The sequence below is a fragment of the Polypterus senegalus genome, chromosome 2 (assembly GCF_016835505.1).
Source record: "Polypterus senegalus isolate Bchr_013 chromosome 2, ASM1683550v1, whole genome shotgun sequence".
Taxonomy (NCBI): domain Eukaryota; kingdom Metazoa; phylum Chordata; class Cladistia; order Polypteriformes; family Polypteridae; genus Polypterus; species Polypterus senegalus.
The window spans coordinates 1,643,143-1,787,321 of record NC_053155.1 but is presented as its reverse complement, the minus strand read 5'-3'; the positions used below and the strand labels follow the sequence as shown (position 1 = coordinate 1,787,321).

The following is a 144,179-nucleotide window of genomic DNA, read 5'->3' as shown; positions in this document are numbered from 1 at the left end:
CGACACGCCCAACCTTTTTCTAACCCATTTGACCATTTCTGAGGCCTTTGGGGATCGGCGTGTTTAATTAATGGATTATGTAATATTATTTATATGATATAGCTATTAAGATTGTAGTTAATTTAATTTTTTTTTCAGATATTGGGCAATCAGTTGGTAGCATTTCCAAAGGAAAGAAAACAGAGAAAGCAACAGTGAAGTCTGGGAAGCAAACCATTCATTCACATGATAAAGTTGATAACCCTGTGTATCATTTAATCGAGAAATGGTTGATGTGTGCTATAAGAATTATTAATTCATTTAGCAACAGACATAAAGGTGTACAGTTTTTATCAAACTTTATCGAGGATATATTATGTCCTCATAGTGATATTTTAAAAAAATATCTTCTGACGTCTATTTGGGCCATTTATGACTCTGACCACATTCCAGCACAGGAACTTGAAACAGCTTTCCAAAGATTGTATAGGCTGGAAAGCTTGATCTTAAAAGATTGTACAAGTCTGGGTGTCGGTTCAGGTACAAAATCTATATGACTAAGGCATTATAAAATGAAACCTCATAACACGCTTTTAAATACGATCAGAAAGATTAAAAAGAAATACAAACTTTTGGCCAATAAGCGGAAAAGGCGACTGCAGTGTTGCCGTAGACCCAGAATTCATCGGGCAAAAGATCAAAGTGATTGTTCCGGTCTTAATGCACATGTAGAAATTGTAAGGGAATCTGAAAGACGGATGAAAAGATTTAGGGCTACAGAGCATAACTATGAATTCCGTTTTATCAATTTGGATAGAATTAAGTCATATACGCATGCCATAAACATTGTACATCAAGGTATTCAGGATATTTTAGACACATTATCCCCAAATATTGCGCCATGTGATTTTGTTCAATTGCGACTCATTTCTCCGAGTTTGCAAAACAATCTTTATTCTCAAAAAGAATCTAGACAGCTTTGACGCCAGAAGCTTTTAAATTATGTGTCTCAGATGCTGCAAAGTAATACTGAGATAATTACAGATTCCTCTCTGCGGTTTGTAGTAACCATTGTGAAAAACATGCAGGGTGGAGCAAGACTTAGAATCAACACATTGCTCTTCAGTAAAATTATTAATACTAAACGACGTCTATTAGTGGATTTCTCACATCATGTAATTTATGTTTTGCAGGCGCTGTCATCCGCTTACTCAGCCAGAAAGACAGACCGGATAGTGACATTCTGCAAAAAGCTAGACAAATGCATATGCAATTGGGGTTTTCGGAAGATAAGAAAATATCATTATCAGATGTAGAAAAATTTGAGCGTCTATTAAATGTTTCTATAAAGGTGCTATACATGCATGAGAGTGCATGGAAATACTTCACAACGGGTCCTACGCCGACCGATAATAAAGTGATTTTTCTTCTGTTACACAGCGATCACTTTTTTGGGATTTTAGATGTGAAGAAATTTATCGGGGCTAATTATTTTTGTGAAATTTGTCATGCCGCATATTCTCACAAAGATCGCCATGTTTGTGCCAATACTTGCAGGGCCTGCCTAGATGCTTCTTGCATTGAAGTAACAGGCTGCTTAATTAGATGTCCGATATGCAAAATCATCTGTCAATCAAACGATTGCCTCGGTAAACACCAAAATAAACAAACCTGCGAGCGGAAAGAATACTGTGTTAGTTGTCAGTGCTACACGGCCCTTACCACGTTTGCAAACCGAGGTTATGTCCAAATTGTAAAGAAGCTATCACCAGCTGCGACAGTCACTTATGTTATATGCAACCGTTATTAAAGACTCCGGTATCAAAAAAATATATATTTTATGATTTGAATGCAAGCAAGAAAAAGGAATCCATGAACCGAATTACATATATGCATTACACATGGATGGTAACAGAAGCTGGGAGTTTGCCGGAAACGATTGTGTTGAAAGATTTATCTCTACGTTTATAGATAAAAGTTTAAGAATTACACTTTTATTGCACACAATGCAAAATCCTATGACAGTTATTTTGTAATTAGTCAATTAATAAAAGAAAAAATGAAAATGGATTTGTTAACGATCGGTGGAAAAATCATGTCGATATCAGTGAAAGTTTTAAACATCAGATTCATAGACTCTTTGAACTTTCTAGCATCAAAATTGTGTAAATTACCACAGGCTTTGGGTTTTAAAGGGTCGAAAGGTTATTTTCCTCATTTTTTTAACACTGCAGAAAACCAAAATTATGTTGGGCCTAGACCGGCTGTAGAATTTTATGGTGTAGAAAGTATGATGCCAGACGAGAAGAAAGATTTTCTTTTATGGTATTCTAAACACAAGAATGACGTATTTGATTTTCAAAAGGAATTAAAATGTACTGCCGTTTAGATGTTGAAATTCTAAGGTCGGCGTGTATCTTGTTCAGGCAAGAGGTTATGGAGATCACCAAAACGACACGTATTGATTTAAACGAGCAGTTTCAGGCCAAATACAACATATTATCTATTGATCCTTTTCAATATGTTACTCTAGCGAGCGTCTGTATGGCAATGTTTAGACTTAAATTTTTGCGTGAGCAAACCATAGCTTTGCCTTTACAAGACAGTTATCACCGAAAACAAAAGAGGTACTCTACTCCATCCATTCAATGGCTCATGTATATAGAGGCCGAAGATAAAATAGATATTCGGCATGCGTTAAAACCTGGAGGTGAAATGCGTATTGGAAAATATTATCTAGACGGGTATGCAGAAAATAATGGTATAAAGATGGCTTTTGAATTTAACGGATGCTTTTACCATGGTTGTAATATCTGTTACAGTGAAAAATCATGGAATAGTGTTACAAACACGACATTCGGTTGGCTTTATTCTAAAACTATGGAAAAAGTTTACTTAAAATGCAGGGGTTTCAGGTGCATCAAATCTGGGAACATAATTGGCGGCGTCTGGTTCGTGAAAACATCCGTGTGCAGAATTTTCTGAAAACAGCACGTCTGCCTCAGATTTTGAATCCCAGGGAATATCTCTTTTTGGCGGTAGAACAAATGCATCACGCTTATACTACAAGGTGGGCGTTGGTGAAAAAATCCATTACTATGATTTTACGAGTTTATATCCTTATGTGAATAAAACCAAAAGATATCCAATCGGTCATCCAAAAATTATTTATAAGGATTTTGAACCATTAGAAACGTATTTCGGATTAGCCTGGGTTAGGGTGTACCCACCCAGAAATCTTCTATTCCCTGTTTTGCCATGCAAAATAAACAAAAAGCTGTACTTTACACTTTGTCAAACTTGTGCTGTAACACAACAGCAGACACCCTGCACACACACTCACGAGGAGAGAGCTTACCGGTTGCTGGACAACACCGGAATTGCTTGCAGCCATTCAGCAGGGATACAAAATTGAAAGCATATATGAGATATGGCATTTTGAGCAAAGTTCTACTGAACTTTTCTCAGAGTATATTAATGCCCATTTAAAAGCTAAGCAAGAATCTTCAGGTTATCCTGAGAGCTGTCTAAACACAGAACAGTGTAAACAGTATGTATCCATGTTTTATGAAAAGGAAGGTGTACAATTAAGCGAGCACCTTATTAAAAAATACGCCAGAAGACAAATTGCAAAACTTTTTTAAATTCCTTATGGGGTAAGTTTGCACAAAGACCTAATTTGCCACATACATCTTTAGTTACGGATCCAGAACAACTGTTTGAATTATTGTTTGCCCCAAATTATGAGGTATCTACTTGTGATTTTATTGATGATGAATGTGGACATATGATAAAGATCGTTACAGCACACCGCCAATGTAAACATTTTATTGCTAGTTTTACTACAGCTTATGCAAGATTAGAATTGTATAATCTTTTAAACAAACTGAACGAAAGAATACTATACTATGACACGGATTCAATTCTTTATATTTCCAGAGCAAACGAATGGGACCCAGAAATTGGATGCTATTTAGGAGAATTGACGAGCGAGGTACCAGCGAATGAATACATCACTGAATTTATAAGCACGGGTCCAAAAGTTATGGTTATAAGCTATCCAACGGTGAAACCTGTCTAAAAGTTAAAGGTATAACATTAAATGTTAAGAACTGTGAAAAGGTTAATTTTCAAAGCTTAAAAGAACTGCTATTTGACTATGCAGAAAATAAAAAACTGTCTTCAGAACATAAAAATATCAAAGTTGAAGATTTTGGTATTGTCGGGTAAAACGCAGCTGGCATATAGAAACCAGAAAAATAAAAAACACAAAAGTTGTATATGACAAGCGCGTATTAACAAAAAATTTCACCTCATTACCTTTTGGCTATTGATTCTGAGATAAATACATAATTAGTAATGGACGTTCGTTTACAACACCCATTTTCCTGTATCTTAAGTGGGCGAGTAACTGCGGAAAATCTTATTTTGTGAAAACATTACTAGAATCGGGGACTAAAATGATGTCTCACCAACCACAAAATATCCTGTATTGTTATTCCGTTTGGCAACCTCTCTATACAGAATTGATGAAAAAATTCAGACACATAAATTTTATAGAAGGTCTCCCTGACTCCCTAAATGATGATGTGTTGTTGCCCGTGATAAAATAAACTTAGTTGTCGTGGATGATCTCATGCAATCGGCCTGTAAAAGTAATGAGTTGGAATTGGCATTCACAAAGTATGTTCATCATAGAAATCTGAGCGTAATCTATATTGTTCAGAATCTTTTTTGCCAGGGAAAACAGAACCGAACAATTACTTTAAATGCTAAATACATTGTTTTGTTTAAGAATCCGAGAGACAGACAACAAATATCAATATTGGCCGTCAAATGTACCCCACAAGGTGGCGCTACTTTCTCGAAGCTTATGAGGATGCCACTAAGTCAGCCTTTGGGTTCCTACTGGTCGATTTAAATACTAATACTCCAGATGACTTTCGTCTCAGAGCATCCACATACCCACGCAGCCCAGTGGCTTACGTGTTTAAAAAGCCCAAGGGTAAAAAAATGTGATTTTAGTGGCCCCGACGTCATTTGGTAAAAGACGTCATCCTGATCAACATGTCGTCCAGGATTAAACGAAATTTACAGCTCATGCGATTGCTTATAAAGGCAAAACCAAAACAGAGAAAGTCCATTTTGTGTGCAGCTTCTGACGATTTAATTCTGGCTATTTGTGAAATTGCACTCAATGCAATTAAGGGTAGCTTACCTTTAAATTCCAGACAGATTGGCATTCTTAAAAGAAACGCATTGTTATAAAAATCTGAGCAATAAAAAAGTTACTATTAAACGAAAGAAACGTATTATAAATCAGTCTGGTGGATTTATCGGTCAACTACTCGGCATAGCAATCCCTTTACTCACCGGTCTAATTTCGAATCGGTAAATGGAGTACACTGAGAAAATGTATCTTGTACCAGAACAGCAACTGGGGCAAGTCCAAACACCTGTCGGTGGAGAAACAGATATGACAAAAAATACTATGCAAACTCTTGACCATGAAATGAGGAGTATTTTACAAACATGAAAAAGTGGAACTGTATTTTCATACTTTGCAGCGTTATCTGAGTCTATTGAGACAACGGGAATCACAGAAGTCTACATTGACTCTATTTCTACCAGAAACTGAAGCGCCATCCCAGACCACAGCGTTGCACCCGACCAATGACACGGGTGATATTGTCATAAGAGACGTTTTGGAATCCGTCTCTCAGAGACACCGGAAAAATACGGAAATGCTAATTCGAAAATGACCCAAAACCCGTCCACAACGGCCTGGAATGAAAGAGGGGAATTTTTATATAAAGGCACACCTGTTATTGGCACAAATATGGTTGATCTGATCAAGTTCGCTACGCAAACACGTACATTAAACAAGAGTGGAAAACCAAAAGGTTGGGATTTATTCTTTAACGCTATGCCGAAATTAACGTGCCCGGGTCCATTTTTCCGAACATGGGCGTTCGGGCTTTATTTCAAGAGATTAAAAGTGATACAAAGCCGATTCAAACAACCAGTAAACAGCTTGGCCTGCCTGCATCACGTGATTTTCCATCAACGCTCGACCAGGCCTCCAGCTATACCCCTGAAACACCCAGATTATCTAGACAGATAAGAAAACGGACAGTCTTAAGAGAAGGTCAACTATTTAAAAAACACAGCTGGCTAACCGTATGAATAAAAAATAAATGTAGAAAATAGTGTTTTAATATGGCTGTTTATTATTGTGTATTATGACCATTATTAGTATTTTAATTTTAGATCATTTTGTTTAATTGTGTCAAAACTCTGAAAATACTTTTATATCACTGTATTAATGATTAGAAAATTAAGGAAGCAACTTCTTTAATGTACAGTGTTTTATTATTGTGTATTATGACTATTATTAGTATTTTCATTTAGATCATTTCTTTTGTTTGATTGTATCATTTCTTTTGTTTGATTGTATCATGACTCTGTTAATTCTGTGAAAATACTTTACATCATGTGTTATTACTGTGTGAACATTTAAAAAAAAAAAATAATAAAATAAAATATAAACATACAAACCCTTTTAATTTTTATCTGTCTGATTATTGGATTATTCACTATAATAACCACAGACACTTTTATGTTGGTTAATAGTTCATTTATTTTATTTTATTTTTAAACAAAGGGAATACACATAATTGTAACATTTTTTTTTCTGCATACAATATTCTGCATATATAATTCAGCAAAAGCAAACACATGACTGACTTATTTCTGATTTCTGGGTAAACATGTCCAGTTTCATATTTTCAGTTTGTCCCTTTTTATTTGATGAAAATATCTAACAACCATCTGGTCATTTAGATGAACATCTCCTGGATACAAGGCCGATATCTGGTTTATGGTAAGTCCTTTGCTTTTTTGATTCAAATAGAAAATACAATGGTGACCACAGGTGGTGGAGAAAAACTCCTGTAACTGAATACGGTTATAAGTAATGCAGTTAGCATTAATCTTCAAAAATTTCATAATAACTTGGGAAATATTTCAGAATCTGGGGGAAATCCATACGAGTCAAAAAATTCAGCTTTTCCATGATCCGCAAGGTAAATGGCAATCCAATGCTTTCCGGGTTTATCATGGGGATCTGTGTTTACGACCATAAACAGAGGTCTAGCAGCCAACTTCTCCTTGGGCAGTTGATCTGAAGGGAATACATCCAGAAAATGGCTGCGTGTCAGTGCCCCAGATACAAGGGTGGTCCTGAGCTGCTCGGTGTCCAGAGGCTGCATGTCTGAACATGTCTATGGCTTAACTGTAGTCATAAATGACTTGCCGACGCATGTTAATTTCAATGATGTTATCAAAAACCGCATACACAATCATATTCACTGTATCTTGCAGCGGTTCGCAAATCTTATTTCAGTCCTGAGGTTGCCTGTTTTGATGAGTGAATAGTGTCCTGTTGATTCCATATCAGGGCTTAGGTTGAATGCAAAAAGTGAATAGCCTTTAGCAAACTCTTCACGATCGACTAACAGGGCCTTATCTTTCATCCTCTTGTCTGCAGTTTCCACCAGTTGAAAATATTCTCTGACACAGTGACCATTAGCAAAATCAGGCTGCAGAGGCTTGCTAGGTATCTGCTCTCCATCCAGGTAAAGAGCCATGAAGTTAATGTTGTTATGTTTAAAATTAAAGGGGTTGTGTGTAAAGTTGCCACTGAAAGCTGCATTGTCCACAAATCCCAAAACAACCAATTTTGGCAGCTGTCCCAGAAACAGATTTTCCTGGTTGCAGACACGACTACCAGTAGGTATGCTGAACACCTTCATTTGAACCCGGTCGATTGGGTATTTTGCGTTGCTGGTCATCAAGGCCTCTGCATGACCCAGTCTGACTCCAGGGTTGACTTGAACTCTTTTCACAAACAATGATGCTGATAATATGGTGACCTTAAATTGATCACCATTGCTCATCAGACAAAAGTCATCCTTATTCCGTACCAACTTTATTTTCACATCAACCCCATTAATTAATAATTTCTCTTGAAAGAACAGATCTGCATGGATGTGCCCTAATAAATCAATCCTGCGGCTTCTGGTCGAGTAAGCAGCCCTTTATTGAACCCCAAATTTGGGCCATCCAGAGCAGTGACTTCATGGTGACCGGGTGTGTCTTTATAGAACAGTCCAGCTGAAAATTGTGTTTTCAGGGTCTCGTCTCCGTAATTTAGTACGGTTTCGATAAAAGCTCGATATGGGTAACAGTTATTGCTCTGGCTAATCAGTCTGTCCCCACGGTGATGTCCACCTGACTGAACAAAGAAGCAATCGGTAGTTTACAAGGGCAACACGTGAATCGGCAGCCAGAGTTGTTCCATCATTTTTATGTATTTTACAGCTTAAGAAGAGGAGTGTGTTGTTGAGGTCCAGGTATTGATCATTTCCGGCAATCGAAAACTCAAGTGGAGCACTTTCTGACAATGCTGTGAGAGGCGCACTTCGGCATAGTAGCTTTTTCAATGCTGGTTTGTGTTGGCGACAGTTGAAATACGTCCAGTTCGATTTTGCACATTCATCTGACGACAGTGTACAAAAGCCATGTTTAGAATATATCACCAGAATTTTGCTTAGTTCTGGATCTTCTCTTGGTTGACTTTCTTTTCTTTTGGCAGAGTGTCGAGCTTTTTCCTATTTGCTCTCTTCCTGGGCGTGCAGGTGGCCCGAGCAGTGCTAGATGGGGTGTGTGTCTTTTTCTCTTGACACCTCTCTTTATAACAATCATACCAGAACCTTCTTGTTGGGGTGTTGCAACTTTATTCATTACAGCACCTGCCACGTGACTCATGACATCATTAGCAATGCTTTTCGCTGCAGACTTGACATGAGGTTTAGCAATTTCTAGCCCACGCCTAAACAGAGGCACTGCTTTTCTGAAGAGAGCTTTAAAATACCACCAATACCACCACCGTACTGGACCGGAAGACCATGAAACCCTGGTAGACCATTGCCAGCTTGTGTCTTGTAATAAGATGCGTAGGGTCGTGGATCTCCATAGTTTTTGTTACAAGCATGTTTAAAAATTGATAGATCTTGCTGGACGAAAATGCAACTTGATTATTACTTTACCATACTGGAACGGAACTGGTTTATTCTGGTCCGTCTTAATTTCAATCCTTATAGTATTGAAGCTTTGCACGGCGAGAGGTATGTAGTGTGGCTTTTCAAAAAATATGGTGACATTTGCACCGTCTTCACCTTTTATGTTTACACATCTCAGTAATGGCGCATGCGTATCTCCAACAAGTTGTGGTTCGATAATATCTGTATAACAAACATGGTGGAAAAACCACCTGTGATATCAGCCGAGTTAGGTGACTTGTAAGACGGCTTATCATGATCAAACCCGAGAATGTAAGACAGCTCCCCAGACACTTGAAGCAAAATGCCTTTATCACCCATCAGGCGAACGGTTCTACTGGCTGGATTGTATTTAAGTATTGTCTTAGGTGATGACGGGTTGGTATTAATAACATGATTCATTTCCGACAACAATGCTTCTATATTCCTGAAATAACCTTTGTTTAAAGTGTATGTCCATTTTGTTGATCTTGTTTCCTCATTCATTAGTGTAAATTGTGTTGGCTGAGTGATGGAATTGAACGTTTTTGGGTAAGTCAGTTCCACCAATGCCACTTCCCAGTCTCTGGACAGTTCTATTGTCTTGGCTAGCTGCACGGTGAATGATGCTATCGTGTTCTTGGGAAAAGTCCTGGCCGATGAATTACTAGGCAGTGTCACATAAAATCCATTTCTGACTTTAGACATTTTTTTTTTTTTCTTGCTTTCTCAACTCCTTATGTCTTTCACTTCTGAAGCCTTGACCCAACTGTTAAATTTCTTGTCCCAGCCAAGCCATTTTACCAATACATGCTTATTTCTACCACGCCCACGAGTGGCTAAAATTTTCTGGATGCGGTACACCTGATTAGCATCGGGTTTATTTTTGTAACTCTTCTGCATAAAACGTCCTTGAATTTCATCACCTGCGTAATCTTTTAGTTTATAGACAGGTTTGATCCGTTTAAAACAGTCCAAGATAATAAATATCTCATCTGTAAACGACTGCTCATAGCCTTTTTCGAATACACCTTTTAATTTTGAAACTGGACATGATCACCTATTTTGAAAGTGCACGGAGTAGTTTTTCTTTGCCCGTCCTACCATAGACTGTTTTCCAAACACTCAGAGCATTTTCCGGAGTCACATCTACAGGTCTTGTTTTAATCGTGGTGTGAAAACTGTGGTTATAACTCTGGAGAAAGTCTGACAGGACATCTATATACCGAAAAGTATTGGCATATGTAAAATATTTCCACATTTTGGACTTTAAGGTTCTATTGAACCGTTCTACTATGCTGGCCTTTACATCGCTGTTTGTGACAAAATGTACAATATTGTTCTGTCTTAGAAGTTTTTGCACCAATGTGTTATGAAATTCTTTGCCTTGGTCTGTCTGTAGCTTCTTAGGAACTCGGCCCTCTCTAAAGATCAAATAAAACCCCGAGAAACTTCTTTCCCTGTCTTGGCCTTTAATGGTACAGCCCAAGCATATTTTGAGAGCACATCGATACAGGTAAGGATAAATTTATGATTATCATTGAATTTTGAGTAATAACACATCTCTACCAAATCTGCTTGCCATTGGTCATCAATCGTTGAAACAATTGTTCTGTTTCTCTTGAACCTGAGCCGTGCTGGTTTGTGCACACTGTAGGTATATTGGCTATTCATCCACTCCAATACGTTTTTTCGCTTAACATTTTTCCGACGACTTGATGCATTTCTCAACAAGCTGTTAACACCACCAAAACTGCCAGGTTCCTTGGGTGTGTAATAGATTCTCTCTAAAGTTTTCTTGTACATCCTCTCGCCGGGTCTGTCAATCACGCTCTCTGTACACTCTGTACACACCCCGGGCGCTGCATAGAGATAGGAGCAGGATGTCTGCTCGCCCCATTGATGACTTACCTTTTATGACACCTTACAGGCTCCCAAAGGTCCGTCTCGGATCACAAAGATGATCAGCCCCCAGTTTTAGCATCAAGGCTAAGATCGGCCGACCATTTTCCTTGCGCACGACTGACAAAAGGTCCGATGCCGGTCAAACAGCGCACCGACAACAGGCAGAGATCAGACCGCGGGGGGAAATGCCCATTAACCAGGTGGCAGCAGGTGGGTACCGGAAATGCCAGGGGGGCGGGACATACACCTGTCAAAATCTGATGATGTATAATAGTGACGCTCCTATACTACTGCCATATTTCTTATTGCCAGAGTTGAACCACTGCCCCATGCTGGTGGGAGATCCCCAGTATTTACTGTTAACCCAGAACTGGAAATAGTAAATACAGGCAGGGCAAACAACGGCATTACAATCGAGGAGCTCCAACAATACAACACTCGGCAACATGGCGTCTGTTAGCTTGTCGACTGTTGGCTGTGTGCTGAAGGGGCATGTGGTGACAACTAAGTGACTATACAAAGTTCCATTTGAACAAAATAGCGACAGCATGAAAGAGCCAAGGTATCGATATGTTCAGCTAAGGCCATACGCTAGTGCCACGTATGATGGCACCGAGGCACGTGAACGATATTTGAGCATATGGCACTGCCAGTTGACAGGAAGTGCTACAATCTACTGAATGAGTCTGGTGATTTACATGGAGTTGGTATTTTATTTGGAAGGTCTCGGAGCTGGAGGGCAGTGAGACCCCCACACATTTGTGTACGTTGATGAGACAGGTTTTCACCTCAACGAGGTTCGACAACGCGGCAGGAATCTCATTGGGCACAAGGCCACAGTGGATGTGCCTGGACAACATCGCCGTGTGTGTGTGTGAAGAGAGTGTGCTCCACCATGTGCCCACTATTTTTGGATGGGTTATTCAAAGCTCTCTTTGCTGAAATTGAGTGAGGAGTGGAAGGCCTGCCAAATGACGCCGTGGTCTGAGACAATGTGCGATTACACCACTCTGCTCAAATAAAAGCTTGGTTTGATGTCCGTCCAAGGATATTGAACTTGTTTCTGCCAACATATTCACCTTTCCTTAACCCAACGGAGGAGCTTTTTTCTGGATGGAGATGGAATTTGAACGCGAACCCTGCCCCTTAACCAGACGTCCTTAATAGAGACATGTTGTGGGTGGGTGCGACATGCTGAAAGATTTGTCCCCCCGCGCCTTGAAAGACCAAGTCTACAGGGGTGTTGTGGGTCCAGTTCTGTGGCCTGAAGCCAAGGAACGAATGACTGGCCAGGTGGGCACCTGCTGAGTTGGTTTCTTTTGCAGGATACGTTTGAATGAAGTGTTTCCTCGGTTCAAACAGATTTGTTTTTACAGAAAGTTTCCATTTCCTGTACAGATTTACTACAATTGTTTTTACTTAATGGATAAATGTACTGTAAATACAGCGAATGTATTCTACAGTTCTGTCATTAAATTTTATTACTTCCACCTTTGTATTCCAAACGCCAAGTTTTGACGGACAGAACAAGAATATGTTGGTAGAAGTCTGTGTTAAATTAGAATTAGAATTAGAATTAGAACAATCTAGACGAGAACAGGCAATTCAGCCCAACAAAGCTCGCCAGTCCTATCCACTTGCTTCCTCCAAGAAAACATCAAGTCGAGTTTTGAAAGTCCCTAACGTCTTACTGTCTACCACACTACTTGGTAACTTATTCCAAATGTCTATCGTTCTTTGTGTAAAGAAAAACTTCCTAATGTTTGTGCGAAATTTACCCTTAACAAGTTTCCAACTGTGTCCCCGTTTTCTTGATGAGCTCATTTTAATATACAAGTCTCGATCCACTGTACTAATTCCCTTCATAATTTTAAACACTTCAATCATGTCACCTCTTAATCTTCTTTTGCTTAAACTGTAAAGGCTCAGCTCTTTTAATCTTTCCTCATAATTCAACCCCTGTAGACCTGGAATCAGCCTAGTCGCTCTTCTCTGGACCTTTTCTAGTGCTGCTATGTCCTTTTGTAGCCTGGAGACCAAAACTGCACACAGTACTCAAGATGAGGCCTCACCAGTGCATTATAAAGGTTGAGCATAACCTCCTTGGACTTGTACTCCACAGATCGTGCTATATAACCTAACATTCTGTTAGCCTTCTTAATGGCTTCTGAACACTGTTTGGAAGTTGATAGCTTGGAGTCCACTATGACTCCTAAATCCTTCTCATAAGGTGTACTCTCGATTTTTCGACCGCCCATTGTGTATTCAAACCTAATATTTTTACTTCCTATGTGTAATACTTTACATTTACTGACATTAAATTTCATCTGCCACAAATCTGCCCAAGCCTGTATGCTATCCAAGTCCTTCTGTAATGATATAACGGATTCCAAATTATCTGCTAATCCACCTATCTTGGTATCATCTGCAAACTTAACCAGCTTGTTACTTATATTCCTATCTAAATCATTTATATATATTAAAAATAGCAGCGCCCTAGCACTGACCCCTGTGGAACACCACTCTTAACATCGCCAGTTCTGATGAGGTTCCTCGCACCATCACCCTCTGCTTCCTGTGTCTGAGCCAATTCTGCACCCATCTAAAAACATCACCCTGAATTCCCACTTCTTTTAACTTGATGCCCAACCTCTCATGTGGCACCTTATCAAATGCTTTCTGAAAGTCCAGATAAATAATATCATAAGCTCCACTTTGATCGTATCCTTTTGTTGCCTCCTCATAGAATTCCAACATGTTAGTAAAACACGACCTCCCCTTCTGAACCCATGCTGACTGTTCAGAATAACTCCTGTCCTTGTCATGTGTTGCTCAATCTTATCCTTAATAATTCCTTCCATTAATTTTCCTGTGATGCTTGTTAAGCTTACTGGCCTATAGTTGCTTGGATCTGCCCTGTCACCCTTTTTATATAATGGGATGATATTTGCCATTTTCCAGTCCTTTGGAATCTCTCCAGTGCACAGTGACTTCCTAAAAATATGTGTCAAGGGTTTATATATGTACTCACTAGCCTCCTTAAGAACACGAGGATAAATATTATCTGGGCCTGGTGATTTGTTTGATTTCATCTTATTTAATCTGAGCAGCACTTCTCCCTCTACAATTTCCAAATCCCTCAGTACCTCCTTAGTAGTTGTGTTTACCTCTGGCAGGTTATCCACTTGCTCACTTGTAAACACCTCAGAAAAATGTAAGTTTAGGGCATCTGCTATTTCATTGTCTGTATCTTTTAATTCCCTTTACTATTCCTGATGAACTTGACCTCCTCCTTAACTGTTCTTTTACTACTAAAATACTGAAAGAATCTCTTGGGGTCTTCTTTCACCTTATCTGCTATATTCCTCTCCAACTGTCTTTTAGCCTCTCTGATATCCTTCTTAATGGTTGCCCTCATTTTCTCATACGCGACGGTTCTCTTTGCAGTCATTAGTCTTATATGCCTTATACAGCAGTTTTTCCTTTGCAACTTCTTTTTAAATCTTTATTAATCCATCGTGGAGATTTTTTAGTTTCCTATTACTTCCAAATTTAGGTATGTATCTGTCCTGCATTACATGTAAAACATTTTAAACCTGTTCCACTGCTCCTCGACTGTCTCCACATTTAAAAGCTTATCCCAGTCTATCCTACTTAGACTTTGTCGCATCTGCTCAAAATTAGCCCTACTAAAGTTCAACTTAACAATTTTAGTCTTTGCATCTGTACTCTTACAAAATACTGAGAATTGTATTACATTATGGTCACTTGACCCTAGTGGTTCAATCACCTCTACACCCTCAATTCTATCCTGATTATTACAGAATACTAAATCCAGATAGGCTTCACCCCTTGTTGGTGCTTTAACATGCTGTGTTAAAAACAGTCGCTGATTACTTCTAAAAACTCCTGCTCTTGTGCTCCTCCATCTGTAAGGTTATCCCAGTTAATATTTGGATAATTAAAGTCCCCCATGACTATAATATCCCCCGTAAACTTGCCTTTTGATATTACTAAAAGATGTGTGTTGAAATTACTGTCTGAATTGGGTGGTCTATAACACACTCCTAAAATGAGACCTTTTTCCCTAATATTTTCCAGGCGAAGCCACATGTCCTCACTAAGATGGGGCTCATCATCCAACTGAAGATGACTTACATTTAATTCCTGTTTGGCATAAACAGCAACCCCACCTCCTTTTCTGTTCTGTCTATCCTTCCTAAAAATGTGTATCCCTCTATGTTACACTCATCCCCATCTTTGTTATTTAGCCAGGTTTCCGTTATTGCTATAATATCATAATTGTGCTCTGCTACATACAACTCCAACTCACTTACCTTATTTTTGATACTTCTAGCATTAAGGCAAGCTATTTTTAATGTGTTAATCCTTCTATCTTTACGTGTTTGCTTAAAATTTACATTACTATGCATTTTTATTTCTACACCATTGTTTGTTCTTCCATGTATAGATCTAAATCTGGCCTGTCCTAAACTCCCTGCCCCCATTCCCTAGTTTAAACAATCCCCGACTAGCCTACAAATACGCCTCCCCAATATATTGGTGCCCCCCCGGTTCAGATGTAACCCGTCATGGCGGAACAGGTCCCATCTGTTCCAAAAGGAGTCCCAATGCCCCATAAACCTATACCCTTCTACCCTGCACCAAGATTTGAGCCACGCGTTAAGCCTTCTAATCTCCTCAATCTTACCTGGACTGGCGTGGCACAGGCAGAACTTGGAGAAGACTACCTTGTCAGTTCTGCTCCTCAGCTTGGTACCTAACTCTTTGAATTTGGATCGCAGAACTGACAGACTACCCTTATGTATGTCATTTGTTCCAACGTGGACAATGACAACTGGATCCCCCGCTCTGGCCAAGAGCCTATCCACCCTTCCAGGGAGGTCTCCCACCTGAGCTCCCGGAAGGCAACACACCGTGCGAGACTCTCTCTCTCTGGAGCACACCTGCGCTTCAATCCCCCTAATGATTGAGTCCCCAACTATCACTACCTCTCTCTTTTTGGGAACTGGTTTTGAGGTGGCCCGTTGGGGCTCCTCAACCCTGCCTACCACCTCAGAATTATCAGAGTCACCGTCCAGCTCCGCCAGGACATGATAACGGTTAGACACTTCTAATTCTGGGGTTGATGCCCCCGGACAGTGTGCACCCTTTACCTTACGCCTTGTGACCGTGACCCACCTATTCCTACCTGTCTGGTCTGGAATCTCCTCCCGCCACCTTAGGGGTGCACACTCTCTCTAAAGGACACCTGGGCCAAGTCCGCCAATTCTCTATTACAACGCAGGTCAGCCAACTCCTCCTCCAGTTCAGCAACCCTGAGCTCGAGGTGCTGGATCAGCTGGCATCTCTTGCAGATGTAGCCCTCATAGACAACTGGCTCTTCCAAACCATCATCTAAAAAGTCCAACATCCAACAGGACTTGCATTGCACTGGCCTCATTATTAAAATTTGATTTGGGATTACTAAGCTGCCTTAACTATATATTTTTTTCTTTCTTAAAATTAAATTTCTTCTTCTTTCAGCTGCTCCTTAACTTAAATGGTAACACTAAGATCTGCTACAGATATTTTACACCTTTTCCCCTTAAGCTCCTGTACTGTTCTCCCTCTCAGCTGCCTGCTATTTGCCTTTCTATGAGGTTAACTTTACTTTTCTCTGTCTCTTCTAACTTTGCGCTCTTCTTACTTATAAACTCTTCACTCACTGTTTGTATTAATGAACCAATACGCTGTCGCCCACTTAACTGTTCTGCCTCTGGACGCTAAGGACTGTTTAATCTAAAATAAACAAATAAATAAAACTTTACTACCTTATTTGCTCCTACTGCTCCTTGTGCCTGATCGGTGTCTTAACGCAGGCCGCTTACCTTCGCACTACTGAGTTTCCACCTTTTACTGCTTTGAAGTCAGCCGCGGCCTTTTTTTCTTTTCCTTTAAACTAAGGAATCGCTGTTACGACGACGCGGTTATTTATTTACAAATGCCGATATCAGTTACTGCTGCTTTCTACCCTGCCGCCTCGATGCTAATTCAAATACAGATAACAAGAAAAAAGTACAAGTACAAATAACTTTTCCAAGCGCACTTCCAAACACCCAGCTACTTTTGCTCTTGTGCGGGCGAAAAAAAAAGCAAAAACCCTTCTAAAGGGAAAAAAGCTTTAAAAATTCCCACACGGTTCCTTAGAGGCAACCAAAACCCAAGTTTTTAAGAGCAAAATGTATTTTTTTAATGTAAATCTCACACCACAGAACAAACCAACACTCTCAACAGACTCTAGCGTTTGCAAAGCACACGTCAGCACAAAGCACACGTGACTCTCAGCTCTGAGCACCCTCCTCTCACTCTCAGCTCAATGACAAACATGGTGTAACAATTTGGTCTCAGAGTTGTGGTGACCAACATTTTGTGTATTCTCGTACTTGTCGTGAGCGTTTGGAGTTTTGTTCAGCTGCGGAGCTGCTTTGGGAAACGCTTCCTCAGTTCTGCTGAACACTTTCTGTTGTAAATCGATTACAAAAAACTGTAATTCGACCACAAGTGCTGTTGTTTGAGGGGACCGTTTGCTTTTGTTCAGGTGTTTAATGTTTTGAGAGCATTAGCATCAGCTTCTGTGAGTTTATTGTTCTGAAAATGTGATGTCTGAGCGGACAAAAGAGTTTAGGCAATCGAGAAAAACCATAAAGACTCTGCTTCCCCTCATCCACTCGTCATCTGTTTGATCAAGCCAAAGCCAGTAAGATGTCCCTGAAGCGTGACTTTGTGACACTTAATCAAACTGGGCAGTTCGGGCCGGCAGCTCCTTTTATGCACATTTGGCTTTTTGTCCCTCATCAAATTCAGTTGGAATTTCTGCTAGGAGGGATGTTTTTTCCCCTTTTTGGTTTAGTATTTTGTCTTTTTTAATAAGTTTCTCACTTCCAGACTGAAAAGCCAGTTTTATTGTTCATTTTGAGAAACGGTCTGCACAACGAAGCTCGGCTGTTTCGCTCTTCGCTAATGTTTGATGTGTGGCCTCAGCTGTGTCTGCTGAAGTCCACCTTTGTTTTACTGACGTTTTCGGTGTGGTTGTCATCGTGTCTCCACTTCATCAGCCGTCCCACTTCACTCCTGTATTTCGGTTCCCCATCGTTGCTGCGAGACCAGTCCCTGTCGTGTCATCAGAACATTTATTAATGACATTTTTGCTGAATTTTGTCACATGGTCCCCGTAAAGCGAGCAACAATCCTTGGGCTTGCACAGCAGCAGAGAGTGCCACCTGCTGGTAGAAGACAGTTATTTAGCAAGCTGTGAATATTCGCTGATGGCTATTTTTGTTTTTGACTTTGCTTTGTCCTTTAATTACGATGCTGTCCCTGGTGGGACTAGCAGAACAACAAGCAGAACTGAGATGGCGGGCGCCCAGCATTAACATTACATTGCATTACACCATATTATTATTTTAAAGAACATTTTTATTCCTCGGTGAGTGATCCCCTGTTTTGTAGTCCAAAAGATGGTTAGAAAGTATGGGAGAAGGAGAAGCTCTGGTGATGACTACGAAAGTAAAGCCCCTTAAAATGAGCAGAGTCTATTCCAATGTGACACCGAGGGGGCTCCAGGACTCCTGTAGTGATGCAAATGCAGGCGGTGAACTAAGAAAGCAGCGCAGATGACTTCATTAGACTGAACACCGAGGTGAGCACTTCAGCCATAAATAGGGCAAGAGGAGGGTGAGGGTCTACAAAGAGATGAAAGAAGGAAGCTGGATCGGAGTGGAGGGCAAACCTGTGTGCTGCCTGGTGGGATCCTTGGGAGCCTCCGTGTAATATTATTGTCAGGGTTCACCCCCTGACTGGGGCTCGGACCCTTTTGTTGTTCACTTTTGAGTCATTGTTTTATGTTAATCTTGCTTTTGTTTATCTATAGGCTCTATTATTGAGGCCTATGCTATGTTGCATGGGTTTTGTGGGTGGTCCCCCTGAGAGACAGGGCCACCAGCCTTTCACTGATAGGAATTGCCCTCCAAATTTACAGGGTCTCCCACAGTGCCTGGAAGCTCATTTCCTTAGGGAGTTTCTGGATTTTTCTCTGCTCACTATACTTTGGATGATTGCCTCTGCAGGAAACTTCTTTATGCCTTTTGGTGCTGTTCTGAGCTTCATTATGGTGGGAGGACCCTTTAATGTTTGTAAAGACTCTGTGTTTTGCCCTTTTCACTTGCTGGGGTTTGACGGTTATATCCCCCTCTAGTGTTAAACTTTGGAAGTGATGATGAAACTTGATGCTGTGCAGTTAGGTGAGACAAGTACTGTGTAAGGTTTTAGGTGGTTCTCAAGCATGTCCAGCACAGATGGGGCAAAGCTGGTTGTCTTGAGTGGAGTGTCTGCCATCGTGTTTACTTCTAATGTAAGTGAGAGGTTTTGACGGAATCAAAGTATGAGTGGTCTTCTAGAGATCAATAGGATTTGTAGCCTATTCCGTCATCTGTAGAGCTGTGTTTGTAAATGTGACACAGGGGGCCAAACTTGAGATCGAGTGAATGAAAAGTCAGATTAGCAATTCATATGTTTTCAGAATTCCCATACTCCAGCCGCAGCATACTGATCAAGAACAATATTAAATTAAAGAGTGATAACAATGAATGTATAACAGACAGACAATAACTTTGTATAATGTTAACGTTTACCCCCCTCCGGGTGGAATTGAAGAGTCGCATAGTGTGGGGTCTCCTCAGTCTGTCAGTGGAGCAGGATGGTGACAGCAGTCTGTCTGTCGCTGAAGCTGCTCCTCTGTCTGGAGATGATCCTGTTCAGTGGATTCTCCATGATTGCCAGGAGTCTGCTCAGCACCCGTCGCTCTGCCACGGATGTCAAACTGCCCAGCTCCATGCCTACAATACCTGTTTGTCCAGGCGTGAGGCATTCCTCTTCTTTATGCTGCCTCCCCAGCACACCACAGCATAGAAGAGGGCGCTCGCCACAACTGTCTGGTAGAACCTCTGCATCATCTTATTGCAGATGTTGAAGGACACCAGCCTTCTAAGAAAGTATAGTCAGCTCTGTCCTTTCTTACATAGAGCATCAGTATTGGCAGTACAGTCCAATTTATCATCCAGCTGCACTCCCAGGTATTTATAGGTCTGTACCCTCTGCACACAGTCTTGGTCAGAGTTTTTTATAAAGCGCAGTGGGTAGCGCTGCTGCTTCACAGTTAGGAGAACCAGGTTTTCTTGCTGGGTCCTCACTACATGGAATTTTCATGTTCTCCCCGTGTCTGCATGGGTTTCCCGCCACAGTCCAAAGCCATGCAGGTTAGGTGGATTGGCGATCCTAAATTGTCGCCTGGTGTGTGTGTGTGCCCTGCGGTGGACTGGCACCCTGCATGGGTTTTGTTTCCTGCCTTGCGCCCTGTGTTGACTGGGATTGGCTCCAGTAGACCCCCGTGACCCTGTAGTTAAGATATAACGGGTTGGATAATGGAAGGATGGATGTAAAAATGTTAAGTTTGAATACACAATGGACAGTCTGAAAATCGAGAGTCCACCTTATGAGAAGGATTTAGGAGTCATAGTGGACTCTAAGCTATCGACTTCACGACAGTGTTCAGAAGCCATTAAGAAGGCTCACAGAATGTCAGGTTATATAGCGCCTTGATGTGTGGAGTACAAGTCACAGGAGGTTCTGCTCAACATTTATAACGCACTGGTGAGGCCTCATCTGGAGTACTGTGTGCAGTTTGGGTCTCCAGGCTACAAAAAGGACAAAGCAGCACTAGAAAAGGTCCAGAGAAGAGCGACTAGGCTGATTACGGGGGGCTACAGGGGATGAGTGATGAGGAAAGATTAAAAGAACTGAGCCTTTACAGATTAACTAAAAAAAGATTAAGAGGTGACATGACTAAATGTTTAAATCTATAAAGAAAATTAGTCCAGTGGATCGAGACTGTAACTTTAAAATGAGTTTATCAGGAACACAAGGACACAGTTGGAAACTTGTTAAGGTAAATTTCACACAAACATTAGGAAGTTTGTCTTTACACAAAGAACGATAGACACTTGGAATAAGCGACCAGGTAGTGTGGTAGACAGTAAGACATTAGGGACTTTCAAATTTCGACTTCATGTTGATGTTAGAGAAATGAAGTAGACGGGACTGGTGAGCTTTGATGAGCTGAATGGCCTGTTCTCATCCGATTGTTGCAGTGTTCTTACATCATGGTACTGGATACATATTCCAGCAAAGATGCTGATACTATAATTATCTGGACTCGCTGTGATACATTGGGACATAATTCAAAGTGAAAGGAGGCACACGTATTGCACAGTATTGAGCAGTCATTGCAGTAGCTCCTATTTACAGTGCATCCAGAAAGTATTCACAGCACTTCATCACTTTCTCCACATTTTATTATGTTACAGCCTTATTCCAAAATGGATTAAATTCATTTTTTTCCTCAGAATTCTACACACAACACCCCATAATGACAACGTGAAAAAAGTTTACTTGAGGTTTTTGCAAATTTATTAAAAATAAACAAACGGAGAAATCCCATGTCCATAAGTATTCACAGCCTTTGCTCAATACTTTCTCGATGCACCTTTGGCAGCAATTCCCGCCTCAAGTCTTGGCACACCTATCCTTGGCCAGTTTCGCCCATTCCTCTTTGCAGCTCCTTTCAGGCTCCATCAGGTTGGATGGGAAGCGTTGGTGCACAGCCATTTTAAGATCTCTCCAGAGATGTTTAATCGGATTCAAGTCTGAGCTCTGGCTGGGCCACTCGAGGACATTCACAGAGTTGTCCTGAAGCCACTCCTTTGGTATCTTGGCTGTGTGTTTAGGGTCATTGTCCTGCTGAAAGATGAACCATCGTCCCAGTCTGAGGTCAAGAGCGCTCTGGAGCAGATTTTCATCCAGGATGTCTCTGTACATTGCTGCAGTCATCTTTCCCTTTATCCTGACTAGTCTCCCAGTTCCTGATGCTGCCACCACCATGCTTCACTGTAGGGATGGTATTGGCCTGGTGATGAGCGGTGCCTGGTTTCCTCCAAATGTGATGCCTGGCATTCACACCAAAGAGTTCAATCTTTGTCTCATCAGACCAGAGAATTTTGTTTCTCTTGGTTTGAGAGTCCATCAGGTGCCTTTTGGTAAACTCCAGGTGGGCTGCCATGTGCCTTTTACTAAGGAGTGGATTCTGTCTGGCCGCTCTACCATGCAGCCCTGATTGGTGGATTGCTGCAGAGATGGTTGTCCTTCTGGAAGGTTCTCCGCTCCCCACAGAGGACCTCTGGAGCTCTGACAGAGTGACCATCGGGTTCTTGGTCACCTCCCTGACCAAGGCCCTTCTCCCCCGATCGCTCAGTTTAGATGGCTGGCCAGCTCTAGGAAGAGTCCTGGTGGTTTCAAACTTCTTCCACTTACAGATGATGGAGGCCACTGTGCTCATTGGGACCTTCAAAGCAGCAGAAATGTTTCTGTAACCTTCCCCAGATTTGTGCCTTGAGACAATCCTGTGTCGGAGGTCTACAGACAATTCCTTTGACTTCATGCTTGGTTTGTGCTCTGACATGAACTGTCAATTGTGGGACCTTCTATAGACAGGTGTGTGCCTTTCCAAATCAGGTCCAATCCACTGAATTGACCACAGGTGGACTCCAATTAAACATCTCAAGGATGATCACGGGAAACAGGAGGCACCTGAGCTCAATTTGGAGCTTCATGGCAAAGGCTGTGAATACTTATGTACATGTGATTTCTCAGTTTATTTATTTTTAATAAATTTGCAAAAACCTCAAGTAAACTTTTTTCACGTTGTCATTATGGGGTGTTGTGTGTAGAATTCTGAGGAAAAAAATTAATTTAATTCATTTTGGAATAAGGCTGTGACATAACAAAATGTGGAGAAAGTGATGCGCTGTGAATACTTTCCGGATGCACTGTATGACACCCATTTATCTGACGTGTCCCTTTTCAGTTTGCCTTCTCTTTCATTTCTTATCAACAACTCTGAAAATGACATGTCAGCATTAATGAACATTCACATCATCCCACTTAACCTTAGAGCTTTCTTAGCGGCCCCCTTTTTTTTCTGCCTTCCTCTCCAAGTTGTCCTAAGCTCGATGTCTGACGATGTTTTTAATTCAATCCATGAAATTGTGCAGATCCCTTTACGGATTCCTTTTTTTGGGGTGTCTCATTGAAAGCCAGTGAAGCAGTAGGTGTTATTGGTGACTGTAGGCTCACTTTACATGTAGCAGTACATCAAGAACCTGAGGTTGTGTTTCTCCGGCTGACATAGGGACATCAGTTGTGTCTGAGTGTTGCCCCCCTTGTGTGTCTCAGTGACGTAACATCTTGGGGTATTGCTTTCTCCAGTGACAAGAATGGATGTTTTCCAAGTTATGTGGTAATTCAGCTTTGTGAGGACAGTATCCTTTGGTCTTTGGGGTCTTGGTCTGTGAAGATTATTAAAATATTGTAAAAACCCTTGTTTTCTTTCACATCCCTGTTTAAGATTTCTTTAAAGTTTGGGCATCTGGGCTGAAGGTTTGTCTGAAGCATTGGAAGTGTGGTGTTTATCTTCTGGCCCATGAGAAGCTCTGCAGGACTCAAACCTGTTGTGATACGGGGTGTTGATCAATCACTTCTGACGGCGAGTAAAACTTCTGGCACTCAGAAGTTGAGGCCCAATGTCTGAAACAACCTCATCTGGGCAATCAAATCTTCTAAAGATAGACTTTAACTTTAGGACAACCTGCGAGGCCTACGTAAAGATCCACGTGAAGGATTTTAAAACAAGATCCACTTCAGTTTTAAATTCAGAAGTAACTTTAATGTAAAAATCATCAAGCAATTCAATGGTACAGCTCCCTTCACCTCTCGATATCTAAAGGCACATCCCCAATGCAAAGTGTTTCACAGCAAAGATCAGTTAGTCAAGGTCAAGATCTGATCTTCATTTTAACAATATCGAGAGATTAAGGTGATATCACACAATAAACATGACGCCACATTTATATTTTGTAGTCCATTGTATCATTTACATCCATATAGAAAAGTACAAGTAAGTCCACCTCTTAATTTAACACCACCTCAGATACCTCAATTAGAGTCGTGTGCAAGTGATTAGAACATCTTAGGAGATAATCATCTCATGAACCCATCTAAGTTAAACCTGAGACATTTAGTTTGGTTTGCTCTTTGCTGTTAAAGTGTGTATTACCAGATCAAATGAACTCTCAGAAGCCAAGGAAAGGATTTGAAAAGACCTCCAAACAATTGGAAACCAACCATTGCACTCACCGGAACAACTGACAACATGTGCAGGCCAGGCTGCCCCAACAAGTTCAGTCAGAGAGCAAAACACAAGATGCCAAATAAAGCCCAGAATTTCATCACAGGACCTACAGGTAGATGTTACCTCTGCCGATATGAAAGTCCACGAGTCTATCATGCCTCACAAATGAGATCCACATGAAAGGTGTTGCACGAAGACACAAGTAAGAGCAACAAGGTAATAACAAAGTATGTCCACAAACTCCTAGGTAAAGACTAGGACCACTGGAGCCATGCAATCTGGGCAGTCAAGGCAAAGATGGAGGTATTTGGTGACAGTCCTAGAAGATGTTTGGCAAAAACTGCAAATCATGATGATGGAAATGCTATGCTTTGGGCCTGCTTTGCCTCATCAGATCCTGGACAACTTAGCATCATATAACCAAATTATCAGGCCTTCAAGACCATCTCTGTCTGTTTAGGTAGTTAAAGCAGAGGGTCTTCATTACATCAGATGTCTCCTGAAGACAAAGTCAGACCCACCCTCAAAAGACAGAAGTTCAACTGAAACATGACAATGACTCTTAAACATACTAGCAAATCTACTAAGGAACGGCTGAAAAGAAGGAAGTACAAGGTTCTAGAATGGCAGAGTCAAAGCCCAGAATCCCATAAAGATGCTGCTGGAGGACTTGAAATGGACTGTGCATACAAGACGCACCTCAAACATCTCAGAGCTGCATGGAGGAATAGGAAAAACCTTCTGCCAGCCGATGTCGGAAAACTGACTTGAGGCGGCAAGGCCAGCTATTAGAGGTTAGGATGGGCTTCGTTTTTCCACAGATGATAACAGCATATCTATTCAAGTTTTCGTTACATCACCTTTATCTATAGATACTGTTTAAATGAAGACTAGATCATAAAATGTCCACATAGATTAGAAAACATTTCATCGGGTGCAGTTACTTTTTCATATGACTCGTGCCCAGTCAGATGGTAACTGGCAAGTTAATTGTTCAAGTTTGTTATGCATAAACTTTATGGGATTGACTTTTGTTACCACATTAATTTCATTCTGATGCATCATTTAATATCAGTATTTTTGACATTTCCTTGCTTATATACAGTTAACGTATTAATCACTAGCCACTGAACCCAGAATACATGTGCAAATATTTGCTATCTTTAGCCTTATATGAACCTTTCCTCGGTATCTACTGTACATATGTCTAAACCTCACCTGACCAGCGTTCCCTCCTCAAGCTCGTTCCTGTTAAGTCTGCTTCTTAGACTCTTTTATTTCGAGGCGTCCTGCCCACCTCCTGTCTGCTGTTATACTTCTCGTCTTTTAAGGGGGACTCACTGCGAACCTCCTACACCTTTACTCCCCCTCATGTGCCACACGCTCGCACTTCATCTTTTAATCGTGTAGCTCTAAAGCCAAACTGACCAATCAGATTGCTCAGAGGTACCAGCCACACACACAGACCATTAGATATGATCCTAAGCTGCAGACGGAGGTGTGTATGGGAGATTCTTTAACCTTTTCAGCAGTCAAGCTAAACAGAAATGGAAAGCCGGATTCAGAGTATTTTGCATAGTTAGAAAGTGCAACTTTGGATGTCCATGGGAATATAACCTTGAGCTTTGGATAATGATTTAGTAACATTTTTTGTGTTTTGAGAAACTAAAAAGTGTCACGATGTACACTGTGAATGAGATGGAATCAGATAAGCCAGGTGTATTGTGTGTGTGGAAAGGAAAGGGAGAGCTGCTGCCTTTTATTAGACGTTTTCCAAAAGGAGCTCACTCTCAGGGGCTGTTTGAAAACGGATCCTTGCAGTTCTTTCTCTGCCTTTCTGACTCTTGTAAAGAGCTCTGGGCAGTTTCAAAAATAGAGCCTTCCTCTCACTGAATCGGACACTTTCGTCAAGATGTCCCTTATCTGCTGGGCACTTGGAAAAAGAGAGCACTCTCTCTCTGTCTGACAATTTTCATTTTCCATTAAGGATATTTAATCTGTAACTAAGGAACTACACCACCTGAAGCATTGCTGATATGAAGACTTCACCCAGATTGTATAATCCTTTGCTATGCTTATGCTTGCTGCTATCGGTTTTAAGTTAAGTAAATATCATTTTGAAGTGAATGCTGAAATCAGTTGCTATTAGCGTAGTCGAGAAGCTAAGCTGTCTGCTCTTGTAAAATCTTATACTGATAATAAGCAGGGTTGGTGCAAGTAAAGACAGTCCCATTCAGTGAGCAGTTTGCCATTAGAGGTCCAAAGGGTGGCATACGTGGGGTGCAGAGAGGACAGTGAGACAGGTGTGAGGTTACAGATTACTGTTGAATTCTGCTCTGTACTTGTAATATTTCTATTGTTCTTTTATATTGTATGGAGGATTCCTTGTGTTCTGTTCTGTGTATTGTATTGTATTGTATTGACCACCTTAATTTTGACACCCAGCCTACCTGTTAAGGGGTCGCTCTCTGAACTGCCTTTCCTGAGGTTTCTTCCATTTTTTCCCTACAAGGGTCATTTTTATTGTCTTCTCAGAGAGTCAAGGCTGGGGGGCTGTCAAGAGGCAGGGCCTGTTAAAGCCCATTGTGGCACTACTTGTGTGATTTTGGGCTATACAAAAATAAATTGTATATGTAAATAGTATTGTACTTTTACAGGTATCGGGTGTCTGTCTGGTTTTTGACATTCCCTCCCGTCTATCTCCTAGGAGGTTTGTGTTAGGTGGGTGCGCATCACATGTGATCTGACAACACAATAAAGCAAGGAGGTATGGGCACGTGCTGGCACACACATGGCTACACCCTAGACCCGTAAAGTCCTATGAATGGCTTCCGTTTATTGACTTGAGCTCCACCTGCAGTCTCCAATTTTGGTTTATAAGCCTAATAATGAACGTATGAGCTCTTTCATACCAAACTTCTATTACTGTTCCCTCACAAACCGTAGGCAGCAAGTTAGTGTTAGCACATTATATACATGAGAGCAAGTGCGCCTTCATCATCACTACTCTTGGTTTGTTGAGTAAACACAGGAAAATCTGCATTTACAGCTATGGCAGATGCATTAGGACAATCACACGATAAGCAATGCTGCGTTCTTAATACACAAAGGAAAGAGGAAATCCCAATTCTAATTGTAACTAATTACACTTGATATAAGCTTAGCCTCGGTTACTTCTTATGAGCACCAAGTGTACACGTCGGCTTTACATTAAGATGGAATATTCCTGCCGAGTGTTGGTTTTCTAGTTGTCAGCAGTTTGTCTACACATTTAACGGTCGCGGTTCACTGTATGGTGGACGTGGCCAAGTAAATCGTTGTGGTCCACCACTGTACAGACCTTATGTGCTGCGGATGTAGCCTGTTATTCAGTTTAGCTCTGATTTCCCTCACATTTTTCACAGTGAATATACTGTAAGATCTCACCATTATAAAAAAGGTTCACAGTGAAGACTGAACAGACATTAATTGTCAGCAAAAGAGGTAAAAGAAACTGAAACACATATTAAATGACATTACTATGCAAAAGTCAAAATGAAGCGTTGGCAGTTTCGTCTTCCAGTCAGACTTCACGGTTTGTTCAAATCAGTTTGTACTGCAGTGCTTCTAAGGATTGGTGAAGAACTGTCACATCCAGATGTATCTGCAAAAGTAAAAATCAAGCAATCAACCAATCAATCAGTCAATAAATAAATTGCCAACATAATAATGATCTCTCTGTTTGTATTCTTTGACAGGACTTCAATGACACCTTAACCAGTGAAACTGAAAATGCTCAGCTTGTTCTCAGGCTGCTTTCTCCCAACAAAACGTTCATTCTCTTCCTGCGTATTCCTTAATGGCTGCTTTCTCACTCTCATTAGAACATTAGGACAATGTGGACGAGAACAGGCCACTGAGCCCCACAAAGATCACCAGTCCTATCCACTTAATTCTTCTAAAATAACATGAAAGTCCCTACTACATTGCCAAAATGATTGGGATGCCTACCTTCACACACATGAACTTTAGTGACACCCCATTCTTAATACGTAGGCTTTACTATGGAGTTGGCCCACCATTTGCAGCTCTGTCAGCTTCAACTCCTCAGGGAAGGCTTTCCACAAGGTGTAGGAGTGGAGTGTGTTAATGGGGAATTTTGGACCAGGAGAGCATTTGTGAGGTCAGGCACTGATGTTGGACATTTGTGAAGGCCAGGCTCGCTCGCAGTCTCCACTCAAATTCATCCCAAAGGTGTTCTGTCAGGTTGAGGTCAGGGCTCTGTGCAGGCCAGTCAAGTTCCTCCACACCAAACTCACTCCTCCATTTCTTTAGAGATCTTGCTTTGTGCACTGGTGGCCAGTCATGTTGCCTTCCCCAAACTGTTCCCACAAAGATGGGAGGGAGCATGAAATTGTTCAAAATGGCCTAATACGCTGAAGATCTAAGAGTTCCTTTCACTGGAACTAAGAAGCCAAGCCCATCCCCTGAACAACAACCCCACACCATAATCCCCCCTCCACCAAATTTTACATTTGGCACAATGCAGTCAGGCGAGTCCCATTCTCCTGGCCAGACTTGTCCACCAGATTGTGTGATTCGTCACTCCAGAGGACAATTCTGCAATACTCTAGAGTCCAGTGGTGGTGGGCTTTACACCACTGCATCTGACACTTTGCATTGCTCTTGGTGATGTCAGGCATGGATGAAGGTGCTCGGCCATGTAGATGCATTCATTCCATGAAGCTCTGTCTCTACGCTCCACTGTTCTTGAGCTTTAGAACGTCTGTAGTTATGGACTCTGCAGAAAGTTGTCGACTTTTGCCCACCTCAGCATGCGCTGTACCTGCTCTGTGATTTGACGTGGCTCACCACATTGTGTCTGAGTTGCTGTTCTTCCCAATTGCTTCCACTTTGTTATAATATCACTAACAGTTGACTGTGGAATATTTAGTAGCGAGGACATGTCACAAATGGACTACAGGTGGCATCCTATCACGGTACCATGCCTGAATTCACTGAGCTCCTGAGAGTGAAGTGTTCTTTCACAAAAGCCAGCAGTCTGAATGCTGAGGTGCTCGATGTTATACACCTGTGGCCATGGAAGTCATTGGAACACCAGAATTCAACAATTCGGTGGGTGGTCCCAATACTTTTGGCAATATAGTGTAACATCAAGTTGAGTTTTGAAAGTCCCTAACGTCTTACTGAACACCACACTACTTGGTCGCTTATTCCAAGTGTCTAGCATTCTTTGTGAAAGAAAAATTCCTAATGTTTGTGCAAAATTTCCCCTTCACAAGTTTCCAACTGTGTCCCCGTGTTCTTGATGAACTCATTTAAAAATACAAGTCTCGATCCACTGCACTAATTCCCTTCATCATTTTAAACTCTTCACTCTGGTCTCCTCTTAATCTTCTTTTATTTAAACTGTAAAGGCTCAGCTCTTTTAATCTTTCCTCATAATTCAACCCCTATAGTCCTGTAATCAGCCTAGTCGCTCGTCTCTGGACCTTTTCTAGTGCTGCTATGTATTTATTGAGACCAAACCTGCACACAGGACTCCAGATGAGGTCTCACCAGTGTGTTATAAAGCCTGAGCAGAACCTCCTGTGACTTGTACTCCACACATCAAGGCGCTATATAACCTGAATTCTGTTAACCTTCTCAATGTCTTCTAAACACTGTTGGGAAGTTGATAGCGTAGAGTCCACTATGACTCCTAAATCCTTCTCATGAGGTGGACTCTCGATTTTCTGACCGCCCATTGTGTACTCAAACCTCACATTTTTACTTCCCATGTGTAATTCTTTACATTTACTGACATTAAATTTTATGTGCTGTCACAAATCTGCCCAAGCCTGCATGCTATCCAAGTCCTTCTGTGATGATTTAACGAATTCTAGATAAGTGATACACAAGGAAATCTGACAGATGTTCCAAATGGACGTTATTCAGCCAAGCAAAAGTGAATGACGGAGTCCGTTTGTACTCGTCTCAAAGCTAGATGGTTTGGTTCAGTTCTGCATTGATTTTAGGCGTTTGAGTAAGATTTCCAAGTCTGATGCATAGCTGATGCCGCGTGTGAACAAGAAAAACTCGGGCAGGCTTCATATATCTCCACCCTAGAGCTCATGAAGAGTTATTGGCAGATCCCTTTGGAGGAGTCTAGCTGTGAGAAAACCACGTTCTCCACTCTTGACGGGTTGTTTGAATTTACAGCACTCCCTTTTGGTCTCCATGGAGCACCATTGACCTTTCAGCGAATGATGACATTCCAGATTCTCAGGTGCCTATCTTGACGATGTGGTCATTTTCAGTAACGACTGGGAATCTCATCTTGTCAGCCTTCGGCTGGTGCTTGACAATTTGCAGCTGACAGGGCTGACCACCAACTGTAGGAAGTGCTGGCTGGGTATTTCGGAAACCCACTATCTGGGATATTCCATGAGTTTACTCAAGCCTCAGTAATAACCTCATTTAATTGGAATTTGAAATATCCACACATTCAAAGGACAACCCTACAATGACCTATATCAGAAGGTGGCATGGCTCTACCTAATTTTCAATTTTATTTTATTCTAAACATACAAGCTATAAAAACCCGGACATGGACACAAATAGATGAACATACACAGGCTTGGTCTGTAATAGAAATAAAATCCTGCACTACTTCTTTATATTCCCTGCTTTGTGCCCCAATAAATACAAGTTATCACCAATATACTAACAACCCAGTTGGGTGTCACTCACTCTACAAAATAACCACCGTTTTCCACCCTCTCAAACTTTCACACTTTTAATGTTTGGAAAGTGTATGGGATTAAATCATTTAGAAATTTGTATATAAATAACGCCTTTGCATCCTATGAAAAATTACACTTTAAATTTAGTTTCCCATCAACACAACTTTCCACTGTCTCCAAATTAGAAACTTTGATAAACAGAATCTGCCCACTTTTCCTCACCTCTCACCTATTTGTATTCCAGAAGAGATACCGATCAGTCTTGAGGACCACTTTATAGTTCCTCCCATTCAATGATAGATAGAGACCCCAGAGTACATTGGGAAAAGCATCTCTCACTTAACATCTCAGAAGAGGAGTGGAAAGCACAGAATCCACTCGAGCTCCATATGCGCAAAGCATACAATTATTCAGCTTAAAATTATACATCAAGCATATCTGTCTCGTCTAAAACAGTCCAAAATGTTTCCAGGACAAGATCCAACCTACGAACGCTGCAATCAAGTTCCAGCCTCACTGGGTCACATGTTATGGGCCTGCACCAAATGAACATCATCAGTCTGGACCAGAATCTTTAAATGCCTCTCAGACAGCCTTGGTGTCCCAATCCTTCCTAACCAACAAACAGCTGTGTGTGGTGGGCTCTCGGAGGGGCTTAAAATGGAGGAGGACAAACAAACTGTGATGGCCTTTACTTCACTATTAGCACGTAGTCTTGTCTCACTCAACTAAAAGAATCTTAGCTCACCTGTTAAGTCAGTGGGTAGCTGATGTATTATCTAGAATTGGAAAAAATCAAATTCTCACTTAGAAGATCTGTGCAGAACTTTAAAATATGACAGGATCTAATTATTACATTTTTAAAATAAGCATTTACTTTGGGGAAAAGGACATTCTTCCCACTTGGTTGTTTCTCAAGTGTTGCGCTTGACTTTTGGCTCTCCTCTCTTTCTTTAGGCTGAGGGTTGATTTCCATTTTGTTAAGTTTGGCCTGATTGGATGGAATGTTATCACCTTTGTTCTATTTGTTAGACTTGATGAGATGGGATGTTTTCTGTTTTCTTTAACTTAATTCAATAAAAAAAGAAAAAAGAAATCACCCTACAGGGAGAGCTACTGAAAAGAATGGATAAATGTAAAGGTCCGGGATCAGTGGTAGGCGAAGATGGAGAATGATATGCAGAGATAATGGATGGAACATTTGGGAGACGGCATCAGGATTATTCTGTAATTGAAGAATTATGGTGAAGATTAAAGATGAGACATTTAAGGCCAGCCATGATGAATGGAGCTGAGACTTGGCCAGTAAAGGGAGCATATGAGAAGAAGTTGGATGTGGCAGAAATGAGAATGTGGAGATGGATGTGTGGAGTTACAAAAAAAGGACAGCATAAGAAATGAGACCATGAGAGGTACAACAAAGTGGGAGAGAAATCTAAGAAATTACAGGAAAGGAGAATGAAGAGGTATGGACATGCGAAGGGGAGAGACAAGGGATATGTGAGCAATAAAGTGATGGAGTACAGTGGAAGAGAAAACGAGGGAGGCCAAAGCAGAGGTGGATGGATAAAGTCAAAGAAGATCTGAAGGAAAAGGTCTGGCTGGTGAGGAGCTGTTTGGAGGAGGCTGATGAGGCACACCAAGAGAGGCTCGTCTGTCTGATATCTCATGTTTGTCGTATCGCAACAATCAATGGGCACTCAAAGCTTAAGAAAATGTCGACATGGCGTAACGTAAGAGTTTCTTATCACAATTTTGTTTATTAGATAATTGTGATTTAAACTTGTTTAACTTGGATCGAACAGTTCAGTTTGATCTTCTTAAGACATATTTACTACAGTTTTAGGGTATCATTGATGTCACAAAATTGAACGTGTAGCTGTAAGAACTGTTCAGGTCATTTTGATGACACGGTGTCTACATGCCATTATCTTCCACCAGCCTTTCAACCTTCATTAGCTTTTTCCTTAACTTGCCCAATTTAGATTTTTATGCTCCTATTAGCGGGTTGTGCCTCTCCTCTTGTGCAGTAACGGTTGGCTTAATTGTCCTCCGTTTTAATCACGGCGCTATGTTTGCTGACGTATGATGGCAATACAAATCCATAGTCGTGGTGACGTTCTCCATCATCTCGCACACAGCGGTAGGTAACCTCTTGTACTCTCACAGCAGTGATATCCATGCGTCATTTCCCAGCTTATCAATAAAGCAGCAAAAAAGCCCCAGCACTTTCCTCTTGAGTTAAGCAGTTCTTGATATTTATAATCCTATGTACTGTATAATGCCAAAGAAGTGGTTTGGTCTCATCAAAAGACCAAAACGAATCAGTCTTGTGACTAAACTGCGAAGCGATGAACTCCCTGTTATGGGTCACTTCACGCAGGAGTAAAGGTTCGGACAGGTTCAATCACTCTTACGTTGTTTCTTGAAGTTTAAAGAAGCTTATTATATGATTTAAATAAACTAACCACTGTATTTAAGATATCAAACCTAACCAAGCTGATGTTTCCAGAGCATATCACAAATTCCTCTCCTCTGTCCACCTATCTTAACGTAACATAATCTAACTGTTGCTCCCCGGATTGCTGCGCCAGCACACTTACAGAGGTGAAGCCCTCGGCAGGACAGTCTCATGGAGCACCCATCACTGCATCCAAAGGAATGACATATCAACCAGAAAGTACTTCTTAGTCTTCCCAACATTCATAATGAAACTATTAACTATGATGTTAATTGATTGTATTTCTTTGTAAATCTACACTACACAGAATTCATTTCAGAATAGAAACAATTCCATATACTGTGACGGACAGCCGGGTCCCATGCCCGGCCGGGACGCCTCTGATGCATACGTCCCGGGGGAGCCATCATGGACTTTGCAATACCTCCCCCGGGGCGCTTGGGGGCAGTCTCCCTGGCAGTGGATTCCTCCTCAATCTCCCCCGTGGCTCCATGGGACATGGAGTCCACCACAACAGCCCGGTTGGGAGATGGGGTGGCCGCTAGGGGGTGTTGCAGAGATCCAGCCACCACACTGGACGGTTTATCAGCCCCACCCAGAGGTGCAATTAAGACCAGCTGGTCAGGCACCTGGATCACTCCCGGGTGGGGCATAAAAGGGCCTGCCTCCCAGCAATCGAGGCCAGAATCTGGAGGAAGAGGACGAGGTTGCCTGGGAGGAGTGGTGGAACAGGAAAGTTTGGTGTTGTTCTTTGTGTTTGTGCTTTGGACTGTGTTTGGGCTGTGTGGCACGGGGAAGACGTGTCACACAGCTGAAGAAAAAATAAATATTTGTGAGTGTGAACACGTGCCTCTGCCTATTCTATGCCGGGTCGGGCGCTATAAAGCGCCTTGTTTACAATACGTACAATCCATATCTATACAGGAATGGCTCTTACGTGGTGCCTTACTTTGTCAATAAGAACTCGGTGGCTAAGGATCGGCTCTGGTATCTGGAAGGTTCAAATTCCATTACTGCCTGAAGGGATCCTACTCTGTTGGGCTCTTGAGCAAGGCCCTTAACATGAAAACCACTCCATTGGCTGCTGTACAATGGCTGACCCTGTACGCTGACCCCGAAATATCATACATGAAAGACAACAAAGTATGTCAAGAAAAGAACATAAAAGGCTTGGAGTCCATTCAGTCATCAGCCTTAGAGCTAAGATGTCCCAATTTCTATCCCGCATGGTGACTTTCACAATCGTATTTACCAGCATTTATGTTTATGCTTAGCTTGTGCCATTAAGGTTATATTAGCAAGCTAGAAAAACCCACCAGTAGAGACAGCGTTGCACCAGAAATGCCACACCATGAAGATTAATTAAAGCACAACTCAGAGATTTCATGATGAAAACCCCAAAGCTGTGCAGCCAACGACTGACAGGCAGTTTGTAAAAAATGATTTGTTTAAATCGATTTGCTTAAAATTACCTTCGGCTTTGAACTTTGAGCTTCATCTTGTTCGTTGTTTATTCTTCCTTGATTGGCATTATTGTTTCCTGTTGGCACAGAAAAATAATAACATAAAAGCATTCAGATGCCTAAAAAATGAGAAGTGCATACTGAAGAATTAAAGTTGTTTACAGAAGGAAGTCCAAAGCTGAAAAGTTCAACTCAGGCTTTAAAATTGGAGTGTAAGATTTACAGGAATTCTCCCAAATGTGCACTTAGTTGGAAACACGCAGGGCGGCACGGTGGCGCAGTGGGTTGCACTGCTGCCTCATAGTTAGGAGACCTGGGTTTGCTTCTAGGGTCCTCCATGCATGGAGTTTGCATGTTCTCCCCGCATCTGTGTGGGTTTCCTCCCACAGTCCAAAGAAATGCCGGTTAGGCGCACTGGCAATTCTAAATTGTGCTTGGTGTGTGTGTGTGTGTGTGCCCTGCGGTGGGCTAGCGCCCTGCCCGGGGTTTGTTTCCTGCCTTGCACCCTGTGTTGGCTGGGATTGGCTCCAGAAGACCCCCATGACCCTGTAGTTAGGATATAGCGGGTTGCATAATGGATGGACGGAAACACACAATCTTTATGAGGCCCCCTAGTGGCTGCTGGTGAATCTTTCACCTCCTAGTATTGCACAATAACACTGAGCAGTGCTGAGACTTCTCGCAGAAAGACATGTGCTGACTTGTTCTGAATGAGGACAAGCACATGTGTCATGAATGATCAATATCTCATGATGACAGTGAAGAAGCTGAAAGTTGAACATACCAGGTCTTGCATGGCTTTGACACGTCTTCTTAATCCATAAAATCAGAGCCACAAACCCCACAATCAGCAGTCCCATCACCACCACTTTGATCACCACATTTGTTGCATTAGCGTGGTCTTGCACTGACTCGTGGTCGTTAATCCGATCTGTAAATGAAACACAGGAAACACACAGTCAGTTCAAAGGTGAAACCCTCTGAAGTGTTAGAATGGTGGCATAGTGGGGCCCTCATGGCTTGCTAGGGCCTCCTGTACAACTAGTGGTGGCCACAATTAACAAAATTAAAGTTTACTACAGTAAATAGTAAAGTAATCAAATCTGTCAGCACAACAAAAAATTACAATTGACACTCAAGTAGGCGAAGGAACCAACTGAGTGAAGTCGATCGTCCAGCTGGCGGTAAAAGATGAACTCTGAACGCACAGAAACAACTGGAAACACCAAGACAATCATGAACTCGGTGCTAAGAATAAGTTCAATTTGTTCTCTGCCTAGGGGGTCAGCGTTTCTACTGTATGTTGCATATCCTGCACCAAGTACAGCTTACAGTAAGTATTCTAAGTGATAGTACAGAAACTTAGGGTGGGTCAGGAAAATATGAACTTTGGAGAACTGCGTTAGGGACCTGATCAGGATTAGACAAACCAAAAACGATTTGTCTTCAGTCCCTCCAGGCTCCACAGCAGTCAGTGTCTGTCGAAAAGCAGCATGAGTAGGTAACAGTGAGATGGGGGATTAAGACGTCAGTACCCGGGTCACCAGTTAAGACCCAGAACAGCACATCTGTCAAAGCTGAGAAAAATAAAGAGTCCATAATTGTTGATTCCATACTACAGAATGTTAGGATCCCAAACCATGATAACCCATCAGGTAAAGTAAAAGACCTCCAAGGGGTGAAGGTATCCAAAACACCGGCTATATTGGACTTTATAGGCCCTTATTGTTGCATGTTGACACTAATGATATTGTTTTGTAGCAATCTGAGGTGTTAAAGAGGACTTCATATTCTTATATAGCAAAGTTAAAAGGAAAGGTCAGAATGTAATTGTGTCTGCCTGTGCGGAGTGGTGCCTCTGAGGCTAGGGATCTGTAATAGCAATGAGAAGGTTGCTGGTTCAGATCCCATAAACGCCAGAAGTGACTCCACTCCATCGGGCCCATAACCTTGCTTTGTCCTGGGTATGATGTTAAGCTGCAAGCAGGTCCTCCAACTTACAGGGGTTGGTGGGTACTGAGGTGTCACCCGCTGCATTCGGTCTCATTCAAGATAGTTTGGTGTGTGGTGGGTGTTATCAGCGTGTGCTCCCACCCTTATATAGAGGGGATGTGATTTATAGCAGACTGCATTCCCTTCACTGCTGGTTAGTGACCTGGCGTGCAAATATTAACGCTGCTGTTCTGTGGTGCCGTGTTGGCGTAGTAATCGGGCCGGAAGCTGCAGCGTCTGACGATATGGAAGCTCAACTCCTTGCAATCCTTGAACATCTGAGATTTGGATAAAAATACTTCACATGTCTTGTGTTTTGCTTTCTGATGCTTACAGACTTCTCAGATTATTTTCTTACGTTTGGTTTCTGATTTAGGCTTCGGCAAAGGATTGGACTGACTTTTTGGTTACTAGCTTCACGTGGTTTTTGATTCACATTTTTCTCCCAATCTTAATCTTCTTCTAAAGCTCTTCACACTTTCATGTAGGGTGGTTATACTTAACCGGACTTCTCCATTCTCACCTGTTGTACCCTTTCTCGCCCTTCATACAGTCCATCCACCTTCTCTTTAGTTGTCCTCTTCTCCGTCCTCACACCTCCATATCCATGATTCTTCTTCCCACACGTCTTTTCTCATGACTTGCCCATAGCCACTTTAACCTTCTTTCCGGTATTTTCTTTGTGTGTTTTTTCCACCTTAAACTCTACCTTTAATTCCCTCGTGTCTGTTCTTATCAAGCTTTGTTATTCCACACATTCATGTCAACATCTTCATTTCTGTAGTATCTAGTTTCCCTTCAGGCACTTTTTGAACTGCCTGAGCTTCTGATCCATACACTAAAGCCGGTTTGACCGCTCATTGTTTATACACTTTACTCTCCACTCTTGCACTAATTCTTCAGACACATCACACACCTGATCACTTTTTCCAGTTTTTGGTTTAATTCGAGGTCTCTCTTTCCATCCACTGTTCTTGTTGATCCCAGATAGCTGAACTTTTTCACTCATTTAAGGCTTTCTCCCTGGAGGTTAACATCTCCATCTTGTTCCTGCCCATTAACTCTTTGAGTGCTGAATATTTTTTCGGTGGTCAGCAGGAATTCCCAGCAGAGCAGCTGCCGGCCACTGGAGGTAAAGGCGGATCAGGCGAGAGAGTGAAGCGAATACACAAAGCAAAATACTCCGTAGGCAATGTTTTGCATATCGGTGATCAAAAATTGAAGTGATGTACCACCATCAGCTTATCTTAGTGCTGACTGCATTCATGTATCGGCATGAAGACACTGCTGTATGTTGTTATAAGTCAAATTCAATCAGCGATATTCTGTCTCTTTCCCATTAATCTTAAGTGGGAGGTCTCTGTCCTCCATAGCTCTTCTCCACTATTCCAGTGTCCTTTACTCAGTATTCTTCGAGGTGCCACACTGCATAGTGTCAGCTCTTGCCTTGTTTCTACTTTTTTCAGGATATTTACATTTGGAAAACAAATGTCTTGTTCTAGGCTGGCGCCTTGCCCGGGGTTTGTTTCCTGCCTTGCACCCTGTGTTGGCTGGGATTGGCTCCAGCAGACCCCCGTGACACTGTAGTTAGGATATAGCGGGTTGGATAATGGATGGATGGATGTCTTGTTCTGTGCCTCATATTACTTGTAATATTCATTGTAACAGCTAACTCTGTGTAGACATATTCTTTAAAAATCAACTAAAGGTCTGCATGAAGGGTTAATAACAGTCTTTTTCTTCTTTTTCTGTTCTCACTTCTGTGTGGGGACATTGTGATTGATCAACCTTCTCCAGACATCTTGGTCCAAGCACATCCTCTCCACTCAAGCCCTTTTCCTTCAGATCTTCTTTGACTTTCTCCATCCACCTCCACTTTGGCCTCCCCTCTCACTTTCTAATCCCCTGGACTTCCACTCCCATCATTCTTTTCCCCACATATTCTCATCCCTTGTCCATACCCCTTCATCCTACTTTTCTGTGTCTCTCCCACTTTAGTTGTACCTCTCATTGCCTCATTTCTTATCCTGACCTTTTCGTATCTCCACACATTATCTCCACATTCTCATTTCTACCAATGCCAACGTCTTTTTCTCCTGCACTCCTTTTTACTGCCGTGTCTCAGCTCCATACATCGTGGCTGGTCTTAAATGCCTCACCTTTAACCTTCACCTTAACTCTTTGATCACACAATACTCCTGATACCTTCTTCCAGTTGTTCCATTCACACTCTCCCTGAAGGCTAAACTCTGAATCCGGTTCATCATTAAACGTCAGACATTCTGTTTTATTCTTCTATCTTCCAAAACTCTTCTCCATGCTTCCAACTTCCTCTGCACTTCCTCCTTTCTGGGGCTACCCAACACAATGTCATCAGCACAAAGCCTGCACCGGGGGGTTTGCTCTTTGATCCCCTGGGTCAGCACATCCATAACCCGATCAAACAGGTCAGGACTATTCTAACTGGGATTCTGTATGACAGTGACATACAAATCATTCATTATACTCGCTACACACTCCATGAGCCATGCAGCATACTGTACATATTCCATTGGATAATGATATTTATTTTAACTACTAAATATCGCCAGTCCTGGAGTATCACCACTATTAAAGTGAATTACCTGTTCTACAGTATCAGCCATGACTGATGCAGAAGCCTTTACGTACTACTCACGTACTGTAGTATGTGCTCACGTCATAATGTCAGATGTTCACTACAATTGAGGAGCATTGCAAAGCAAACATCACACCCCAGATTTGGGGGGATTATTTTTTGCTCTGTGACTTTCATACAAGGTGAACTCACACTGAATTTCAGCTGACGTCCTCTGCTCTCTCAGTCTCTCATTCTCGACAGTGCAGGTCACAGACACGTCTCTTGTCACATTCACAGTTAGGACGCTGGTCACATTGTAACGCCCCCTGCTGTCTCTGCTCGGTGTTGTCGTCACTCGTCTTGAGTCCTCCAGTGGCTTATTATTCACTGACCACCGCACCTTTGGCTCAGGGTGTCCCCCCATAGACTTGCAGGTGAAGTTGACTTCACTCTTATTTAACCCAGCAGGTGGCCCATAAACAATCGGGACAGAGTAATGATCTGAAAGGACAGAAACACATTTAAAAGAACCAAACCTGCAGTATGAGACAGACACGTTAATTTGTCAGGGAACACTCAACTCATCTGTTTTACTAACTCCTTTACATTTAAAAAAGAAAAAAGTAAATATAAGAAAAGTTTTAACAAAAAGCAAGGCCATTTTAAGATTTTATTTAAAGATCTTTTCAAATGGGTGGCATGATAGCGCAGTGGTGGCGCTGCTGCCTCGCAGTTAGGAGGCCCAGGTTCACTTCCCGGGTTCTCCCTGCGTGGTGATGAAGATAAAACATTATTATTTAACTCCCAGATATCAAGGACTGGGTTTTGAGTTGATCATGCTGCAGAGAGTTATATGATTTGTTCCTGATTTATGCAGAAAAGGAGTTGGGCTGTGAGCACAGCATTAAGGGACTAACTTTTATCATTTATGAGGAAAGGCTGACCTCTGATACTAACAGAAGACCCTGTGAAGAATGTAAGATCTTTATGGACTGTAAGAATTTTTTAATTAATTCTAAGTGTGTATAATTAGAAGGGTGTATTCCTTAGGAATGCAAACGGCTGTTTGTTTCAGGTTTTAAGAACATTCCAGTATATCATAAATTAAGATTTAACCTGAGCTATGTATAACCTCAGAATGAACTGCTAGAGGGTTTTTTTTCTTTTCTAGGATATAAAAGAGAGAACAGGTTTACTTTAGAGATTCTGCCAAAATCCAAATCAGTTGACTGAGTTGGAAAGAGGCAGTCTCACATTCTCTCTACTCACCAAGAATTAAGAATAAAGAAATTATTATTACATTAATTGGGTTTAAGTTCTTCCGTTGTTTGCCTCTTAAGTGCTCACAGTGGGGTTTGCATGTTCTCCCCGTGACTGCATGGGTTCCCTCCCACAGTCCAAAGACATCCAGGTTAGGTGGATTGGCAAATCTAAATTGTGTTTGTGTGTGTCCTGCGGTGGGTTGGCACCCTGCCCGGGATTGATTCCTGCTTTTTGTGCTGGGATTGGCTCTAGCAGACCCCCGTGACCCTGTGTTTGGATTCAGCGGGTTGGAAAGTGGATGGATGAATGGATCTTTTCAAACTGAGAGGCAAAAATCAGTCCATGTTATTAATAGCAGATCCAGCTTTGTGCCACTTGGTCTCACAACAACTTTTTCGAGGTTCCGTGCCTTTCTGTATCACCATGCTTTTCATTGGCCATACATTTTGGAGAGTCGGACTTTATTATCATTTTTAACAGAGATGATACTCACATCTATTTGAGTGTTAAAAGCAGGTGTTCATCAGAGATCTCCTCACTCATAACTTGCCATAAAACATTCAATGGAGCTTAACTTTATAAAATTAAGTTGTAATCAAACAGAAGTCATATGAATTGGCGCTAAAATTGATTTTATCGGTCTTGGCATCTTACCTTCCTCTCCTTTGAGGAGTTCATATTACTTCCTACCATGTAATACTTTACATTTCTTCACATTAAATGGCATCTGTCACTTACTGTATCTGCTCAGGTCAGTATGTTGAGCAGATCCCCCTGTAATTATTCCATATTATTCATTAATTGCATTTCCATCTCGTTTTGTCTTATCTTCAGCCTTAGCTAGCTTATTGATAATATTCCTGTCCGGATCATTTACATGTGTATTAAAAAGATCCGTGACCCCAGCATTGATCCCTGATGGACACCATTTAATAATAATAATTCTTTACATTTATATAGCACTTCTAACACCACATTATTCTGATAAGGTTCTTTACACCATAACCCTTTCTTTCTGGTGTTCAAGCCAATGGTCACCCATCTACCAGCTACACCTTGAATGTCCACTTCCTTCAGCTTCATCACTTGCCCATCATGTGTGACATAATCAAGTGCCTTCTGAGAGCTGAGATCATTCATATTGTATGCACCCAGCAGATCTGTTGCCTCTTTATTCAGTTCCAGCATATTAGTGAAACACAATCTCCCTACTTAAAGCCATCTAGCTGGTAAAGGCTGGCACACAACCAGGCCCAAGTCACCACAAGAGACTTCTATGACATAACGAGAGCCACGCTGTCTGTAGAGCGAGAGGAACAATCAAAGGGGCTGCACACCTGTAATGTGGCCTCAGAATGGCATCGCACAGGAGAACTGGCATTAGTTAACACAGTCAGGTGGTATAGACACAAGCATAATTTTGTTCTCCCTGAAGTCTAAGTGAACATTTGGGACTGTGCCATCTCTGCAAAACAGCAGGTGGCATATGAGCTGCCTCTGATACCACTTAAAGGTTATCTAGCATGGCAGTTCTAGAGCAAATGTAGCGCTTCCCCTGACTCAGGAAGTGACTCGAAGTTGAGTTTGGATTTGGAAAATTTGGAGACACAGACAGACCCGAGTTGAGAGTGACCAGAGGTGCGGCCTCTGTGGTGGGCAAACCACCACATCAAACACACAGGGAGTTCACCTTCCATTCATGTAGGGACAAAGGGGCCATTTTTTGTTTTTTTACTTCTATTTGTTTACCCTTTGCAAACTTTGGGTAATAAAGGTAACCATTGTATTTATTATTTATTACTGCGAGTGCTACCATGCGAGTTCACCTGTACTGTATCACAATCTATACTTAAAATGTGCTGCTCGATTGTGTCTATAATAATTGATTCATTATTTAACCCCCAAAAAAAAACCCCAAAAAACAATTAATCTTCACAGCACTCAGTTCAGAGATAGTTTTCACCCTTAGTTCATAAATCCTCTCCATGGCCGTTCACACTGATTACTGAAAGTGCAGATCTAACGAGTATGTCCAGTATCACCAGTTATGATGTTGTCAGCTCTTGGTATTGTACTTCGGACTGCAGTCTGTGTAAGACAAGCACATCGGTTGGCATATAATTATATATACAGTACAGTACCTTGTTGCACCTGCCTGAATTTGGAGTATCCAAGTGACCCACAAAGTGTCCCTAACTGCTACTCCTTTTCCTTTTCATCCACAGCCTGAACGACAAACACAGCTGACATCAACTCCGGCTCAGCCCAGAAGGTCCCATCACTTCAGCCCCATGGGCTATTTAAAGAGCAAAAGCATGAGACGTTGGTATTCATTTGTGATTTGGATAAGTCTGAGAGTCAGTGTGCAAAATAATAAAGTCTGTCCTGTTACTCTTGTAGCACCAAGACTTAGATGAACTGCAACTCCCAGCATCCCCAGGGGTACTACAGATTTGTGCAGGGTGTGCAGAAAAGAATCGTGATTAGGTGATCACAACTGTGTCAATTTATTTCATCGTTCCACACACAGATGGATTACAAATACAACCACCTCGGACTACAATTTTTCTGGAGTTTTGCGTTTGTTTGTTTGTGTGATTTGGTCATAGATGAATCTGGAGATGAGGATCATTTGAGGATCTTTGCATTGCAACTGAAATTCAACACTTTTCATAACATTTGGGAGGCTCTTCACTTGGCATCTCAGTTCACTTTTTCAGCATCATCTCCATCCGTTGTACTGGTCTGTGTGTGGATTTTGTCGTAAGTGTTAATCGTTTATCGTATATCGTGTAGTGCTTAGTGTTTCATTTGTTCAGTACTTGTTGCCACCAAGACTACTGGGGAGGCACTTTACATTTGTGGAATTTGTTTAATTGTTTGCCATCACTGATTATTTTATATAATCATTTTCATTGGTTGACCAAATTGCTGTTTTATGTGTCTGTGTGTGTGGCATGTGAGTCGAGTCAAGGCTGGGTGGGTTTCTGGTGTCCATTCATAAAATAAATAAATCATTGCTTTAGAGCAGTGGAAAACTTTCCATCCCACAGCCGATACACTTTAATGCAACCAAATCTCTAAATATAAAGCTACATGTCCCTGGTGGACTCGCTGACTGGCTGAGGGACAAGAAATTCTTAAAGACAACCTAAGAACAACATTGTACAATAGTGGGTCAATCTCATGGCCCTGTGTCACAGAAAAATCAAACCTCACCAATTAACTGTTAATAAATCAGAGAAAATCTTAATGATCTTTCACATATGATAGAAGCCAACATCCATCTTGGTTCTGGTTACAGAAGAGCAGGGTGTCCACTCCAAGCCAGCAGCATCATACTTGCAGTTCCTACTTCCTCCATCAACATCCTTAAGTCCTCAGTTTTGTACATTTATTAGAAAGAAAAAGATATTCAGATATTTTTTTTTCTGCTGCAGCGGCAACTGTGAAGAGGGCATCTTGGGTGAGTGATAATAGAAAGAACCCACAACATTTGGGTTGAAGGAAATGAACATGAATAAGTTATAAAACAGCCTGAATGAAATGGCACGGGCACTTCAACAGAGCTAATCTGGAATTGCTGAATCACCCAACACGCACTTGTCTGGGATGTGGAAGAAACTGGAGTGCCCAGAGAAACTGATGGAGTCGCAAAGAGACTCACACACTCCATCCACACAGTTACCCAGTCCAGGGACCTCATGTGTAACTGGTGTGTCTACCCGTTTCCACAATCACTTTGAGATGTAAATAAACTAAACTTCGCATAAAGCCACGCAGATTCTCACGGTAGCCACTCACCTTGCATACGCAATTTCATGCGTGGTCTTGCAAACTGGCGGGACCCAGCGTCAAATATACCAAAATTAAATGCATATTACAAATTACAAATTGAAGGCTCTTGATTGTATTCAATCTGTAATAATATAATGGTGCACGGAATGGCCAAACTATTCCAACTACCATAGCTGCTTTAGAAGAGAGCACGTATTTAGAAATGATGATGACTGGCTTCTAAGTCAACTTCATTTTCCCAGGGCTCTCCTGTTGGCACTGTGTGCTGAACTGGCAGACCTTAAAGAATTATGCTGTACCTGCTCCTTTGCAAGTTCTCTTCACTCTCGGATTTTTAACCACAGGAGCTTATCAACGTGAACTTGCTGATCGATTGGGTATTTCACAAACATCACAGCTGTATGAGATTGTATTATCCGCTTGTCATCTAGATAGATAAGATTTCCTTACACTAGGGTTGAACTGGGGAACATGAAAGCACAATTCTCAGTAACATCCAGTTTTCCAAATGTAATTGGAAGCGGTCAGCTGCACGCACATTGCAATTGCAAGAGCGCTGGACAAGTGACATCAGCCAGGGATGAATCGCCAGAAAAATGAGCTGCCATTACATCATTTATAGCAGGAGAGCCTATTCAAAGGCAACTCCGCACAGGCTTTTTTTTCCAACTATTGTGACAAAAGGCAAGCAGTCCTTTTAAAGAAAGAGAGTCACCTCAAAGAGCCAAGTAAAGAGCAGAGAATCGATCCATTGTGGCGCAGACTCTACACTATGAAGGCTCCTTCAGAGAATGAATTTGCTGATGTGAACAGAAGGCACTTCCACTCTATTAATGTGCTGCTCTTCAGTCCACAGAAAGTGTGTCGCATTGTGCAGGCATAGAGCACCCTGCTTAACATGCCACACATTCACGGCTTGCCCGTACCTCAAGAGATGCGCTATGATGAACGTGATCCACGAAAATCGGACAGCGATACAGCTTTGTTTGAAAGTAATTAGCAGAATGTAAAAACAGGTCATCAGATGCAACATTTATTTTTTTTACCAGTTCATTTAATTTGTTATCAGTATCACATAGTACAGCTCTTATATTCTTTAGTTGATTGGCCACATCTCTTACAGCGTCCACTATTGCATTTTGTGACTCCAGAACAGTCCATCAGCACACAGCCAGACGGTCGCCCGGCAGTTTCCGAGGCAGACGTGTGTGTGCAGCTACTGCCACAAGATGTGCTGGGCACAGCAGCTCCTTTACTGTGGGGATTCACGTCCTCGGTATGGGGGTCAGTTTTTCTTAACATTGGCTGAAAAAGAATAAGCAGACTTGCCTTTTCACGCAGATTGTAATACTTGACCACTTCTTTTTTATTTCAGGCACGGTGTGACTTTCTGAACTTGAACGTTCGAGTGTCTCCGCCACACTTTTGTTGCTTATACCACTGCATAAGCCAACCAATGCTATGTTTTTCCTTGCCTACGCTTCTCATCCAATGAAATTCTTCTTTTCTTCGTGTGCCTTTTATTATTGTCTTTTAACCAAACACTGAAGGTTTGTTGATTTGCATTTTAAAATATGCAAAATTCTGGGAGGAGTCAGGTTGGGCTGTAGGCGTGTGCACGTGCGTTAAATTTCACGTTTCTTGGGGTATACAAAGGGGAAGTGCGTGGAACTTGGCGTACGTACTGATTTATGTATCTGGATTTTTTTTGCGTGTACACACATTTCCACTTTTGTCTGTATGCCATATTTTCAAGTGAATTCTATGCACAGCATTATACATGAAGCTCCAGGACTTGAACTGTGATGTCTATAGCAATAAAAGGCAAAACTAATCACTATCCAGCAGGCTCGATTACAGGGAAGTAGGCCTAAAAAACCTATCTTTAAAAAGTTCACCCCTTTAACAATTCATTATGTAGAGTTTTATTAAATATGATTATCAGGGTTTTAATTTCAATGAGGGTTTTAAGAAATTGTGCTTGCCATTTAAACATCCCATAACTAAATAAAGTGAGGAAACTCTTGCTTCTCTTTCAAGGTAAAAATGCCATTAGTTATTGCTATTCTAATCCCCTGCCCAATTAGGGCAGCAATCAAAATCCATGATTTATGAGTGCAGTGATGTGAGCGGTCACTTGTGTGTTGTGATCATTTCGATTGTGGTCTCACACATTTGAATGAGGGAGTTGAAATGATGGCGAAATAATAATATACCCACTTAGATTAGATCAACTTCATAGCTAGGGTTTTCTGTATAGTCATCCATCAAGTTTCTGACAGGCTTATTCAGATCAGGGTCACTGGGAGTGAGGCAGGAGCTGATCTAGGACAGAGCTCCACGCTCATGCACACTTACTCACATTTACACGCTTAAAGTGACTTGGTAATCTAACTTGAGGGTGACAAAGCAGAGCATTAGGCAGTGACAGCAAACTGTAGCAAGTGAAACATCGAGCCAAGTTTCGAATAAAGCAGCTGTCACTTTGTCACTGTGTCGCTATGTTGAGCTGCTCTGTAAGTGAGTTTCAGAATGTCGACAGAGAGCTTCTTGGACTTCATGGCTGTGTTTTTATCCTGCTATGTGGTATGAGCTGTGGGACCTTCAATACACAGAAACACGTGGAACTTTCTAAACAATGCCCAGTCAATTCAGAGTGTGCCACAGCTGGACTGGAATCAAGTCCTGGACACACTTTAAGGAGAAGTAAAGCTAATGTTAGGCACCTAAAGACAACCTGCAGGGCCACAGCAAAGGGTCCGAATGCCTCTAGGAAGGAGAGATTGTAGGTTAAGAGTTTGAAAAAAATGTGCAAAGGTTTCTGAAAAAAAAGTCTTCATTTTGTCATTGTGGGTTATTGAGTGTAGACTGATGGGCAAAAATGGCTCAAAACCATTTAAAACGAAATCTCCGACACAGTAAAGTGTGCAGAATGTGAGATGATCTGAATACGTTTTCAATCCATCGTAAGAATTGTATTGCATTGTGGACATTATGGGGTGGCACGATGGCGCAGTGGTAGCGCTGACGCCTCGCAGTTAGGAGACCTGGGTTTGCTTCCCGGGTCCTCTCTGCATTGAGTTTGCATGTTCTCTGCGTGTCTGTGTGGGTTTCCTCCCACAGTCCAAAGACATGCAGGTTAGGTGCATTGGCAGTCCTAAATTGTCCCTAGTGTGCGTGTGTGTGTGCCCTGTGCTGGCCTGGATTGGCTCCAGCAGACCCCCGTGACCCTGTACTTATAGCAGGTTGGACACTGACTGACTGACTGACTGGACATTATGAAGTATATACACATGCCAATGAACTCAAACTTGAAACCACAGACTAGTGACCACAGTGCAAAATGGCACGGAATGCAGGACCACTCAGCCCGTTACTTACAAGGTGTGCTGCTCCACTTGCCGCTGGTTACGTTAGAGGGCACCAGCTCTTTTGTGCCAGATTTGTGCCTTGTTTAAGGATGAAAGACATGTCGTATAGGTGATGGATTTAGGGTCATTACATTCTTGTGTTTTAATCTCTACTACAATTTATTGATTTCAAATGTGCAATGGTGCATTTATGTGGTTCTCATAAGTTGCTCTGGTTCTTGACATTTTGCTACTGTTTCTTGGATTATTTTATAGGATTTCAATTTTTAGGCAAGTCCTTTTTGTTTAAATATTTGCTCCTGTGTTCTTTTTCTTGTATATTGCTATTTCTGTCAACAAATCCTCCTTTTTTAAAGATTTCCTGTAGCCTCAGTCTTTTCAAGCCAGAGGTTGAAGGTGATCCCCTCCCTTGTGGGCCATTTTGAGACTTTACAGAATAGATTCTTTGAACTTTGAGAGTGAAGCGCATTTTAAGCCACCAGAGTGGAAGCCTGACTGCCTTTAGTGTGCAGGCTGGTGGGATTCAGGGCTGCCTTTCTGGCTGTTTTTGAAGGCCACGCACCACTTTGGCCATTTTGAGCGAGTAAGCCTCTAGAATAACAGCAAGCATGGCCGATAAGAATAAAACTAAGATCACATGACACTAGACATTCACTGAGGCCTATTGGCCAGAATGTCAGAAGATTGATCCAGAAATTCAAAAGAAGCTGCGCTGCTCTGACATTTTATTTCTGTGAAGGCACAAACTGCTTGCTGTTACGGGTTTATCTATCTATTGAAGAGCATCTCAGACTCAATCATGGATATTGAGGCAGATGTTCCTCTACTATTCACATAATAACACTATTTGGTCAAAGATCCTAATATACTCAAACTATTAGTTTTCTTGGCTAATTCCTATTAAATAATGTCTAACACGCACACCATTCCAACAACTCACACAATCACTTATCACATCAATGGATTTTATTTCTGATTCTTTAAGTACGTAATATCACCCGTTACTCTAACATTGAATTGTATACATTTTTACTCTAATTGCTCTAAAGTCGTCTCTAAGATGCACCTCCATTGTCATGTCTCTATCCTTTACATTTGCTATTTCTCTTTAATAGTAGCAGCTAACATAACAAGAGAGACTGAAATGGAAAGATTCCATTGAAATTGTAAGGTTAGGTTAGGAGCACACACTGACACAGTGCATTGCTGCACCCACCACACGACAAACCAACTCAGGATCCCAGATTAGGACCCAAGTGCAGCCATGCAACGGGTGACACCTCAGCACCACACTGAAAATTGTAAAGTTTACTAAAAACTCTTTGTGTTTATGATTTATCGTTTCAGATTCTGGGTAGACAAGAGGGAGAGTCCACGAAAGATCGCAAAGCTTACAGCACACAGGATGGGTTTAAATGCTGGCGCTCCTCACCTGCGACTTGAAGGCAGTGCTTAGACAGATCTCTGCTGTTGTCATCCCCGATACTGCTGTCGTAGTAACTGCACTTAAATGTCCCTTCATCATCGACTGACACGTTTAACAGGCTCAACGAGAGGTCACCACGTGACACTCCAGAACTGAAGAGCTGCGTTCGGCCTTTGAACCGGGAGTCTTGATTTGTCAGATCATCCTTTCCTGTGACAAAGGAATGAATGATGAGACCTTCACTTGTTGTCCACTCCACTGAAATGTTTTCTGCCTTTAAGGACTCGTTAGTTTTCACAAAGCAGGGAATTTGCACCGTCTTCCCAATGCTGGCAGTAAGGCATTCGTCAGCTGAAATGAAAGAAACAAACTCAAGTCAGAGAGAAGAAGATCAGGATTTCAACAGATTGACTTAAAACCACCAATAAATGGCCAAAAGCCAAGCCATGAAGACCTCCGAAAGGCTGTTTCTGGATTATATGTATCCCCTTGTGAATGACCAGTTGGACCCACTGCAGTTTGGACAAAGACCGGAGTGGAGGATGCAGTTATCTGTCTGCTCCTCAAGGCTTATTGTCACCTGTGAGGATTCTGGGTTTCTGATTTCCATCCAGCCATCCCAGTTCTGGGGTCACCTCAGAGATATGCAGGTGGATGAGCCCCTGGGGTCCTGGATGATGGACTGTCTGACGGGCGGACCACCATGTGTGTGAACAGCACTGGAGCACCACAAAGACCAGGCCTACCTGCCTGCTTTTCTCCTCACCCTGTGGTGGAGGCAATTCACCTTTCATAAGGAGCCAAAGTCAATTTAAGGTTGACGATTATAACAGCCTCCATCTCCCAGGACATTGATAGTCAGAACGGAGATGGACTTGGGTGAATTAGGAAACAATCGTCAAGTTAGGGTGCAAAGTGCGTAGAGCTTTTCATTATAAGAAACAAACAGCATCCAAAAAGCTGAGAACCTATGGGGCGGGCCCCCCTAGGGGGGCGCGAAGTAACAAAAAAGGGGGGTGCGAATATGTGAAAAAAAGAAAACAAGAATCAAAAATATGACAAAAACATCTGTTGGAACCAAAACAAATGAGCTTAAACTCCATTCTGATGCAAGAACAATAAATATAGAGTTAGATAAATGTCGATAAAAGTCAAGTATGTATAATAAAATATGCATCTACATTTCAAAAAAATGTTGGGGGGGCGCGATTGAAACTGTTATCGCAAATACTTAAAGGTTGATAAACGCTGAGTTCATAAATAATCTGTAAAGGTAATAGTGACGTAAGGCGGATCAAATACACTTAAATACACTTATAACGATAGTTAGAGCAGATCAGCAACGCTCCAACATGTCTCCAGCGCTCTGTTCGCTGACCCACACGGCTCCTGTTATCAGCGCTGAACTAACAATGGCTGCAGTGCCCCATCTCTCCTGTTTTGTAAAAGTTTCTGCCAAGTAAATAAATGTAAATGACTCACGTCCCAGCTACACTGATTTGCAAGAGACAGTAAAAAGGAGAATCGTTAAGTCAAAGGACACACTAAAGGTCAAAGCCAGCAGTCAAGACGAAACACCAGATTCAGAAACAAAAGCAGGGAATAGAAACACCAGAAGGACTAAATGATGAACTTTTAATACAGTGAATCGGGGTCTTATCCATGAAAGGAGCACCCTAGAGGAATTCTGGGCAAGATCTCCATGGAGACGTCAGAAACAGAAACTCAACATAACGACACTGAAATGAAAAATGGCGTTGCACCCAGATGAGATTAAATAATGACCTTTCTCAAATCAGATTCTAGACTAAATAAAACCATATAATCCCGATGCAGATTGGATAGAAATTTACTTAAAAAATAATAAAAGTGGGAGATCATAACAGTAGCTGTGAAGCATCTCAGCAGAACCTGAGGAGCCCGTGATGGCCACGCTCCTCTCTGCTCTGCCCTGTGGCGCCATTCTTTCACCCTGTCCATTTGAGATCAGCCCGATTAATGCCAGGTTTGCTGCCGACATAGCGATGGTGTTAATTGAGTGAGTCGGGACAGTCCAAAGTGTAGAGAAAGTACAGGAAGGGGGCTCAACACACAGGATTAACTAGCAGAGTGAGGACCTAATATGACTGTAGTACTCGCTCATCCTCAGGTGTCAACGTTTGTGGTATAGCGGGTCCGCGGCTTCAAAAAAAAAAGATCAGGTTTTAAATCCGTAAAGCCGATTGCATGACTGCGGGGAGTTAATGAGGTAGTTGGAGCGAGTCGCACCTGCACGTGTGGGGTGCGATCGTTCTCAATTGCTTCATTGGCTTCCTGCGGCGTGTGATTTAAGGCACTGTGCCCACACAGACAGGAATATATACGGATTGGCAGCAGGAAAGGAAGTAGATGGATCGAGAAAAAGGGATGGATGGATTGAGGAAAAGAGGAAGAAAAAGGAGGTTAAAGGACATGAAAGAGCAGTCTTAGCAGGTACGATCTGGCCACCTGGAAGGAGGAGACCGCACGAGGTGGGGCCCCATGATGGAGCGTTTGGCTGTGGCGCTCTAAGGGCTAGTCCATCCCATTGAATGTTCTGGTGGAGTGGGGTGAGCAAGGCAGGTGTCCTCCTAATGGATCTGAGGAGCGACTACGTGAGCGCGAAGGATGAAGGGAGGAGAGCTGACCTCAGACGGTCTGGCCACGATGCCTGGAGGCAGCCAAGATGGAGGTCGGCTGAAAGGAGCTCATGGCTGTTGGGTCTCCACCGGCTACGGGAGCAATGGTTGAGCCGGGGAGAATGAGAGACGGAGGTGGGCTGAGATCGGGATGAGTGAGACTGCATTGTTAACTTCTGATTTTAACACTCGGGTTGTATTGGATGTATTTATTGTTTTGATCACATCTTTTCACTGTTTTTACGGATTTATTTACTTATTTATTGGAATTGTGATGCACTGCACTTTTTGTTTGGACCCGACTGTTTATTATAATAAAAGCACCTTGGCACTTTTTACACTATCCCCTGGCTTCATTAGAGAATTGTCCTCATTTGTCAGCTCATCTCGGTGACATTACCGATGGTGTCGGGTTCAAGAGCTCCCAGAAGTCCGATGGCAGCATGGAGCGAACCCGCGTCATCACAAAGTTTAGTAACAAATCTCCTAGGATAACAGTGTTAAAAGACAAGCGAACGATAATCGATAAATCGCATTCGCAGGTACGTTCACCAGTGTTCAGGATGAGCTACTGCAACGTGAAGAACCTTAGAAATGGCGTCCTCTGTAGATCTGCTGGCTCTGTAGACATACTGGGGGGGGCGGCTGAAATGAGTTAATTAATTTGAGCAGCGCACCTCGAGAATCATTCTGTGCTTCAGACTGAGGGACGTTACTGAAATGGAGTGCAAATTCATTGAAATGCATTTATGTATATTAATATGTTATAAACTGGTAAAACAGAATATGTTTTATTTTGCTCTTTCAATGAAGGCATAAAATAAGGTAGAATAACCACGATGACAGGCTAAACAAGAAAGTCTCCTCGTTTGCTGATTTGCAGTCCATGCCAAGCCTGAAACAAAGAGTGCAGGAAATTCATCAAAGGCCATTGAATGCTGAAACAACTTTCCGTGACAGCATAGCTGGTGTCTTCAGTTGCGAGACATGCCAGAATATTTATTTTACCAAGACAGATGTTTTGGGATTTTCCCAGCCTGTTGTTGTGTGATCTGAACTTTGTGATTTTGTGGCACTGAGGGGGTCTTACGCAGTTTGCCTCACGGCAGCCGGCAAAACAGTTTTCTATTATTGGGAGAGCAGTTTCACTTCCTTGATTCAGCTTCAGTCTTGACTTGGGGGATCTCTTCGTATTTTGCTTTTTGTCAAAATCTAAAACGGCCTCAGCTGACAGGATGTCAACGCTTTTTTTAGCAGTTTCAAAATGAGCATCTGACACTTCATTTGTTACCAGCTGCTTCTCTTCATCCAAATTGTCAAAGTAACCATTTCAGCCTCTGCATTTCCCACAGTCTGGTATGCTTGGCCCTTATCGTGTTACACCTGCTTTCTGAAATTGTTTATCTGTCTGTAATCAGCTTGTGTTGGCACATTGATATTCAGCCTTTGTGAGCTGTCAGGAAAAATGTAACGCAGGAACTGATTTATCTTCATCACTGCTGGGCTGTGTTGCTCCTCGGACAAGTTCTTTCACTTCATTTTCATTGATATTTAAAGTAATTCCAGTGCCATGACGCTGTCCCTTGGTATCACCCACAAAACCTAAAACAGCTGCCCCACAGAATTACAATTCTCAACATGCCCTGTGGGCATCCACAGAGGCACCACAATGTAGTGACACTGCCATCTAGTGTTTCAGGGTTGTAAATAACTCAAGTAAGTTGCCCCCTGTCCCTACATTGTACCAGTATACCAGCTGGTTAAGGGTCCTTTATCAAGTCCCCCATTGTACTGGTGTCTATCTCTGTCCATATCTCGATAGTGGCAGAGACCACACTGCCTATTTGGTGGGCCAGCCCCCCATACAGGTATGGAATCTTGAACCACTATTGGTTATATAGTGCCTTTCACTATCTATCTATCTATCTATCTATCTATCTATCTATCTATCTATCTATCTATCTATCTATCTATCTATCTATCTATCTATCTATCTATCTATCTATCTATCTATCTATTATATAGTGCCTTTCACATCTATCTATCTATCTATCTATCTATCTATCTATCTATCTATCTATCTATCTATCTATCTATCTATCTATCTATCTATCTTGTCTTGCTGTTTCTCTGTGTGTCGATTGCTTTGGTCTGGAGTGGAAGTGGCCTTTGTGCTAGCAGGAGAGTGAGTTGAGTTTAGCTTTTTCTTTTTTCCATTTTTTTCTTTTATTTCTTTTTTCTAGTCATTTCTCTTAATTCTTAGCTGTGTTATTTATATATAGTCATTATTTCAAGTTTATTTAGTGTTTTTTTTAAAAGAAGTGTCTAGGATGGCTGTGTCCCGAGGGATACAGCCAGGCCTTTGCCACATGGCTTTGAAAAACTTAGCAGAAGAAATGGCATCAAATTGATTGTTGATCCAGTAGTTTCAGTAGAGAAGTGTGTTACTGAAATTGGAAAAATAATTGGATGTAAAAACATTATTTCTGCTTCAAGAATGAATAAGGCTGTCGTGATATTTCTAAATGAAGAGGCCTTAGTTCACCAACTGGTTCAGGAAGGCCTAGTCATTAATGGAACCCTCATTTCTGTTTTGCGCTTTCAACTCCTGCAAAGAGGATTATAATCTCTAATATTCCTCCTTTCTTGAAGAATGAACTGCTACGTACTGAATTGAGAAGGTATGGCGAGATTATTTCTGACATTACTATGATTCCTTTGGGGTGTAAACAGCCAGAATTAAAACATGTGGTCTCATTTAGGAGACAGGTTTTTATGCTCCTCAACAGAGGTTACAATGAGTTAGATGTTGCTCTGAAATTCAAAGTAGATGGATGTGACTATATTGTGTTTATATCTTCTGATTCAATGAAATGTTTTAAATGTGGCCGTGCAGGGCACAAAGCAGTTGACTGTAAAAGAGCTGATTGTAGTCATGCTATGGGTGGAAACATAAATGCAGTGAGCGAGTCAGATGTAGAGGATGAGTCTGAAGACTCCGACTCCGATGCTGAAGATCAGCAGATTGTTGTCTGTGAGGTATCCACTGGTACTCTTAGCTCAACTGTAGGAAGTTCTGATAATCAGATACCCAGTTGTAGCTCCACAGTTGAAAGGAGTGAAATAAAGAAAGCTGAGATAAAAATGCCTGAAGTGGATGGATCGGCCGAGGCCGAGTTGAAGTCCTCTACTGTGAATATAAATCAGGATGAAGAAAAGGGCCAAGCTAAGACCGAGGTTATGCAGCCTGTCATTGAAACGACACCAACTGAGGTGGATGACATTGAAGGTCTGAATGCTGCCGCTGCTACCTGTGAGCCATCTAAGGTGGATGAGCAGACCGAGGCCAGTCCTGAGTCCACAGTCCACAGTGAAACTGCTTGCCCTCTCTTAAATGTCAAAGCTGTGGCAGAAACTGAACCAGGCACTAATTCAGGCAGTGCAGTTAGGGAAGAAAAAGCTGGAATTGTTGAGGAAATGAATGTTGAAGAAGAATGGACGACACTCCCCAGAAAGAGGAAAGAAACCTCAGACGGTGGAGTAGGAGCCAAGAGAAGTAACAAAATGAACCTGACAGAGGGGCTGACGTGTCTTTAAAGAATCGTTTCTAAGTACCAGAGAGGTGACAATTAGCCCAGAGTGTGAGGGGAGTCAGCAGGGTGGTGAGGACAGTGACTCTTGTATGTCAAGTGACAATTTAACTGGCACTCTTGGAAAACGGAGTACAGCACTGAAAGCATTCTGAGCTTTCTGGATTTTCTTGAAGGCAAAAGGAAGGTGAATGTGTAGAACATTTTCCTGACCTGGAACTTTTGGTTTCAGCCAAGCGAGTTATGCAATGCTGTTCCTTTGGGAATGGAAAGAAAAGAGTTTAATCGTTAAAGAATGTTATCAGTAAAGTTAGAAAGTCTCTCACCTCCAGCACATAATGGCTCCACACCAGCTCCTCTCTTTTCATTAGTTAAAGTTCTTCTTGTCATTACTGCTCCGTTTCTTTTCTTTCTAATGCCTGTTTTCTCTTTGGGCTCTTTGAACGTTAACGGCTGGCGAGACTCCCTTAAAGAGAGCCGTACTCTTCAATATTTGGAACAGAAAAAACTAGATGTTACTTTTCTTCAAGAAACTCATACTGACCCAATGAATGAGTCGGAGTGGCAGAGGGACTGGAGTGGGACATCGATTCTGAGCCACGGCTCCAGTGCCAGCGCAGGGGTGGCAGTGCTCTTCAGTAAGGCGTTTCTCCCGGAGTCCATTGACTGTTTTGAGCAAATTAAAGGTCGTCTCATGAAGGTCGTTATGCGTATTCATGGGAAAAACATTATTTTCTTAAATGTCTACGCTCCAAATGAAGGCAAAGAGAGAGTTTTTTTTTTCTTTTGTTAAAAGACGTGCTAGCTGAGTGCAGTTCAGAGGACGTTGTGTTCTTAGCTGGCGATTTTAATTGCACTGAAAATGCAGAGATGGACAGGAATGGCGCTGAGCCTCACCCAGGGTCAGTCAAGGTGTTGCAGTCGGTCCTTCATCAGCAAGAACTTGTGGATGTGTGGAGAGAGTCGAACCCGACAGCAAGACAGTACACATGGCTCAAGGCCTCCAGTGGCATGTTATCCATGGCAAGGCTGGACAGGATTTATACGTTACGGCACAATCTGAACCTCATTTTGGGCTCTTGTCTTCTGCCCACAGGGTTTTCAGACCATAGTTTAGCTCTCACTCGTTTCTCTTTGGGGTCTGAGCGTAATTTTAAATCTTTCTGGCACTTTAATACTAAACTTCTTAAAGACTCTCTATTTCTTCAACACTTTCGTCTCTTTTGGGACAAATGGAGACTCAGCAAAAATGAATTCTCATCTCTGAAGCAATGGTGGGACGTCTCCAAGGTCCAAATTAAACTCTTTTGCCAGTTTTATTCTGAACATTCTTCTAGAAAGGTCACCATGGCCATTAAAGAACTGGAAGAGGACATTGGGATAATTCAAACCAAACTGGAAACCGGTTTTAATGCCAATTTGCTTGAGTCTCTAAAAGACAAAAAAGATTCTCTGAGGTCCCTGCTGGATGAACAGGTGAAGGGCGCCATTGTCAGGGGGAGATTCCAGAATATTTCCCAAATAGAGCCCCTACGCAGTTTTCTTTTCATTGGAGAAGAAGGTTGCTCAGGCAAAAATCATTCACTGTCTGAAAACTGCAGATGGGACTGAAATGACGGAGACCGAGGAGATCCGGAATTTGCCTTAAAATTTTACAAAGACTTATTCTCTGCAGAAACAGTGGACTTGTCTTCAAACACAGAAATTTTCTTTAATGACCTACCACAGCTGACTCCATCCACCAAGGAAGAGCTCGACCTGCCACTATCACTGGAGGAGCTCACTAGAGCTCTTGGGAGTTTAAATCAGAACAAAGCCCCTGGGATCGATGGACTTCCCGTCGAATTCTACAAGTCCTTTTGGGATATCATGGGTAAGGACTTCCTGACTGTGTTTGTGGAGAGCATCAGGGATAAAGAACTTCCGGTGAGTTGTCGGAGAGCAGTTTTGACTCTTTTACCTAAAAAAGGGGATCTCTGCAACATTAAAACTGGCGACGGTCAGCCTGCTGTGCTCAGACTATAAAATCTTTTCTAAAGCGCTGGCTCTTCGTCTGAGGACTGTCATGAACTGCTTGGTGGCCTTCGATCAGTCATACTGTGTCCCTGAACGATGTATTTTTGATAACATTTTCTTTGTGCGGGATTTGGTATCTGCTTCTGACATTTTTGGGTTTAAGGCGGGTCTCATCTCACTGGATCAAGAGAAGGCCTTTGACCGGGTAGACCACCAGTATTTATTTAAAGTTCTAGAAAGGTTTGGTTTTGGTGAGACCTTTCTAGGATATATTAAATTAATGTACACGAATGTGTTTAGTGTTTTAAAAATTAATGGAGGGTTGGGAGCCCCATTTTCTGTTACAAGGGGCATTCGTCAGGGGTGTGCACTCTCCGGTATGCTATACTCGCTGTCCATAGAGCCCCTGCTCCACAGACTTCGCCAATTACTTCACGGCCTGTCATTGCCTGTGTGTCCCACTGCATCTTTTAAGGTGGTGGCATATGCTGACGATGTCACAGTTGTCATCACTGAACCTGATGATGTTGTCCTGCTGCAGGACTGTTTACAGGTGTTTCAAACGGTGTCATCTGCCAGGGTCAACTGGTCCAAATGTAATGCCTTTCTGATGGGCAACTGGGACTGTCCTCCCCCAAACCTCCCAAGTGGTCCAACATGGAACTCTAAGGTATTTAAACATCTGGGAATTTACATTGGGAAGTCTGGAGCCACAGCTGATAACTGGGAAGGGCTTAATTGATCAAATTCAGGGGAGACTGAAGAAATGGAAATGGGTGGTCGCCAAGCTCTCTTTTCGGGGTAGGGTGCTTATTATTAATAATTTAATTGCTTCAATGCTTTGGCATAAATTTAGGTGTGCAGATCCTCCAGTTTGGCTTTAAAAGAAATTCAGGGGATATTGCTGGATTTCTTTTGGGACAAACTTCATTGGGTTAAATGCAGTGTGATACATCTGCCTGTGGATGAAGGTGGTCAGGGCTTGGTGGACATTCTGAGTAGAATTGAAGCTTTTAGGCTGACAGATTTACAGCGTCTCTTGTATGCCCCTCAGCCTTTACTGTGGAGGAGTTTAGCATTCGCTTTTTTTCACAGGGTCGGAAATCTCAATTTTGATTGGCAACTCCTTTTCATTGATATCAAGCGATTGGCGCTATCTGTGCTGCCCACCTTTTACCGCAACATGTTATTGATTTGGCACACCAAAACAAACAGAGTGGGTATTAATGTGGAGTCAGTCTTCTGGTTACTCGAAGAACCGGTAATATGGAATCCAGTCTTGGAGTTTGACTCGGTTAGTTTAAACTCACTGCTAATGAACAAAGGCTTTACCAAAGTAGCCAACTTTATTGATCCAGTCAGCAACCAGTGGAAGTCTGGGGCAGCTGTGGCACGTGAGCTTGGGATTAGGTCTGTCCGTCTTGGGGGGTCGATAATCAACAAACTTAAAGTCTCTTTAGTGCAATTGGGTGCAGGTCCTCTGTGTGAGGATTATATCTCTGGAGATCTTATAAAAGAGGCAGAACCTCCTGAATGTATCATTACAATTAAACCAAATGTAAAAGATTTTATCAGTTCTAATAACTCCATTTTAACAATTAATCACATAAATGGAATTTCTTTCCAAAATTTGTCAAAAAAAGAATTGTATGACTGGTGTCTTAAAGTGTCCCATTTTATTCATTTGAAAGACATGACTGATACCCTGTGGAGGAACACTCTGTGTCTGCATGACACGACATCTCCAGCATGGAGGACTTTATATAAACCGCCAATTGAGAAAAGAGTTGGGGACCTGCAGTGGAGGATCCTACATGTGGCAGTAGCCACCAATTCATTTTTAAAAACCATTGGTGCCAGCACAACAGATCAGTGTCCATTCTGCCTTCAAAAAGAAACAGTTTATCATTTATTTCTGTATTGTACCAGATTACAACCACTGCTGCATTTTCTTGATTTATTGTTCAAGGATTTGGGAATTATATTTAATAACCTCATTTATATTTTTGGAATGTCTGTGTCAAGAGTTTGTAAAAGACAATGTTTACTTGGCAATTTTTTGTTAGGCCAGGCCAAGATGGCAACGTTAAAAACGAGAAGAAATAGAGATAAAGATCAGAAAACCACTGATGCTCTGTTAATGTTTAAGGTCCTCCTTCAAAGGAGATTGAGAATTGAATTTGAATATTTTAAACTTATTAACGAATTAGATATATTTAGAGAAATCTGGGCTGTAAATGATGTTTTATGCTCCTTGGAAGATGGATGTCTAGTCTTAAAGTATGAGTAGGAAAAGTGTGTTATTAAATGTTGTTTAATTTTGACTGTTAATTTAAATGCAATTATGTTATAATTGTTAATAAAGGTCTGTTTAAAATTAAAAAAAAATTATCTATCTATCTATCTTATATAGTGCCTTTCATATCTATCTATCTATCTATCTATCTATCTATCTATCTATCTATCTATCTATCTATCTATCTATATCTAGTATCTATCTCATCTATCTATATATCTATCTATCTATCTATCTATCTATCTATCTATCTATCTATCTATCTATCTATCTATCATCTGTTATATAGTGCCTTTCACATCTATCTATCTATCTATCTATCTATCTATCTATCTATCTATCTATCTATCTATCTATTATCCAACCCGCTATATCCTAACTACAGGGTCACAGGGTGTGCTGGAGCCAAATCCCAGCTAAGACAGGGTGCAAGGCAGGAAACAAACCCCAGGCAGAGCACCATCCCACCGCAGGGCACACACACACCCATACACACACACTAGGGACAATTTAGGATCGCCAATGCACCTAACCTGCATGTCTTTGGACTGTGGGAGGAAATTGGAGTACCTGGAGGAAACCCATGCAGACACGGGGAGAACACGCAAACTACACGCTGGGAGGACCCGGGAAAATAACCTCTATCTATCTATCTATCTATCTATCTATCTATCTATCTATCTATCTATGAGCCATATGAAAATATGCAACATGGTGGACTGGCTCAGGTCACGAGGTGAGCTGACATCAACCAAAATCCAGAGTCCAGAGTAAAGCACAGCCGCCCTTGATTGCGATTTTGCGAAGGTGCATTAGATGTGTGCTTAGTTTTCTCACAGAATGGCCATCAGCGTTTTGCTCCTTCTAGCTGGAACTTACAGGATGGTCGGTGTGACCAAGTGGAGGGCCAAGTTGCTCACAGACACTGAGTGTGGAGCTGTGGTGACACACTGTGACAGTTTGCACACTTGGTCCATGTCCGTGTAGGTTGCTTTATGGTGACTAGTCTTTGCTTCTGTACTTCTTTTTTCGTAACGGTTTGTGATGGAGCCACATTTGCCTTTTTATTACACTTGTAATAGTTTTTTGAATATTAGAACACATTTGTTGAGGTTTGAAGCTCCCTGAAGTCCTGCTGTCTACCATGATGTCTACAGATCTTTGAAAGAAGAAAAACTTTGAAATGTTTTAGCCATTTGCACAACACTGAAGAGAAATGGCTTTCAATAATGTGTTACACTTGAAGGGTAAGGTGAGCGTCCAGAAGTGAAGATACAGAGGAGTGGAGTGAATGAGGAACTTGAAATGGCAGTAAGGGAGAATCACAAGAAAGAAAAGTAGAAACAAAGTGAATAAGAGCACAGTGACAGTCAAAATGAATCAAACGTGGGAGAGACGAGGGCGGCCTTGATGACGCGTTTGAACAACTCCACTGATGGAACTCATGAGCAGGCCCAAGGAGAGACACTCAATGAGAATTAAAGGTTACGCTTTTATCACATCTGTCTGCCTTTTCATGTGGAAGCGCTGAACTCTTACACATCAAGTAAAAATGGTTAGAAATGCCCCTGTGAATAAATCTGGATTGGAAAACCCAACAGAAGAAAGAACATCAACTGGCCGGAAAACAGTGTTAACCAAGTGGAGCTTCCTTTGGGACACTGCATTGTTTTACTGTTTCAACTTACGACAGACTAAGAGATGTCATTCAGCCCTCACCTGAGACACAAACGAGTGATAACAGAAGAGGACAGAGCTTCATCCAAATGCATGCCATTTCTCCTAAAATGAAATAAAAACAAAGATCATAAGTTTAAAGGTGGACAGGTAAAACAGCAAGAATATCCCAATGGCCAGCAGAGCAGAGTGAACAACGTCACAGCAGACCCCAGACACTCTGGAGGGATCACATCTCTGTCAGCCGGCTTCTCGATATTAGAAGTACAGACTTTATGAACTTCTTCAATGATAAAATTAAAAATATAAGATCCCAGATCTCTGCATCACAGTACAAACCAAATAATAGCTTAGCAGACCCTGCCACACTTTAGTCATTTTAATCCTGTAACTCACCAGGAAGTCTTAACTTTAATTACTAAAATGAAGCCCACTACTTGTGCCCTAGATCCGGTGCCAACAAAACTAGTAATAAGTGCAATGGATGTTCTTGCAGCGCCTATTCTAACTGTTATCAATAGTTCATTACTGCATGGCACCGTACCTGATGCACTAAAAGTGTCAGTCATTAAACCTTTACTTAAAAAGTCAGACCTAGACCCACACATACTAAATAATTAGAGGCCTATTTCAAATTTACCATTTCTCTCTAAAATACTAGAGAAAGTAGTCGCCAGTCAGCTTCAGTCACACCTTACGCATTACAATTTATTTGAGAAATTCCAGTCTGGCTTTCGCACTGGTCATAGTACAGAAACGGCACTAACACGGGTTGTAAAGGACATTCTGATATCCTCTGATGAAGGAACCTCCACTGTAATTATGTTGTTGGACTTAAGCGCAGCGTTTGACACCATTGACCATTCTATTTTACTGCACAGGCTAGAAAACGATGTTGGGCTTACAGGCCCCGTGCTCGCTTGGTTCAGTTCTTATTTATCAAATCGATTCCAATATGTACAGAAATGTGCTGACAGGACTCCATAATTATACACAGAAGTTCAATATGGTGTCCCGCAGGTTTCAGTACTCAGACCTTTACTGTTTTCACTTTACATGCTTCCACTGGGATCTCTCATTAGGAAACATAATGTTAATTTTCACTCGTATGCAGATGACACCCAGTTATACCTTTCATTTAAATCAAATGAAGTTTCTCCGATGTTATCTTTAATCAGTTGTGTTAGTGAATTAAAGGAGTGGATGAATGAGAACTACTTGTCTTTAAATACAGATAAAACAGAGATGTTAATTGTTGGAGGGAATGACGCTGATCACAGCAATATTCTGTCATCATTTAACTCAGTCGGAATCCCAATTAATTTTACTGAATCAGCCCGCAATCTAGGAGTTATCTTTGACTCTAGCATGTCATTTAAAGCACATATTACAAAGTTGTCCAAATCAGGTTTCTTCCATCTTAAAAATGTTGGGAAATTAAGGCACTTTCTAAATAAACAGGATTCTGAGAAATTAATTCATGCATTTATTTCTAGTAGGATTGACTACTGCAATACGGTGTTCACTGGCTGTTCAAACTGTTCTCTATACAGTCTCCAGTTAATCCAAAATGCGGCTGCAAGAATTATTACAAGAACAAGAAAATACGAACACATAACTCCAGTTCTTAAATCTTTACACTGGCTCTCAGTTAAGTTCAGGGCAGATTTCAAAATCCTCCTTTTAACATATAAAGCATTAAATGGCCAAGGTCCGGCTTTTTTGTCTGAACTTATCATGACTTACAAACCTGAGCGCACATTAAGATCTCAAGATGCCGGTCTGCTTAGGATTCCAAGGATTAATAAAATAACAGTGGGAGGTCGAGCTTTTAGTTACAGGGCCCCTAAACTGTGGAATGGTCTTCCTGCTTCTATAAGAGATGCCCCTTTGGTCTCACCTTTTAAATCTCAGCTGAAGACTCGCTACTTCAGTTTAGCACACCCTGACTAGAGCTGCTGATTAACTGTGCAGACTCCATCTCTGTTGTTAGTCATTAGCACTAAAACATAAGTAACATGATAGTTAGAATTGAATACTAACCCTCACCTATTCTGTTTCTCTTCTCGGTACTCAAATGTGTCACTTGGTGCCACGGCCCACCTGCCAAGTTGTTTTGCCTGCCTAAGGTAAAGTCATCCCTGATGGAGGATCGCAGGAATTGTGGGGTAAAAGGGACCCTTCATCGGATTGGCTGGCCCAGCACTGTCTCAGCTATGGAATGGCCAAATGGGGGAGGCAGCTTGATGGCTGAGGTGTCCAGGACTCTAAACAAATCCAAATCATATTATGGGACATCATCTACTTTTAAATTCTGCTCTGTACTTGTAATTTTTTTTTATTTTTATACTGTATTGAGGATTTGTTCTGTTCTGTGTGTTGTATTGTATTTTATTCACCTCCTTTTTCTTTTTGACACCCACTGCACGCCCAACCTACCTGCAAAGGGGTCTCTCTCTGAACTGCCTTTCCCGAGGTTTCTTCCATTTTTTCCCTACAAGTGTTTTTTTTTTGGGAGTTTTTTCTTGTTGTCATAGAGAGTCAAGGCTGGTGGGTTGTCAAGAGGCAGGGCCTTTTAAAGCCCATTGCAGCACTTCCTGTGAGATTTTGGGCTCTACAAAAATAAATTGTATCGTATAAGATTGCTTGGGAATTCCCGGAGAAGAGCTGGAATCTATAGCTGGAAATCTGGCCTGAATTACCTGGCCTGCTGCCACTGTGGCGCTCAACAGAAAAAAAAAACAGCTTTGGAAAATGAGAGGAGATGAGATGAGATGCGATAAGACTCCAGTCTTGATTGTTTCCAGTCTTCTGCAAAGGCCAACAGGATACATCCAGGGCTTGAAGATGAGTAAATGAATAAGTACTTAGCTGCTGAGTGAATGTCAACTGAAACAGGAAGCAGAAGGACTTTCAATTCTCAGACAAATAAAAAAACACATACTGTACAAAACTTCAATCAACCTACATATGAACTGGTCGTTAAGGTAATAAATGACAGAAACGGTCAATTGAAGTTGATGTGTACAGTGACGGTCATCAGAAAATGTGTTCTCATTCATTTCTGGACCTAAGGGACTCTTCTAAACGTTTGCCCTGTGGACCTTGAAGTTAATCTATGGGAGATCTGAAGATATTCTCTGCTTCCTCCTGCTTCATTGACCTGGACAAGATAAGACTTTGGACTTTTCTATGGGTTTCTGTTGTGTATGATGACGTTAAAATGACCATAAAAGAGCAGGTAATATGTCTTTGTCCTAATAGGCCCATGTGCACTTGGGGAGAAATACGTCAGTTTCAAGAGGACTGTAATTCTTACAGAGCGCCAAACCAGGGAGCTTTCACCACGGGTTGTGTGCAGCATGGAAATCAAACAATGCAATGAGCCAAGTTAGAAAAGAAACAAATGCCTCATCTGTATATTTCAAATAAAGGGATAAACAGGATGGACCGTGTTAGAGAAGCTCCACTTTATTGAGGGTAGACACGGGTCCCTGGCAAGTATTTACCATTTTTACTTTTTTCCGGTGGCACTGAATTAAAGCTCCTTTTCTTCCACTATGTGATCAGATGTAACTTTAAACCTGTCTCGTCTCTCCTTCTAATCCCTGGTGAATGAGCTGTAGCTGCCGCCATTTAACTTGTACATGAGGATTTACTTCTCAGATGTTTATCTTAAACCTGGCAGGGCTTTTGTTTAAAGTGCCCAATTTCCATGGTCAGATATATAATCAGCTGACAAAAGGAACACAATGGCTTATGAACCAGAGCCTTGTCACGCACCAACATGGACTGTTTCTCTATTTAGAGAAAAATCCTTTTGATTACCAAGGAAACGATTGTGGTAATGTGGTAATGTGGCAATGGGCGAAATGTCACCACTCTCCAGGGCAAGCAGTTTTTAAGTTCATCTACTGGTGCTGCTGGACATGTCATTAGGGATGTTCTGGCTGGAAATTTCGGGTGTTTTGGGTCGTTCAACATCAGCACTCTCTCCAGGTGACCCAGCCGAGGCTGATAGTACCCCAACCTATGTCCAGCTGGCATGCTAGCTAGTTAGACTCCAACTCTAGCCTTTGACAGGTTCTCTTCTCTGAATTGGGTTGTCTAATGGATTTCTTTGCTCCTCCCACCGCCTCTTATACCTAGAAAACTGAGGACTTTAATTAGAAACCGAGTTGCAAAGCCCCTGCAGCCCACCTGGCTCCCCATCCTACTTGGACATTGCATGTGTTAGATCAGCTTCCTCTCAATGGCCTCTTTCAGACATTCTCTCCACCGGACAGTCTGGTCCAACATCACCACTTGTTTGGTGGCCTCAGTCAAGATGAACATGCTGGGTCACAAGTTAGAGACAGACAGCATGACTGGTTTACTTCAGTTGTTGTTTGAGGTCCAGCAGTAACTGCCAATCCCTTGCTGAAGGCCAAAGTGCACGCAAGTGTTTGCCCTGTGGCTTTTGTCTGCTCGCCTGCCCTAGCTGTGCTGTTTCAGCTGGTGGTTCTTCCTCTGGTTGCAGGTCCAGTCTTTGTTTTATGTCCATTTGGCTCATTTTTGATCCTATCATTTAAGTTAATATTGCTTGTGTTTGATTAGTACTTTTTATTTTCATGTTGTCAATGTATCAATGCCTTAGTGTTTTGTGAGTGGGCCCCCAAGAGGCATGGCCACCTGTCAATCACTGCCAGGAACTGTCCTCAGACTTATAAATCCAGAGGGTCTCCCAAATTTCCTAGTGATTCGTTTCTAATGCTATAAGGAGTTTTTGAAGAATGATGTGCCTAATTGTGACTTAATGGGATATTTTGGCATTCAGCTCTGTTCCTTTTGGGATTCTGAATCAGGACTCTATATTCTCAAACATTTTCCTTGAAAGTAAATCTTCAATCTTCAAATCTTCAAGGACCTTTTTGTTTCTAGTTGGGGTTTTGATGGTAACAAACCAGAGTGGGAAATGTAAGAGTTATTTATGGGATTTGTGTGCTTTTGGGACTCCCAGAACAGGACACAATCAAAAGCAATCACCTGCTTAGAGGGGAGGGAACGCTGAGCTGCAGCGATTCCTACATTGACAGTTTTGGGCGATAGCCTTGAAGAATTACTTGAGACACCATCTGTGACCTTCACCAGCAAGTGTTCTGGGGCAGCTGCTCCTTATGTGTTCCAAGGGGCCTCACTTGGAGGTCAGTGGGCAGATTGGAGACTCTGCTTTACCCGTTATTGGCAGGTTCAATGGAGTGGGCAGTATACCTTATGCAGCCTGGACAAGGGATTGTATGTGCTGTGGCTCAGAGTTTGGTATCTCCACCCAAGTCAAATTCTTCTTAATCTAGTCCAGACTCCTTATTGTCTCATTGCTGTCATGTTTCAGCCAGCATTGCTCCCCTGGCAGAAGTTGTGTTTCTAACTGTATGTTAGTATGTTCTTTTGTTTATTATGTAAGTTATTCTTTGTGTTTATTTGATTATGTCACATGTGTTTTATGGGTGCTTCCCTAATCACCCTAAGGAATTGCCCACCATCCTGTATACTGGAGGGCCTCCCATTGTTGCCGGCGGTTCAATTCGAGCGCTCTAAGGAGTGGAGTGTCATTTGTGCTTTTCAACATTTTGAACCTGTGCTCAGTTTTTGACGTTGCTTTCAGAGTCTGTACTTGAACTTTGGTGGATGTGTAATGTCTCGCCTTCTCTGGCAATTCCTTTGTGCTCTAAGGAGTTTCTGGTGCTACAGAGCATCTTCATTAAAAGCAGATTTTTTCTTTTATAAAGATTATTGCAGGCCCTTTTTTGTTTCTAGCCTGGGTTTTGGTGGCATTCCCCCCAGATGGCAACTTTTAAAAGTATTTTTGTGACTTCTGTACTTCTGGAATGTAATGACAATTGTGACTCATGTGGTGGGCCTGAAAGGAGCCCAGTCCTGTTTGACCTTGTGTCGCTATGCCCACCAGCCTCTTGTGGCACAGCCTCGCCTTAGCCTCTGAACCTTACTGTGAACAAAATGAGATGGTAGCTTCCACCCCACTTGGAAAGACAACACAAGAATTGGTCAAGACGATGGTCACTGCTGATATGAAGAGGCAGTTCCAGGTGAGTTGATGTACCCTTAAAAATAAAAATGAGTAACATGCCACCATTTTGTGTGTGGGAGCTCCTTACAATACACTTCAAAAATCTGTGTGGACTGTAAATGTGGGCAGTTTTAAAGTCAGTCGATGATGCTGTTTACCGTTTACGTACGTATTCTCTGAAGTATGTACAGTACAGTGAGTGTAGCTGTCATTTTTGTAAACATTTTATGAAGAAACAATTGCCCTCTACTCCATTTGTTATTGCATGTGCCCAGAGCATTGAAAGTGTTGTTTTGCTATGGCGAAGTGCCTGCAAACCTGCAAACAGCACTTGTGTTCCAGAATTACTTTGGGACCTTCTCACTTCCAGCTGAACAATGCAGTGCTAGTTGGGCAGAAGTACACACAACAAAACAAAAGGAAAAGGTGTCAAATGTCACCATTTTGTGTGAGGCAAATCCTCAAGAAAGATGCCAAGAGTCTGTGCTGACTGCTGAAGTGGACTGTTTTATATTAAGCTTACATTACGCCTTTTGTTTAACAAATCAGTCAAAGTGCTCCGTAATCTTGGATTACATTTCGTAATGGCAGTAGACAAAGTCTGAAGATCGAAACGTAAACAGAAACTGATTACAAACAGATAAACCAACCTGAGTTTCTGTAACACGATATGTGCCAAGTAAACCAGGCTGTATAAACCATAGAAGCTCAAATGGTCGCATTAACAATTTGGAGGAAGAAAAGCTGTTTTTAAGGAATGAAATAGTTTGCAAGAAATGAAACTGAATGCTCTCTCAATAACAAACAAACTGCATAAGACCCAAAATGCCACCAAAATCACAAAATGCTGATTACACAACACCAGACTGTGGAAAATCCTCAAATATCTGGCTTGGCAAGGCAAATATTCTGACATGTCTGATAACTAAAGATGTCAGTTATGCAGCAGGTCGAGTCACAGATCCTGTCCAGTAATCCTCTCAAATCGTAAACCTGAAAACAACCTGCAACAGCGGCCATGGAAAGATAATTAAAATAGCAAGCGCCGGATGAGGGAATTCAAAGGCTTTTATAACAGAACATCCACATTCTGCCAGGTGTCGTCTTCTTCACGTGTGTGGAAAGTCATTTTAATATGTCATGGCGTTTTGATGCGCTGTTTGGCTTAGCACAAACTGGACATTTACAAATGAGGAACGTTCAGTTTTAATAATATTTTTATGTTTGGCTTGTCATCGAGATTATGCAACATTTTTGTGTGCATTCATTGAAAAAAACAGTGCAAGATATACAGTATTGTACAATTTCTAAAATACTATTATACATAAATGCAGTTCAATAAATTTGCACTCCAGTCTCGTAACATTCCTGGTAATGATCCCTGTGGCATGTTTGGGGTTTGGAGAGGCTGGTCAAATGAAGTGAATCAGCTCACCCACCCGAGGATCAGCACCAGTATATCTACAGAGCCAGTAGATCTACAGAGGATGCCATTGCTACGGTTCGTCCACCCTGAAGTAGCTCATCCTGAGCACTGTGGAACGTGCCTTTGAATGCAATGTATCGATTATAGCTCAGCTTTTAACACCGTTATCCTGAGCAGATTTGAGGATTAGCGAGTGCACCAGTTTGTGCATCCATGACATTCTAGTGGACCCTCATCAAGTCCTCACTCATCAATCACTCTGCTAGGTCCATAAGGCGGTCTGCTGAGCCCCTTCCTGTAATCTGTCTACACTTGGGGCTGTTCTGACTCTTCAAATAGCATCATCGTTACGTTGGCAGCAAACTTGGCATTAATCAGCCTGATCTCAAATGGAGATGATTCAGCCTACAGAGAAGAGGTGCAGAATGTGACAGAATGGCCCTCAGTTAACAATTTGTCACTCAAGAGCACACGACTGATTTCAGGAGGCTAAGTAAGGATCTGGGGAGAAAGTAGAAAGAGTCTCTACCTTTGAATCTTCAAAAGCGTTCATCAGGGAGAGCATCTCATGGACAACTAATGCTGCATCACTGACCAACAAGGCACAGCAGAGGTTTGGATTGTGTGAGCGGCTGCTGACGCCTTTCTACTGATGGTCCCTCACATACTCTCTGGAGGTGTGCTCCTCCAGTTACCCCACAGCACCCCCAAAGGGTGGGAAACAACACACGAAAGATCATTCCATCAATGGACGACACCGACCACTCCCGTCGCCTCTGCATGATGCTATCAACATATTTGAAGTCTGTTCAGTTCACATTCAGTTATTTATTTTGTATAACAGTTATAAACCTGACTTTGTCAAATAGGTCATGTCAGCCCAATTTCTTTATTAAGCTGCACTTTGAGTGACTAATGTGGTGTTGTCAGATTAACTGCAGTGACTTTACTTGCAATTACTTCAGTCATTTACACTCACCTAAAGGATTATTAGGACCACCATACTAATATGGTGTTTGACCCCCTTTCGCCTTCAGAACTGCCTTATTTCTACGTGGCATTGATTCAACAAGGTACTGAAGGTTCTTTAGAAATGTTGGCCCATATTGATAGGATAGCATCTTGCAGTTGATGGAGATTTGTGGGATGCACATTCGGGGCACGAAGCTCCCGTTCCACCACATCCCAAAGATGCTCTATTGGGTTGAGATCTGGTGACTGTGGGGGCCATTTTAGTACAGTGAACTCATTGTCATGTTCAAGAAACCAATTTGAAATGATTCGAGCTTTGTGACATGGTGCATTATCCTGCTGGAAGTAGCCATCAGAGGATGGGTACATGGTGGTCATGAAGGGATGGACATGGTCAGAAACAATGCTCAGGTAGCCCGTGGCATTTAAACGATGCCCAAATGGCACTAAGGGGTCTAAAGTGTGCCAAGAAAACATCCCCCACACCATTACACCACCACCACCAGCCTGTACAGTGGTAACAAGGCATGATGTATCCATGTTCTCATTCTGTTTATGCCAAATTCTGACTCCACCATTTGAATATCTCAACAGAAATCGAGACTCGTCAGACCAGGCAACATTTTTCCAGTCTTCAACTGTCCAATTTTGGTGAGCTCGTGCAAATTGTAGCCACTTTTTCCTATTTGTAGTGGAGATGAGTGGTACCCGGTGGGATCTTCTGCTGTTGTAGCCCATCCGCCTCAAGGTTGTGCGTGTTGTGGCTTCACAAATGCTTTCCTGCATACCTCGGTTGTAACGAGTGGTAATTTCAGTCAAAGTTGCTCTTCTATCAGCTTGAATCAGTCGGCCCATTCTCCTCTGACCTCTAGCATCAACAAGGCATTGTCGCCCACAGGACTGCCGCATACTAGATGTTTTTCCCTTTTCACACCATTCTTTGTAAACCCTAGAAATGGTTGTGCGTGAAAATCCCAGTAACTGAGCAGATTGTGAAATACTCAGACCAGCCCGACTGGCATCAACAACCATGCCACGCTCAGAATTGCTTCAATCACCTTTCTTTCCCATTCTGACATTCAGTTTGGAGGTCAGGAGATTGTCTTGACCAGGACCACACCCCTAAATGCATTGAAGCAACTGCCATGTGATTGGTTGATTAGATAATTACATTAACGAGAAATTGAACAGGTGTTCCTAATAATCCTTTAGGTGAGTGTATATGGCATTGTAACCTGCAGTTAGTTAGGTTACGCTATGAGGGTGGGCTGAGTGGTGGCTCCGACACTAGGGATCTGCACTGGCAATCGGAAGGTGGCAGGTTCGAATTCCATAAATGCCAAGAGTGGCTCTGCTCTGTTGGGCCCTTAACCTGCAATTGCTGAGTGCTTTGAGTAGTGAGAAAAGCGCTATATAAATGCAAAGAATAATAATTATTAATACAGGCCCATTTGCAAAAATGTGTAAAATGTGAAACAGTATGCAATGATTTGTGATTCACTTAAACCCATATGTCATTGGAAACTGAAACTGAGAAATGTTACTGTTTTATGAAAAATGTCCGCTCATCCTCAATTTGATGCCAGTCTGACCTTTCAAAAAAGTTGGGACAGGCACAACAGAAGACTGCATGACTTGGTTAATGCGAAACAAACAAACAAACAAACGTGGTGAGACATCGCATCTTCCAGCTGATAAAGTAAGCCACATTATTGGGTATCAAGAGAGGTGGAGTCTCAGAGAAGTAAAGATGGGGACTTCAACACACTGCACACAAGCAAATGAAGAATAACAGTCCTCAGTGTAAAACTGCAGGGAATTTGGAGTTGCCATCGTCTACGGTAAATAATACCATTCAAAAAAATTCATAGAATCCAAAGAAGGGACAAGGCTGAAAACCAGCATTGGATGGCTGTGATCTTTTGACCCTCAGGTGGCACTGCATGAAAATCAGACCTGATTTGGGGTGAAAATCAGTGCATGAGCTCAGGAACGCTACATCATCTGTGACCATCGCAGATCATCGCTGCCTCCTCAAATGAAAACTGAGACCCTGTCATGCAAACTGTAACCTGACCTCCGCCTTCACTGGGTCTCAGTTCACTTAATGTTGACTGAAACCGAGTGGAAAATCAAACTGTGGGCTGACGAATTAAAATGTAAAAGCACAGACACCGCGTCCTCTGGGCTAAAGAAGAGAAGGGCCATCCAGACTTGTTATCAGCACAGAGTTCAAAAGCCAGCATCTGTAATAGTATGGAGGTGCATTAGTGAACATGGCACGGGTAGCTTGCACATCTGAGAAGGCACCATTCATGCCGAACCTTATCTATGCGTTCTAGGACAGCATATGGTGATGTCTTCTTCAGGGCACAACAAGGCCAAACCGCATTCTGCACATATTACAACACCATGGCTCCATTGTGAAAGAGTCTGCCTGCCTGCAGTCCAAACCTGGCATGAAATGAAAAACATGACAAAGGAGCAGCTGAAATCTTGAATCAGGCCGGCATGATACAGCAGTTCACTTTCAGAAGTACGGCACTTGGCCGCCTCCATTCCCAAACGTTTACAGGGTGTTGGCAGAAGAAGAACTGATGCCACACAGTGCTACACAGACCCCCGTCCTGTCCCAACGTTTTTAAAACAAGGTTTCTGGCATCAGATTCAAAATGGGCTTACGTTAAAAAAATATATATATATATATATATATATATATATATATATATATATATATATCATTCTACTCAGTTTCAGCATTTGTCTATTTTCAATCACCGAGACAGGAGATGGCGCTATGTCTCTCTTTTCCTCCCTTTGCAGAAAGGAAGATCAACAACTTTCCACCTCTGCTGTCACTTCCGGGGACTGGACCCACCTCTTCCTCCCAGAATGCCTGATGACCAGAAGAGCCGCCATCTTGGGCAGTCAACCTAACCGACAGAAGTCCATGGAATAGACACGTTTTGCGTTTTTATGCGCATTCCTTTACAATTCAGTCATTTTGAATTACAGTATATTGGTTGGCCGCAAAACTTTGACATCTTCTCATTTGCAAATCATTCGTATTCTGCTTTACTCACATGTTACACAGCATCCCGACTTTTTTGGAAATAGGGTTAGTGCATGATATCTGTAAAATGTAATATCAAAGTTTTACAATTTGACGTCACATTTTTAGATTGTGATATCATTGTCTTTTTCCTTTACATTTTTCTGGTGAGGGTTGCAGTAGCGGAAATTTTTAGAAAAATGACAACATCAGTTTTCAAAATCTTGATGTGAATTTTCCAAACAGTGAACATCCCCATGTTGTGCGTTAATCCAGGTGGGAACAAACCCTGGACAGGGCGCCAGTCCATCACAGGGCGTACACACACGGGCCAGTTTAGTGACATCAATTCACCAAACCTGCAAGTCTTTGGGCTGTGGGAGGAAACCCACCCAGACATGGGGAGAACATGCAAACTCCGCGCAGGGAGGACCCCGGCACACAAACCCTGGTCTGATTATTATGAGATAGCGGCGCTACCGCTGCGCCACCCTGCTGGCCCATAACTTTTATATCTGCACATTAAAATAACATAATCGTTTAAATACATCGATGAGAGCCGATTTTACAGAATGAACATGTTAGGTGTAGAAATACCGTATAGACAAAAGGAACCACACGGTTAAATAATTTGTGCAGATGTGCCTTTTCAAAAAGGTATTTGTAATAAAAACTGCCAATTCAGCTGGCACTATTATTCCAAATATCTCATTTTACTTAGTAGTGTTTTACAGACGCACACACAAACAAAGGTTGCTGCCATATCGTTCACAATCTAACAGACTGAAGTATCGTCACCCTTACTCCAGTCATTTCTGATGATTTATTTTCATCCTATTGGAAACTCTCAACAATGGCGACAGTGACATTGGGCAGAATCAAATGGGGGCTGAATCTTAGAAAAATCTGTTTAAAAAAAAATAAGCTATGATCTGTTGTCACACATGAGTGCCAGGGGGCCGCCATCTTGGCTCTGGTGAGGTAAGTAATACCACCCCGGGAAGAGAGGGGGTGCTGTCGCTAACTGTATCTTCTGTTTCTAACCCGTACAGACATAAAGATGGGGTAAGATCTCTAGCTCCACCCACATCACTCAGAGATGGCCACACCCCTTCTTCATCCTAAAGATCAGAGCTCCCTTTGACGCAAGCTTGAGATGGCCTTTCATTTTGAAATCACAAGGGTAAATGTTTGCTCTTCACCTGAGGCCAATTTAACAAGTGCAGTCGACAAGGGGCCAAGCAGCACCCACCATCTACACCACGGGTGTTGAACTTCGGTCCTGGAGTGCCACAGTGGCTGCAGGTTGTCATTCTAATCACCTTCTTTATTAGTGACCAGTTTTTGCTGCTAATTAACTTCTTTTTCTTTAGTTTTAATTAACGTGACTCAGACCCCTTAGGTGTTTCTTTTTCCTGAATAACCGACCAAATAATAATGAGACACAAAAAGAGCCACCACATGACCAGCTCACCTGTGCCCATTACACAATATCTGAAATTATAGAGAGGTGATGGTCTTGGTATGGTTCATCTCTCATGTCACCAAAACATTTTGAAAAATTAACAGTTTGGAAATGTCTGCTCTGGCAGAATGAGAGCAGAAACAGGCCATGGAATTAAACAAAGAGTTTAATTAACAGCAAGAATCGGCTTCTCATTAAGAGATTGGTTGGAGTGAAATTGGTTGGAGTTTGAAATCCCAAGTTAGCTGGTCATCTGTTGGCTCATTTCACATCACATTTCTGTTTGGCTCTCATTTAACACTAGAATTAGGGTTAGGGTTAGGTCAGGGAAACTCCCATAAACTCTGTTCACACCGCTATAACAGTGAGCTGGGTGTGTTCAGTCTTATGGGTGCTCTGAATGCACAGGCCATCAATACTAATTTGTTCTGGTTAGGGTTAGCGTTAGCCTACGAAGCCTATGAAAAAACTTGTAAACCTGGCCCACCTTAAATCCGCTCGCACCTCTGCGTCAGCGTCTTTTGTGTTGTAAGTGTGTTGATAAGCCCAAGCAGCAAGCAGCCTGCTATCCCATCACCCCACTGCTGCAGAAAGTGCAAAAACCTCTCCCAGCTCAAGCCTTTTGAATTTGTGCGTGAATTACCTACAGCTGTATATGCTAAAAAATATCTCGTTATTTGGAACACATGTACTTCATATGTGTTCTTTATCTACAAAGATCTAAGTGTAGGATGACAGAAATCCAAGAAATGTAAGAATTATTGAACACATACCTCAAAGACAAACTTTTTTCCCTGTTTTAGTACTAATGACAAAGTTTTGAGATGAAGTGTATAATGTGTGAAGAATGAAGTCCAAATATCAAATAAACACTTTCACAAAAGGTCCAAATAGAACAGAACAAGTGTGCTTTTATTCAAGACTATATCCGAAGAAAAGAAAAAGAAAACGGGTTAGTGTGGCTTGTCATTGTGACTGCTTTGGTAGTACAACGGTAAGAACTGCTGACTCCTCTTCAAAAGGTTGTGGGTTCGAGCCTTCCTGCGCTCCAAAATAAACGTTTTGAGTAGTGAGCTGCTCGTATTGTTACTATTATACAATAAAAACATACATTTGATTTGAGTCTGTAACCGCCGGTGTAAATGTATGGCATTGTTTTTATTCAGTTTTACTCTCTCATTCAAGTTCGCCTCGATCTGACACTGCTGTTTTCACTTAAAGATGCGCTATAACAGAGGTGAACTCAGATGAGGATGAGGGTTCTACATCGGAGAAAGAGAATAGAAGTCCTCCTTATGAGAAACGTCCACTCACACATAAGAGCGCACCAGGCGTAAAAGTGAAAGATGGCACTGCTTGGATGCAGGATGAGGTCCGGCGTCATCATGTCAGTCAGTCTGCCACACACCTGTCCTTCAAAGAAACAGCGCAGCTTACAGGGCTCGCCAGCGTATTGTGCAAAGTCCTGTTTGTGATTATGTTTTGTTATGGTCTTTACATAATAAACATTTAGATTTTACTTATATAAAAGACAGGTTGAATGTTATTTACCTTGATTTATTTGCTTATCTTCCTACAGCATAAAGTCACAAGTAGACTGCAGAGCATCCTCTGTTTGATCGACACGGGCACGCTGATCAACCACATGTGTACTGAAGTGACTTTACGTGCAGTCTTAAAGCACCCACACAACATGTGGGACATAATCAAATAAACACAAAGAATATCTGACATAATACACAAAAGAAACATTCATATAAAAAAAACAGGAAACACAACTTTGAACCCCAACCAGGGGAGAAACGCTGGCAAAAACATGACAGTTGGCAGCTGGCGCTTCAGATGCTTTATATCATAAAGTACAGAACTGGGGTTTTAGATGTTTTTATTATGAAGTGGGTAGCTGTTATAGATGTGTCTTAGTCATAGTGGAGAAAACTGTTTCATGTATTTTGGCTGTGCTGGAAGCACATTGCTATCTTTAAAATAAACAAAAAACATTAAGATAAAAAGCTTCCGTAAGACAGAAGTCTGCTGTCAGACACGTTTTCAGCCACAGATTGGGCTCGGATAGCAAGAGACATCTTCATTAGTGCGGCGTGACAACACACGACATCGAGTCGGAGAGCAGGTCAGTTGTCGAATCTCGCTGTCTCTGAGGGTCTTTGATTGTAAGACTAGGAGTCGTAGGGAATGGTGGATCACACAAGTCATTAATGGCTGCTCAGTTCAGTTTCGTGTACATCTTTATCACCACTGAGTCAGCAGCCAGAAACAGTCAGTCATAACACTGTGTCTTTGGCAGCATTTCATGGAGCGCTCCACATTATTTAACTTTATTTACATTAGCCAAGATGACAGGGTTGGGTTAGTGGAGCAGCACTCTTAATTAACAGACTAAGTAAGAGAAATGCACATGTCAGTTTGCAGAAACTGTGCGCCGTTTGTCTCGTGCAACCTGCATTCAAGACTGCAACGTTAGTTTTAAAGTTTATTAGAACCAGGAGATTTAGTTAACACTAGAATCCCTGAAGCCTACGAAAAAAGTCATAACGCTGGGCCACCTTAAATTCCTTCACACCTCCTTATCAGCGTCTTTTGTGTTGCAAATGTGTCGATCAGCATAGGCAGCCTGCTTTCTCCCTTGCCGCTGGAGCTGAAGTCAGTTGTAAACTTCTCCCAGCTGAAGTCTCTTTATCTGGGTGTGAGGTGCCTGGAGATGTAGAGGGTTAAATAATATATCGTTATTTGGAACACGTGCAATTCATGTGTGTTCTGTGCTTAATAATAATAATAATAATTATTATTATTATTATTATTATTATTATTATTGTGTTCTGTGCTTACAACGATCTGTGTAAATGGAGGATGACAGGAAATGTGAGAAATGCAAGAAATGTTGAACACATAGCTAGTAATAATGACGTGAAGTGTATAATGTGTGAAGACTGTTCTAGACACAGAACACGCATGAAATGCACGAGTTCTAAATAACGATATATTATTTACCCTCTACAACTCCAGGCACTTCGCACCACGATAAGGAGACTTGAGCACTAGGAACTTCAGTTGTGTCGGTGTGGGTGGGATAGCAGACCGCCTGCTGCTTGTGCTGATTGACACATTTACAAAACAAAAAACCCTGACAGAGAAGTGCAAAGGATTTTAAGGTGGCCCGGGATTACGAGTTTTTTCGTAGGCTTCAGGGATTCTAGTGTTAAACGTGTCAGAAAGTCAATGTTTCTGTCTGCAAAGCCGCTTTCACACGTGTAGTGTAGTTTACAAACAACAAAATTTAACAGATAGACCGACAAGTAAACAAGTAGAAATGTCTAGAAAGCCAATCCAATGTCTCAGTGCACTGAAAGTGTGAAAGGAAAAATGTGCCAAAAGTCAGCCTGACAATGTTGGGACTTTTAGGCAGAAGGACCGGAAATATCAGCCTGCAATAGCTGCTTGGAGCGTGTGGACATTTTATTAGCCAAGTCAATGACTTCCAAGGGCTCTGGACTTTCCTTAAATGAATCTTGGCAAAGAATGGCTAGAGCACAAAGAACTTGGCTCAAAGTGCTTTACGACATATCCACTGTTATGTACTGAAGTGAGTTCTCCCCCAGACAAATATCCTGGAAAAAAACTCTGCTTTATTTTATAAATACTCTGTGCTTTATGTGCCAATAGCACATAAAAATAGCAACATAAGTCAAGAGAAAAGCCTTCAGGAATGACCCATGAAAACAAACAACACCATCTACCTACGTGAACTAATACCAGGCAACCTATGACATTCCTCCTCCTGTGGCATACCGGGGTGCGTACAGCCGGCCTAACGTGACACCAACAGGCAGACACACGGATCGCAACACAACACGCGTTTCTTATTTGCTCCCCCAAAGTACAGCACCACAACACAGTCCTTTCTTTAGCTGACAATTCACAGTCCTTCCTCCTCCGCTCCTCCTTCGTGAGCTTCGTCCTTCCTCCTCCCGACTCTTGCTCCTCGAATGGACTGAGGCGGCTCCTTTTATTCCTCTCCTGGGAGTGCTCATGAGTGTTACCTGGAATTACTCCCAGGTTTGGTGAGTGTCCAGTTTAGGGCTCTGCATGGAACCCAATAGAGTTGTGCCAAACTCCAAGTCCCAGTATGCCCTGTGGGAATCCATGGTGCCACAGCTGCCCAGGAGAGCTGCCCTCTGGTGTCCCGTGGAAGGTATTGCGCTGCCAATGCCTTTTTCCATCAAGGGTCCTTCCAAGTGGTTGGAGTCCTGGCCAGGTAATGGCTATGGCACCCATCACACCTGAATAACATAATCCTTTTGATACGATGGTTGGTGAGTTATTCTTTTAGGACCCTCCAGTTCAGCCTCTGATGGACCCTCGATAGGAGTAACCTTAGTGGGCTCCTCCTGAATCTGATCAGGTGTCGTGGGATTATCCGCAGCTGATTGTTGGCAGTAGTTGGCCATGTGTTCTTGTGCTCCTCGTGATTTTCCAGGTTGCTGATGCACTGAGTTAGTTATTCGCCCTCTAAGCTGGTCGGTGTGTCTCATAATGATTCGTCCGTCACCACTTTTAACCTCATAAGGTACTGACCCTCTTACAACATATATGTGCATCCTCCGTGGCCCGTTGCATTATTTCTGGCATACACACTATCCCCTACTTTATACCATCTTATTGGACTGCATATTACTTTATAGAACTGAAGCTCCTGCTTTCTCTGCAGATCTGATGGCAGGTCAGGGTGGAGATGAGCTAAACGTGTTTTAAGTTTCCTGCTCATCAACAGCTCGGCAGGACTCTACCCAGTACTGGAACGGGGAGTGACATGCTGATGCAACCGGAACTTTGACAGTCTAAGATGCCAGTCTCCCACCACAATTGTTCTAAGTGTGACTTTAGTAGTTGGCACTGAGGAAGAGAAAACATTATTAATTAACTCACAGATATCAAGGACTGGGTTTTGAGTTGATCATGCTGCAGAGAGCTATATGATTTGTTCCTGATTTATGCTGAAAAGGAGTTGGGCTGTGTGCACAGCATTAAGGGACTAACTTTTATCATTTATAAGAAAGGCTGACCTCTGATACTATCAGAAGACCCTGTGAAGAATGTAAGATCTTTATGGACTATAAGAATTTTTAAATTGATTCTAAGTGTGTATAATTAGAAGGGTGTATTCCTTAGGAATGCAAATGGCTGTTTGTTTCAGGTTTTAAGAACATTCCAGTATATCATAAATTAAGATTTGACCTTAAGCTATGTATAACATCAGAATGAACTGCTAGGGTGTTTTTTTTTCTTTTCTAGGATATAAAAGAGAGAACAGGTTTACTTTAGAGATTCTGCCAAAATCCAAATCAGTTGACTGAGTTAGAAAGAGGCAGTCTCACATTCTCTCTACTCACCAAGAATTAAGAATAAAGAAATTATTTTTACTTTATTTGGGTTTAAGTTCTTCCGTTGTTTTCCGACTTCAGCACTCACAGTTTCCATGCGCTCACCTTGGCCATCTGAATGGAGTTGCCTTGATATGATGAAAGAGATTACACCCCAAGAGCGCCTGAGACTGTAAACTGAGCCCCGTTATCAGACACAAGTGTGTCCGGAGGTCCATGTGTGGCAAACAACTCAAAATTTGAATGACAGCAGCCGATGTTGCAGACAAAACAGGGCTGACTTCTGAAAACCACTTCGAGAAGGAATCAACAACCAGAAAAATGTCTGTCCAGCAAACTCAATGTGCAGTCGTGACCTTCGCTTCTTGGTTGACTCCAATGGGTGACTAACAGTTTTGGTCGCAGCATGCTGTGTGGATTGACATGAGGTACAGCGAGCTACAAGTCGTTCTATTTGTTCATCCATTTTATACGTAGCACCTGGTAAGATATTTACCATAGCAGGGTGACCTTCATGTCGAGCAGCGAGCACTGAGGTTTGTGCCCTCTGCTCAGTTTTTACTGTTTATCACCGTGACAGACAGCTCCTGTGTGAAGACAGCTCATGCTGACGCCTATCAAATGGCTTCAAGTCCTCTCCTGATTTCGTTCTGCCACCCAGCACACGGGCCAACACTGGATCTGCTGCCGTCATGCAGGGGATATCAGATACCAGCTTGGGGAGTCTGGAGACAGAGTCCAGCATTAGGACACTGGAGGAATTTCAAAGCTTAACGTATCCACATGAGTGATTTCTTGTCCTGTGCGATATTCAAGTTCACAGTCATAATGACCACCTGAGCGTGCGAGGTGAACTGATTTGTGGTGTCGGCCCGTTTCCTTTAATCAGCCCCAATGATGGTTTGTGGTCTGTGATGGTCGTGACACTCCTACCATACAGGTGGGTACTCAAGAAATCTGTTTACTGCTGCAGTGACAGCCAAAGCTTCTTTATCAATCTGTGTGTGAGGTCTCTCTGTGTCGGTCATGCAGTTGGAGCTTCATGACCGCCGCTGACTGTGTGACTCAGAGCAGCTCCTCTTCCATCAAAGGTGAGATGAAGCCGTTTCTCCAATGCACTAAAATCCAATCTGATGATGGCAGCTGTTTCACTTCATTACAGACTCTCTCACGGGTGTCTGATCATCTCCAGATGGCATTGCTATCCAGCAGTCTGTGAAATGGCTCTGCTCCGCCACGGTGGATTTATCTTTTAGAAATGAATGTTTGCAGCTCCTCTTTATTACTTGGCGTTGGAGCATCATGGGTCACTTTAACCTTCGTGGCAGTCGGATGAATTCCTTCAGCGTTGACTCTGAACCCCTCGGGACTCCACACTTGGCATGTCAAACACATATTTCTCTTTTTAGGCCTCAAGCCCTCATCATTGTAGTACTAAATGAAGCTCTTCAGCTAAGGCTTGCATGATGTCTGCTCCAATGAACTTATCATCAAAAAAAGGAAACATGAGGGCCGAGAAAAGTCCCAGGAGTAACACAAACTGCATAGTGCAGGCGAGTAGCTCTGAATGCCCCTTTATGTGTAATTAAGTTCTGTGTGTCTGCAGCTGCATCATCCACTGGGATTTGTTGATCCACTTGTGCCAGGCCTTTCCTTTGGCTAATGCAGTGAGGATCTGAGTGATGGGTGGTATCTGGTGTGGGTGCTCCTCTAATGGCTTCTTAATTGTGTGTTTGTAGTCAGCACATATTCAGACCTCGCCATTTGGTTTTAATACACGAGCAATGGGGGTGAGTTACCGAAACTAGTGGACCTGCTTCACCAGACCATCGAGCTCTGTTTCTAGTTTTGGGTGGACAGCAAAACCCAACAGGCGTCAGTTTTAAACGTTCAGGTGCTACAACAGACAGGTGATTGCTGCACCCTGACATTCCCCCAAACCCTCTTCAGACACACAACTACAATCCTGGAGGACTTCCAGTGCTGGGTCTGTGGCAAGGCTGCGTATTCCTGCTAACTGAACACCTAGGAGTTTAAACTGCCCTCCACCACGCAGACTGGCATTTTGTCCCTTTGTCCCTTTGTTGGTGATTTCCAGAGAACAGACACTTGTGACGTCCATCTTCAGACCTCTTGGCGGCTGCACGGCCTCTTTGTGGGCACACTTTGCTGGTTTGCTTTTCATTGGTTAAGCTCCCTGGTGACATACCCTCTGTAGATGCCCATGGCACTTACATTTATGACACACGGCTTCTCTGAAATGACCAACGTCACGTCTGTGATTCCCAACAACTGTTGCAGTTTCCTTGAGTGGAGTCCAAAGTGTCTGAGTGTAGAGAACACGATTTCGCTTCTGGGTCTCCGTTTGGCACTTGACGGGTGTCTGAGGTGTTCAGTTTAATTGACGATTCCTGAGTGATGAAGCCTGATAAGCAAGTGCTTCTCCAGGAGCTAAGGAGGCAGAGGTGACATTTGATCTCGTAAGAGGCGTCTCCTCTCTGACCCCTCGTATGAGTCTGTCTCTCGGCAAGCAATCCAAACTGTCACCAAACTGAAAATTGCACTTCTGCAGTGTTAGCTTTCCTCCGGCTTTTGATTTCTCCTGTTAAAATTACTGAGCCACCTCTGAAGGAGTGGCTGCCCAATGATTTTTAACAATGATACAATTTCCCGATAAGACCTCTCACTGGGCTCTGCAGAGGAGACGGGCGAGCCAACAATTTGAAACATTTAACTTCTAAACTCACTGAGCGCCTCTGGTCCGCACCTCTTACTTTGATAACTTCCAGAAAGACGTTCAGTCTCTGCATACGAATCTGAGGATTCGTCCATCCATCCATTATCCAACCCACTATATCCTAACTACAGGGTCATGTGGGTCTGCTGAAGCCAATCCCAGGCAACACAAAGTGCAAGGTAGGAAACAAACCCCGGGCAGGGCACACACACACACCAAGCACACATTAGGGACAATTTAGGATCGCCAATGCACCTAACCTGGACATCTTTGGGCTGTGGGAGGAAACCCACGCAGATACGAGGAGAACATGCAAACTCCACGCAGGGAGGACCCCGGAAGCAAACCCAGACGGGTCTCCTAACTGCGAGGCGTGTGTGCTTATAGAGAGAGATATTGTAACGATCTGGGAAAGAAATCACTCCTGAGGAGGTGTCTTCTAAAAATTAAAACAATGGGGGGGCTGCAGGGAGTGCTGTGGAGACGGGCGGGCACAGGAGACACAACTGTCCCTCTTAATAAACAGCCTCTGGGGTGCTGGGCAGGAGGCACTTTGGAAAGGAGCTTCAGTGAGAGGCATGTGCCCAGGAGATCATTAAAGGCCTCCATCTTGGTTTTTATCAGGACCCTCTCAAGTCCAGACACTCAGACTCCTCACTCAGTCTCTCGATCGCCCCACAAAGATCACAGCATCGTCAGCAAAGTCAAGACCCGTTAATCTTTCTTCACGATCAGATGCCCCACAGCCGCTGGACCCCACGACCCTGCCCACCACCCAGACCATACAAGCATTGAACAGAGCAGGAGCAGAACACACTGCTGACGGACCCCCGAATCAACAGGGACAAATGCAGAGGTCCTGACTCCACTCTGCACCGCACTAACAGTATTAGTGGACAGGCCAGCCATGATATCCAGCAACCTCGAGGAAAACAAAAGTAAAACCATTTGAAAAGGATTTACTGAAAGTGCAATTCCATCCACCACAGCTTCTGCCTTGTCTGACAAATGTCCATTCATTCATCACAAAATTTACACTTACGAGTTGGCATCTTGGGATGGATGGATGGATTAGATTAGTAAGAACCCACTTTGTGGACAGTCACCGTACGTGGCAATGCTGATAGAGAACTGCACAGCGGCGCGGCAAAACGGTAAGAGTGTCACCGTCCCCAGCCAACCAGAGCAACAGAACAAGTCGCAAACAGGCAGCAAACACTCGTTTCCTCGTTACATCTGAGTTATTTTCATCAAGAGAATCTGAGAAAAGAAAGTAGAATTACTTATAATGTTACAGCTAAGTACCGTAAGAAGGTAGTAAAAATGTATTTTTATCATGAAATGTGAGAATGAACTAAATATGGGACATGTGGATGTCCCTTAAAGGTCAGTACAGGACAGGGGACAAAATGATCAAATATGGGACATGTCCCGTATATAAGGGATGTTTGGCAACCCTAGTCCTGGGGGATCTCCTCTCAGATCTGGACCAGGGCATCACTGAGTTCCTGGACAGGCTGAGGTGTCAGATGGACCCAAACATAATGTCCCACCCAGAGGTGTTCTATTGGATTGAGGTCAGGCGAGTGAGCGTGGGGGGGGCAGTCAATGGCATCAATTCCGTCATCCTCTCGCTGCATGAGGCCAGGAGGAACCCAGGAGCCACTGCACCAGCAAAGGGTCTGACAATGGGCCCAAGGATTTCATCCAGATACCTCATGGCAGTCAAGGTGCCCACCATTGTTTAGCCTGTAGAGATCTGTGTGTCCCTCCATGGATATCCATCCCCAGACTGACCATCACTGACCCCACCACCAAACTGGTCATGCTGAACGATGTAACAGGCAGCATAACCTTCTCCATGGTTTCTCCAGACCCTTTCACATCTCTCAACTGTGAAAAGCACAGGGCGCCCACCAGTGGTGGACCTGCCAATTCTGATATTCTATGGCAAATGCCAATCAAGCTCCATGGTGTCCACTAGAGGATGTTGAGCCCTCAGGCCACCCACATGAAGTCTGTTTCTGATTGTTTGGTCAGAGACATTCACACCAGTGGCCTGCCAGGCTGCTGGAGGTCATTTTGTAGGCTCTGCCAGTGCTCATCCTGTTCCTCCGGTGGTCCTGCTGATGAGTTAAGGACCTTCTATTAAGGGCCCTGTCCAGCTCTCCTAACTGGCTGTCTGTCCCCTGGAATCTCCACCATGCCCTTGAATGTTCTCATGTGGATGGGTCTTACCCCATGGCACTGCTCATTCTGAGGAGTGTCCTGCTAATTAACAGGAGCTCTCAATCAAAGCCACGAAGCTCATTCAGATTGTGGCGCCCAAGAAATGGACAAGTGAAGGCTTAAAACCGACGCATTTTGAGTAAATTCCATTTAAGTTATCTGAGCGAGTGTGACAGTCCCCAGGAGGCCTTTTAAGTGGGCCTATTTGTGCTGTCCCACTGCTCAGGGTCACACATGCAGCCCAGTGCTTCTCAGTCCCTACCTTCACCGCTGATCTTCCAGCACAGCCTCGACTTTGGCCATTTCTGATACTGGAAAGCGCCGTAAGCACAGCAGATCTCTTAATAAGAACACAAAAACGGCATCTGCTTAAATGTTAGTAACGTTGACACCAAATGATGCTCTAAGTATTTTACTAAACTGACACCAAAACTAACTGACATACCGAAAAAGACTAAACACAAAATAAAACTGACAGTAATGGACACGCCTACCTTATGTGGTTAGCATTTGCAGGTTGTGAGATGTTGTGAAATGTGTAAAACATTTTTGAAACGTAATCGTAACGCACACAAGCCATCTGCGCAGGTAATCAATGAAAGACGCTGGACAACAATGAACCGGCGGAGACGCGCACACGGAGGACGAACGGCACTCTTCTGTATCTGTAAAGTCGTTACTTCTGAATAATCGAAGGAAGACTGGCTCGTTTATGAGGACTCAAGGCTACCCTGCACAGCGCCAGACTTCTGCCCTTCGCGCACCTGTGTGTCCCCAAGTGCCATTTAAATAAAATCACTGCATGAAAATACAAAACGAAGTGGCACTTACATCCGTCACGCTAGCGAGCCCGCCCTCCGACAGATCGGGGTCTTGAGTAAACTTTATAAAAATAAATAAAAGCGAAAGTTTGCGCCTTTTCTTCAATCAACTCGAAGGCGGCGCGCGTTGGCGAGGGGAGGGGGCGGAGCTCAGCTGGCGGCGTGTCGCGGTGGCCCAAACATGACAAATCAGGGACGCCGCTCTGTTCCAGCTGTCACAAGACTGTCGCGTGCCCACGAAACTCGGATTGAGCGGCCCGCAAGGAGAATCGAAGAATGGACTGTCATCCGCTCACGTCCTCACTTGGGTTTTCGTTTACAAGCAGTGGCGGACCTAAAAGGGGGGCCACAGCCCCTGCATTTTGAAGCCCTTTAAACGATGCGCGGTTATAAACAGCTCAGCCCAGCATTCTGATGAGCGCCCGTCCGTAACTGAGCCGATTTGTTTGGCACTCCCGTTCGCTTGATTACTTGAAACAATCACTCTTGCATCGCGAGCACTAAAGTAAAAGCCGTTATGGGGGGCTTCACTGCTGACCCCTCTGCCTTTTATAAAAGATGCAGCTTTAAAGACCAGTGAGCTCTGGACTACGCTATGTGTGTGATAGATTTACCAAAGAACGTGTGACAGGGACCTTCTCTGCTGTCCTTTAGCCAGCCACCTGCTGTCACCACAAAGTAATGCATGCAAGCTTTCTGGATCCCCTAAAGACAATTTCATTTGAACCCTGTTTGTGTTGACCCCAATAATTTTTGCTCTCCTTTCCCGTTTCTGTAACCACAAACTGCGCAAATCCTGCGAGAATGTGGAGAGACAATCAGAGGCGATTTATGAAGTTTAAAATCTTAGAGCGGTGACAGCCACCCAGCCAAACTATTACTGCAGCTCAGTGGCTCCCGACATTTCTGTACATTCAGCACAACGCACAATATATAAAAAAGAGGGGACTGAGGGGAGCCTGGAGCGCCTCAGTAAACGTAATGCGGCCAACAAGTCCCATTTTATCATTAATAAAGTTTTTTAAAATTACATCTTGCAATTTGTTTGAATCAAACAAATCATGCTTGTGATGTCATTTTAAATCAGTATACATTGTAGGTGCCAGAGAGGAAGGACGGGCATCCTGGCAGGGGTAAGAAAAGGATTTATTCTGGGCCAGGAGGCCAAAATGGAAGGAGCAGGCAAACGGGCCCACCAGGAGCAGTTCATTCCTCCACCAGACAGGTGGCAGTGTTCCTCAAGGCTGGACTAGTTTAAGACACTCACAAGGTGTGGCATGAGAGTTGGGGTCTGGAAACGCAGCCCCGTCAGAATCTTTGGAGACCACCAGAGGGAGCTGCTGGGGAAGGACTGTCCTGGAAATGCTCCAGACGACCTGCACAGGAGACTGGAAACAGTTTGTGGGTCGAGTTTAAAAGCAAGACCACTGCCTCACTTAGATGGAGTCAGAGTCGGGAGGAAGTGGGCAACGTCCTTGGTGGAAGGAATTAGAAAGGAATTGACTGACAGTCTTTGGACATTTGATTATTATTAGGCTGCTTTGGTTTAATAAATATCATTGATTTAAACCCAGAATCGTGTTAGACATTACTGTGTCTGAGGTTTGGGGCTCAGTGGTGCCCCCTGGTGGTTACAACACCTACAATGAACATTTCATTTACCTGTAGAAGATTAACGACAACAATTAACTAAAGTAAAACATAAAAAAGTGTCAATGGACACTTTTATTTTATTTTTTAGTAACTTCTATGTGTTTTAGTCATTGAATGTAGTTGAATGTGTACAGAATGAAGTTCATGTTGCCCTGTGGAGAAGGAAATGTTGTCTTCCGATGTCAGCTGTGCTACACTTTTGCCAGTTGTTTGAAAATAAGTTTGCATAAATCAGCTTCCTCAACAAGAAAAACATTCAGAGCACACTGGAAAATTATTTTTCCAACTTTCATTACATTTTTGTTTTTCACAGTTTATTAATATTGGGGTTATACAGAGGAGTTTGCAGCTCTGCAGCCAAAGGGGGCGTTACCTTATGCAAATCTACCAACTTTATGCAAATGTCCTGTTGTGAGCTTATTGCAATGCAAGAATAATTCACAAAGTAGTCTTCACCCATCCATCCATTATCCAACCCACTATATCCTAACTACAGGGTCACGGGGTCTGCTGGAGCCAATCCCAGCCAACACAGGCGCAAGGCAGGAAACAAACCCCGGGTAGGGTGCCAGCCCACCGCAGGGCGCACACACGCACACACACACGCACAGCAAGCACACACATGGGACAATTTAGAATTGCCAATGCACCTCACCTGCTTGTCTTTGGACTGATGGAGGAAACCTACGCAGACACAGGGAGAACATGCAAACTCCATGCAGGGAGGACCCGGGAGGTGAACCCAGACGGGTCTCCAAACTGTGAGGCAGCAGCGCTACCCACTGCACCACCGTGCCACCCAAAAAGAAAATTAGCTAAGAAAAATAACTGAACAATAAATCAATATTGGAGGTCTTCCATAAAATACACACATACAGTAACTAGTAAAAAGGTAGAGTCCTGATTTGTATATAGCATCATTTTTTAAGTCTCCCAAAGTGAGTCCAATGGTAAGGGCCAATGGCTGGGGAGGGAAAAAATAAAATAAATAAATAAATAAACAATCAGATAAACTGGAGAAAAAAAAGCAAAAAGGTTCAAGGCCAAAAGACCACCAGCCCCACTGGGATTTCTGCTTAATATAAATGTTTATATGTTGACCCTTATTATTATTATTATTATTATTATTATTATTATTATTATTATTATTATTATTATTATTATGTGTTTTTTTTTGTTAGGCTTTATCTTAGAGGATTCAACACAGTGGGTCTCATGGAAAGTTGAGGTATCTGTAAAATATTTTGAGCCATCAATCACAAAAAAGAACAAAAAAGAAAGCAGAGAATAGCAGAGGTCAGTAATAATTGTGCCAATAACTTATGCACGTATAGGAGTAGAACTAAAATGTAGCTGCGATAAAGCCAGTGGGTTTGTAGGAGTCATCTTGGAACATCTCAATTGGATGATGGATGGATGGATGGTAACGTATGTCACATTTCTGGGCCGCCTCTCCACTTCTTTCATACTTGGCTCTTGGAATTCTAAGTAGACCACCATTAGAAGATCTAAGGTTACCACTTGGAATGTAGGGGGACAGGCACTCCACAATATAGGAAGGAGCAGGTTACTTAAGGCCATCATTAGTAGTATTTTCATATCAATTCTAAAGGACACGGGTAACCGATGTAATGATGCTAAGACTGTTGTGATGGGCTGAAAATGTCTTTTCCTCTTTAAGACTCTGACTGCTGTATTCTGGACTCACTGCGACTGATCATTGATGTCTTTCTTTGGTGGTCCAGTTAGGAGTGCATTGCAGTCATCTAGCTGACTAAAAACAAAAGCATCTTGCTGTGTCATAAGAGTCCTAACTTCTGCAAAATTCCTTAAATAAAATAAAAAAGGAATTGTAATAATCTGTAATTTAAACATAGGCCAGAATCTTGAGATTCTTGAGAAAGAAACAGAAAAGACAGCTAAAGCTCCATCCAAGCCTAGACAGGCATCGAGTCCAAGCTCAAGGTACGGCCTGCCAGAGACTGACCTGGAACAGACAGGCCAAAGCTCAGATTTCCTGGGACCTGACGCTGCTGCATCATCTCCAGCCGAGAGAGAAAGTGGGAGCGAATGTGCAAGAGAGTCGGGTTAGGATAGCGTGTCGATTCCAGAAGATTCATTGAAACTGAAAATGGCTTTACCTTCCTCGTTGTCAACTACTCCTCACGACCCGGAAACGTCAACTTCAAATGGGCTTGACACTTCATCAGCGGAGAGTAGAGAGGACCGAAACGATCTGTCCACGCTGAAGGTAATGATCGCCACATTGGTCAGCAAAAAGGAGCTCAAGAAAGATATAAAAAAGAAATAAATGATATAAACATAGGCCAGAATCCATGATTACACCTGACATCTTTACTCCCACTTTGACGTTTAATGCTAGCTGGTCAGGTTTATTTCTATGACCTTCACTGTTTCCATTTTTACCAACCACTAGGATTTCTGATGCTTCCTTATTTAATACTCAGTCATTCTGTAATGCTAGAAAGACATGGGACCAGAGGGCATCAGGGTCATCAGGTGCTATAGATAAGTAAAGCTGTGTGTCATCTGCGTAGCTGTGGTAGTTCACCTTGCAGTTCACCGTAGTCTGGCCTAAAGGGAGCACATAGATTGAAAATAACAGCAGGCCAAGAGCAGACCCTCTTAGTACTCTGTATACAATATCAAGGATCTCGAAGGTACAATCAGCACATCTAACGACCTGTTAAATTGGACTGAAACAATCTGAGACACGGCTGGAGAGACCACTCAAGGCAATTTATAAGAATATGATGGTCTGTAGTGCCAGGTCTGGGTGAACAAGAACAGAAACGTGGCCTCTGTCAGCGCTAGCCAGCAGGCAGGCAGGCCATTGACGACTCTAACCAGTGCAGGTTTTGTGCTATGATTTGTTCGGATCCCTTTGTTTTTCTTGCCATTCTCCACTAGTGAGTTTTTGGCCGTCTCTTTTTCCTGCTCCTGCTCATATGGCTATTGTGGCTCCTTCCCCTCCTTCTCCTCTGTTCACTACGACTGCCAAAACATTCAATGATGTGCATCGGTAAGAAGGCCAAATTGAGCTTTTGTGGTTCTGTAAGAATCCAAGGGGGAATGTTCAAGTGTTACTATAATTACCATTTTAATATTAGGGTTGAGTTATAAGCTTGTTTTACACTTAGGTCAAGTATGTGAGAACTTTCTCCAGCTGAAGCACTTTCAAGCTTTATGATTAACTTGGCAGCTGAACCGTTCTCTTAAAGACTAAAGTGCAGCACCTCATCAGGGTATTGTGAGACAATTAAACCCGTCCGACCCGTCGGTCCTGAAACCTCATGTGTCCTGCTTTGTGGTGTTTCTTAAAGAAAAGAATCATAAACATAAGTGCTGGAATTTCCCACTCCAAAAGTAGCGACACGTATAAAAAGGGGATTTTTCATTAGTCCTCTGTTGTCCATTTACTTTCCACTAACACATCCAAAGAGACTTGAGTACATGCTGATGTAATCAGCCCTTTTAGATTATGAGCTGACAAACCAAGTGGTCTTATTCAGGGTGGACTGACTGTGAGAATAAAGCAAGGCAGAACGCAGCAGCGTGTGCGCTAATGGAAAACACACATGTGAGGGGCTCGTCCTTGGCTTTGATTTCATTCACAAAGCTTCACTTGGTTTCATTTTCCTTTGTAAAATACTGTATGCACTTTGCCCATTTTTTAAGGTTATTTCCATATGAATTCTTTTTTTTTTTGATAATTTGTTGCTTAATTTCACTTCTTCAATTTTATTAATTTTATTAAAATCAAATAACATTCCATACATGCAAGTCAAGTTAAAGTTGAGTCCAGGAAGACGCCTCTAAGGCTCTGACAACCGGGAGCACTGACTCTGTCTCTGTCTTCAGCTCCTCTTCATTTGGGTCTTCTTCTACATTTTCATATTTATTCTGGACGGTTTCGCTTGTTCTTTATCTCTTCAGGAAAAGTTTAACTTTTACTTTGAAGTTTTCAGGCCAAAAAATATTGCTATTCACAAAGTTCAACTTTTATGTAAAAAATGTACTTACAGTATTTGAGGCCGTGGTACACTGAGGTATAGATCTATTGAAAGACATTTGTTAGTTTTCTGTACCGTTAGTGGAGAAGTTCAAGTATCTTGGGATCTTCTTCATGACTGATGGGAAAAGAGAACATGAGATCGGAACAGTGGCAGCTGCTTTTGTGGGCACAGCACCAGTCCATGGTGGTGAAGTGGAAGCAGAATCTAAAGACAATCCTCTTGATTTGCCAGTTGACCAATAGCCCTGTTCTCTCCAGTGGTCATGAGCTGTGGCTATTGATTGAAAGAATGAGATCGTAAGTACAATGGCAGAAATAAAATGTCTTGGCAGCTTTGAGCCTCTGGACTGAGAAGAGACAGCTGAGCTAATTTAGGTATCTCCTAATAAAGTCCACGTCCCAATGGGTGGAGAGCCTGCGGCAGACCCGGGACACGCAGGGGGAATTGACCCGATTCTCATCTCTTTGACCGAGAGGCCTCTCTGTGATTCTGAAACCTCTCGTCATTAGTGATGGTGGCCCAGTACTCAATACTATCTATCTATCTATCTATCTATCTATCTATCTATCTATCTATCTATCTATCTATCTATCTATCTATCTATCTATCTATCTATTATATAGTGCCTTTCACATCTATCTATCTATCTATCTATCTATCTATCTATCTATCTATCTATCTATCTATCTATCTATCTATCTATCTATCTATCTATCTATTATATAGTGCCTTTCACATCTATCTATCTATCTATCTATCTATCTATCTATCTATTATATAGTGCCTTTCACATCTATCTATCTATCTATCTATCTATCTATCTCCTTCCTGTTCTTGCTCGCTGTGCATGCTGGGTGGTTGTCTCGAGTGTGAGCGAGTGGAACTGGTGGTGGACGCTGAGGTGAGTGTGGTGATTCTTTTTTCTTCTAATTTTCTAGTTTCTTATTTCTATCTTTTCTTTGGTGAAAACAGCTACACTTGTTTTTGTACTGAGTGGCTTAGGCCACGGCAGCCGCAATGGCTGCCAATCTTGAGCGTCTGAGCCGCCGCCATGGGATTAAACTTATATCGGAGGAGTTTGTCCCTTTAGAGGCGGGGATTTTGGCGGTAGGCGAAGTGGTCGGATGTGACAATATTAAGTCAGCTTCACGAATGAGCGGGAATATCGTGGTTTTTTTGAGCTCTGTGGATTTAGTTCCCACAGTAGTTGAGAAGGGGTGGTTATTAATGGCTCCTTTGTACAGGTTTCCCCTTTAGCCGTCCCGTCCGTAGAGTAACAATTTCAAATGCCCCCTTTCTCAAAATGAAACTATAGCAAAGAGTTGGAGCGGCATGGGCGTCTGGTATCGAAAATTCGGCACATTCCTTTAGGTTGTAAATCGCCTGATTTAAAACATGTCTTGTCATTTAGACGACAAGTTTTTATGGTTTTAAATAGAATGGATGACGAATTAAATGTGGCAATGAAGTTTAGAGTGGACGATTTTGATTACGTGATTTTCGTCACTTCTAACGAAATGAAATGTTTTGGGTGCGGGAGTGAAGCCCATTTAATTAAACAGTGTCCTGAGAGACAGCAAGGGAACAAGAAAACTGCCGTACAAATACAGAAATAGAGGGGCAGAAAGTGGAAGATCACGAGTAGTGGCTGATGGCGCAGAGGCGCAAGGTGATAAGAATAAAATGCTACTAGAGCTGAAGGGCAGGAGAATCAAGTGCCTCCCAGAGATGAGCCGAATGAAGGTTGTAGTGAAACGGTAGATCAAACAGCGGCTGCAGCAGAAAGTGTGTGGGGAGACATTGATATGGACGAGGGAGGCAGCAACGAGACAGAGGAAAAAAGTGAATTTAAACGTCCTGCTCAAAAAGGCAAGGAGAAAGAGAAGATCGGGCACGAAAGAAAATTGTTTTAAGTCAGGGCTCGGGGTCGTTGGAGAGGATCCGCCTATGGTCCTTGTCAGGAGGATTTTCCCGTCTTCGCGGAGACGGCCGATAACGTCTCAAATGCGGGAGTGTCGGGGAAGAGAACGATGACGGTAATATCTCCGATGGGTCTGCTGCCTCGGAGCCCCCAGAGTTAAAAGCCAGGGGGGTTACAGCGCTCAAAGTGTAAAAGAGTTTATGGTGAATACCGCCGGTAAAAAAGGGGAGGACGTGGCCGAATTTTTCCCTGACATTGACCTCTTTCTATCGTCTGTCCGCGGGTTGCGACGAGACAAAGCAGCCTCCGCAATGTTTGATGTTAAAGAACTAGTGAGGCTAAAGAATTTAACAAGTAAACTGAGAAAACAGTCCAATCTAAACACCACCTAATGGCTAAGCCCCCTGTTAAATCTACTCCACAGTCTTTGTGGTGGTCCCTGTGTTTTATTGTGTGTTTATCTATATATTCTGTTACCATGGCAAGTGTACACATAGGAACCCTAAATATTAACGGTGGGAGAAGTCCAGATAAGAGGGTCGCATTGTTTGATTTTATCAGACAAAAGACTTGAATGTCACCTTTCTACAAGAAACCCACATTGATGAGCACAATCAGTGGGAGTGGAGCAGGGATTGGAAGGGGGACATTTTTTTAGTAATGGGACAAATGTTAGTGCTGGAGTGGCTGTTTTATTTCTTGGGGGGCTTCAAGTAGAAGTCTGTAGTACTGAGGAGCTGGTGAAAGAGCGACTCCTAAAAGTGACGGTGAAACTTGAAGGCAGTATCGTCACTTTCATTAATGTGTACGTCCCGAATGAGGGTGAGGAGAGGCTCCACTTCTTTAACAAGTTAGGAGATCTTTTATCTAAGTGTGACCCTGAGGAAGTGGTGGTGTTAGGAGGGGATTTTAATTGTACACTTGATACCAGAATGGACAGAAATAACGGACTGGAACCGCACCCTTGCTCAGCACGAGCTTTAGGTAAAATAATTAAGGACTTTGGGCTGGAAGATGTGTGGAGGGCAAAAAATGGGGCCTGTCGGCAATACACCTGGGGGGACGAGTGGAAATACGATCTCAATGGCGAGACTCGATCATTTTTATAGTTTCAAACACCTGTTAGGCTTATTTAAGGTGTGCTCTATTGTGCCTACTGGATTCTCTGATCACAGTCTGGTGTGTTGTACACTTATTTGTAACACTTACAGAACCCGTAGTCCATACTGGCATTTTAACACACTCCTCCTTAAAGATCAGAACTTTAAAGAGTTATTTGTTCATTTCTGGGGAGGCTGGAAGGCTATGAAGAAGGAGTTCACCAGCTTACAACAGTGGTGGGAGGTTGGGAAGAGTCACATCCGGGCCTTGTGTCAGGAGTATACCAGAAATGTCACCCGAGTATTGCGGTCAGAAATGGCAGCTTTAGAAATTAAAATAGCTGAATTTCAACAGCTTCTAGAGAAGGGTCCAAATGAGCAGCTTCAGGCGAGCCTGACTTCTGCTAAACTGGGGTTGGCCCACCTGCTTGAGACCAGAGCTCAGGGGGCTTTAGTGAGGGCCCGTTTTCAACGACTGACTGAGATGGATGCACCAACTCAATACTTTTTTGGTTTAGAGAAAAAACTCGCAGAGTAAAATTTTACATTGTATAAGAACACCCGATGGCAGAGAGACACAAGAGCCCAGTGAAATAAGGCAGGTGGTCCGAGAATTTTATGAACTTCTGTTTGCTGCAGATGGGGATGGTGCCAGTGAAGACCAACAGGCCTTTTTGCAGGACTTACCGCAGCTGCCCAATGCAGATGTGGCAGAGCTAAATAGAGGTGACCTTTGCAGAACTCACCACAGCCCTGGGACAGCTGAAAACAGGGAAGGTCCGGAATCGATGGAATACCAGTGGAGTTTTATAAAGAGTTCTGGGATGTCATCGGCCTGGACTTATTGGAAGTGTTCCGGTGGAGTTTTAAGACCGGCTTGTTACCACAGAGCTGCCGTAGAGCGTGATCACGCTGCTGCCGAAGAAGGGAGACTTGTGTCTCATTAAGAACTGGCGGCCTGTGTCTCTCTTATGCTGATTATAAAGTTCTCTCTAAAGCCTTAGCCAACAGGATGGTCCAAGTTTTAGGGAGAGTGGTGCATCCTGATCAGAATTACTGCGTGGCTGGCAGGTCCATCTTTAATAACATTTTTTTAATTCGGGACATTTTGGCTGCTGCAGACTGTTTGGTTTTCAGACTGGTCTTATTTTTCTTGACCAGGAAAAAGCTTTTGACAGGGTCAGTCACTCATTTTTATGGAATGCCATGAAGGCGTTTGGGTTTGGGGGGTCTTTTATTAAACATATTCGCTTACTTTATAGTGACATTTCTGGTATCATAAAGATCAATGGTGGCTTGTGCGCGCCTTTCAGTGTCAGAAGAGGAGTCAGACAGGGCTGTTCTTTGTCCGGCATGTTATATGCTCTGGCGCTGGAGCCTTTCCTGGTGCACCTGAGGAAGGTGCTGACTGGTCTCTCCATCCCCAACTGCAACATGGACCCTGTGAAAGTCACTGCTTATGCAGATGATCTTGCTGTAGTCATCACAAGCCAGAAGGATTTGGGCAATTAACAGAAGGTCTAGGAATTACAGTAAAGCGTCGTCGGCTAAAGTGAATTGGAACAAAAGTAGTGCAGTGCTGGTGGGAACTGGACAGGATGTAGTCCTCCTCGACTGGAAGGAGGTCTGCAGTGGACAACTGGAGGCTTCCTGTACCTGGGAGTCCATCTTGGAGATGACCACTACATCCAAAAGAACTGGGAGGGTCTGTTGGACAAGGTTACAGCTCGGCTTGCCAAATGGAAGTGGATACTCCCTCAGTTATCCTATAGAGGACGGATGCTGGTCATTAATAACCTGGTGACCTCCAGCCTGTGGCACAAATGTATTTGTTTGCAACCTCCACTTTGCTTGTTCAGCAGATACAGAAGGCGATCATGGATTTCTTTTGGACTGGTACCCATTGGATACAGAAGGGCGTTCTATTTTTACCATTGGATGAAGGCGGACAAGGACTTATTGACATTACCAGCAGGATTGCTGCTTTCCGCCTTCAGACCATTCAAAAACTGCTGTACCCTGTTGAGCAGAGCCAGTGGATGAACTTAGCCGTACTCTTCTTTAAACAGGCCAGGCATATGGGACTTGGGAAAAGTTTACTGCTGTGCCACTTGATAAGATCAAGACTTTACAGGTGCCAGAGTTTTATAAAAGCCTTTAGCAGCATGGCAACTACTGCGATAAAAAGGACTGTGATGACCTCTCCACATTTTGGGTCCTTCATGAACCACTGTTCTACAATCCTGCTGTTGGCACTGCTACAGGAATTTCTGAAAACTTTATTAATCATTTCATAATACATGGAATAACCACATAAAGGACATAATTGACTGGGAAAATTACACTTGGAAAAGTGCACAAGTGGTAGCAGTGGAGACAGGAGTGCACTCAGTCCGCCTAATGGAGAAGTTTCTGTGGCAGGTACAATCATCAATGGACAGGGAATCCATGACACTCCTGCACGGAATTTTCTCATCAACTGAAGCCAACTGACGAAATGCATTTTCCAACTCTTACTGTGTCTCCAGCTGCTGAACTGAGGGATGGTGAGACTAATGTTTTAGCCTTAAGTTCTCTAGAGGCGTTATCTCTACCTACAGTGCCGGGGAAACAGCTGTACAGGATTTGTGTGAAGGTGAACAACCTGGAGCAGCTGAGGACACGAAGACACGACACACCATGGAGAGACAAGCTTGGAGCACCACAAGGACTGAACCCTGCATGGAGGTCGTTGAACAAACCGCCATTGGCCAGTAGGGTGGGAGACCTGCAGTGGAGGTTGGTACATGGGATACTAGCGGTGAACTCCTTCTTATCGATTATATGTCCGGGGGTCTCAGATTGCTGCCCTTTTTGTGGTCTGAGGTAAAGTGTTTATCATGCCTTTTTGTTTTGTGAGAGGCTCCAGACCTTTTTTAGTAAAATTGAAAGAATAGTGGAAGGGCTGGGGGTCCCGTATAATGGCACGGTGTTTGTGTTTGGGGTTAGAATTACTAAACACACCAGAGAAAATATGAACTTAATTAATTTTATTATTGGGCAAGCAAAACTGTCAATATGGAAGACCCGTAAAAACAAGATTACTGGGAGAGGAAATGAAAATGTTGTTGTCTTTTTTAGAAAAGTATGTGAAAGTAGGATATTAGTGGATTTTAATTTTTATAAGTCCACAAATAATTTAGCAAAGTTTAAGGAAATGTGGTGCGTGAATAATGTGCTTTGTGTATGTGATGAAGATAATTTACAATTTGTGCTCTGAGTTTGGTGTTTTACTCCTTTATAAATTGGGTTGATAAATTAAGAATAAGTGGGATTGGAGGGTGGAAACAATGGGAGGGATTAAATAAATATATATTCCAAGAACACTATGAATATGTAATGGTTTAAAAGTGAATAATCATCATTAGGAAAGTGTGTACGTGTTTTTTTGTAAGACTTAAGTTTTTGAGTTTACTGTGTTTTTATGTATTTATTCCTGTGTTTATTTAATAAAGTTTGGTTTTAAAAAAAAAAAAATATCTATCTATCTATCTATCTATCTATCTATCTATCTATCTATCTATCTATCTATCTATCTATTATATAGTGCCTTTCATATCTGTCTGTCTGTCTGTCTGTCTGTCTGTCTGTCTATTATATAGTGCCTTTCACTCCATCTATCTATCTACCAACCATATATACTAAAATCAGACCCGACTTATATGCCCATTCAAATATACGGCACTTCATTTTATTTTTTATCTTAACATCTTCTTGCCTCCTCCACTCTCGCCCCAGTTTCTCAGACACATTGGATTTTGTTGCAGCAGCGCAGTTAGCAATTTCTTTTGCCACTTCAATGACGTTTTATTTAAAAACAGCTTCATATGTTCTTCTGATCGAACGCTCCATCGTAGATAAGGGATGCTCTTACGATATGAAGGTGTATGAGGGCGTGAGATACACAGAACACAGATCAGTGCAATCATTGCTTTGGAATAGTTTGGGTATTAAATACCGTGTGGTCACGTAGGCACAATATATAGAAATAAAGTCTGTGTGCTCCGTGGTTACTCTCTCAGGTGGACATTAGCATATCATAATTTCTCTCTGCTGTGACTAACCACATTCAACTTATATGACTGACATTATAAAATACTGGAAATGATGTGATAAAATCAAGTCCTGACTTATACGTGAGTATATACGGTTTTTATCTTAAAGGGGTTTTCACGTCTCAGTTTATCTCTGTATGTAATATAGTGTTGGATGAAGATTTTTTTGACTTTGGTACCAATACCAGTCTTTGCCCCTCAGCATCAGTGCCAAAATGATACCAAAGGAAATACTCGACCTGTTCATCCACTGCTTCATCCCCCTGGCCTGCACACACACACACACACACACCTCCTGGCTCCACTGCTCTCCACTCACCTGGCATCAGAGGTAACCTGACCGCCACACTACGTTCCAATTCCAGCAGGCTCAGTCTGAAGCTCGCCAGTCGCCACCCTCACAGGCCCGTAGGCCTCAGCAACAGGGAGACACACTGCTGGCACTTCAAACCCCACTTCTGTCCATGGCTTCCTGGAGTACATGTTCCTCTCTGGTCTGGACCCAAGATGGCTGCAGTACTATTAGTGAAATGTCCATTAATTAAAACATTGTGTATAATTCATAGCCTGCATTGTGAAATTACACTAGTTACTGTGTTGATTTGCATGGCACATTACAGAATTACAACGATAAGCTTGAACTCGCGCTGTGTGTTACACCATTGAAATATTTTCATCTTAACTTGTCCTGTTTTTACTCTCACACCCGTCCAGTTAAGCGGAGGAGCGAAGGGCTAATGTTCAGTAAGTTTCGATGTGTTGCCTCCTTTGGCGTGACGAGCCAGGTAGCAGCAGGGCCTTAGCAGACACACTCTGAGATCTCCTCCGGTTTGTCATTTGACTTTGAAGCCGAGTACTGCCGTGTCTCACTCTGACAGACGGCTCACTTTATATTAAAGTGGTGAGCAGTGCTCGAAGTGGAAACAGCGAGCTGCCGAGATCCTCTGTTCTTAGCGCCTTCTCGGTCCTCACCGTGTTTCATCGTCTTGAGCGCGTTTTGCCCCTTCTGAGTTTTGAGTGGGCTGCTATTTGTATTTTTATGTCAAAGGGGAGGCTCTGCTATTCAATTATTGCTATAAAAGATCAGGGGTTCAGAGGGTGAGGTGCTGGGGTGCTCCTCCACTGACCCAGAAAAGTGCCATGATGGCCCACGCCAAGCCCTTGTAGTAAGATGGAGTACATTTTTAGTTCCAGTGTGTTCAGAAACACTAAGTTAACGTGATGGCTTTCATTTCTGTCAACTGTAGTTCATAGTCAAGACAAAAAGCAGTTCTAGTCTCAGGTCCCATCTCATGTAAAATAAAGTGAAATAACAGAAGGATCATACAACAAAACAGAAAAGAATAAAAAGGTTTCAAAAGAAAATGAAATTGCAGTAAGCCATTTAGAGAGTAGCCAAAAGAAAGGCAATACCAGTGAAAGAGAAACAAAATAATTAAATTAACAAATATGTAACTGCGGTCTCTTCAAAAAAGGAAAAGCCTCTCATCTCCTCATTAATGCTAGCTGTTTGTATGCCAAGGAAAACAAGCAGCTAAATGCAAGGAGTCCTCTAAAGTAACAGATCAGACGTCCGGTGCCAAGAAAACAGAAAACAGGATTAAAAACCAGGGACGTATTGAATGAGCAGGTGCTTTCCAAGGCTAAACGTGTCACAGACAAAATAGCAGCTGGACAAGCAGGACCTGTGAAAATGGGCGGCCAGTCCAGATGTGAGACGTGGGAATGGATGGATGGTGAACTTGACTTTGAGATTGCTGCCAGAGTTTGCTCCTATTTGTGTATCTGTTAAAACTGTTTAAGTGTTTTCTGTGCTCGCTCTGCTTAATAATAATAATAATAATAATATTAATAATACATTTTATTTATATGGAGCCTTTCACATGCTCAAAGCACTTCACAGAATTACAGAGAAAACAACTGGGCATACACAACAATGGCTACAAAAAATGTCCTCATTAAGCACTAAATAAAGATATATAGAGGACAGCAAAGTATTATCACACAAAGCCGGCCGCCATCCCACCTGCCCGTCAGAGCAGGTCACCCACCTGAAGTTCAGCATCTTCAGGCCCGGCCAGCACTTGGATGGAAGACCATCTGGGAAGAGCCTGGGTTGCTGCTGGTAGAGGTGTTGGTGATGCCAGCAGGGGGCGCTTACCCTGGGGTCTGTGCGAGGCTCCCAATGCCCCAGTGCAGTGACGGGGACACTGTGCTATATTAATGACTTCGGATGAGATGTAAACACCGCGGTCCTGACTCTCTGTGGCCATTAAAGATCCCTAGGTGTCCTTTGTGAAGAGTCGTAGGGTGCGTCTCGATGTCTAGTACAGTCATTGTGGCCCCCTAATCATCCCCTGTCTCTAATTGGCCAACTATCTCTCACCACTTCACCACCTAATAGCTGCCGTCACATCATACACTGAGGGTGATTGAAGTGGCTCCTCACTTTATATAAAGGTAAAGAATTATTAATTATTATTATTATTATTATTTATAACCTGGATAAACAAACAACACGTTCCTTTTGTGTGCGCCTCTCTAGGGTTGTTTGCCCTTCTTCTGACTACGATTTCTGGAATATGTTCTGGTTATGGCGTCTTGCTAGTGCGCACTCTTGGTCTTCACCCTTTTTTTTTTGTCCTCTGATTATGGCTGATTGCTCATTCCTGTGCGTCTTTCTCACTATTCCGTTCACTTTCAGAACCAAAGCAGAGTTGAGCCTGCACTCTCACCAACTCTGGCTGAGAATATGTTAAGAGGGGACATTGTCTTCGTATTAGTTATGAAACACCACAGTGCAGTAACACAAGCCCAGGTTGGTGAGCACAGCACAGCTACGGCTTGAAGGCTGGGAAAGACCCTTTCATAGAATAAAAAGTAAAACTAGAAACTACTGAAATCATCAAGAAATGCAGAGTCGGAGGTTTCGTTTTGCCGATGTGCTCGCCTCGCTTGTGTATTATCGGCTAAACGAGTTTGTCTTTTGTCGGTGGTTTCGTTTTGGTGATGGAGTCGCTATCTTTCAGCTTCATGCTGCAGCCTCGTACTTCTTTCTTCTTCCGATTCGTTAACTTGGGGCCGCCTTGCCGCCTCTTTGAGCTTCATGATGTAGCCTCGCACTTCCGGGCCAGATAGACAGACACACTCACTATGTATAAGATTGCAGCAAGGGTCTGCTCTGAGGGTCCGCTCAGCAGTCAGGGTGTGTTGACCAGTGTGTCACCCACCTCATGCCTCCAGAATATTTTGACTGTGCATGCATTAGACAAGGAAACATTGGCTCATTCGGGGAACAGTTGCGTCAAGTGATTTGTCGCTGCAATCCGCCATTAAAAGCACACAGAGATAGCCTAATGTGCGCACATTCATGATGAGAGATCGTCCACACACTAAGCGAAGGTAGAAGGAAGTGGAAAAAAGTCTGAATTAGCATAAGTCTCCCTAAATCGTATATAGGGTTTGACTTCATCGGTTATCATAGAAATGTGTTATTTTATATGAGGCCCACACAGAGCTAGAGTCAAATATAACACCATATTCAATTTCCCGGTGCTGCCAAGCGAGTGGAGGGTCTCCAGTGTGGTGCCCCCAGCGTCACGTCTCTGCTTTTTGTAGATGATGTGGTCCTCCTGTCTTCATCGGGCTTTGACCTCCGACACATTCTGGGGAGGTTTGCAGCTGGGACGAGGATCAGCACCTTTAAATCGAAGGAAAATGATGGTGTGAGGATGAGGTGGTGCCTCAGGTGAAGAATGACGAGTGAGGGAAGAAGAGAGTGGGAGATCGACAGGCGGATCTGAGCAGCGGCCGCACTCATAAAGTAGTTTTTCATTAAACGCTTTCAAAATCAACACATCAGAAAATCCATAAAACAACTGTGAAGCAGGGTAGATGTTAGCGCCGCCACGCTGGAGCATCAGAATTTGTGACGTCGTCTCCGGTGGGCACATTAAATGTGGAATGTTTTGGATGTCTGTAAAAATAAGCAAACCACAGAAGGTGAATAATTAGTAATCATCTCTGCATTATATCGGTTTATGTTAATGTGCAAATACATCTGAAATTGTATGTTTCACCAGAACAGTTGACGAAAATACCAAGTATAAAGTACAAGGCATGCAACATAAATAAGATTACACACAATACACATTAACAGCTACTGTGTTATATGCAGTAAAGTACACGCTGCTTGTTACGACTGACCGTTCGGTAGCCTGTCTGTCTGTCTGTCTGTCTGTCACGCGAATCGCAGCACACGTGGATTGACAGGCCAGGCGGGTATTCCACGAGGTGCACTTAGCCAGTAAGCCTCGATTAAATCGGCTTTATTTCAGCTGATTACATGACCACCAAAGAGGATTCAAGCAATTCGGGATAAGCGACATCTTCTGCCCTGTTTTGGACCAGGATAAGGATGAAGCTTAGCGGAGCGTTCACTGACAAACAGAAAAACATTTCAACCGTATCATTTGTTATCACCTATTTTTGTCAGTGACAGGGATTCCCAAACTCGTTCCTGGGGACTCTCGGTGGCTGCAGGTTTTTGTTCCAACGAGCTTCTCTTTTTATTTGGACTCCCGGGCTAATTACGTGAACTGTTATTTCCCAGCTTCTGTGTTTTGGGATCAATTTAGGAATTGGAAAACTAAGTTTGGTAAAACCAAAAATCTATTAAAATGTACTAAGCAGTTACTGTATATGGCAATAGTGTCTGTTTGTTTTCTTTTTAACAGTTGTGGGAAGCAGCCCAGACACAGACAGACGGACATCATTTTAAAGTCCAACACACGTTTATTTACAAGTATTTAAAGTGCACAAACCCAGTGCCGCAGCACCAATCACCACAACAGTCCAGGCCAACACAACAGTAGGCCTTTCCTTCAGTCCGCCTCCTTCTCTCTCCTTCCAGACCTCGTCCTTCTCCACCCGACTCCAGCCCTAAATGAAGGGAGGCTTTTATGTCCCTCCCGGATGTGATCCGGCAATTTTCCACCAACACGTCCCCGTGTGGCAGCTGTATCCCTGGAAGCACTCCAGGCGTCCCTGCTCCTCTTCCCCCCAGCACTTCCTGGTGTGGCAGAAGTGCTGAGGTCCAGGGCTCTCCAGGCATTGGGGTGCCCCCTGGTGGTGACCACGGGCCCCTACAGGGTTGAGCTTCAAAGCTCTGCACCCGTGGCCCTGTGGAAGACGAATGTTCTCTTCGTTCCCTTGTACTAATTCATGTCGGTGAAGTAAGCTTTACAAAACTTTGCTGAGCAAACAGAAAAATGTTTGTGCAAAGGACTCAAGGTCTGAGCATTCCACACATGAGTCTGCCTCATCACGTTGTCCCTTAGCTTACATCTGAACGCCATAACAAAAGGGGCCAAGAAATCAAGTTTTATCAGGGGCTCAAGGTTTGTGTATAATAAATGTGTTGACTGTTACATTTTATAATGATATTAAATCACGCATTCTAGGGGTATAAAACTGGACCCCACCCAACAGACGGGGTTCAGAAGAGCCCTGACGCTGTCCTGTATATTTGATTGTCTGCTTTTCTGAAACTCTTCTCACCGTGACTCTGAAAAATAAAGCTGCTTTATAACCACACCTGCTGTCGGGTCTGAGTTTTTGTCCACAGCCCCCAAAGCAACCAGGATGGTCAACCCCTCATGGTCTGGAGGAGGTGCAAGCCCTCCTCCGGTCCTCCTGGGTGTTCCTGCTGGGTACCAACCCCAGCCACGTGCCACACAGTATATTCTTCTTGATTTTCATTCTGTTTTTCTAATTCTTTTCTAATTAGTGGCTCTAACGCTAAAGCAGTTGCAGCCTTTCATGATTCAGGTGTGGCGGAGGTACATGAATGGGGACGACTAATTGTGTTTTGAGCCAACTCGTGTCTTTCATAGCGTTGTCCCATTTATGTAGTCTATGGTGCGTCTGTGTAAATGAAACAAAGGGGGAAGGAGAACGCTGCAGGACTGTGACCCCTCAAGGTAATTTGCCTGTCCACCCATCAAGTCCATTGGGTTTTTCTTATTTAAACGAGAGGAGGGAGAGAAGGAAGGGAGAACACAACACAGAAATGCATCACAGCACCTTTCCACAGCTTGCTGCTCTCAATGCCGGACCTGTAACGATCTCGCCATTCTCACAAAACCTGGGGGTTCAGAAGTAACGGGACACGCCAAGGAGCTTATGGTGAGAATGTTTCTTTTTATTTCAAGAAAGGAGCAAATAATCAAGTGCTTTCATATCACAGTTACAGTTTCTAACCGGTTCAAGTTCATTAGCCACTCTCTGGACGATTTCCTGGACTTTACGTGTGTTAGGTGTTTCGTGTGCATCATCTCTGGTTATGTTCAGTGTGGGGTCAAGGAAGGTTGACTCTGTATATTTATTGCTGCAATATTCAGTCGTGGGGTTCTGTGTGTTAGGAGAAGGGAAGTGAGATATTTATACTGTTTGCCATTTTGTTTCACTTCTTTTCATCAATATAGATACATTCACTTTCATAACTTGCGTTCTGTTTGTCTTTTATTGCCTGTTTGATCGCCGATTGGGGAAGTAAATGGAAGAAGTAGGGCTTTATTAAGTCTAACGTCCCTCAGGTTGCCAGGCCGCAGGTCTAGGCAGGGTAGTTGCTGGTCCGGACGATTAGGCCAGCCGTTACACGATAGTGTCTGCTCTGCTCGTTTTTAATTGCCTTTAATAAGATGCAACGAAGGGGGAAAACTGCACAGAGAAAAGAATGAAAGCATCAAAAGTGAGTTAAGCATTTCAATCTCTAGCAAAAATAGAAATATTTCCTAAATGTCTTACACATTTTGAAATCATGCTGCTGTGCTTTCGTAATGTACAATAAGAGAAGAGGAAACAAATACCAACTAATTAATCGAGATGAGTGTCATCCGTTGTTGTCCCGGATTATGAATCTTCTTGGAACAAAAACCTGCAGCCACTGTGGGTCTCGAGGACCGACTTTGAGAACATTTTAATATTATTCTTTTTGCCAGTTCTGCCAGTTATTTCTATATTTTTCCCAAAACACAGAATCCGGAAATAACAGTTCACTTAATTAACCCAGGAGTCCAATTAAAAACAGAAGCTTGTTGAAATAAAAACTGGCAGCTACCGGGGGTCCCCAGGTCCGAGTTTGAGAATCCCTGTTTTAGCACATCCAGTGTCACTGCATTCTAATAGGCTTGTTACAAGATGGTAAAACATTAAAAGCTCTACTGTATTTTGAATATCTATACACTTTAATACCTTTGTTGGAAATGGAGAAGGCAGGAGGAGGAGTAATTGGGAATTTAAAAATTGCATCGCAAATGAAGGTGTCTATGTACGAGATGGTGTAATTTGTTTTTGAAATTATTAATAAATAGAGTTAAAAAAGTGTGAAAACTTTCTGAACATCCCTTGTAGATATATTATATATATATATTTATATCGTGCCATGCATGCTCATCTGTGGATCACCTTCCAGGCTCGTCGGAGGCACACACTACCACCCCAGGTTGAAAGGGGGCTCTCACACTAACCTTCTTCTCTTTCACTCCCTCCACAGTATAGAGAAGACACGCAGTGAGGTCATCTGATGATGCTGTCCCATCTGCTCCCCCACCTATAACGTCCTCAGCTGCTGGAAGGAGGCTTTTAGTTTGGAGCAAACAGCAGGCTGACAGCTCACCTCCAACTACGTCACCCCTGATGTCCGTCTACCTGGAGCCATCTTGAGCAGTCAGAGTTGGACTCGGGTGTGAGATGACGACTCGAGTTTGTGTTTTTATTTTGATGGGACCTTTACTGTTCAATTGCAGTCATATGGGGTAAGCTCCCAGGTGCCCCAGCACTCTCACTGTCTCTGTTTATCTTATTTCGATATAGAAATACTGCAGATAATGATATGCCTGCACACAGAGTATACTGTCAAGCATGTGGCTGATTAAAGTGAAAGAGTGTAGCATAGAAGTCACGAGAGGTGGCCTTAGGGTGTGTGTGGGGGCCTAGGGCTGATCAACCCCACTGCCAACGCCGGTTACGTCACACACTGTTACCGGTATGTGTGGACTGTATAGACCTGTGTGCAAATCTAATAAAAATGATGTTACCATACATCAGATATACTCATCATGGTATTCAGCTGACTGTTTGCATGATAACATGCAGACTTTATCAAAATATAACGATATAATCTTTTAAAAAAGTGCAATTCATAATTCATGACAATACCACGACAGTGTGAAATGCGATGCGGAAATTAGCGAGAAAATCACCCAGATTACAAGTATACTCTGACATACATGGAGATTGAACTTGAAGAGGGGTTTTAAAAGGGCTCCTCTTAGAATCATCTCAAATATATGTATATATAGCGGAGAATATAAATCTGCTCGAATGGGACATGCAGACCTCAGAAGCCTTAGGTGCAGGGCCTTGGGCGGTCGCCCCACTTGCCTCCCCTCTCTGACCAACTGGGGTCCACTTCCATTCTTGCAGAAGCGAAAGCAGAAGAGGCATTTAACAAGGCAAGATGGCTATGAAGTAAAGAAGCAAACAGGAATCTCCCAAATGAATAGATGAGCATGAGGTGGGCAGACATACATAAACGGCAGAGTTAGGGACACCAAGGATAAAAAAGAAACAGATGTGAATGCAGAAGCCATGAAGGTAATGAAGGCAGATGACAACTGAGAAAACACCTCTGAGAAATATTCTGAAACAAAAGTAGAAATGGAGCGGATGTGTTCTAATGAGAGAAAAAGTCAAGAACAAAAAGCAGGAGACGTGACGTGAACACTTGTGGGAAAGAGAGGGCGGCTCGGAGCAAAGGGCTGGAATGACGGCGACGTGAGGACAACATGGAGAGGCGACAGCTGAACGGTGCAGGAATCAGCAGTGAAACATCACAACACTCCAGTTTAGGTTCACATGAATAGGAAGACGTTAATACTGTACCTTCATTTTCATACAGAGTATCATGCACGCTCCAATGAGAAGAGCGATAACAAGTAAAAGGCCAACCACGCAGTACTTCCAAAAATTTAAATCTGAAAACAAGAAAGAAAGATCAAAAAATGTGAAAACCAAAGCGCCCAGAACAATACCACGTTCTTACAGCAATCTTCTATTCCTTTGTAGTCAATCAGTTCGTGGCACAGAGACAACAGGACTCGTAGTCAAGTTATGTCCTCTCATAAATAAATGAAAATCCCATGACACTTCTAAAACACGTTCTAAATAAATAAGACTGTAGGTCTTAATGAATAACTGCCGTCCACCACATGAATTCTCTTCAGTGTTTCGTCATTAATGGTGTCTCACTGTTTGGTAGCTTATCCTTGTAGTTTCTCTAATGGTTTATTAGTGCACCAGCTTTTCAGAATTTAAGCTGTGGGGTCCTTTGAGCCTCTGCTGTTCACAAGCTGAGTAAATCTGGAGCAGCCCAAACTTCTAAAGTATCGTAATCTGCCATGTTCTGTGTGTCTGGATTCCTTCTGTCGATATCCGTTATTACACGTCCTCAGTGCTACACTGAAACCTCCTACCCCTTTTCGCCGAGTTCTAACAAAGCTAGCGGAAATCTCAGTCGCTGCTCTGGCAACAGCCATCGTTCATACGACCAGCACAATGCCTAATGCTCTAAAAGTGTAAGTTCCAAATCAGAGTCAGACCAAATTATACCTAATATTTAGAAAGCTTTTATAAACTTAGAAATTCTTTTGAAAAGTTTGTCACCATGAAGCTTCAGGCTCACCTTACATATTAGTCGTTTCATACAAGCAAGCATCCAGAGAGACTCACAGGTTCAGGTTGGGGGAAACAAAGCAGAAGAGTTGTGACTTATCTTGCAAAGTGGCCAAAGTAGTGAGAGGCCTTCAAAGACAGCTAAGGCCTGAATCCCACCAACCTACCCAGGTGTTGGTAGGTGAGGTGCAGCAAAAAGTAGCCTGGGTTTCACTTGAGTGGCTGGCTTCGGCCTAAACTGGACCAAAAACCTTTCTCTATCAAAGTTCAAAAATATGTTCTGTAATCTCCCTAAATAAGCTCAAAATTCCCGACTAGATGGGGGAATCACAGTCAATTCCAGCATCTAAAGAGCAGGGCCATAAGATATCCTATTAAAGGAGCATTTATTAAATGAAAAGGAATACAATTCAACAAAATGAGCAAAGCAGCAAAAAAATATTTTAAAATGACTACACCTAAAAAGGCAATCCAAGGCAAAAAGCCTCTAAATTGAATTCCACAAGAATAATCCAAGAAACAATTGCAAAAAGTTGGACAAAAAAATTGACAAAAATTACAAGAGTGACAAGAGCCACCAAAGTCCTGCAACAACAACAACAACAACATTTATTTCTATAGCACATTTTCATACAAACAGAAGCTCAAAGTGCTTTACATAATAAAGAATAGAAAATTGAAAGACACAATTAAAAAACAAAATAAATCAACATTAATTAACATCGAATAAGAGTAAGGTTCAATGGCCAGGGGGGACAGAAAAAACAAAAAAACTCCAGACGGCTGGAGAAAAAATAAAATCTGTAGGGATTCCAGACCATCAGACCACCCAGTCCCCTCTGGGCATTCTACCTAACATAAATGAAACAGTCCTCTTTGGATTTAGGATTCTCACGGAAGGGCTTGATGAAGATGATGGTCACGTAGACTTCTGCCTTTTAATCCGTCCATCATTGTTAGAGCATCATGAAGCTTTGAGTAGGTGGTGGTGGCGCATTGAAAATGAACCTCACTGGACTTTAATTCCCAGCCAGTCCTCAGAGTGGTGGGGGCGGGCCTTAAGAGTGATAGACAAGTGGACCTGCCTCTTGGAGATCCACCCACAAAATACAAGGAACGTAAGACAGTCTCACATACAGTAGATACTACACAATAACTAAACAGAATAAAATGAACTGATGACACAAAATTTGGCAAAAGATAAAGGAACGGAGTAAAATTAGAAACAATGAACAATAATGAAATGTGAACCAAGAAGCAATTTATGCATAAGCCAAGGGAAGATCTCTGGCTTAATCACAACAAGAAGACTGACAGGGTGACACCAATAATAAACTGTACTCACTCTTCTACCCTAGCGTGGAGGAGAATCCACAGGAAAACTGTGATGTCACTTCTGGGTGGATGATGTTGGCTCCGCCTCTTTCATCATTACCACTATATACAGCACTAACCAGCTAGGACTCAGTATTCACCGTGGATTCAACTACCTGAGACGTCAGACCTCTCAGCAGCACCAAATTGTCTTTATTTCTGTTATTTTCTTTTCTTTTGACATCAGATGGGATATCCCTAAGGGCTCTAACCCTTTATGCTCGCTCGTTGGATTTCCTCACACTATCTTCTTGAGTAGTCCCAGTCTTACTATTGGAACAGGCATGGTACACAAAAATGGCACAAATTTGTATTGTAAATCTATATATATAATTCACTAAGGGCACGCAAGACAGACAGCCACGCCCACCAACTCTAAGACCATGGGGTACACTCGACAGAGCCCCGCCCACCAACTCTAACCCTCCTCCCGCGTCATGGGATACGCACGGCAGAGCCCCGCCCACCAACTGTAACCCTCCTCCTGCGTCCACCGTCGCTCTCGAGGCATGTGCAGTGCCTGCTCATGTGCCCGCATGCAACAACTCACCAAACACAGCCTCAGTCGCTTTCGTCTGTGCTACAGTCCATATGAGAGACACACACACAGGCGCACGTGTGCATTGTTGCAATGTTACTTTTCTTGGTTGTTTATTAAATTACGTTTTTTTCATAAGTTCATCTTTTTCCTTGTGCTTAAAACTCATTAAAAAAAATGTTTTTAGCAAGCGGTTCGTAGCACTATAGCGCAAACTGTGTTAGTTGTCACAGTGTTATTCAGTGTTTTTACATTTAGTTTACTATTACGCTGTGCATTCTGTGGTATAATTACCTATATTTGTGCGTAAAAACTTACAAAAATATATATTTACATACAGTTCGTACAGTCTGGAACGGATTAATTGTATTTACACACAATCCTATGGGGGAAATTACTTACCAAATCAGTTTACGACCAGAGTTTTGGAACGCATTATGGTTCCACTGTATGTATAATCGACCAAGTCACCCGACCATGGGGTATGCACGACAGAACCCCGCCCACCAACTCTCACCCTCGCTCTCAAGGCATGCACACTGCTTGCTCATGTGCCCGCCCACAAACACATCCTCACTCGCTTTGGTCTGTGCTACAGTCCACATGCAGCTGTGAGCCACGTTGACTGTTCACGTTGATAATGATATGCTGCGGGTTGGCTAGTTACATTTTAATATTGACTGATGAAGAAAACGCAACAGGAATTATGTTGTTGGACTTAAGTGTAGCTTTTGACACCATAGACTACTTTAGAAGGAAAATTCAATTGGGCTGTAGGGTACAGTTCCTGTGGGGTTTTGTTCTTATTTATCAAATCAATTCCAGTATGTACTGTACATAAATGTGTTGACAGGACTTTGTCATTATACTTGGAAAAATTAAATATGGTGTCCCGCAGGTCTAATATGGGGACTTTTTCTGTTCACTTTACACGCTGCACCTCAGAGATATCATTTGAAAACATAACATTCCATTTTTCTTATACAATGTTGATATCCAGCCATACATTTCTTAATGATCAAATGCCATTTGTCCTGTAGTGTCCTTAATTAACTATCTTTTTTTTTTATGCAGAAAAAGCATAAATGATATTTATTGGGAGAATGATATGGACTCCACCAATATTCGGTCACTTTTGAACTCATTTGAAATCCCCATTCGTTGTACTGAGTTGACTTACAGCTTAGGTGTTCTCTTTGACTCCAATACGTCTTTATAAACACACATTGCAACTCTAGCTAAAATCGTTTTTTTTTTTTCAGATTAAAAATATTGAAAAAATGAAGATGGTTTCTAAATATCGATTGACATAATTCCTGCATTTACTTCTAGTAGGACTGAGTACTGCATAGCGTTATGAACACATGGTAGACACTGTTTGTTATGCAGTAGTCAGTTAATTAAAAACGCGGCTACAAGAGTCCTTACTACAACTTCATAACCCCCATCGTTAATTCACTACACCAGCCTCCAGTGATGCTCACCTATTTAGGATTAATAAAGTATCAGTAGGAGGTCCCCAAGGCCGTGCGCTGACCTGCCTGCTTGGTCTCAGCTTTTCCACATGCTGTTGTATCTCCTCCGCTGGCTGGGGTTCAAAGTCTTGTTTTATGTCCTTGTTGCTATTTGTTGAGCCATTTATGTGTGTTAATGTTACTTTTTTAAGTATCTGATGCATTTCCTTTGGCTGTGTTAAGTGCCATGTGTTTTCTGGGTGGTCCCTCAAGAGGTGGGGCTGGTGCCAATTACCACCGGGGACTGCCCTCCACTCTATGTACCCAGAGGGTCTCCCACAGCCCCTGGCTCTTCATTTTGAATGTGCTTAGGATTGGTGAGTTCTTGTGCTTTTTGTGTTTTTCGAATGCCTAGAAGTTTACTGGATTTATGACCTCCCGCTCTGTTCTTCGCAATATTCTTGATGTTTTCACATTTGGTCTTTTGTTTGCCTTGGATTGCATTCTGTGTTTTTGTGCTCTATGGAGGTTCACAGTATTACAGAGAATTTTTTAGTGAAGAATAAATATTTTTATATGTACTTGGGACACAGCTTAGGGGTTTTGGTGACAGTAATTACCTGCTGGACCAGGAGTTGGCGCCGTGTACAAATGCCTCCTCTTCTCCACCTTCTGCGGAATGGGACCCTCTCATTCCTTCCACTTGAACCCGTAACCCAGAAACCGGCTATCACGTTTCAGTTCAGCCTGAAAAGACGATTCTGCATTTGCTGTACGTTTTCTTTATTTTTGCAACCCCAATTATACTGTATGGGGTCACCAAGGTGGTCCCCAACTCTTTATCTTTCTTTGTGTCCTATTTTGCAATATATAAAGATTCTGTATTTGTCTTTATTGCTGTCCCTCTAGTGGGTAATTTTGGGACTCTTTAGTCAGAATACCCTGAGTAGAGCTGCTGACCAGCACCTCTTTTCTTAGTCATCTTTGTTTACAAGTTCTAAAAAAATACAAGCAAGACAATAATTATTATTAACTAATTAATAATAATAATTATTAACTATTAAATATTAACTGTGACTGGCCTTCCTCTATTCTCATTGGAATTGTCACACATCATAGGGTCACCTTTGGAGCTCATCAGAGGTAAGTACTGCCGCCCCGTGACACCAGGGGGCACAATCAATGACTCTTCTGCCTCTTTTTCCACACACAGTTCAGAGAAGACACCCACTGAGGGCAAGTGAACCCACCCCTTCTGGCCCACGAGCTATTGAAGTAAGGTGGTGCCAGAAGCAGGCTTCTCATTTGGGAGATGAGCCCCTCTCACTGTGGAGCTCTGACCCTGAGGCCTGACTACTCTCCAGAGCCTTTAAATTACAGCTTACGGGTACAATTTGCATGCCATCGAGCGCTTATTAATTTTGAGTAAATGGGGTGGCCCGGTGACCCTCGACCAATGACAGAATATCTTTATGGCATTTTAGGCAATTGCTCTATTGCCATGCCCATAGAAAGGCATGGGAACCTTTGAATCCTAACATAAATTAATTTTGTCTTCTTCATAGACTACTCATCCAAAACTTACAAAATACCATACTATAAAACTATAAAATACATACCATAAAATAAAACTACTGTGACCACGTCAGACTTTGTCCGGTTATAACTGACTGTGGACTCCCTCCACCAGGTCTGTTGTATTTTTCATGTGACAAACACGATTCCACGACGGTATTCTTTGGAATGTCCTGTACAAGTGGCCCAGGAGCTCAAAGGCAGCAGAGGAGTTAAATCCTGCAGAAAGATGACGGCTCTGCCGTATCCATTACAAGTTTATTACCTGCAAAGCTCCTTTCTGCCAGTAGATGGCGCCCAGAGCACAGGCTCACTTTCACTCTCCACTCAGACATGTTGGCTCACAATGGTGACACGTGCTCTGCAGTAAGATGTGCCATCTGGCCGTTGGATGGTAACAAGATGTCCAAGATCAAGCTTTTAAGATTACTGAATGAAGGTGATTTTTTTCTCAGTGCTCCTACTTGCTAATTTTTTTTTCATAAGCGGGTGGCACACCAGTGTAGTGGTACAGCAGCTGCCTCCCAGTAAAGAGACCAGAGTTCACATCCTGGGTCCTCCCTGCCTGCAGTTTGCGTGTTCTACCCTGGGCCAGCGTGGGTTTCCTGCCACAGTCCAACGACACACAGGTTAGGTGAATTGGTGACACTAAATTGACATCCGAGTGGGTTTGCCCTGCGATAGACTTCCCCCCTGTGCAGGGTTTCTTCCTGTGGTGGCTGCGATAGGCCACAGACCCCCAACCCAGGTTACAAAGTGGCATGGCAATGAATGAGGCACTTCCTGTGTGTCCAAAAATAACTTTGCTATATCAGGACTTCAGAAATGTTTTGGTGAGAACAAGCCATTGTGCCAAACTCAGCTTGCTAATCTCTAGTCACTGAAATGAAAAAGCTGGAAAGCAACACGTGATGGTTAATAACCTTTGTAAACGGCACTATATAGCGCCTGACATGACAACAGATTGGACACGGGAGGCACGTGTAAAATAAAAGGACTTTTATTTCTCTTCAGCTGGAGGGCACATCTTCTCCGTAATCCCCCCAGCCACAACACAGCACCAGTAACCACCAGTGCAGCACAATCACAGACACTCTTCTCTTTATTGGCACCACCACCACTCCTCCCTCACAACCTTGTCCTCCTCCACCTGACTCTGGCCGATGAGCGGTGGTCGCTGGCTCCCTTTTATAGGTCACCTGGAAGTGCTCCAGGTGTTTGATCACCAAGATCCGGCGGCACTTCCAGGTGTGATGAAGCTGTTGTCCACATGGGCTCAGGAGTCCCAAACACAGCACCCCCTGGCGGTACCTGCGGGACCCAAAACAGGGCTGCCCCCAACTCCAATTCCCAGGGTTAGGGTTAGGGTTAGGGTGGGAAACTGAGGCACTACACCAGCCCAGGGGGCGGCCATCTAGCGTCCAGGAGGAGGTATTGCACTGTCCAGGGCTGCTTCCCCTGAATACAGTGTGCAGGGGCGTCCCGACTGGGCATGGACGCCAGGCGCCTGTCACACCTTCTAGAGTAACGGCTCCACTGCCTGGTAGCTCATTTCGTGTGTCTCTTTGTGAAACATTAACATTCATTTGAAATTTACCCCTAATCAACTTTCATTTAGGGCAGCATGGTGGCACAGTTGGTAGCGCTGCTGCCTCATAACAGGGAGATCAGAGTTCACATCTTGGGTCTTCTCTGCATGGAGTTTGCATGTTCTCCCTGTGTCCGTTGTGGGTTTCCTCCTACAGTCCACAGACATGGTGGTTAGATGTTAATTTAGCCCATGTGTGTGTTTGCCCTGAGCTGGACTGGTGTTGCTCCTGCCTTGTTCCCTACTGTATGCTTGAAGGAATGGACTCCAGTTTCCCTCCTCATGATAAGGAGTAACAGAAATGGCTGGGCGACAACGTCCGTCTGTACACCCCGTGTTCTTGTTGAAGAATACACAGTCGTGTGGAGATTCACGGCCAGCCGAGTTGACGCCACTTGTATTTACGGCCAATGTTTCCTCTGCTTTTCTTTTTACTGGTGAGTGGGTATGAATAATGGATGAGCTGCTACTTTCCTTTTTCAACCATTTCTTAAATCTCTTCAATCACTGCATGAGCTTCTCCCGTGAAGTATCGATCAACCCCTGCAAAGCACCAACAAACGGACAACAAGCTTTCCCATGATGTAATGAAGCACCGCAAACATATGCACGACAATCATGGAGGGGCGTCCCACATGAAACACTGACTGGTGCCTGAAAATTACCAAAATGGCAGAAACTGCTGTGAAATTGTTGTGGATTTTAGGATACACATCCACTCATCCTACACCCCAGTTATAAATGGTGTCGCCATCTACAGAGTGGAATGATTTACATTTTTTGCCACTGCCGTTGCTCACACTCTGGGAAGAAAACAAAAACTCAACAACTCGTGTTTTTCTAAAGTAAATGAATGAGTTTAGCTCTCTAACTAATTTGACCCAATCAGTGCCAGTCCAGTTTTATAGTCCAATCATCAAGAGGAAACACATGAACGATGTGCTGTACCACCGTGGAGTATTGGGAGCTCAGCTGCGCAGAACTTACAAGCTGCTCCACAGGAGAGGACGTGAGTGGCATGATAACAGCTGAGCAGCACCTCACACGTACTGTGTGGCACCCTGCCAAGACTAGAAGGCTCCACCAGTTAAAGCAAGCATACCAGTGACCGGCACCAGACCCTCGACTGCAAAGACGTGTACACTTTGTGACGGACATACGCCAGCTGGAGTTACAAGTCGGCGAAAGACACCGTTTTATCAAAGGAACTGATGGGGTCCTTCATCATGATAAACACTCCAATCATGTCTCCTGTTAATCTTTGATTACTTAATCTGGACATTTTGAACTCAATTTCCACTCCGAGCTTAGATGCCATATCCCTAGAATCCCTAGCTCCTCATTTCTGGACATCCTAAAACATTCTTGTATCTTTTATCTTTTTATTACACAGACAAAACTGCACCTGAAATGCTTGGTAAGGTCACACTGTTGTGTTTCATAGGTTAAGCAAAACCTCCCATAATGTCTACTCCACACCTTAGGGGTGCAATATGATGTCCTGTTGGCCTTCTCAATGGCCAATGGTGGGGATGCAGCTCAGTAGGACTGACCTACACAAGTTTCAGACCCCCACTGGGTATTCATTTTCACTGGCTGTGGTTGGACTGCAGGAGAGGCCTGACTGAACACTTTCCGAGATGTGCTTAAGCAGATGGGCCTACAGTCACGTTTGTATCTTAAATCTGTTTGTGCCCTCCAAGAGAAACAGTGACTAAATACAATTACACTACAACACTTTACTAAAGAACTAAAAATATATGCTGCAAGGCTGAAGGGGACCCTTACAAGCTAGCGCTGAAGCAGAAACGGCCGAATGCCAACACAAGAACAAGCTGGAGCAGCAGTTTTCTAACAAGGTATGTCAATGTTTTCTACAGATGGTTCAAGTTTACCAGGCTCTTAGGTCTTTACAAGCACAGAAACAAGTTCTAGTGCCAGTTTGAGGGGTGGCGCTCCTCCACACAGCCCCACTCCAGCTGCCTTGTCTCTCTTTCATTCAATTCTTCTTCATCTTTCATCTCAATGATTTGCTCCCACCGAGCAGCAGTCCCAGACCACAATAACCCAGTGTGCACCTGTGTTTAAAGACATTGTAACCTGTGGTTTGCTCAATGCAGAATTTCTGACTGTTCCAAAGTATCCCCAGTCATCCCAGAGCCATGAAGCTGAACATTTCCTGTCTCAATGATTCCAGGACTCAATATTTATGAAACCGTTTAAACATCGGATAGTCCAGCATCAGATTCTCACCTCGGTCCTTTCGGTTTGTTAACCATATCAGTAGATTGAAGGGTTGAAGATGCAGCCAGCATGGCTTTCCACTAAATCGTACAGAATGTTGGCTTTTCAGGTGTTTATGTTAGGATTTTCTTTGTCGAGTGTAGTTCAGCATTTAGCTTCATCAGATCAGAGCTTCTTCATAGCAATCCCTTGATAGGAATCTAGACTGCGGCTCTGGATCTCTGGCTTTCTAGGGAACAATAAGGCTAAGTAGACAGATTCCTTAATGCTGAAATGGCATCGCCCATGACTGGCCTAATCTCAGGTCAGGGGGTCAGGGTGAGGTCCTGTAGTGGATGGAGGTAGATTAGCTAAGCAGTTGGTGTGCCGTCAGCCATCTGGACCTGAATATAACAAAACTGGTACCAATTGTGGTGGATTTCAGGACACACATTCCCTTATTCTACCCCCACAGTTGTATACGGTGTTACCATCAGAAGTGTGCAGCAATTTACATTTCTTGTCCCTGCTAACGCTCAAACTCTGAGCTGGGATGATAACAACTCGTGTTTTTATTAAACAGTTGATTCTCTCCCAATCAGTGCTGGTCCGGTTTTACAGAACACACACTCACACACCTGAGTGACCGTCAAGCACACAAGTATCTCAAGTTGGATAACCGGCGAAGGCTCCACCTGCAGCGAGGTCATCAGTGGAGTCCCTGAGAGGTCCGTCCCGGGACCCTCGTTATGTTTTCTGATTTACATTAATAATGCTGGCCAACAGGCATTTTGCTACTGGAATTCTCTCACCGGGTGGCACGGTAGCACAGTGGTAGCACTGCTGCCTCACAGTTAGGAGACCCGGGTTTGCCTCCCGGGTCCTCCCTGCATGGAGTTTTCATGTTCTCCCCGTGTCTGCGTGGGTTTCCTCCCACAGTCCAAACGACATGCAGGTTAGGTGGATTGGCGATTCTAAATTGTCCCTAGTGTGTGTGTGTGAGTGTCCTGTGGTGGGTTGGCACCCTGCCCAGGACTGGTTCCTGTGTTGGCTGGGATTGGCTCCAGCAGACCCCTCTGACCCTGTGTTTGGATTCAACGGGTTGGAAAATGGATGGATGGATTCTTTCGCATGTACTTTAACAAATTTCACTTGCTGACTCCAAATCTGAAAGCCGTTTTCATCCAGCACGTCCCATTTTTTAGTTACGAAGTTCCAGGTCCTGGACAACTAGGGTGACTGGACAGTAAAGGCGATGCGTTTCAGCATTTAAGAAATAAGTTGGTCTCGAGAAAAGTGAAGCCAAAATGAAGGAAGGTGTTTTTGTTGGCCCTGAAATCTGTGAACTGATGCTTGACGAGGATTTCAAAAGGAAACTGAGGCCCACCGAATCAGCAGCCTCATTCGTGCAGAATGTCCAGAATTTCCCTGACAGTCACAGAGCAGAGAATTAATTATACTGAGCTTGTGGAGAACCTGTTGAAAGTATATTAGCTTACACTTATTCTCTTCTCGACTTTTTCCACCAAATCTAAGAGATGTCAGAGATGAGGATGGGGAAAGATGGAGGACCTCCCTGTTGGTTCATGCAAAGAGAGACGGATGTGCAGTACAAACCAAAAGTGAGGGCCTCAGACAACTTTGAGCACACCGACCTCACTTTTATATTGAGGTAAATTGACATAAACATGTTTTAAAGTGTCTTCTAGTTTGTTTTCAGAATAAACACATTCAAACAATTTTGGTGGGACAAAGAGAGTCCAAACTCCAGATATCGTGTTGATATATGATACTGATATTCAAAAGTGTCAAAATGGCAATGAAGTGTATCTCAAAAATCTGATGTGCCAGCTTAATTCCGATCTCATATATGAAATCAGGGTAAAAAACTTCATAGCGAGCTGCTGAACTTTCCAATAGCAAACAAAAAATATTTTTTGTAGACCAGAGTAATTCCAACATTGAAATTCACAGATAGCACTAAAATTGAAGGAGTGGTGGGCACTGAGGAGGCAACAAAAAAAAATTCAAAAACACTCAGACAACCGTCAGAAGTGAGCGAACACCCGGAAAATGGAGTATAATGTGAAGAAGTGCAAAGTGCTCCCTGTGCGTATTATTACAAGATGGGAAATTACTGGAAGAGACCTCTAATTAAGGATTTTGGGGTTTATGTTGATGCATTTTCATCATCTAAGCGATGTGCAGTAGTGACTAAAATGGCAAGTATCATGGTAAGTGGGTGTTGTGCCGTGTTAGCCTTTATGATTGTAGTGAGAAGTCAAGCAAAATGACACCTTTTATTGGCTAACTAGAAAGATCACAATATGCAAGCTTTACATCTCGCCTGAAGAAGAGGCCCGAGTTGCCTCGAAACGTGCATATTGTAATCCTTCTAGTTAGCCAATAGTCATTTTGCTTGACTTCTCACTACAGGTTATATCATACAAACATTTAAGTCAAGAGACGATATGCGCGGAGTATACAATACACAAGTGAGACCACATCTGGAGCAGAGCAGAGGAGACTGTGGGGGGACCTGATCCAGGTCTTCAAAGTTCTCAAAGGCATTGATAAAGTAAATTCAGCAGAATTCTTTCATCTGAAAGGAGAATCGCATACTTGTGGACACCGCTCAAAATGAAGGGGATGTGCATTTAGGACTGGAAGAACATCTTTATGCAAGGAGTTATGGGAATCTGAAGCAAACTACCCTTTAATTAGGGTCTGGAGGAGAGATTGCTATTAGTTAGAGAAACGAGCTGATGGACTAAATGGTCTCCTCTCCCTTTGGTCTAATGTACGATGTTCTTGTGTTTCTCATGTTGGTAAGTCACTTTGGCCACTCACAACTTTTGATTCTGCTCTGGACCTCCAGATTTCCAGATCATCAGTATATCAGCACAATCTAAATCAAGCTTACTTTTAACGACTTACAATGGCAAAGACACAAGAGCAAGACGATAGTATGTCATAACGTTTTGGGAATTTATTGTGTTTTTATGCACAATGCTGCCTTTATATACAGGGTGAGGCAGAAAGGATGGATGTTTTTTATAAAATCACAAAATTGTAATTTTTTTCTTACAAAGAAATTTATTGAAAGATTTGAGTTCATATTGAAATAGCATTTGACAGTTTGTAGGGATGGAAATGCAGGTCTAAATTCAAAATACGCCTTACCAAATGATTACTGAGGCCAAGTTCAGAAGAATGCTTCCGAGCAGATCGACATGGACTGCGCAGCAGGGTTAGTCGTATGCTTTCCACATTTTCAGGGGTACGTGCCGTTTGTGTAGCCCCCAGCGGTCTTTTGTTCATTAGTGTACCTCGTGTACGAAGTGTTTTAACCCAAAGTAGGATAGTGTTACTAGTGGGAACAGCTTTATTTCTGTGGATATTGAAATGACAACGAAACTCACGCTGAACTGCGGTAATAGATTGGTTGTACTTGACAAAACAGTCGTACACAAAAACGAGTTGTTCTATCGTCCACGGCTCCATGGCTTCAACTAAAAAGAAAATTAAAAAATGCTAAGACTTCCCAAACCTAACGCCACCTACCGCACATCTGTCACTCCACCTAGTGGTGAGTTCTAGCCATTTCAAAGACGTCCGTCCTTTCTGCCTCACCCTGTATATATTTGGATAAAGTTCCTTTTTGTGTTTTTATGGGTTTTTTTTCCAGGAAAATCAAAACACTTAATCTTCAAAGTGCTGCCAGCTTTGTCCACGCGAGAATACACCTTGTGGAGCAGATAATCACTCCATCCTCCATTTCCAAGTCAGCCAAGAGATGTAACCCCTGCAGCGTGTTCTGGGTCTGCCTCAGAGTCTCTGCCTAATGGGATGTGCCTGGGGTGGCCATCTTGAGTGCCTCCTTACGACATCAGCCAGGGTTCTCCACAGCTGGTGTTCAGAGGTCTTCGTTATGTTTTCTTACTCGTGTCTGATTTTTTTATTTATGTTTATTATTTGCATTTTTCTCATTATTTTCTATTACTTTTGTGTTTTTAATGTCTTTGTAACCATACTTGTGTAACTACGCTCCTTGTATTTTGTGGGGGGCTCACCAAGAGCTGAGGCCCCCTGTCCGTTACCATTGAGAGACGACTCTCAACCACATAAAGGCTGAGGGAAAACTCACACTGCAGAAAATGCACATGCAAAAACTAGACAATAGAGAAACTTTAAATGAGAGTTGCTTCGCATTTATTTAGCAAAAACATCTGCCGATGGGGTAAGCAAAATTTACTTGACAAGGTTTATAAAATTAAGCCAAATAATCATAAACGCACATTTTTTGCCAAGTCAATAATTCTTACAAGAAGGACATGTCATCATGTAAATACTTTTCACTTGACACTTAGAAGTCCTTTGTGGTTCATTGTGTATGCGTAGCAGTGTCGGTGAGTTCTCTTGCGATTATCGCTGTGGTTTTTGTTTTCTGTTTTCTGAATTTTGATTTTTTGTTCTTAATTTTTTTTTTTTTTACCTTTTGTTAGAGTTGTGTATCTGGGACTTGTCTGCCACTAGACTGTCTGTTTTTGAAGGCGACTCCTTCTGCGCATTTTGTGCTTCTCAGAGCTTCTTTCGCTGCAAGGCATTTTGTGAGACGAAACTTTTATTTTAGGAAAATTCTTTGTTGCCATTTTGTTATAAAAGTCAAACCCTCCATCATGTGAGTTTTTTTGCAACAGTTTTGAGACCTACCAGCACATTGGACAGGTCCTCGTTTTAAGGGCCCGCTCCCTTACTACTTTGAAGGCCACAATTTGGGATTTATTTGGAGGACCTCCCTAGTTTACAACATAGTAGGTCTTCCTGAGCAGCAGCGACTCTACTCTGAGGTTCTCACCCTGTCATAGAGCATCCGCCCGGTGAAGAATTCTCATTTGTGCTGCTTGCACTTGTGATCTCATTCTTTTGGTCATTTCTCACAGCTCATGAACATAGGGGAGGAATAAAATAAGACTGACAGGAAAGCTGAGAGTTTTGTCTTTAGATTCAGCTCCTGGTAGAGCTCCAGCAGAACAGCTGGCGATGCTCCAATCTGCTTGTTAACCTGCTCACGTTACCTTCTTCCATCACTTGTGAACAAGAAGCCCACATACTTGAACTGCTCTGCTAATTGCAGTTGTTCCCCCTCACCTAGAGAGAGCAATCCACTCTTTCATGAGAGAGAACCGTGACCTCACACTTGGAGGTGCCAATCCTCATTCACACCTAGCAGTGCAACACTCAAGTGATTTTTGAAGGTCACTGTCAGATGAGCAACATAAATCAAAGATGCCACCTCTAGCCTCCCCTAATGGACACCTTCACATTCTCATCTGCTCCTTGATGTCCTGTCCATGAAAACCACAAACAGGAGTGGTGACACCCACAGTAAATGAATTTCATTTAAAGTCTTTCCTAATGCTGGAAGGGAGAAGGCAAACCAATGTTTTCTCCAGAGGAATTTTTGGGACTATGTGCTTTGAAACTCTTCAGTGCTTGAGACTCCTACTTCATGACATGAATACCCTGAGTAGAGCTGCTGACCAGCTCACATTATTGCACCTCTTTTCTTAGCCATCTTTGTTTTCAAATTCTCGAAAATACAAGCAGGACATTAATTATTAACTGTGACTGACCTTCCTCTATTTCCCATTGGAATTGTCACACCTGCGCATCAAAGGGTCACTGGTCACGGAGGACAGGCCAGGGTAAAATGGATTCTCTGTCACCACCTAACACTGGAGGCCTCGCTTAGCATGTTAGTGGCCTTTGCATTTTTCTAATATTGATTATTTTCCCAGTGTGCATGTCAAGCTCCTGTCCTTCCTTGACATTTTCTCATTTGCTTCACTTGAAACACACATGAAGTTCTAACTCTAAAATCCCATTCAATATATAAGTATATGTTTTTCTTTTTTAACAGGAAATACCTCCTATTATCACTAAAACAGCAACACATATAACATGTTACTCAGGTGTGAATTGCTACTTCTCACCATCTCACCACTGGTTTGAACTTCACTTTTTACCTCAAAAAAGGTTCTGCTGCCGTTGTCACCTAACATTACCAATGTGCCTCTTAAGTGTGAACCACTGAAACTAGATGACAATCACTCAAAGTGCTTCGGTATCAGTGATGAGGAAAACAACAGACAAATCTGCCAGCGCCCCAGTAACGTCAGCTTGGTAAACTACTTATATAAGCTCACCTGAAATGACATCAAAATGTTTTTCACCCAATTGAGAGCATGACGTACAGAGCTAGCATTAATGTGGATGTGACAAAAGAAGACGTGAGATGACGCAGAGTGAAGGAAGCAAACTGAGGGAGAAGAGCACATATTCCTGGACAGGAGTCTCTTCACAGTGTTTTCACGGACACAGCAGACCCAACAATGTATGCGACTGTGGACGTTAGCAGTTGGTTTAGTTTGCTTGCGCAGCATGAAAATGGAGAGACACATCCAAAAGTGTACCTTACCTGAAGTCAGAAGGGCTAATGCATCATGGAACTTGACTAGATCGTATGTGCGGCTATTTAGAAACTCAGTTCTATGATGTGAGTAGGCACCTGCCACCAAAATATAGCATTTGTATTTGTGTTATGGATCTGGCGCCACAAAAATAACAAAATGATGAGACCTCCAAAAAGCCCACAAAACAAAATAAGAAGCTTTAAGCCCAGCCACAGTAGGTCTCTAACAGGGAATAAGCTTTAAAAAGTCTCTTGAAAATGTCTCACAGGGACCTCCAATCCCATGAGCCTTCATAGCATGTAACAGGTGGCCCCACCACGTGGAGAACCATCTCCAAAATACATGGAACAGAAAGGACTTTAAAGAAATGGTACATAAATATTTTAAACATACCAAAAGCAGTAATACCCTAAACATATTGGGTCCGTGTCATGATGATCCCGTGCTGGTCAGGTCTTAGTCCGTATTTATGGTAACGAGACTAATTCTGGGGATTAGCGCCATGTACACAGAACTGTGAATTAGACTAAGGAGTCAGAGATGGAGAAAGACGTTGCATAGTACTAACTTAGACCACCACATGAGGAGTTTTAACAGACTTGGGATAACAGGCAGGTAATGGTGCAAAATAAATTCCCCACACAAAAAAGCACAAATACGGCATTAAAGAGTATGGAAACCATATTCTACATTTTTATTTGGACTGAAGTATAGCGTAATACTGAATCAAATATATTTAACTTAATGGCACTGACTAAGACAAGCGAAAAAGGAATGTCAATTCTAAACACAAGATGGGAGACACCGAGCTACAGAAAGCAACCTTTGAAAAGAACTGAAGTGTTTACACTTGTAAACGCTTTGAAATCACTTCAGTTTTATTTTTCACCAGGGTGGCACGGGGGCACAATGGGTAGTGCTGCTGCCTGGCAGTTAGGAGATCCGGGTTCACTTCCCTGGTCCTCCATGCGTGGAGTTTGCATGTTGTCTGCGTGGGTTTCCTCCCACAGTCCAAAGACATGCAGGTTAGGTGCATTGGCGATCCTAAATTCCCTAGTGTGTGCCTTGTGGTGGGCTGGTGCCCTGCCTTGCGCCCTGTGTTGGCTGGGATTGGCTCCAGCAGACCCCCCGTGACCCTGTAGTTAGGATATGGCAGGTTGGATAATGGATGGATATGGATATCACCAATACACTGTCTGACTTGTCTGGATGTCTTGCTAAGTAAGACGCTGGGTTCTTTGGGGTTCCCCCTATCTTTGACATGGAAATCCTCATTTGTGCAGGAAATGACACCCTTATGATATGGAAGTAAAGAAATTCTGTCTTCAGCAAAATGGATCAGAAGACCCCTGGGGTTCACCTGCTAATGGGATACGAGGGGTCAAAGTTACTCCTTTTCACAAACCTTCGAAAAAGTAGGGACCCATAATACAGCGGTGTGGAGTGGAATTTTATGCTATTTTAATGTTGCTGATCACGAATTGGATGATATTTTTGATATTTGATTCTTTACTGGTGGTCCAAGCCCTCTAAAAGCCACCTCAGAATGTAAAAAATGATAAATGTCAAACATACACACGTGGGGGTGTTGTCTTAGAATATTTCAAGGTCATTCGTAACAAATATGAGGTTGTTTTTGACATCTTGCTAGCTAACTTTAGATCTTTAGCAGAGAGTGAAAATGACTAACTTTATTGCAGTCGTCAATATTTGAACCTTAAGCATTTAAATTCAAGTACACTTTTTAATATTTCAAATATTTGACTCCACTGTTCTAATTATTGCATACTGTACTTTGTGAAGTAAAGCGTTACACTTCTTATTAAGACCCCAAACTCGAGTGGCTGACGCTAATTCAGACTTCTTAAAACTGTTTGTAAGCTGTAAATCAGGACAGAACTGTGTTGGCAATGTCTGCCATGAACTCTTTAACTCTTTTCACAATAGACAATAGACCCTTTTGGCCGACTAAGACGTGTTGAATCCCTGTCCAGCTAGTGTGCTGACTAAAACCTGTGCCCACCAGAATACCTACATAAAACACTCAACTCGTCACCTCCTGTGGCTTTCTTGTCACAAATTCTGGAGCCTTATTTGCCACACACTACCATACCATCTCCACACTCACCACTATTAAAGTTCAAAGGGGTCACATTTACAAAACTAACAAACACACACAAAAATAGGCCTGAAGTGTGCATTCGTAACTCTCCATGCAAAAATGGAGGAAGCTTTATAGCAGCTGGGGACTCGAAGACAACAGAAGGGTGGCTAACTAACTAACTAATGTGGCAGGCGGCTGGGGGGTATGCCCAGCCGGGACACTGAGAAGGACCGAGAGAGGGACTATGCCTCCCCCGGAACACAAGAGGGCAGTTGTCCTGGTTTGTGTGGAGGCCACGGGAATTGAGCATGGAAGCTCAACCCTATAGGGGACCGTGCCCACTGCCAGGGGGTGCCCAGATGACTGAAGAGCCCTGGACGTCAGCACTTCTGCCACACCCAGAAGTGCTGGCAGAAGTATTACCAGGGACAACTGGAGTGCTTCTGGTTGATCATGTGGCACTTCAGCCACACCAGGAAGTGCCACAGGAAGTTCATCAGGAGGCACCTGAAGCTCGTACGGCTGTGGTAAAAGGGGCCGCCTCCCGCCAGTCATTAGCCGGAGTCGGGAGGAAGTGAACGAAGCTCGGAGGAGAGGAGTGGAGGCGGTGAAGGAAGGCTGGACATTGGAGAGGAACACTGGATTGTGTGTGGGACTATATCTATTGTACATAGTGTAAATGAACGTGTGTGTGCCTGAACCACCGACGTCTGCCTGTCTGTGCCAGAGCTGGTCTTCCACACTAACTAACTAACTAACGAACAATTTCAGGTACGGTGAGGCTGCTGGAGCTCATTGCCTTCACAGCAGATTGTCATTCAATATGACTTAATATACAACATTATTTTGTACTTGTTGGTGACAATGGCACTTGGGACACCAAATAAATGTTCTTTGTGTGTTTCTGCTTCAGAGACGTCTGTCTCACAGTCTTCAAAAGCTGCACAGGCTTTCTGCCAGTCTTCTCTTGTTGCTATTGTCTCACCTTCAATGTAAATCTGTTCATTCTGTACTGTACGTTTGAAGTTGTTAAGTATGCTCCATGGTTATTTCAAGGTGACGGCCATTCATGTGTGCGAATTTATTAGAAAGTTGTGATTTATAAAGGGTAAATTGGACATATTGGGAATGGGCATACAGCAGGTTTTATAAATCAGATGTTTGTTTGGCATATGCAGGTTGCATACGTAGCTTCACACGTGAGACTCACCTACGGGGTTCAATCAAGAGGGGACCCCAAGGCTAACAGAGCTGTCCCTTTTCTCCTCTGAAATTTCAAGAAGTCACACAGTGACAGCCCCTAAGCCCCGCCTCCAATCAACACACAGGACGTCACAAATTCAAGGTTCTCAGTCTGAGGGATCTGACGATTCTGCACGATGGAGCCCCCCAACCCTGACCTGCTCAAGAGAGCTGAGCACTTTAAAAAGCCTCATCAGCAATGAAGGCGTCTGTGACGCAGTAAACGAGGTGGCCTCTCCGTCACTTGCACATCACAGTGTACTTTCACATTCAAATCCACTCCCCCTCAAGTCTTTAGCAGATCCCAGCTCCTTAAGAATTCTGCCCTGGTCAAGAGTTGGTGAGGACCAGAAGCACCAGGCCCACCTAATTCTTCATGTTGTCCTTGAAACCTTCAAGCTGACGTTAGCGTTAAAGAGCCAGAACAGTTACATGTTGTAGTGTCTAATAATGTCTGTAGTTCAGGCCCTGGCCAGTCACCCTGTAAATGTTTTTGTCACCTGTTTTCATTTTACTTCATCATTTACTAAATGAGAACCTCCTGTAGTCCTACACTGCTAAGGATGAGTGGCTGTCTGCCTGTGTTGAAGTCGATCAAGCGATCCAGTCATCCACTAAGGTAATAATAGAAATGTGTGAGTGATGGATCATGGATCCAATCCCATCTTCTGCTGTGTCAGGAAAACTTGGAATAGTCACCTAGTAGGATGATGGAGGGAAAAGGCAACTGTAGAATCATCTTACCTTCTTCAGACGTTGGTGGCTTGTCATTCCCATCCATGCGTGTTGGTCTTACTGCAAACAACAAAAGAAAAAGAGAAAAGTGAAACAATCTGAGAAAATCTTCCTTCTTTCATTCTAGAGTGCAATGAAAATGCCTTTGACGGCGTTCTGACTGGCCGCATTATCACAGATTTCTGTAATGGATTTAGTTGAAGCTTTTTGTGGATAAAATATGTCTGGGAGAAGAAATTACACCGGAGTTTGCTGCTTCTTTTATTTGTTTAACATGCAAGTCTCAAATATGAAATAAATGGCTGCCCGTCAGCCAGTCTGACCCCATTCAAGTTGTAATCAGCTTTATAGAAATCTTTTGGGGTTCCGTGACCAACACTCGTCCCGTTTGGCCCACTCACCACACGACTCAGATCAGCAAACGATGAAAAGCATTAAAGAAGTGAAAAGAAAGAAAGAAAAAAGTAGTTTTACAAATTAACAGGCAAGACAGTTTAAACAGAACTCCACAAACAATGAGTACATAACGGGAATAAAGACAAATATTCAGAAATTAGGGTGCGAGATGCTATCGCTAAAGATGACGCGATTCCCCCAAATTATCACAGTCTGGTTTACAGTCCTTAAAGTTCAAGAGGACGATAACATGCCGGAAGCACAACAGAGTTGCCAGCAGCATAAACGTTCTGTCCTACCGGTCCACAGGTTGATCGCTCCAGTCAAACCACAAAAGAGTTTGTCTTCAGAGACGCATCTCCCTTGCAACCCTGGGTAAAAGAAACCTTTTTACCAGCAGGAGGCTTGCAAGTGAATTCTCGCCGCTAACACGCTGTTGCTCCTCGCTTTACTGATCGATGTCTTCCTCTATCTCCCTTCCTTTCCGAGTTAAATCGTCTTCAACCCAACCGTTGTGTCCATGTTGTGTCTTCTCCTTAATGGCACAGTTTCCCATTTTCAGGCAAACCCTCAGCAACTCATTTCCTAAGGTACACCTTAATGAGACACAAAGTAACAAAGGGACAATTGGACATATGGCACCTGCTACAACCTGCCCAGTGCAAATCGAACACTGACCCTTTAATGGACAGACTGGGGTTCCAGATGAGATGAACTTCCTTCTGTTACCTAACATATCGTAATGTATGGTATTGAAGGCAAGCACAACAGGACTGGCCTTCCAGCAGCCATGATTGGGAATCACATGTCCAGCTGGGATGCCATTCTGCAGGATGGACAAAATGGATGGAGCATCACGACTGGCATAAGTAATGGAGTTGTTCACAGTCCGGAGACCACATATATGGGATAATGGGTGACTGCGTCCCACACACAGGTCGTTCATTCATACACTGGGTGGCAGAATCCCTTATGGTGAACCCTGGTATGGACACCTGCAAGGCAGTGTTGGAGTTATGGTCCCATAAGACTGCCCTGTTAGGTTCCAGGAGGGAACTGAAGTCCCGAGTTCTGCCTGACCAGGAAGTGTTTTTCGGAGATGAGCATTTGAAGTACTTTTGGGTTGGAGCTTCAAAGGAAGCCCTCCATTATATAAGAGTGTGGACAAAGCTCTCCAGGATTCAGGGAAGGAGAGGAAGAGAAGAAGCGTGTGTTGTATTGTGCTTGAGCATTTGTCGAAGGGATACCTGAGTAAGGTATTTTATTGTATTAAACCCTACATTTGAACCCAGAACTTGTATTGTTGTTGTCTGAGGGTTAGGGTGTTGCAACACCCCCTACAGGTCACATCACCAAAGAAAGGAGTGTGACAGTCTGATTCAAGACACACATCATGCAGTAAATCCTGCCAAAAGATATTCCCAAAACCAGCTAAAGTCACAAGGTGACCCTCAGAAAGGCCGTCTGCAAAGAGTTAGTTGGACTGTTTCAAAGTTGTATTATCATTGGTATAAATATATCTACTTGTTTTAAATTCCAGCAGCAAGTATTGTCACCTAGAGAAGAGGGTAAAAGGTGTATCCAAGTGTGTGTCTGCTTCTTCACAGTCTCAACCACTTTGTATTTTACTCTTTTGCTATTCAATCCTTGAAGCTCTAGTGGTGACTGTCCTCACACAGCAGACCCCAGCTGGATTACTTTTGTCAGTCACAGACAGACGCCGATACCAGACCATGAATGAAAGAGTCGGTAGGTTCTCACTATGACACGTGTTGTACTTGAGATGTTCATTTTCCTCCGGCTCCTTATTAAATGGCTGACATTTTTGTAGGTGCGTTTCCTGTTTTCTTTAGAGTTCAATCTGTCATCCAGTGCTGTTCAACGGTACTTAAAGCTGCTGACTTTCTCAACGTGTTCTCCATTCAGGACCAGTGGTTGCACCGGTTCTTCTGAACATCAAAGCTGAGCTCTTCTGTGTTCCTCACATTTAGCTGGAGGTTCTGCTTCTGGCACCACCGCTTCATCCTCTTGCCCTCTTCTTCATAATGTGCCACATCATTTCAGGTGTGAATCAAAGTTGTATCATGTGACAGCTCAGCAGTTTCTGTTAGATCCTGTCAGGCTCTTAGCATAGATAAGAGTATGGGGGTGGACACTGTGCCTTGTCGAGGTCCTATTGATATATGACGGATTTTAGAAATAAAATTGTCGACCTTAACAAACATCTCCCTGTTAAGGAGAAAGTCCACAATTCATAGGGTGAGTTAGCCCTATGCTCTTGTAATCCACGGCAGAGGATGTCATTCTCCGTGCAGTTAAATGATGAAGTAAAGTTCACAAACAAAGGGATTTGAGTAGATATAAGGAGTCGAAGGTAGATGTAAGCTAAGTTCAGAGTGTGGTGACTAGTGTTGATTGGTGAAATTCACGTTTTACACAGGAAATATGCTGCATTCGCCATTGACCTTGTCCGACAAAAACTATCCTGGAAATACGCCTTGCATTAGACAAGCGTTTTTTTTTTTCCCAGCGCCTCTTGATGCTTTGCAATGCCAGAGTGACATCAAAGAGATGCTCAAAACTTTCACACATCTGCACTATAAGATCTCTGTCTGGACTGCTTGGTACATGAATGATGTCACCGCCCGATCCAGTCTTTGTGCCCTGACCCTGCATGCGTTTACACACAAAAAAAAAACACAAAACTTGCAGTAATTTCATGTAAGGGATTTACAGGGAAATTCAATTGAAAGAGGCCCCAAATATTCAATTGTAACTCCCGTTAGGATGACGAAATCTGAAACAAAAAAATACGCTCTATACCTTGATGTATGGGTAATCGATTGTATTACATGTGATGCTGGAAAATGTTTCTGCAAGACACATTTTGCCGCGGTGCTCCATGTTCCTGAACATATCGCCAAACATCTCGGGGGAAATAGCAGCAATTTCACGTTGGATATATATAGGCTTGTTCCGATAAACTTTTCCATAAAGCATATCCCAAAGGAAGAAATCCGGTGGTGTCAGATCCGGCGACCGTGGTGGCCAAGGCCCCTTTGAAATGACCCTGTTGCCGAAGAACGACTCAATTTCTGCCATGCTCCTTACCAATGTGTGGCACGTTGCTCCATCTTGCAGGAAGTAACCTTCTGTTAATTCACGATCATCCGGTTGATTCTGACATCGTTTAAATGAATTGGTGACCCAATAGGTTTGCACCATGACGACACTCTGCTCAATACTGTACACCACCATCCTGATGAGAAGTCTAGTGACTCAATGAAGGGATACAGTTGGTATATAAACGGAGGTAGGGGCATCCCAACTTGTTCGAAGTTCCATATACTGAGGAGCACTTTTCACGTTGTTTTGTTCAGATTACTCCATCCTAGCGAGAGTTATTACAGAATATTCAGGGCCTTTTTCAAGTGAATCTCCCTGCGTTAGTTATCGATAAAAAGAATATTATGAGTAATGCCACTGGACATACAGTATAAGGCTGCTGCAGCTAAAGTCAAGTGTAGTCAGTTACGTGCCAGATGTTCCATGTCTGGTGCTCTTTACTCTTTCATTATAAGAAGGCATGTGACGATCAAGAAGATAATACAGACATGTTGTTAACTCTCCTATATTTACTAACGGTCTGGGTAAAGACTGAGATACCGTGCCTTCAGAGAGTATTTAGACCCCTTCACTTTTTTCAAATTTTGTTGTTATAACTTTATGTTAAAATCATCTGAATTCATTTTCCCCACATTAACCAAAATTCCATACCCCACAAAGACAAAATGGAAACAAAACTCTTGCATTTTTTTATAAAATTGCTTAGCAATAATAAACCAAACTATCACTATTGACACAAGTACTCAGACCCATCCATCCATCCATCCATCCATTATACAACCTGCTATATCCTAACTACAGGGTCAAGGGGGTCTGCTGGAGCCAATCCCAGCCAACACAGGAGGCAAGGCAGGAACTAATCCCTGGCAGGGCGCCAGCCCACCACAGGGCACACAGAAACCCACACACCAAGCACACACTAGGAACAATTTAGGATCACCAATGCACCTAACCTGCTTGTCTTTGGACTGTGGGAGGAAACCCACGCAGACACGGGCAGAACATGCAAAATCCACACAGGGAGGACCTGGGAAGCGAACCCAGATGGGTATCCTAACTGCGAGGCAGCAGCGCTACCACTGCACCACCATGCCACCCCCTACTCAGACCCTTTACTTGGTATTTCGAAAGGCCAGGATTTGCAGATTTTTCTGGTATTCTTGTCTGTCTGTCAGGCTGGATGGAGACAGTCAGTGGACAGCTATTCTCAGGTTTCTCGAGAAATGTTTGATTGAGTTCAAGCTCAAGTGCTGGCTCGACCACTCCAGAATATTGAGAGAGTTGACCTGAAGCCACTTCTGTGTTGTCCTCACTTTGTGCTTTGGTTTGTTGCCCTGTGGAAAGTTCATATCAAGGCCCTGGTCTGAGGTCCAGAGCACTCTGCAGCAAGTTGTCATTAAGGACATCTCTGTACTTTGCTCCATTCATCCTTCCTTCAACCATGTCTATTCATCCAGTCCCCATCACTGTTGGAATGGTATATTGCACAGGTCATGAGTGGTGCCTGGTTTCCTTCAGACATGGCACTTAGAATTGAGGCCAAAAAGCTCAGTCTTGTTTTCCACAAACCAGAGTAGCTTCTCACAGACTAAAAGTCTGCCATAAAGCCTGGAATCATAAAGTTGTCCTTCTTACCAAGATCCTTCTCCCCGTACCACTCAGTCTGACTGTACAGTCAGTTTTAGGAAGAGTTGTGGTTGTTCCAAACTTTTTCTGTTTAAGAATTATGGAAGCCATAATGCCCATTTTTGTTGAAGCCTTCATTTCCCAGATCTGTGCCACAGCACAATCCTGTCTGTAAACCTTGAAGGCAATTCCTTCAACCTCATGGCTTGGGTGTTGCTCACCTGTAGGACCTTCTGCAGAGAGGTGCCTGCCTTTACTAATTATGTCTAATCAATTCAACTGAACTTCCAAAAAAGGTTTACAGTGATAATTCACTGACTTCTCCATTTCTACCTGAAAGTTAAAGTCAAAAGAGAGCCTGCTCTGTCCTATCTTCTCCAATCCCTTGTTGTTCCAAGACCAAACTGTCGTTAATGTGGACCCCAGAGTACTAGTAGGAGTGCACCCCCCTACAGAAGAGTGACCTGATGTAGAGGTGCTTTGGTGGGGTGAAAGTCAATAAGCAGCTTCTTGGTTTTGCAGTTGTCTCCACGTGACTCGCACATCATTTCCTAGTCTGTCATTTGGAAGCAGTCAATCAGAGCCATTTCAGCCTCCAGGCTCCACTGTCCTCACTCTTCTGGTGGTAGCAGGTTGCGTCTAATAACAGGCTTGTAGCTGGGAAGAAGATGAATACTGTACAGTTGTGGCCAGATCATCCTAAAGGTTCCAGGAGATTACACTTAAAGGCTTTTTTAACATTTGAATACTGCTGGTCCAGCTTGGTATTTCCTTGAGTGGAACCTGTCATGAGATGATAGAAATTTGACACCATTTGTTCTAAGGTACCTTGGCAATGACATTCATGTCTCTGGTGACTCTTCCTGTAAGAGAGCATGGGGGTGTCATGAGGTCACTGGAAAGGGGTGTGTGGTGCTCCTGATAGAGTCCTTCAGCTTCCTGTTTGTGAGACATGGATGCCATCCAGTGACCTGAGACGAAGACTGGGCTCCTTTGGTACTGTGTCTCTCCGGGAAATCCTTGGGTACCGTTGGTTTGACTTCATGTTGCTCATGGAGTCCCGAATGAGGCACATGATCTGCATTGTGAGGGAGCGTCAGTTACAGCACTACAGCCATATGGCGCGTTTTCCCGAGGGTGATCAGCTCATAAGACCAGGCCAAGGGGTTGCCCACATAACACCTGGCTGCGGGAGATAGAGAGTCATTACAGGAGGGTGGGACTGGACTGCATGTCTGCCTGGGGGGTTACCAACCGGGATCCCGAGTTGTTTCATCGTGTGGTGGGTGCGGTAACGTGTTGTACCAGTGCAGGCTCCCCGACTTGACTTGACTTGTTCCAAGGTCAAACAAATTAGAAATGCAGGGCCGGAGTGAGTCATCATTAAAGGGTTGGTGACAGAATGAATCATTTCCGTTGCTGGGCCCCCATTTGTGGAGGGAGGAATATAAACATTGATAAGGATGATGTCATTTATCTCAATGGGCAAATAAGGTTGACAAATTCCAACAGACAGAATTTCAATGTCTGAATTACAAGCTGTACTTTTTAGCTGTGCTCTTTTACACCATTCCTCATTCTCGTAGATGTCCAGTCCCCTTCTGTCTTTTTTCCACACCTCACTGTGACTCCGTCTGCTCAAATAAGATGAAATCCATCCATTGATATTGCAGTGTCAGGTATATCGGGTCTCCATAAAGCGCAACACGTACTTGTATGCTTCGTGACCCGCTACAAGTGCTGACAGATTGTCCATCTTATTGGATGGCGATCAAACATTTCCCATTACAACAGAGGTAACAGATCAGTTCTGAAACCTTTTCACTTTGCTTGTACTCTCGCGCCGGCACGTCGCCTTCTCCATTTGAGGACAAACAGCTCCTGTGGTAAAGTGTAACTGAGCCGCTTGGGTGCTCACGATCGCAGATTACCAGAGGATCTCATACATCTCACTTTTCACTGTTTCAGGGGTTGCAGACATAAGGCAGCCTTTGGGTCCTCTTTGCGACTCCATCCAGGGTCGCAGCCTATTTAAAGGGGGCCATCAAGACAAGCCGGTGCCCGAGTTTGAGAGCTTTGACATTTGTCGGTAAATTAAAGAGCCCATAAAAATCCATTTATCCAGTTTCTAGTGGCTAGTATTAGTGACAAGCCAGAAGCCTGATCAAGTCTAATTTTAAATAAGACTAAGACTATTTAAAATTAGACTAGTAACTGGTAAATAAGTTTCAAAAATAAAAAGCGGTGAGAAATATGACACTTCTGTAAATAGTAAACTGCCTGCACAGCGCCCAGAAGTGCTGACTTCCTTCACATGTTTTACAACTCTGTGGTCTCCAGTGCGGCTTTCTACGCTGGGGTGTGCTGGGCCGGTAACATCACTTCAAAAAGTGCCCAACAACAAACCAGCAAACTGCTGAAGAGTCAGGCTCAGTTATGGGACACACTCTTGACCTCGAAGACGCAGCTATCTGTCTTATAGGATGACATCCATCTTTGGTGACCGACATGCTCCACTAACTCATAAGAAACAGTTCCAAAATCACGTTAATAAAACAAAATAAGCTAAGAAGGGTTGATTAAATTGAGCTCCATCTATTAAGCTCCGCTACCCCCTAACCATGTGGGGGAACTCAACCAACCTTCTGCCCACCTCATGAAACTCCTTCTCCTGCATTTTAGGTACCCTTTAGGCACCAGTCATTCAAGGGGGCTTTCCTTTTCCCAGCACTTCTCTGCCCATTGCAGCTCCTTGTCAGTCAGTGTGAGCCACACCGCGTAGATGCTGCTGTTTGGGGACAAGGACTAAGAAAGGAGGAGAGGAGTAATGCCACCAAAGCAGGCCAGGCTGTCACGGAGTGTCATTAATGCAGTGCAAGTGAGGCCCGTCATTGGTCTGAGAGAGAGGATCATGGTAGACATGGACATTCACTAATCCAAGAGGGGTGACTTACAGAGAGGGCAGCCTTAGTGACGGCACATATACTTACGTAGCTTAGGCCGAATAAAACATCAACATATCACCAAGGCAAACGGCTCATTTAGAGCTTTTAGTTTGAAATGTAGGTGGCCAATTTCTGAGCTATGACAGAAAGCGTAAGCACAAGGAGTCTGCCAGACTATTCTAGCATATTCTGAAAGTGGAAACAATGGAGAAATAAAGTACAAAGTGCTATTTAAATAATGTGCATTCATAAAACAAACACGATTGAAACTCCTTAAAAGGCGAAATTCATCGGCTCAGTAAATATTCCGTCTGATAGCAACACACACACACACATATATGTATTTGTAAATCATTTCCATACCGACACTGTGTACTATCGTAGCACTGGTATCTTCGCACGTAAGACTGTTCAACTCTCCAAACTCAAAATGGTCGTCCACTTTTTTTGCGCAGTAGTATGTCCCGCAGTCATTTTCAGTCACTTCTTCAATGGTTAACGCTAACGTTGGTGCTTCACCGGAGGGTGTCATTTTCTTACTGGTGAATCCATTGAGGTATTTTGGTGGTAGAAATGATTTACTGTTGTAAGTCAGAATTGCTATGGGCTGCTCCTCAGGGTGTTGTTGATACCAGGTGATGACATTGACATTCTCAAGACTGCATATGAACTGGACTTTCGATCCTGGGGTCATTTTGATTGAGTAGACACCTTCAAGAAAACAAATCACAGGAGCGTATCACATTAAAAGGTCATTCGCACATACCATACCATAAATGAGTTTCCATTGACAGCATTAGTAGTTTTTACTAAATAAGGGGGTGTTCTGTTGAGGGCTTGAGATGGGCGTATAAACAGTTAGAATTCGGACCCCATAAGACAACTTGGGCTTCTTGCCTGGCACACTTGTGAGAGGTCTGGATGAAGCCTTTGTAGGATGTGTAGCTTTCTCCCTTGGAGTTTGGCCTTGGCCTTGTAATAACTTATGAAACATAAAGGTCCTGAAATAGAAGTGATGTGATATTTAGAGACTAACCCTCCTCTATTGTGCTTCACTTCTACGTATCTTCAGGTGCCACTTGGTGCCACTGCTCCATTGTAATTGTGTTGCTTGGGCTTAGCAGCCCTATATTGTATTATTATTATTATTATTATTATTATTATATCTCTCTATTATAAAAAAAAATCTTGGAAGGCGTGGAAGGATACGATACGTGATCTTCTTGGAAAACAAGAGAGTGAGACACAAGGACAGCTGCTCTACAGGAATTTAAATGATCGACAGGCAGCACGACAAGCACAACACGCAGCTTGGCAACAGCAGCTGATCAGACCGCATCTCCTTAGCGTGCCCCCACCTTCACAACACGAGCGGGAGAGACGCAAAGTGGCAGGAGCATAGCACGCCCCTTGGGGCAGCGGAGCAAGCAGGGGACAAAGCCCTTTAGTCTTTCTAATAAGAGAAACCAAAAATTCAAAGTTTATTTCTGTGCTGGACGAGAAAGAAGGTAAGCGACACAACGTTTCGTCTGTAACGTCTCAGCGACACGCCGCACAAGGGCCTTACAGCCGAAACATTGCGTCGCTTACCATCTTCCATGTTCCGCATTAAGGTTAACCATGGCCTTAAAAATGAAGGAAAAACTACAGCTTATTTGAGCCTTAATTTAGTAACATAGCGCATCTGTTAAAGGGGGCTAGCAAGCCCCCCTGGCCACTAGGTGAACCCTGCCAAATGTCTGTAGTCCTTCAAGTTCACATTTACTCAAGTCTGTGTACCCCCTTGGTTTGAAAGTAAAGACATCACTCAGGCAGGAAGTTAGTTAAGTTTGCAGATGATACCATCCGTTATATCATCACAGAAGGACTTGGACAGCAGACAGGCTTGGGCAGATTTGTGGCAGATGAAATTTAATGTCAGTAAATGTAAAGGATTACACATAGGAAGTAAAAATGTGACGTTTGAATACATAATGGGAGGTCAGAAAATCAAGAGTCCACCGTATGAGAAGGATTTAGGAGTCACAGTGGACTCTAAGCTATCAAATTCCCAACAGTGTTCAGAAGCCATTAAGAAGGCTAACAGACTGTCAGGTTATATAGCGCCTTGATGTGTGGAGTACAAGTCACAGGAGGTTCTGCTCAAAGTTTATAACACACTGGTGAGGCCTCATCTGGAGTCCTGTGTGCAGTTTTGGTCTCCAGGCTACAAAAAGGACATAGCAGAACAAGAGAAGGTCCAGAGAAGAGCGACTAGGCTGATTCAGGGCTACAGGGGATGAATTATGAGGAAAGATGAAAAGAGCTGAGCCTTTACAGTTTAAACAAAAGAAGATTAAGAGGTGACCTGATTGAAGTGTTTAAAATTATGAAGGGAATTAGTACAGTGGATCGAGACTTGTATTTTAAAATGAGATCATCAAGAACACGGGGACACAGTTGGAAACTTGTTAAGGGTAAAATAAAGGGTTTTTCTTTACACAAAGAACGATAGACACTTGGAATAAGCTGCCAAGTAGTGTGGTGAACAGTAAGATGTTAGGGACTTTCAAAACTCGACTTGATGTTTTTTTTGGAACAAATAAGTGAATAGGACTGGCGAGCTTTGTTGGGCTGAATGGCCTGTTTTTATCCAGGGTGTTGTAATAAAATAAAACAGAGGAGGACATATAAACATACTTCTCAGTATTTATAATACATAATGAATGGAACAGAACATGCCCAAAACTTCTATGTGGAAACCCTGAATTATAACACCCTCAGACCGAGACTGATAATCCATCAAGTGCCTTATGGCTTCCCGTCAAGGCTGTTTCAACTCCTCAATGGGCTCAAATCCTGAGACGTCACATCTCACGTCAACAGCTGCTAGAACTCTGTGAAGTGCTCAGTCCAAATCAGGACCACCACCACTTCTCTGTTTCCTCACTAAGTAAAAAGTCGTCGATCTCTCCTACCTTCATCCTGCTTACCTCCCGAGATCGACTGGCCTGAGGGCGCGACTCTTCGGCCGTCTGGTGTCACACAGATAGCTGTGGTGGACATCATTTCTGCTTTAAGTGGCCGCACATTTTAGATTCTCGTCACTGAACGTGTGAACGCGTGTGCGTCTTGATGGCTCTGCTCAGAACTCACGAGAGTCTACATTTAATTACTTCGTACGCCTTCTGCAGATCTGTTTCCTTTCTAGCTATTTGTAGTCTGAGGTTTCCATATTGTAAAAAAATTTTAATTTATTGAAACAAATTATACCAAACAAACATGTGTAAGGAATAAAAGCTATGAAGGCACTTACATGAGACGGAGAGGAGCAGGATTAGGCAACACGTGGTATGCATTGGAGCTTCGCTCGGAAGGAAGGATGTTGTGAAAAGATTTGAATCAAACTTAAATATTCCTTAAAGGAACCTGAAATAAATATATAAAAAAATATGAATTAGTTTATATCATTAGCAGAAATGACCCCTGCTGAGTGTGACAATTTAGATATTTGCAGAAATACCTGACACCCATTTCTCTTTTTCAGAGTTAGACTCTCATAGTTCTTTTCTCATTCTTCCTTCCCAGTAACACGACAAGCAGAATAATTGAAATATAAAAAGGAAAACCTTAGGCTGCCACCATCGGATTGTCACTTGTGCTGCCACTTCAAGGGGACCAACACACACACAGAATCCTCCAACACCAAAGGAATATTGCTAACAATTAATAATGTTAATAACTCTAGCAGCCCCTTGGTCCAACAGCCAGTGTGTTGTTTAGTGAAGTTCTGTACTTAGCATACTGCCACCTACTGGTCTTACGTGCTGCCATTCACAATGCTGTCACCTGTTGGTCTTATCTGGCACTGCAATTCAATTTGACATGTTAATGTAAGTTAATCTATACTAATAAAAGGCAAAGCCCTCACTCACTCACTGACTCATCACTAATTCTCCAACTTCCCGTGTAGGTAGAAGGCTGAAATTTGGTAGGCTCATTCCTTACAGCTCACTTACAAAAGTTGGGCAGGTTTCATTTTGAAATTCTACGAGTAACGGTCATAACTGGAACCTACTTATGTACATATATACGGTCATAGCCTGCAGCTTGGTTGCCGTGTGAGGCGGAGTTGCGTCTCTCATCATCACACCTCCCACGTAATTGAGTTGAATGTTGCACAATATTCGCGGGTGAAGGACTGTGTTTATGCAAACGAAGATGAGATGGTCAGGGATGGACTAATGTTTGGCACAAACTCAGCGAGAGAAACTTTTAAGCTTCTTAGCTAACATTAAATAAAGCCGTGGACATGGCAAGATCTCACGAGATAGCACAAGCACAGCTGAGAACCCTCGATGTATGTACTCCGAGCGGCTCACGTGAACTGACTGTGAATGCAGTACGCACACAAAAAGCAAGAGCTCCAAAGAGCGCTGAACAAAAAACGCATTACACAATCGAGAAGGCACCAAAAGAATAGGAAGCGAGTGACGCATACAAGCGTATTCATAAGTGCAGCTACTGCTGAAACAAAGCACGGTGTAAACCTTAAGTTTAAATTAAGTTCATAGACACGCTGCCGCTGGCGTTTGTCATGCCTACGACGAATACGATATTCGTGAGATACAAGTTTAATGAGAAGACGCATTGCCAGGTCTGAGCTAACATTAAATAAAGCCGTGGACATGGCAAGATCGCACGAGATAGCACAAGCACAGCTGAGAACCTTCGATGCATGTACTCTGAGCGGCTCACGTGAACTGACTTTGCAGGACTGGGAAAGGTAAACCTGTGCATGCAGTGTGTGATGTCTCAGACAAAGAGGAAGACGAGCTGCTTATTGATGCAGTGGGAAACGAACAACCCTCTGAGTCTGAACAAGCCTTTGTAGACATATCAATAGGAAAGCAAAGTGTAAAGCTTACGTTTAAATTAAGTTCATAGACATGCTGCCGCTAAATATTCGCAGGCAAATCCACAACTTAATACCGGGAATGCCTATTAAGCATCTTAGATTCACGAGAACAGACTTGGGTAGTGATCACTTCGATGAATGAAACCTGTTATCTTTACAACGGTTGACAAACACAGAATGTAACTTGATGTAACTTGAATGTAACTTAATCAAATCCTTGATGACAGAAACACTCATAACAGTGACAAAACAATTACATTGACAATCAGGTTATGTTATTTTTAAAAAGTTTCCTTTTCTTTTTCATAACTTCTTTAACACACGACTTCTCCACTGCGAAGCGCGGGTATTCTGCTAGTTAGCAATAAAATGAGGGCACTGATTACAAAAATAGCTGAAATGAAAGCCCACAGCCACTGTGGCCCACCAGGATTGTAGATGGACACCCCTGACCTAAGGGATCAACTCAGAGAGAAGTTCCACCACATGTTTGGTAGCGTAGCCATGCCTGGTAGGATATGTGAGAAGAATTTAAAAATAAAGTCTATAATTAACCATAGGTCAATGCAATGCTGCTAAAAGAGGAGTAATCGGGGGTCTTCTGTGCGTTCTCGTTAAAAGCCGTGCAGCAGCATTTTGGACTGATTGAAGATGGTTCACCGGTGAGTTATTAAGGCATTTAAAAAGTCCATTACAAAAGTGCTAGGAGATAAAAGAGTGAATAAGCATCTCCATCTCAGCCCTGGACACCAGAGTCCTCAGCCTGGCAACACTTCTTAAATGAAAAGAGTCCACGACCTAACGTGGATCAAAACTCAGGGACTGGTCAGAAATAACACCTGCATTATGAAGTGTAAGGTGAACACAAGAAGAAAAGGTGCCAAGACTCAGCTTACAGACAATTGACCAAGGTCATCAGGTTTAAGGGGGAAATAAAGCTGGACATCATTTGCAATAAAATGATAAGAAACACCATTAAAACTATTAATAACCTGTCCAAGTGGGAGCAGATCTAAAGAAATCAAAAGAGAACCACAAAGAACTCTCCATGAGCCTGCAGCAGCGTCTGACCCACTGAAACACGAAAGACAGGAGGCCAACCAACCCAAAGCAGCACGTGAAGTACCAAGTACGAGTCTGCAGAGTCAAATGCTGCACTGAGATGCGATCAAATCGGGACAGAAGATTCTCCTGCACCGGCAGCCGTGACAAGACCATTGGTAACCTTCAGCAGAGCCATTCAGTGGGATGCATCACACGCAAACCAGCTTGTCAACAATCTCACGCACCTCCAAGAACTCTGCAAGCTACATGGCGACAACCTTCTCTCTTATTTTAGACACGTCAGGTAGCTTAGATATCGGCCTACAGCACTTAGGTGGAGCTGAATCGGAGTAAATGCTGAACAATGGCCTCCTCAAACTGCTTGGCAGAGCATCACCAGAGAAGCCCCTCAGCACCTGGTAGACATCAAGCAGTCATTGCAGACGAGGGATATGCGACAAATGGCTTTAATAGACCTGCCATCGCTGTGTCCCAAGCATTATGGGGATCACGTAGAAAAAGTGGGTGTGGCCAGAATCTCGTTTATCTTCTTTTATGAAGGAGCTTTGGCTTTCACTATGACTCACCCTGGTCCATCGTTCTCATCTTATTTAGAGACATTGAGGTTTTCTGTGCCTTTGCTCGGAGTCTCTAGTTATTAATAAGATATGACTAATATGGGTGGCACGGTGGAGCAGTGATAGTGCTGCCACCTCACCGTAAGGAGACCTGGGTTCACTTTGCATGTTCTCCCCGTGTCTGCGTGGGTTTCCTCCCACAGTCCAAAGACTTGCAGGTCAGGTGCATTGGCGATACTAAATTGTGCTTGGTGTGTGGGTGTGCTTGTGCCCTGCAGTGGGGTTGCGCTCTGCCTGGGATTTGTTCCTGCCTTGTGCCCTGTGCTGGCTGGGATTGGCTCCAGCAGACCCCCTATAGTGGGTTGGATGATGACTGACTGACTAATATGAGACAGTATGAGACACTTCCTTTGTCACAACAACATCATTCAAAGTGCTTCACAAGATGTCACTGTGCAGATATTAACATGTGACGCACCCTCCATGATGTTTTGCCCAAAGCCCCGTCTTCCGCGATTCATAGCCCCCCAACCCGCTCCACAGTTTCAAATTAAAAATCAAGCAATTCAGACGTTGTGATTAAAGTGCCCATTGAAGCTTTTCATTTAAGGGGATTTGCAGACATTTCAGTCACATGACCCTTTTGTTACACAGACCTCATAATGTTTGGGACAATTGGATGTCACAGATGTTTGTGAGTCCTCAGGTGGATTTCTTTGCTTTATAAAATACCCCAACTTCCTTCTCCCCTTTGGAGTCTGTCATTGTCATTGCTCAACAGAAAGACAAGATCTGCACCAATGAAAGTCAAAGAAGCCGTTATGAGGCTGAGAAACAAGAACAAAACCATTAGAGACAATGGTAAGACCTTCAGACTGGACTGGTAGGCCGAGGAAGAGCTCCACTGCTCCTCACTGTGGTCAAGAAAAAGCCCCAAACGCCTGTCCGACAAATCAGAAACAGGGGGCCAATGTGGACGTGTCAGAGACGACATGAACAGAAATCCAGTGGCCACACAGCAAGATCCAAACCACAAAAACTGGATGTTGAGATTACAGCTGGTGAAGAAGGGCTTCAAGGAGCCTGCAGCATTCTGGGAAAAGGTCTTGTGGACAGACGAGACAAAGATTAGCCTCCTCAGAGAGATGGCAAGAGCAAAGTGTGGAGACCAAATGGAATGGCCAAGATCCAAAGCCGACCACCTCATCTGTTAAATGTTATGGCTTGGGTGCGTACGGTTGCCACATGTCCTGGCACATTTCTCTTCACTGACGATGGCGTTGCTGATGGCACGAACAAATTCTGAGGTGTGTATAAACATCTGATCTGCTCGAGTCCCTGCAAACACACTGGACGGCACTTCATCATGTAACAAGATAATGTTACATGGCCAGGCCAGTCACCCAATTTAAATCCAATTGTGTCTGCCTTCCATATGTGGAAGAGAAAACTTAAGGGGACAAGACCCCAAAACCAGCAGGAGCTGAAGATGGGAGCATGAGAGGGAGGCTTTACAGAGCTTCAGGCTGAATCGCAGAATTCAATCAGTCATTGCACACAAGTCCTAAATATGACAATGGCTTTATTAGACCTGCCATTGCAGTGTCCAAAAATGATGGTGGTGGTGGGGGGGTACATGTAAAAGAAGTGGTATGTGACTAGAATGTCTGCAAATCTGCAATGTCAGTCAGTCATTGTCCAACCCACTATATCTTAACTACAGGGTCACAGGGGTCTTCTGGAGCCAATCCCAGTCAGCACAGGGTGCAAAGCAGGAAACAAACCACGGGCAGGACACACACACACACCAAGAACACACAAGGGACAATGTCGGATCGCCAATGCACCTAACCTGCATGTCTTTGGACTGTGGGAGGAAACCCACGCAGACACGGGGAGAACATGCAAACTCCAGGCAGGGAGGACCC

At 42.9% G+C, this 144,179-nt stretch overlaps 1 protein-coding gene across 1 annotated transcript; it reads right to left on the bottom strand.

Annotated features, from left to right (window-relative positions):
• Window positions 1–26,858: 26,858 nt before the first annotated feature.
• LOC120521243 (ICOS ligand-like) lies at window positions 26,859–85,888 on the bottom strand. Its single transcript, XM_039742994.1, has 7 exons — window positions 85,801–85,888; window positions 61,665–61,727; window positions 49,393–49,737; window positions 39,739–40,029; window positions 35,722–35,868; window positions 34,947–35,014; window positions 26,859–27,931 (listed from the first exon to the last, which is right to left on the bottom strand). Exons 2-7 carry the CDS (start codon window positions 61,720–61,722, stop codon window positions 27,869–27,871), a joined length of 972 nt encoding a protein of 323 aa, XP_039598928.1. The 5' UTR covers window positions 61,723–61,727; window positions 85,801–85,888; the 3' UTR covers window positions 26,859–27,868.
• Between the last annotated feature and the right edge of the window lie 58,291 nt (window positions 85,889–144,179).

Coding starts and splice junctions, on each gene's coding strand:
- LOC120521243 (XM_039742994.1), bottom strand. CDS start 61,722: ATGGCATGCATTTGGATGAAGCTCTGTCCTCTTCTGTTATCACTCGTT. Junction 35,015..35,721: donor TCAAAGCCATGCAAGACCTG/GTATGTTCAACT, acceptor CTGTGCCAACAG/GAAACAATAATGCCAATCAA. Junction 27,932..34,946: donor CTCAAAGTTCAAAGCCGAAG/GTAATTTTAAGC, acceptor TTACTTTTGCAG/ATACATCTGGATGTGACAGT.